Source organism: Rana temporaria, chromosome 1 (assembly GCF_905171775.1).
Source record: "Rana temporaria chromosome 1, aRanTem1.1, whole genome shotgun sequence".
NCBI lineage: Eukaryota > Metazoa > Chordata > Amphibia > Anura > Ranidae > Rana > Rana temporaria.
In genome coordinates, this window is record NC_053489.1 from 675,320,070 (window position 1) to 675,464,248 (window position 144,179).

Sequence of the window (144,179 nt, forward strand, 5' to 3'; positions counted from 1 at the left end):
GAGAGACCGTGAAGAGGAGGGCAGGGAAGAGAGTTGAGAGGAAGGCAGGGGAGATAAAGGGAAGGGGGGGAGCGAGAGGGAAGAGAGGGCAGGGGAGACAGGGAAGGGAGGGCAGGGGAGAGGATGGGGGGCAGGGGAAAAGAAAGGGGAAGGGGAAAGGATGGGGGGCAGGGGAGAGACAGGGAAGGGAGAGCAGGGAGGAGGGAGAGGAAGGGGGGCAGGGGAAAGGATGGGGGGCAGGGGAGAGAGAGGGAGGGGAGCAGGGGAGAGGGAGGGGGGCAGGGGAGAGGAAGGGAGGGCAGGGGAGAGAGGGAAGGGGGGGCAGGGGGGAGAGAGGCAAGGAGGGCAGGAGGAGAGAGAGAAGGGGAGGGAAATGGAAGGGGGAAGAAGGGAGGATGGAAGGGGCGTGCGAGGAAGGGGGGAGAGATGGAGAGGGGAAGGGGGGAGAGTTGGAAGGGGGAGTGGTTTGAGGTAAAGGGGTGAGTCCTTGTAAGGTGAAGGAAACCATTCTGTCCATAAGCCATCATGAACAATAGAGGCCATAGCGTCCTAGGGAGCAAAACAAATAATTAAATTGCATTATTAGGCAGAAAAAATATCTTTAAAAAGACAAAAACAAAGACTTTGGTCAAATATGAATACTGCTACCCTCAGTTATATACCTATAAATATGAAATGCTCAATAGACCTCCATATCTGACTCAGAAATAAAGTTTGGACACTAAATATAGAGCTTGAACACAACATCAGACATGTATGGAGTACATTCAGGCCTGGGTCACACCTGTGCACTTTTTAGTGCATTTTCAGTTTTGCAGAAACACACTACAGTCCATGTAACATGGTTTCCTATGGGTCACATTCACATCTGTGCATTTTATGGAAAGGGCCAGGGACATTCTGATAATGCTACAGACAGGGGCGGACTGACAACTCATGGGGCCCCCCGGGCAATAGAAGATTATGGGGCCCCCGAGCTTACAGATGGCCACCATGCCAGGAGGCAGTGCAGAGGCGGGGCAGCTAAAATCTCGAGATTTTCACATCAAAAGCATGTCGGTTTCGGACATATCAGGGACAGATGTAAAAAAACACAGATGTTTACATACTGTCCCTGGTTTTACTGAGCCTGGTGGCATGGGGCCCTCGGGCAGTGCCCGAGAGCCTCAATGGTTAGTCCGCCCCTGGCTACAGAGGTATAAATATGTAAACATCCATGGATTGGTTCAATGAAAGTGACCTTACCTTAATGTGGTGGGTGAGAAGTGAAGAAGTCGGATTAGATTCTCGGAGTATTCGCTTCCACTGCAGATCCACACCGGACAACGTCTGGAAGTAGAATGACTGATCAGAGGAGGGAGACGCCCACTTTATGCAAGAGAGATGGGCGGGGAAGGCAGACATGGAGGCTTTTCATTGGCTGACTTGTATTGTAAATTTTGTGTAAACAAGCCTGGATTGCTGCTGCTGCCAATTTGCATATAAACAGGTTTTCTAGACAATCGCTGATAGGAAAGTTTTTTAAAATATTTAGGTTTCATCATGTTTATTCTGAGTTTTAAAATGAACCTTTCCACCATATTAACCATAAAAATGGAAAATGATTTTTGTTTTATACCATTTTTTTCTTTTACCCGATTCTAGACTGAATAGATAATACTAAAAGGGAATATTAACAAGGTCATTTATTGAGAAAAAACATCTCATTGTAACTAGTGTTGCTCACGAATATTCGCATTGCGAATATTCGACTCGAATATAGCATATTCGAGAAATCGCGCTATATTTCGAATTTCGCGGTGAATATTCGCAATTCCGAATATTCGCATTTTTTCAATTTGATTTTTAAAACAGATCACATCCTATCGACGTCTAAAAGCATTGCTGGTATGATTAGAGACCCTGGGCCGAGTAGCTAAGCTGAGGCGATCCTTTTATGTTGCCAAATTGAAAAAAAAAAAAATTGCGATTTTTCGCTATTGCGAATGCGAAAATGATTGCGAATTTTCGATAACTGTGGTAGGAGAACTCTGATTGTCTCTGATGCAAAAGGGGGGGGGCTTTGTGTATGTGTATGTTATGAATATTTGTATGTTTGATATTATTATTTTTTGTAAGAAGGAAAAAATTGCGCATACCTTAAAAAAGGGGAGAATACAGCAGCAACTCAAAAATGTTATACAACATAATTTAATACAAGACAGAAAATGGAGTCGCTCTACAAGAATAAAAAATATGTCTAGTGACAAGACATGTGGGCAAATTATAAAATAAGCAAGCGCAAATAACTTGTGAAATACACAGTGAAACAAATATATAAAGAAATATAGTCCCAATAATAGAAAAATAATCTTTCATAAAAATGTCTTTGATATGTGAAGTGAAAAAAAGTCCAAAGCATGCAGCATGAACGTGTTCAATCTTCAAGGTGTTTGATTGACAAACGGCTGTGACAGATGGATAGAGTAAAGAATCACCACCAATGCAAAACACTTTTTATTTTGTATTGTAAAATATCACGAATATTCTGAGCCAATCAGAGTGCTCCTTCAGCATTTGCCGAATATTCGCAATTATTTTGTATTGTAAAATATCAAGAATATTCTGAGCCAATCAGAGTGCTCCTTCTGCATTTGCCGAATATTCGCAATTATTTTGTATTGTAAAATATCAAGAATATTCTGAGCCAATCAGAGTGCTCCTTCCGCATTTGCCGAATATTCGCAATTATTTTGTATTGTAAAATATCACGAATATTCTGAGCCAATCAGAGTGCTCCTACAGCATTTGTCGAAATTGCGCAATAAATATCGCATTCGCATGTTGCGATATTTTGATAAAATATCACGAATATTCTGAGACAATCAGAGCGCTCCTCCAGCATTTCTCGAAATTGCGCAATAAATATCGCATTCGCATGTTGCGATATTTCGATAAAATATCACGAATATTCTGAGCCAATCAGAGTGCTCCTACCGCAGTTATCAAAAAATCGCAATTATTTTCGCATTCGCAATAGCGAAAAATCGCAATCATTTAATTTCGATAAAATATCACGAATATTCGAATTTAGCGAATATATCTCGAATATTCGAATATATATTCGAGATATATCGCGAAATCGAATATGTCATATTCTGCTCAACACTAATTGTAACATCTGCTGTAGGTTCTCGCTGATTCTTTTATACAATTATGTTTTATTTTCAGTAACATTGTACACCAATGGGTTTAGTTTAACTACTTAACCCCAGTGGCGTCTTCAGCTTTCATATTTAGGGGGGGCACATGGGGGGACAGGTAAAAAAGTAGGGGGGCCAACTATAAAATGCAATTATATATATATATATATATATATATATATATATATATATATATATATATATATATAAAATCTCCTGGGGCCCATTACTACGATCCCACAACGGGCCCTTTTACATGTTCTGTCGTGAGCTCCCTTCCTACTATACTGGGGCCCCCCCAGGGTGGCAGAAAACAAGAGATATATGTCACCAGCACACCAAGAAAATATAAGGGTCCAAAGCAGTGGGAGAACTTTCAGGGTTGCAAAGGTTGTCTTGCCACCGGGGCCTGGTGTTCTGCCACTGTGGGGTTCCCCAGCTGTCCTGTCCCTGCTATTGACAGCGCTGGTCTGGCATCTGTCTCCTTGGCAGCGGCGGCAGTCTATTAGGACCTAGTGCTGGTGACATCATGGGTGCATGCAGGGGAAGGCTGGCACTATTGGTTATAGAGAGCCGAGCCCCCAGCTGGTCACCTAGCAGCAGTAATGCTGTATAAAATATATATATAATTCCAATGCGCTACTGTGAGTAGACCAAAGTGTGAAAATAGTGTAAATAATATATTAAATGAATAAATATATATATAGAATACCCGGGGCAGCTATATCTAAAAGTGTTCACATAACACAAAAAGTAATAAAAAAGTAAAAGAGTGATAAGCGCTCCAGGTATGTGCAAAATGCAACCAAAGTGTATACGTAAATGAATAAACCACTATCAAAAGGTAAAGTGGCCAAGCTCAAAAAGTGCAGTACGTGCCAAAAAATGATTATAAAAAAGTATATAATCTGATGTGATACATAGAGAGGATGTCCAGTCCTCTAGAAGTCCATATGCTCTGTAAAGCGAACACATAGATATATAAATAGTAATATACCGATAAACAAAGTGTATATAGGATGGTTTAAAGGTGAGTGAACAAGTATATAAAAGTGCAACAGTGGTGTTGATGGGACAGTCTATAGGTAGAGATGATGAGATGTATCCAAAGAAGATAGCTATGTAGAAGGTAGCAGTGTAACAATCCTCATTAGTCTTGTAGTGCCCTTACCATGAAGGTGCTATATGTGCGCATATAGGGATATCCCTCCGGGTCTGCGATCGTTCCTGTTCTGGGGACAGTCAGTGTATGTTGTTCCAGCAGTTGTGTTCAATTAAGCTCTCCTGGGCGTGTGTCTCCCGATGTCCTCCGGATCTCCGGTCACCTTTCTCCTAGGGTCACTTGTTTCCCATGTCTAGTAACTGCTGCATACCTCCATAATGTTCTCAATTGTATTGTTCAGTGGGTAAAACAGTGGGGTGGGGAGAGAAGAAAATAGCCTCCAATGGTGTAGTAGGATTAAGCATCCAAAGGTGTTTATTAAGGGTTAAAAAAGCAAGTGGCACACACAATGCTTAAATAGCAAAATAGCGTATAAAAAACAAAGTACAGACGTGGCGTTTTGAAATTGCCGCCTTGCGTCTGATAGCCTCCGGCTTGTGTGAGTATAGTCCTCGGTCTCGACTCGGTTCCCGTAATGCTGTATAACCTTCTCTGTTGACATGCTGATCGGGATGTGATCCAGGTGATGCTCCCAGTCAGATCTAATAAACACAATATTTATTAGCATCAAGAGTACAACCACATATATATATATATATATATAATCAAACGTATGTTCCGCAGCCATGTGGGCTCTATGCCTGTAAAGTGTGGGCTTTGATCAATAAAATCTCTGATATTTAACACTAGGATTTGACTAAGAGCATCACCTGGATTGCATCACGATCAGCATGTCAGAGAAGCGCCACTGCTGCTAAGCAACCTGCAGGGAGCTCAACTGTCTACAACCAATAGAGATGGGCTCGGGTGTGTTTGAAATCCCACATGCCCGATCACGCCAGGAAGCCAACACTCCACAGTGCTAATCACAGCCAGTGAGACATTTCCTGATCTGTGCAGCAGCGGACCGTGAAATGTCTCACTGCCTGTGATTAGCGCTGTGCAGTGTGTGCTTCCTGGCAGGCTCTGGCATGTGGAATTTTGAACATGCCCAGCCCATCTCTAACAACAAATTGTGCTGGCCCTCCTGTACATCAGCCCCATAAAGTAACCAGCTCTGGGTTCCAATGTCCTGCCGCCGCTGCCATGGAGACAGAGACCAGCGCTGTGAATAGCCGGGACAGGACAGTAACTCTGGTTGTTCCAGCACTGGTCCACACTGGGATGATTCCCCCATCCACCTATAATGTGTAGATGGGGAAATTGGATCATTTCTTTTTTTTTTTTATTCAACCTAATAGTTGAATGAAAAAAAGTGATCAATGTATGGGCTGCCTAAGAGCTAAGACCAGCCATAGACAGTTTAAATCTCAGCTGGTTCAGCAGGAACTGGCTGAGATTTGAACCATTAATGAGCAGATTCTCTTATGATTATCACCAGTGGTTGCTGTATAGAATACAATTGCTGGGCAGGAGGGATATTCCCGTCAGCACTGTTTTTGTTGATGGGGGAATCATGCAAGTTTCTTTCCTGCAATCTGTGGATGTAGGAAAAAGATTTGCATTGTATATTACCTGCCTAACTGAAAGTGAAAGTGTAACAGAATGGCCCGTGACACCCAGAGACTTTTGAAGGATGGGGTTTACTCCTGTGCCAGCGTCACTATGCCCTTTTGGGCATAGGGTGACTGAGAAATGATAATTATAAATTACATGAGATGGGACATTACTGATAATTCATGTATTGCAGGATATCTTGAAATATTACAAGTTGTTAAAGTCTGACTCCGACAGGTCAATAGAGTGTTTTCATTCAATGTGGGGACACATGCTTTTGAGGTGTTAATTGAGTCTGCTCCTAGACATTCCTTTGTGTGATGCTAATACTGTTTTGTGTCCATTGTGCTAATTAGGTCTGCTCCTAAGACCTGTTCATTGTGTATGCTAATGACACTGTTAAGATGTGGAATGTGACTTGTCAAGCTGTAGTAATTAACCCCTCTAAATGCGGAGCCAGACCGTCTGGGTAATAAGTAGTAATTAACTCATTGGAATGTTATTATCTAAAAGAATGTGTATGAAGCCCCCCATTGTGTGATGTGTGGGTGGAGTGTGTCTTTGTCCCTGTGATTAACTGTAACATGCTTGTACTGTATATAACAAAGCTAAGTTACCATTAAAGGATTCATTCATTCATTTTGGAGCAAGTACCAGAGCTTGTTTTGTCTCGTTTATTCTGGGAAATGAAATGGGTTGTGTCTGATGTCTGTCGGACTGTCGGATAAGCTGTCGTGGGGCGATGGATTGGAATATCGTAAACGGTGGTGACCGTTACAGAAAGTAAATTGTGAATGTCTTGAAAGAACAGGAGAGGGGGAGGGAGACAGATGGAGGAGAGAAGGGATAGAGATAATGCAGTTCAGTGATTACAGTGTACTGCAGTCTGCAGTGCACACACATACCCACGGTCCAGGCTAGAATCTCAGGCATCATTCACACACATGCTGCTGATTTTCATATTTCCTGAACACACATCCCCTCTCTTCAGATACAGCACACCGAGATAGTGTGGGCGGGACTGAAAGGAGAAGGAGGAGGAGCTTTATTCCTCCCTGCTCGTATGTGAGGAGAGTGGGGGGGGGGAGGTGGCTAGACTCGCTGGGCTGTAAAAGAGTGTCATAGACTGACACTTGGCTCAGCTTGCAGTCACCACTCTCGGAATTTACAGGCTGGTTCTCCTGTCCTAAGGACGGGAGAAATCAGTCTGTTTTTTCAGTAACTGAGATGAAGGCTTGGGCCCCCCTCCCCCACAGTGCTCATGGAGTCCTTTCTGCAACTCGCTCTTCTCCGTGCCAATGAGGATGCAGGGGAAGGAGCAGATCGGGCTGCTGTGGTTGTGTGAACGCTCGCATTATGCAGTGTCAGCGAGCAGAGGGAGGGGGGAGGAATGCCCCGCAGAGCTGACTGGGGATGCTCTCCCTCTCAGGAGAGACTGTTACTCCAGCGGCGGCCCGAAAAAAAAAAAAAAAAAAAGCAAAAAAAAAAAAATATTTTTTTATTTTTTTGGGGGGGCACATGGTGGGGCACAGCATAATGTTGGGGGGGTCAGGGCCCCCTCTGGCCCCCCCCTAGAGACGCCTCTGCTTAACCCCTGGACCATATTGCTGGTCAAAGACCAGAGCACTTTTTGCGATACGGCACTGTGTTGCTTTAACTGACAATTGCGCGGTCGTGCGACGTGGCTCCCGAACAAAATTGGCGTCCTTTTGTTCCCACAAATAGAGCTTTCTTTTGGTGGTATTTGATCACCTCTGCGGTCTTTAGTTTTTGCGCTATAAACAAAAATTTAGCAACAATTTTGAAAAAAATATATATTTTTTACTTTTTGCTATAATAAATATCCCCCAAAAATATATATAAAAAAACATATTCTACGTATTACAGGACCTGCCATAGAAAAGATGAATATCTCGGTTGTGGCAGCTGCTGCCGTTACCGAGATATTCATCTTTAAAATGATGAAGTATATGTACGTGAGCCGGTCCTTAAGTGATTAAGGTTGTTGATTGTTGCTTTTCCCTTGGATTTATTTTTTATTTTTATAAGGCAGAAAAATCTTGACTTTTTTAAATTTTTAGAAAAACCTTAATTGAATTTTTGTTATTATTTAGATTTTGTGTCAACTAAATGCATTGGCCCGGATTCAGAGAGCAATTGCGCCTGCGTAACCATAGTTACGCAGCGCAATTGCTGACTTGCTCCGGCGTTACGAATGCTCCTGATTCAGGAACATCGTAACGCCGACTGCAGACTAAAATCTGCGTGGCATAAGGCTCTTATGCCACGCAGATTTTAGGCTGCATTCTTGCGATGACCGCTAGGGGGCGCTCCCATTGTGCTCAGTGTATAGGATGCAAATTGCATACTAACACCGATTCACAATGTTGCGCGGGTCCTGCGTACGCAAGTTACGGAGTTTCCGTACGGCGTCTTTAGCGTAAGGCTGCCCCTTCTAATAGTAGGGGCAGCCAATGCTAAAGTATACCCGCCCTTCCCGCGTCGTGAAATTTGAATTTCACGTCGTTTGCGTAAGTGATTCGTGAATGGCGCTGGATGCCATTCACGTTCACTTTGAAGCAAATGACGTCCTTGCGACGTCATTTGCCGCAATGCACGTTGGGAAAATTTCCTGACGGCGCATGCGCTTTACGATCGGCGCGGGAACGCGCCTAATTTAAATGATTCCCGCCCCCTGCGGGATCATTTAAATTGCACGCGCTTACGCTGGGCAATTTTGCCGGCGCGCCCTAGCAATTTACGGAGCTACGGCTCCGTGAATCCAGGGCAGCGGCGCAAATTTGCGGGGGCGCAGGGCAAAATCGTTGCCCTGTGCCTCCGTAATTTAGGCGCAAATCTTACTGAATCCGGGCCATTGAATTTTTCAGGAAAGGGAAGCTAAGAGTTATGCCCTGTACCCACGATCGGTCCATCTGATGAGAACGGTCTGATGGACCGTTGTCGTCGGTTAACCAATGAAGCTAACTGATGGTCAGTCGTGCCTATACACCATCGGTTAAAAAACGATCGTGTCAGAACGCGGTGACGTAAAACACAACGATGTGCTGAAAAAACCGAAGTTCAATGCTTCCAAGCATGCGTCGACTTGATTCTGAGCATGCACGGGTTTTTTAACCGATGGACGTGCCTACTAACGATTTTTTTTTATCTATCGGTTAGGAATCCATCGGTTAAATTTAAAAAGAAGATTGCTTTTTTTTAACCTATGGATAAATAAACGATGGGGCCCACACACGATCGGTTTGGTTCGATGAAAACGGTCCATCAGACCGTTCTCATCGGTTTGACCAATCGTGTGTACGCAGCATTAGAGGAAAAAGTGTTTTAGGGAATTTAGCAAAGCAGGAACAAAGATTGTCTCTGGACAGCCGCACTCTGAACAAATTGTAGCCTTTTATTAAAAGAAGGACAGCACTACAAGTCACAGCAAAATAAAATTAAACCTGACTCCTGACGCGTTTCGCACTAAAACTAGTGCTTAGTCATAGCTCATTCACCTGGGTTCCCACCTGGAGCGGCTATTCCCTTTCCCCTTGGGGAATTTAGCGTTGGAAAGTGGAAATTTATAGAAGTGTCTTCCAAATGTCACAAATAGATTGGAATGTTTGTCTTTCTGTGCATTGTTAGAAATGTTCTAGGGTATGGAGCTGTGTATGTGTGGTCAGATAAAGATTTATTGGATTGTTTTTTCCCCTGTTACATCTAACATACATTATTTTTTATTAGTTGATATTGACTTTTGAATAGTATTACCCCCCTAACCTGGTCTTTTAAATTGGCTGTGTTAGACATTAGCATAACACTGACAGTGTTTCCTGCTCCTATTGTCTTTCGGGTGTAGACCGAGAGTATTCAAGGTAGATACCATTGTTATTATAAATTGTGTGTCTCAGTCCTGTGTACCGAAAATATTCCATATATCGTATTTTCCGGCGTATAAGACGACTTTTTAACCCCTGAAATTCTTCTTAAAAGTCGGGGGTCGTCTTATACGCCGGTAACCTAACATCCAGACCGCCGCCGTCCATTTTTCAAAAGCCGCGGCGCCTCCTTCTTCTGCTGTTCCGTTAAAGGCGGAACACTCAGCTTCCCAGGAGACACTGTGTTCAGTGTTCCGCCTATCACGGAGGCCCTCTCGTCCGAGACCGAGGACGAGAGGGCCTCCATGATAGGTGAACACTGAACACAGTGTCTCCTGGGAAGCTGAGTGTTCCGCCTATCACGGAGGCCCCCTCATCTGAGACCGAGGACGAGAGGGCCTCCATGATAGGTGAACACTGAACACAGTGTCTCCTGGGAAGCTGAGTGTTCCGCCTATCACGGAGACCCCCTCATCTGAGACCGAGGACGAGAGGGCCTCCATGATAGGTGAACACTGAACACAGTGTCTCCTGGGAAGCTGAGTGTTCTGCCTATCACGGAACAGCAGAAGGAAGAGGCGCGGCTTTTGAAAAAATGGACGGCCGCGGTCTGACAGATACTGCATGTCTTAGGATAAGGTAAGGGATCGTCAAGACATGCAGTGACACACTGTGGCCCATTACATGCCTCACTGAGTCTGGCATGTAGTGGCACAGTGAGGCATGTAATGGGGCACAGTGAGTCTGGCATGTAATGGCACAGTGAGGCATGTAGTGTAAGGTGACCAGATTATGTTTTTTTTTTTTTTGCAAATCTGTTTATTAAATTTTAAAACATTCAACAAAGAAAAAAAACGACAACATTAACATACATTGGTCATAACAAGAATTGACTGCGGTACATAGAGAAATATGATGAGGAGCAAACTGTTATATGAAACACGATGGGGAGCTCTAGTCATCACAATGGGCACAGCAGGCTGACGATCGCTGGTAGAAGGACAATGCCGGGCTATATATGAAAAAAAAAAAATGTGAAGCCCAGAAACACATGACATATTTATAATTGTAGAGTTCTGTACATCAGCAGGGAATAGAAAATTAGGTATGGTGAGGGTCAGTGGCTGTGGAGGGATCCGCCAGCCATTTGGACCAAACCTTGTCATATTTTTGAGGGAAACCCCTGTTAGCATAGCAATCTCTGTAAAAGGTGACCAGATTTTTTAAATGAAATCCGGGGACATATTTTTTCTTTACTAGTAATGGCAACAATCAGCCACTCTCTGCCCGTCGCCGCCCGCCTCACAGCCTCTCAAGTCTTTCTCTTCAGGCCCCGGCTACTACTGGATGGGGAGTGGAGGAAGATCACTCCGCCAGGGAAGGCAAGGAGATAGGCAGGTGGCTGGCCAGGATTTGAGCCAAGGCAGAAGAACATGCGAGTGGAGCTGAATGGGCGCCCGAAACTGAAGAAATATTCCCTCCGCTCCGACCAGCACATGATCATCAGAAAGGGGCACAGATAATGGGAAAAATATAACCCCCCTATGGTAGTAGGCACGGCAGAGCAGGGGGGTGTAATTCAAATTTTTTTATTTTAATTCTGCACTGATTGTCTTTGAAATTGCCCCTGCCCCCTATTAAATCCAATCTGGGGACAAAACCAGGGACAGACTTGGTCTGGGGACAGAGTCCTCAATCAGGGGACTGTCCCCTGAAACTGGCACAGTCTGGCATGTAATGGTGGCACAGTCTGGCATGTAATGGCACATTGAGGCATGTAATGGCACAGTGAGGCGAGGCATGACTAGTAGGAAGGGGGTCATCTTATACGGCGAGTATATCCCAAAACCAACATTTTAGCTGGAAAATTAGGGGGTCGTCTTATACGCCGGCAAACACGGTATTATAATTAAATACCAGAAAATACAGACAAAAAAAATGTCCAGCAAACCTTCCCAACAAATCCTTTCTAGACTCTTAAAGGGAAACGTTCATGTTTTATCAAATGTATTTTTGTTATAAAATTTAACAATAAATGTAATTATAAATCAAAGGAATTGAATTAAATTTCTGATTTCCTCCTTCGCTTGAACATCTTGTTGAAGTCCAAACAGGAGTTATGTATCAGATTGAAGTCCCCCACATGATTGTTTTTTTTTTATATCAGTTACATCTAGTATACTTTTTGTTTTCTTACTTTTGAGGAGTATTACCCCCCTAACATTGTCTATTGAATTGGCTGTTGTAGTCATTAGCATAACACTGCCAGTGATTACTGTCCCTATTGTCTTTTCGGGTGTAGACTGAGAGTATTGGAGTATTCGGGTGTAGAGAGTATTCAAGGTAGATACCATTGTTATCAGACTATTATGGGATACGTTTTTCTTTATTTCACTGTAGGAAAAACAATGAATAGATAAACTGGATAGACCCAGCAATTGTTTAACCCTTTCATGCCTAAGCCTATTTCTGATAATTGTTGCTCACAAGTTAAAATCTGTTTTTTTTGCTAGAACATTACTTAGAATCTAGAGAATAAAATGGTGATTGTTGCAAAATTTTATGTCACACGGTATTTGTGCAGCGGTCTTTCAAAGGCACCTTTTTGGGAAAAAAGACACTTACATGAATTAAAAAAAAAAAACGAAACGGTAAAGTTAGCCCATTTTTTTTCTATAATGTGAAAGCTTAGGTTATGCTGAGTAAATAGATACCAAACATGTCACGCTTTGAAATTGCACACAGCCGTGGAATGGCAACAAACGATGCTACCTAAAAATGTTCATAGGAAACGTTTAAAAAAAAAAAAAATAACGGTTACCAGGTTAGAGTTACAGAGGAGGTCTGGAGCTATAATTATTGCTCTCGCTCCCATGATTGTAGCGATACCTCACATGTGTGGTTTGAACACCGTTTTCATATGCGGGCGCTGATCACGTATGTGTTCGCTTCTGCACGCGAGCTTGGCGGGATGGGGCACATTTAAAAAAAAAATCTATTTTTGTATTCGATTGAGTGTCCCAGGTGAGACTAAATTGATTGAAAGGAAGAGGTGGAAAACCTGGAAGAGACAGAGGACCAGATGTCTCAAAAGGTGGAAGAAGTCTGGGAGATGCATGAATCCCTGTTCGGGGTTTATACATTTCCTAGGCTTCTCTCATACACGTTCCGGGATCTCTGATCCACAATCCAGATCTTGGTCCACTCCCCCCGGCCAAATTATGCTCAACTGAGAAATCAGACAACATGTCTGTGAGAATAAAGCCGGGTTCACACTGGTACGACAAACGCTCCGACATTGGAAGCTCATGTCGCATGACGTGTGAAAATCAATGTTTCCCTATGAGAGACGTCTTAACTGGTCCGACACAAGTCAGTCCAACTTTGAAAATGCTCCCTGAACTTCTTTGGTCCAACTTTGATCCTACTTCAGCCCATTGAATATCACTGTCGGATCAAAGTCGGATGGTCGTCTTAACTGATCTGACTTTGGCATGCGACTTGGAGGGTTTCCCCCTCCAAGATTTTACCAGACCCTTCGGTCTGGCATGGATTTTAAGGGGAACTCCCCAATGCCGAAAAACGGTGTGGGTCCCCCCTAGAATCCATTCCATACCCTTATCCAAGCACGTATCCCAGCATGCCAGGAAAGGGGGTGGGGATGAGCAAGCGCTCCCCTCCTGCATGCCCTCAACATAGGAGTGAGTACTTTGGGGCAGGGGGGCCTCCACCTATAATAATAAATAAATAAAACACAGTACACAAGTTATTAAAGGATTTTATGAAGGCAGCTCTGGTGTCTCTTCTTCTGACTTATTCTCCCCTCTCCTGCTCTTCTCCCTCTTCTGGCAATTTCTTCTCCCTCTGCCAGTTCTCCTCTCTCTCCATTTTCTTTCCTCTCTGCACTGTCTTCTCCCTCTTCTGCCGAGAGAGAAGGGGGCAGGAGAAGAGAAAGAAGGGGGAAGGGGTGAAAGAGCGAGAAGGGGGGAGAGAGGGAAGGGGGAAAAGAGGGAAGTGGGAGAGAGGGAAAAAGGGAAGAGAAAAGGAAGGGGGCTGGGGAGAGAGAGGGAAGGGGGTGCAGGGTAGAGGGGAGCAGGGGAGAGAGAAGGGTGTGAGATAGGAGAGAGAGAGTGAAGGGGGGAGAGAGGGGGAAGGGGGGCAGGGGAGAGAGAAGGGGGGGAGAGAGGAGAGAGGGGAGAGAGAGAGGGAAGGGGGGAGAGACAGGGAATGGGGGAAGGGGAGAGAGGGAAGGGGGGCAGAGGAGAGAGAGGGAAGAGGGGGCAGGGGAGAGACCGCGAAGAGGAGGGCAGGGAAGAGAGTGAAGAGGAAGGCAGGGGAGATAAAGGGAAGGGGGGGAGCGAGAGGGAAGAGAGGGCAGGGGAGACGGGGAAGGGAGGGCAGGGGAGAGGATGGGGGGCAGGGGAAAAGAAAGGGGCAGGGGAAAGGATGGGGGGCAGGGGAGAGACAGGGAAGGGAGAGCAGGGAAGAGGGAGAGGGAGGGGGGCAGGGGAAAGGATGGGGGGCAGGGGAGAGAGAGGGAGGGGAGCAGGGGAGAGGGAGGGGGGCAGGGGAGAGGAAGGGAGGGAAGGGGAGAGACGGAAGGGGGGGCAGGGGGGAGAGAGGCAAGGGGGGCAGGAGGAGAGAGAGAAAGGGAGGGAAAGGGAAGGGGGAAGAAGGGAGGATGGAAGGGGCGTGCGAGGAAGGGGGGAGAGATGGAGAGGGGAAGGGGGGAGAGTTGGAAGGGGGAGTGGTTTGAGGTAAAGGGGTGAGTCCTTGTAAGGCGAAGGAAACCATTCTGTCCATAAGCCATCATGAACAATGGAGGCCATAGCGTCCTAGGGAGCAAAAAATAAATAAAATTGCATTATTAGGCAGAAAAAATATCTTTAAAAAGACAAAAACAAAGACTTTGGTCAAATATGAATACTGCTACCCTCAGTTATATACCTATAAAGATGAAATGCTCAATAGACCTCCATATCTATATGTATGTGACTCAGAAATAAAGGTTGGACACTAAATATAGAGCTTGAACACAACATCAGACATGTATGGAGTACATTCAGGCCTGGGTCACACCTGTGCATTTTATGGAAAGGGCCAGGGACATTTTGATAATGCTACAGGTTATAAATATATAAACATCCATGGATTGGTTCAATGAAAGTGACCTTACCTTAATGTGGTGGGTGAGAAGTGAAGAAGTCGGATTAGATTCTCGGAGTATTCGGTTCCACTGCAGATCCACACCGGACAACGCCTGGAAGTAGAATGACTGATCAGAGGAGGGAGAGGCCCACTTTATGCAAGAGAGATGGGCGGGGAAGGCAGACATGGAGGCTTTTCATTGGCTGACTTGTATTGTAAATTTTGTGTAAACAAGCCTGGATTGCTGCTGCTGCCAATTTGCATATAAACAGGTTTTCTAGACAATCGCTGATAGGAACGTTTTAAAATATTTAGGTTTCATCATGTTTATTCTGAGTTTTAAAATGAACCTTTCCACCATATTAACCATAAAAATAGGAAATTATTTTTATTTTATACGATTTTTTCTTTTACCCGATTCTAGACTGAATAGATAATACTAAAAGGGAATATTAACAAGGTCATTTATTGAGAAAAAACATCTCATTGTAACATCTGCTGTAGGTTCTTGCTGATTCTTTTATACAATTATGTCTTATTTTCAGTAACATTGTACACCAATGGGTTTAGATTAAAAGGGACTTTATTGAAACTAAAAAAATATATGAATTTTATGCCGATTACATTTTATAGTTTGAAGGACAATTAAAAGAACCTGTCAGGATAGGAATATTGGGGCTTATTTCTAGAAATTCATCTCTAAACTTTTCCCATCTATGACCAGCTTTAGACTGATGCGGCGTACACACAACCGTTTTTCGGGTTCTAAAAAATAAAGTTTTTCAGGCTCTAGAAAAAACAACGTTTTTTTCAACCTGATCATTAAAACAGCCTTGCCTACACACGATCGTGAAAAAAAAATGCTCTAGCAAAGCGCGGTGACGTACGACGGCACTATAAAGGGGAAGTCCCATTCGGATGGCGCCACCCTTGGGGCTGCTTTTAGCTGATTTTGTGTTAGTAAAAGACGATTCGCGCTTTTCCGTCTGTTACAGCGTGATGAATGTGCTTACTCCATTACGAACGCTACTTTTACCAGAGCGAGCGCTCCCGTCTCATAAATGAGCTAGATACGCCGATTCACGAACGCACTTGCGCCCGGCGTATTAAAATACACTGTTTACATAAGGCGTACGACCGGCGTAACTTTACCCCTCATAAAGCAGTGGTAAGTCATGTTAAAGTGGAGGTTCACCCGGAAATAACAATTTTTAACCTTAGATTGAGGCTCATTTTGTCAAGGGGAATCGGCTATTTTTTTTAAATCGAAGCAGTACTTACCGTTTTAGAGAGCGATCTTCTCCGCCGCTTCCGGGTATGGGCTGCGGGACTGGGCGTTCCTATTTTGATTGACAGTCTTCCGACATTGCGTCACGATTTTCCGAAAGTAGCCGAACATCTGTGCGCAGGCGCAGTATAGAGCCGCACCGACGTTCGGCTTCTTTCGGCTACTCGTGACGCGATGTATGCGACCGTCGGAAGCCTGTCAATCAAAATAGGAACGCCCAGTCCCGAAGACCATACCCGGAAGCGGCGGAGAAGATCGCTCTCTAAAACGGTAAGTACTGCTTTGATTTTAAAACAACTAGCCGATTCCCCTTCACAAAATGAGCATCAATCTAAGGGTAAAAATGTTATGGGTGAACTCCCGCTTTAAGGTATGGACGTCGGAAACGTCGGAACAGCGTCGTATTTTACGTTGTTTGCGTAAGTCGTACGTGAATGGGGATGGGCGTAGGTTACGTTCATGTCGACTAAGCATTGAGCCGGCGTAACTTAGGGAGAAAATTTGACGTGATACTGAGCATGCGCTGTTCGTTAGGTGCGTCATTTATGTGGGGTCACCATTCATTTCCATACAACACGCCCCCTACCAGCCTACTTTGAATTACGTGGGCTTACGCCGGCCCATTTACGCTACGCCGCCGCAACTTAGGGTGCAAGTTCTTTGTGAATACGGTACTCGCCTCTCTAAGTTACGGCGGCATAGCGTATATGAGATGCGCTACGCCCGCCTAAACTTAAGCCATTCTTTCTGAATCTGGCCCTTTGTTTACAAGTTTAAAACAGTTTTTTTTTTTGCTAGAAAATTACTTAGAACCCCCAAACATTATATATATTTTGGTCAGATAAAGATTTATTGGATTGTTTTTTCCCCTGTTACATCTAGCATACTTTATTTTTTATTAGTTGATATTGACTTTTGAATAGTATTACCCCCCTAACCTGGTCTTTTAAATTGGCTGTGGTAGTCATTAGCATAACACTGACAGTGTTTCCTGCTCCTATTGTCTTTCGGGTGTAGACCGAGAGTATTCAAGGTAGATACCATTGTTATTATAAATTGTGGGCCAGATTCAGAGAATAAGTACGCCGGAGTATCTGCTGATACTCCGGCGTACTTTCAAATTTGCCGCGTCGTATCTTTATTTGTAATTCACAAACAAAGATACGACGGCATTTGGCTAAGATCCGACAGGTATACGGCTTCGTACGCCTTCGGATCTTAGGATGCAATACTTCGGCGCCCGCTGGGTGGAGATCGCGTAGTTTTCCGCGTCGGGTATGCTAATTATCTGTTTACGGCGATTCACGAAGGTACGCGCATTCGTCGCATTCTCTTACGTCGTCGCTAGTCGGCTTTTCCCGTTGCAAAGTTACGGCTGCTATTTAGGTGGTGTAACAATAGACAACCCATGTTAAAGTATGGCCGTCGTTCCCGCTTCCAATTTCAAATTTTTTCTTTTTTTTGCGTAAGTCGTCCGGGAATACGAAAGTACGTAACGCACGTCGCTGTTCAAAACATGACGTCGGGGCGACGTCATTTCGCGCAAAATGCGGCGGGAAATTTCAAAACGGAGCATGCGCAGTACGTTTGGCGCGGGAACGCGCCTAATTTAAATGGTACACGCCCCATTTGAATTAGGCGGGCTTGAGCCAGGCGACTTTACGCTACGCCGCCGCAAGTTTACACGCAAGTGCTTTGTGAATCAAGCACTTACGATGAAAACTTGCGGCGGTGTAAACGTAAATGGGATACGTTACGCCGCAGCGCAGGTACCTGAATCTGGCCCCGTGTGTCTCAGTCCTGTGTACCGAAAATATTCCATATATTATAAATAAATACCAGAAAATACAGACAAAGAAATGTCCAGCAAACCTTCCCAACAAATCCTTTACAGACTCATAAAGGGAAACATTCATATTTTATCAAATTTCTTTTTGTTATAAAATTATATTGTAATTATAAATCAGAGAAATTGAATTAAATTTCAGATTTTTTCCTTCACTTGAACATCTTGTTGAAGTCCAAACAGAAGTTAGCTATCAGATTGAAGTCCCCCACATGATTGTTTTTTTTAATATCAGTTACATCTAGTATACTTTATTTTTTATTATCGTATTTTCCGGCATATAAGATGACCTTTTTGGCTTAAAAACTTGCCTCAAAACCCGGGGGTGGTCTTATACGCCGGTACCAGACCTCGGGCATCCATTATTCAAAAGCCGCGCCTCCTCCTTGTGGTGTTCCGTGATAGGCAGAACACTTGGTTTCCCAGCAGAGCCTCTGTTCGGTGTTCCGCCTATCACGGATATCTCGGCTTCGGACGAGAGGACCTCCGTAATAGGCGGAACACAGGCGCCTATCACGGAACAGCATGAGGAGGGGGCACGGCTTTTGAATAATGGACGCCCGCAGTACAGGACTAAAGGTATGGCACAGTGAGGCATTTTGATGGCACAGTGAGGCATTTTGATGGCACAGTGAGGCATGGAGTGGCACAGTGAGGCATGGGGTGGCACAGTGAGGCATGTAATGGGCACAGTGAGGCATGTAATGGGCACAGTGAGGCATGTAATGGGCACAGTGAGATTTAAAAAAAAGCTAAATAAAGCATGTTCCTGTCAGTGGTTGTTACGGCTACCCCTTCCAGACAGACTAGTAGGAAGGGGGTCGTCTTATATGGCGAGTATATCCCAAAACCTACATTTTACCTAGAAAATTAAGGGGTCGTCTTATATGCCCAGTCGTTTTATCTGCCGGGAAATACGGTAATTGAGATTGACTTTTGAGGAGTATTACCCCCTAACATTGTCTATTGAATTGGCTGTTGTAGTCATTAGCATAACACTGCCAGTAAGTCCCTATTGTCTTTCGGGTGTAGACTGAGAGTATTGGAGTATTCGGGTGTAGAGAGTATTCAAGGTAGATACCATTGTTATCAGACTATTATGGGATAAGTTTTTCTTTATTTCACAGTAGGAAAAACAATGAATAGATAAACTGGATAGACCCAGCAATTGTTTAACCCTTTCATGCCTAAGCCTATTTCTGATAATTGTTGCTTACAAGTTAAAATCTGTATTTTTTGCTAGAACATTACTTAGAATCTAGAGAATAAAATGGTGATTGTTGCAAAAATTTCACGTCACGCGGTATTTGTGCAGCGGTCTTTCAAAGGCACCTTTTTGGGGAAAAAGACACTTTCATGAATTAAAAAAAAAAAACGAAATGGTAAAGTAATTTTTTCTATAATGTGAAAGCTTAGGTTATGCCGAGTAAATAGATACCAAACATGTCACGCTTTGTTGCCATTCCACGGATGTGTGCAATTTCAACTATGGTACCTAAAAATGTTCATAGGAAACGTTTTAAAAAAAATAAAATAACGGTTACCAGGTTAGAGTTACAGAGGAGGTCTGGTGCTATAATTATTGCTCTCGCTCCCATGATCGCGACGATACCTCACATGTGTGGTTTGAACACCGTTTTCATATGCGGGCGCTGATCGCGTATGTGTTCGCTTCTGCACGCGAGCTTGGCGGGATGGGGCACATTAAAAAAACAAAAATCTATTTTTTTATTGGCTTGAGTGTCCCAGGTGAGAATAAACTGATTGAAAGGAAGAGGTGGAAAACCTGGAAGAGACAGAGGACCAGATGTCTCAAAAGGTGGAAGAAGTCTGGGAGATGCATGAATCCCTGTTCGGGGTTTATACATTTCCTAGGCTTCTCTCATACACGTTCCGGGATCTCTGATCCACAATCCAGATCTTGGTCCACTCCCCCCGGCCAAATTATGCTCAACTGAGAAATCAGACAACATGTCTGTGAGAATAAAGCCGGGTTCACACTGGTACGACAAACGCTCCGACATTGGGAGCTCATGACGCATGACGTGTGAAAAGCAATGTTTCCCTATGAGAGACGTCTTAACTGGTCCGACACAAGTCAGTCCAACTTTGAAAATGCTCCCTGCACTTCTTTGGTCCGACTTTGATCCTACTTCAGCCCATTGAATATCACTGTCGGATCAAAGTCGGATGGTCGTCTTAACTGATCTGACTTTGGCATGCGACTTGGAGGGTTTCCCCCTCCAAGATTTTACCAGACCCTTCGGTCTGGCATGGATTTTAAGGGGAACTCCCCATGCCGGAAAAAGGTGTGGGTCCCCCCTAGAATCCATACCATACCCTTATCCAAACACATATCCCAGCATGCCAGGAAAGGGGGTGGGGATGAGCAAGCGCTCCCCTCCTGCATGCCCTCAACATAGGAGTGAGTACTTTGGGGCAGGGGGACCTCCACCTATAATAATAAATAAAACACAGTACACAAGTTATTAAAGTATTTTATGAAGGCAGCTCTGGTGTCTCTTCTTCTGACTTATTCTCCCCTCTCCTGCTCTTCTCCCTCTTCTGGCAATTTCTTCTCCCTCTGCCGGTTCTCCTCTCTCTCCATTTTCTTTCCTCTCTGCACTGTCTTCTCCCTCTTCTGCCGAGAGAGAAGGGGGCAGGAGAAGAGAAAGAAGGGGGAAGGGGTGAAAGAGCAAGAAGGGGGGAGAGAGGGAAGGAAGAAAAGAGGGAAGTGGGAGAGAGGGAAAAGGGGAAGAGAAAAGGAAGGGGGCTGGGGAGAGAGAGGGAAGGGGGTGCAGGGGAGAGGGGAGCAGGGGAGAGAGAAGGGTGTGAGATAGGAGAGATAGAGTGAAGGGGGGATAGAGAGGGAAGGGGGGAGAGAGGGGAAAGGGGGGCAGGGGAGAGAGAAGGGGGAGAGAGGGGAGAGGGAAGGGGGGAGAGACAGGGAATGGGGGCAGGGGAGAGAGGGAAGGGGGGCAGAGGAGAGAGAGGGAAGAGGGGACAGGGGAGAGACCGTGAAGAGGAGGGCAGGGAAGAGAGTGAAGAGGAGGGCAGGGAAGAGAGTGAAGAGGAAGGCAGGGGAGATAAAGGGAAGGGGGGGAGCGAGAGGGAAGAGAGGGCAGGGGAGACAGGGAAGGGAGGGAAGGGGAGAGGATGGGGGCAGGGGAAAAGAAAGGGGCAGGGGAAAGGATGGGGGGCAGGGGAGAGACAGGGAAGGGAGAGCAGGGAAGAGGGAGAGGGAGGGGGGCAGGGGAAAGGATGGGGGGCAGGGGAGAGAGAGGGAGGGGAGCAGGGGAGAGGGAGGGGGGCAGGGGAGAGGAAGGGAGGGAAGGGGAGAGACGGAAGGGGGGGCAGGGGGGAGAGAGGCAAGGGGGGCAGGAGGAGAGAGAGAAGGGGAGGGAAAGGGAAGGGGGAAGAAGGGAGGATGGAAGGGGCGTGCGAGGAAGGGGGGAGAGATGGAGAGGGGAAGGGGGGAGAGTTGGAAGGGGGAGTGGTTTGAGGTAAAGGGGTGAGTCCTTGTAAGGCGAAGGAAACCATTCTGTCCATAAGCCATCATGAACAATAGAGGCCATAGCGTCCTAGGGAGCAAAAAAATAATTAAATTGCATTATTACGCAGAAAAAATATATTTAAAAAGACAAAAACAAAGACTTTGGTCAAATATGAATACTGCTACCCTCAGTTATATACCTATAAATATGAAATGCTCAATAGACCTCCATATCTATATGTATGTGACTCAGAAATAAAGTTTGGACACTAAATATAGAGCTTGAACACAACATCAGACATGTATGGAGTACATTCAGGCCTGGGTCACACCTGTGCATTTTTTAGTGCATTTTCAGTTTTGTAGAAACACACTACAGTCCATGTAACATGGTTTCCTATGGGTCACATTCACATCTGTGCATTTTATGGAAAGGGCCGGGGACATTCTGATAATGCTACAGACAGGGGCGGACTGACAACTCATGGGGCCCCCGGGCAATAGAAGATGATGGGGCCCCCGGGCTTACAGATGGCCACCATGCCAGGAGGCAGTGCAGAGGCGGGGCAGCTAAAATCTCGATATTTTTACATCAAAAGCATGTCGGTTTCGGACATATCAGGGACAGATGTAAAAAAAAACACAGATGTTTACATACTGTCCCTGGTTTTACTGAGCCTGGCAACCCTGATGGGCATGGGGCATGGGCATGGGCATGGGGCCCTCGGGCAGTGCCCGAGAGTCTCAATGGTTAGCCCGCCCCTGGCTACAGAGGTGATAAATATGTAAACATCCATGGATTTGTTCAATGAAAGTGACCTTACCTTAATGTGGTGGGTGAGAAGTGAAGAAGTCGGATTAGATTCTCGGAGTATTCGCTTCCACTGCAGATCCACACCGGACAACGTCTGGAAGTAGAATGACTGATCAGAGGAGGGAGACGCCCACTTTATGCAAGAGAGATGGGCGGGGAAGGCAGACATGGAGGCTTTTCATTGGCTGACTTATATTGTAAATTTTGTGTAAACAAGCCTGGATTGCTGCTGCTGCCAATTTGCATTTAAACAGGTTTTCTAGACAATAGCTGATAGTAAAGTTTTTTTTTTTTAATCAAGAATACAATGTTTATTGAGATGCAAAAAAAAATTGAGATACACACATATTCAATAGTATAAACAACATACATGTACAGTTATACAATGTAAGCATGTCTACATGTTCTTTCCAGTCTATACAGAACTACCTCCCAGTCTTATTGTATGAGTACACTCCATCGACCACACATATACCCTCATCTTGGCCCAAGAGGCACAGGGCCCTGCACCTCTCACATTCCCACCCTTCCAGCCGGAAACAGTAACCCATTTCTCATGCATGTCTGATCATTACGTTGTACATGTTTCTCCGTCTTCTAGCCATCTATCCCATACCCTAGAGAACTTCTGCGGCCTGCCTCGGTGCGTGTATATAAATTTTCTGTATGGCAGGGTGTTGTCCTTTTCCAATCCTGCAGGGTCGGGGCAATTGTTCTCATCCATACCTTAGCCACTACTTTTCTAGCCATAAACAATGCCTCATTAATAAATATGGTCCGGTATTTATCTACGTCAATGTCAAGAAGGAGCCCCAATAGGCAGACCTTCGGGTCCAGGCCCACCGGGGATCCCATATTGTCATGCAGAAAGCGCGTTACCTGCAACCAGTACGCTTGTATGTCTGCGCATTCCCAAATCAAGTGGCAGAAAGAGCTCATGTTTGAGCCACACATAGGGCATGCGGGGCTTCACGTTGGCTGAAACTTTGCCAGTCTCCCCGGTGTCAAATATGCCCGGTGTACAATGTACAGTTGCGTCAACCTATCAGAGAGTTTAGGAGACGCCATCTTGACCCCCTCCAAAATCTCACACCAGTCCTCGTCCTCTATTGGTCCTACGTCCTGAGTCCACTTTATTTTAGCCACGCTTTAGTACATCCCCCCCTCCCGCCGCCATCTGGTGCTTCTCCAGGCTCTCCCGTCCCATCGGGGGCCCGGAGAGATGATCGCTGTTGCGGTACCTCTCTTCCCGAGCTCCAAAGTACACCGTCCTTAGTGGCCAGTAACCCAATCCCCTCCAGTAACGAGACCAAGCTCCATTATGAGGGTAAAACACGAACTGTTTACTGTGGGCTACCCGCCCGTATTTATGCAGGTCTCCCACCTGGTGGACACTCCCCTAGGGGACCAGATAGGAGACTGAAATAACAGAACAACATTTCAAACATACATCCCCACCATTTCCCAGCATGCATCACAGTTTCTAACTTTATAACTGCCAAACATTTTATATATTTATGCAGGTCTCCCGCCTGGTGGACACTCCCCTAGGGGACCAGATGGGAGACTGAAATAACAGAACGACATGGGGACTGAGGGCATATTATTGGGGAATAGCAAGCAGACAAACACAATATGTCCAGTATACGGATGGGTCCGTCACATGGCCCCCTCCTTGTGGAACACTCCGGCAGACCCGGCTTGACCCTTTGGCGGGTCAACTTGGGGATGACCGGACGGAGAAGGCGTAGAGACGTCTGTTTGCCGAGATAATCCATCCGCATTCCCATTCTGCTTACCGGGTCGGTAGCTGATGGTGAAATTGTAAGGCTGTAGTGCCAGACTCCACCTCAGCAGTCTGCCATTGTCTCCTGAGACCCGGTTAAGCCAAACTAGGGGGTTGTGGTCCGTAATGAGGGAAAATTCTTGTCCGTATAAATAAGGACTCAATTTCTTTAGTGCCCAGACCAGGGCTAAACACTCCTTCTCCACTGCCGCATAACTCACTTCCCTGGGTAGTAGTTTTCTGCTGAGATACGCGACAGGGTGCTCCCCTCCATCTTCCCCGACCTGGCTTAGCACAGCCCCCAGTCCATACATGGAAGCATCCGTATGGACGAGAAAACGTTTGTTAGGCACTGGGGCAGCCAGGACAGGGGCATTCACTAGAGCTTGCTTCAGGGCCCGAAACGCGGCTTCACAAGCTGGCGACCACAGGACCTGCTTAGGTAAGTTTTTCTTAGTCAGGTCCGTCAAGGGCTTGGCCACCGTACTGTAGTCGGGGACAAAACGTCGGTAATACCCTGCCGTCCCCAGGAAGGCTAGCACTTGGGTCTTGGTGATAGGTGTGGGCCAGTTAGCTACCGCCTCGACCTTAGCTGGCTCTGGTCGCTGGGTCTCACATCCTACCCTGTGACCCAAGTACTGCACTTCTGCCATGCCTAAATGGCACTTATCTGGCTTCAAGGTCAGGCCGGCGGCCCGAATCTTGTCCAGCACCACCCCCACGTGGACTAAATGGTCTTCCCAAGTCTCGCTGTAGACCGCAATGTCATCCAGGTACGCACACGCGAAGTCCTGGAAGCCATCGAGGAGTCTATCCACCATACGCTGAAAGGTAGCCGGAGCATTCTTCATTCCAAATGGCATAACCTTAAACTGGTATAGGCCAAATGGGGTGACGAAGGCCGACTTAGGGATAGCATCCTCGGCCAGGGGGATCTGCCAATAACCCTTGCACAGGTCAATGGTGGTCAGGTAGCGCCCCCTGGCAATGCGGTCTAATAATTCGTCTACCCGGGGCATCGGGTACGCGTCAGTGGTGGTCCGTTCGTTGAGCCGCCTGTAATCTACGCAGAACCGGGTGGTCCCATCTTTCTTAGGCACCAGAACTACAGGAGAGGCCCAAGGGCTGTCTGACGGCTCGATAACCCCCAGCCGAGTCATCTCCTGTATCTCCGTCCGCATTTCCTCTCGGACTGCTTCAGGGATACGGTATGGGGGTTGTCGTAGGGGGTTCTGTCCGGGCGTCTCAACTTTGTGCATAGCTAGTGTGGTGTACCCGGGTTCTTGGGAGAACGTCGCCTGCTTCTCCCACAGAAGCTGTCTTGCCTGTACCTTCTTTGCTGGGTTTAACCGGTCTCCTAGCTGCACAAGGCTCGTAAGGTCCGTCTGGGGATTCCTCTCTAACAAGTCAGGTAAAGGTAAGTTCTCGGGGTCATCCGTAGCTGGGGCACAGACTGCCGCAACATCTTCTGGTCGCTCCTGATACTCCTTTAACATGTTCACATGAAAGGATCGCTGGATCCCTTCATCTGAACAGCTGGCTATAAGGTAGGTAGTATCACATATCTGCGCTAATACTTTATACGGGCCCTGCCAAGATGCTTGCATCTTGTTTGCCTTCACAGGTTTGAGCACTAGAACCTTCTGCCCAACCTGGAAGACCCGCTGTCGGGCGCCCCGATCGTACCACCGCTTCTGTCTCCCCTGGGCCGCCTGGAGATTTTCCCTTACCATCAGGGATAGTTTCTCCATGCGGTCCCGGAGTTCCAGGACATATGGTACTATGGGGGTCCCTTCTTGCTCCGTCTCCCCCTCCCAGTGTCCTCTAATGAGATCTAGGGGTCCTCGGACCCTTCTCCCATAGAGTAACTCAAAGGGGGAGAACCCAGTAGATTCCTGGGGCACCTCTCTGTATGCAAATAGCAGATGAGGCAGGAATCGCTCCCAGTCTCTGCAAGTGTCAGTAAAGGTCCTCAGCATCTGTTTGAGGGTACCATTAAATCGCTCGCAGAGGCCGTTGGTCTGGGGGTGATACGGTGAGCTAAGCAGCGGTTTAATGCCGCACACCTTCCACAGTTGCTGGGTGAGCACAGCGGTAAACTGAGTTCCCTGATCAGAGAGAATCTCCTGAGGGAACCCGACCCTAGTGAATATCTTAACCAGGGCATCAGCTACTGTCTCTGCCTCGATATTAGACAGCGCTACTGCCTCTGGGTAACGTGTGGCATAGTCCACCACAGTAAGAATGTACTTCTTACCGGAGGGGCTAGCCCTGGCCAGTGGACCTACCAGGTCAACGGCTATGCGGGAAAAGGGCTCCCCAATTATAGGCATCGACTGAAGCCTAGCTTTTGGGTGATCTCCCCGCTTTCCTACCCGTTGACAGGTGTCGCACGTGCTACAATACATCCGCACGTCTCGGTTCAAATTGGGCCAGAAAAAGTTTTGTGTGATCCTATGAGCTGTGCGGTGGGAGCCTAGATGGCCCGCTAACGGCACATCGTGCCCAATCCGTAAAATCTCCTGCCGGTACTTGGCAGGTACCACTAGCTGTCGCTTGTGAGGAGGGGTGCTCGGTTTTTGGGACGGTCTCGGGATCCTGTACAGCCTATCCCCCACCCACTCGTAGTGCTCCCCATCTACTCCTTCCTCCCCTGAGTCGGCCCTGGCCCTGTACTTCGCTAACGTCGGGTCTTCCCTAGTCTCCCTTCCGTACATCTCTGGGGTATCCCAGCCTAAAGGGGCCGGATCTAACATACACGTCGGGGTAGAGGGTCTTACCTGGGTCGCAGCAGCAGGTGGGCCGGCTTCGGTGGCACGGGTCTGGGCCCGGGTCGTGACAGCGTCTACTGCAGCGGGGCCCATGGGAGTATAGGCTGAAAGGAGGGGGGCCAAGTCATTGCCAAGGAGGACATCGGCGGGTAAGTCTTTCATAACCCCCACGTTCACTTGTCTAGCGCCCACTCCCCAATCCAAATGTACCCGGGCAACGGGTAGTCGGAACACGGCACCTCCTGCTACTCGTACTGCGACCGTGTCCCCGGTATGTTGGTTCTCGGATACTAGGTGCTTCTGGAGTAAAGTCATAGTCGCACCGGTATCCCGTAGGCCACTGACCTCCTTCCCGTTGACCTTGACACACTGTCTGTGGTGCTGCCTGTTATCTCGGTGGGCCGCCTGAACGGGGTCGGCCTCATGCAGAATACCCCAGCATTTCTCTTCCTCCACACAGTGAGTTGCGGGGAGAGGTGGTCGTGGATTGGCCCCTGGGGGTCTCTTCCAGGACTGACTTTGGTTGGCATTGTTCATCGGGCACTCCGGTCGCTTGTGTCCCAGCTGATTGCATAGGTAGCACCGACTGGGTTGGGAGTATTCCCGAGAGTTAAACCGGGGTGAGCGGGGATACTGGGTCGACGGAGGGGGTGCTGAGGGCCGATTCATAGGGGGTTGGTAAATAGTAGCTGCTGGCTTGTATTCCACCCTGGCGGGAGCCTTGGTGGCTGAATTGTCCAATTTTCTGGCATCCGTATACTCATCCGCCAGGCGAGCTGCTTCATGGAGAGTGGAGGGTTTACGGTCCCTTACCCACTCTCTGACCCCTGTTGGTAATTTGTCGAAGCAATGTTCCAACAGAAACATCTGTAGCACCTCCTCTCCGGACACAGCCTGGCACCCCGCCATCCAGTGTGCGGCGGTGCGGTGCACCTTACATGCCCATTCAACGTAGGAGTCCCCAGTCGTTTTTACAGTGTCCCGGAACCTCCTTCGGTATGCCTCGGGTGTAACGGCATACCGGGAGAGTAGAGCTTTCCTGACGGCCACATAATCCCCGATCTCCTCGTCAGGGATGGCCCGAAAAGCCTCACTGGCCCGGCCGGATAACTTGCCGGACAATATAGGGATCCAGTCCTCCAGGTGTACCTTGTGCAGGGCACATTGCCGCTCAAAATCGGCAAGGTACCCATCGATCTCTCCTTCTGTCTCACTGAAGGCTTTAAATGCTGCAAACGGCACCTTCTTTCTTTCCCCCGTGTCTGCTGTGACTGGGGCTGCTGCAGTGCCGCTTTGGCGTAGCAGGTTGGCCTCCACAGCGGCTTGGACTTGGGCGATAATTTCCGCAGATGGGTTGGGACCATAATGGGCCAGCCTAATTCTTACCGCCCGGTCAAATCTCTCTTCTTCGGGGGTTCTGTCGTCTGGGCTGGGTCCATTGGTTCCCTCTGCTGCTGGTACTCCATCCATTTCCAGCAATAATGTGATAATGTCCCCCTTTTTGAGGTTACTGGCCTGTCCGCCTCTTTGCTCTAATAAATCCTTTAAGGTAGCTCTTCTCAGGTTTTGGTATTGCAATTCCATTTGGTCCTGGTTGTAGTGGTTTCTTTGGGCGCTGAGGTTCATCCCGTCGCTTGCCACCAGTTGTTGCGGTACCTCTCTTCCCGAGCTCCAAAGTACACCGTCCTTAGTGGCCAGTAACCCAATCCCCTCCAGTAACGAGACCAAGCTCCATTATGAGGGTAAAACACGAACTGTTTACTGTGGGCTACCCGCCCGTATTTATGCAGGTCTCCCACCTGGTGGACACTCCCCTAGGGGACCAGATAGGAGACTGAAATAACAGAACAACATTTCAAACATACATCCCCACCATTTCCCAGCATGCATCACAGTTTCTAACTTTATAACTGCCAAACATTTTATATATTTATGCAGGTCTCCCGCCTGGTGGACACTCCCCTAGGGGACCAGATGGGAGACTGAAATAACAGAACGACATGGGGACTGAGGGCATATTATTGGGGAATAGCAAGCAGACAAACACAATATGTCCAGTATACGGATGGGTCCGTCACAATCGCCACCTGCCGGATGTGCAGCATGACGTCACGCCCGGGTACCCGTAAGTAAACAAACCGCAATTGCGGCTAGTAAGAATGAGATCTGTGAACAACAAAAGAACCTGTGAAGAAAAAAGCAAATAAACAAGGCCCCAAACCTCAAGTGGGTCCACCCAAATCATCTGGTTATCCCACACCAGGACAATATCCCTACCATTACCCAGTGGATACCTATAATCATTACGCTCCACTTGAATTTAGGGGACCTGACCCCCACTACTACGAACCCTATAGATATCATTATCCACCCATACCTCCCAGAGGAGGACCAAGGGGTCACTTTAGAGGAAGACCAGGTCCCAACCATACTCCTTACCAGGGGGGGGGGGGGGAGAGGGGGGAAGGATACATATCGGATTCCACAGAAATCGCCCCAACATACCAAGGAAGAATTAGAAAAAGAGGCTGACGTGGAAGAGGGAGAAAGAAAAAGGAGAATAAATTACTAAATGAAGGAATTTATAACTTGGCAGGTGTGGACCTCATAGACCAAGAATTAGAAGTGTTACAGAAAGGTCTAAAGTTTGCCCCTAGCAAAGAATTGGACAAATTTGAATTGTTTATTGATGTTGAACAACATATTCGGAAACTTAACATCAAAAAACATTTTGCGAATCAACATACACTAGAAGTAGAAAAACCTCCGGAATCATATGTACACAGTGGACTGAGAAACAAATCAGTGTTTAATCCCCAAAAAGGGAATAACCACCATATTGAAGTGTTCCGCAAAATGGTGCAAGACGAGATTAGAGAATTACCCACTCCACCCAGAAGCGGGAGTGTAAAATACAAGAAAGGTATAAAATCCATAGAAAAAAATAAGCAAATTGTAGTGAGACCTGCAGACAAAGGAGGAGGACTGGTTATCCTTGATCGCAAGTACTACTACAGTGAAATGCAAGCACAACTAGAAGACACTAAAACATATAAATGCATGAAAGGATATCAAACCCCAAGACTTAAGGAGGAACGCTCCGCTTGGGTCAACGAAGGATTCACTAACCAAATACTGACATCGCAAGAAGCTAAGTATTTGGTTCCTCATGCACCTCGAGTTCCAGTACTATACACGGTACCCAAAATTCATAAAGGCATGGAGAAACCCCCCCGGAAGACCCATTATGAGTGGGATTGGTTCACTATTTTCTAGATTAGGAGAGTATCTAGACACTTTCTTGAAACCTCTAGTACGAATGAGTCCCTCTTATCTCAATGACAGCCGAGATCTGATAGTCGATATCCAGGAAGGGGAAATTTCAGAATCTACTATTATGGCTACAGTAGATATAGAGTCTCTATACACAAATATACAAAATAAAGATGCTATTGAAGCACTCAGATGGGCCCTTAATGATGATGCGAAACTGAAATCAGATCAAATCCATTATCTGCTGCAAGGACATGAGCTAGCCATGACCAACAATTACTTCTGGGCGAATGAACACTATTACACCCAAGTGGGTGGAGTAGCCATGGGTGCCCGCTATGCACCTAGCGTAGCAAACATCGTCCTGAATAAATGGGAACATGAGAACATCTTCCATCGGAGGCATAAGGCACTCAAGTTCTACAAAAGATACATAGATGACGTGGTCATCTTCTGGGAAAGATCGGAGTTGGATCTACGTCAATATGTTATCTATATGAATCAAAATAAATACGGGCTCAAATTTGCAGCTGAGATCAGCAACTCATCAATCAATTATCTTGATTTAACCATCAAGAAAAAAGGAGCAAGGTTGGAAACTCTTACATATTTCAAACCGACAGATCGGAACGGGTTTGTACCAACATCCAGCTGCCACCATCCCCGATGGTTAGGCGCAATACCCAAAGGTCAATACATGAGACTCAAAAGAAATTGCACTACTGACCATGACTATCATGTACAAGCTGAACAGCTCACGGCTAAATTCATGGAAAAAGGGTATACTGAGAAAACATTAAAGAAAGTTAAAAAACAAGTCTCCCAGATAGAAAGACAATCTCTCCTACAAACCAATCCAAAAAGGAACAACATAGAGAAGTGGCACTCATCTCAGGGTACAATAGACAGTATAGACAAGTTGAGAATATCTACAAAAAATACTGGTCCATCTTGTTAAAAGATCAAGATCTTCAAAGTTGCATCTCAGACACTCCAAAATTCATCTATCGGAGAGCACCAGGGTTGAGGAATCAAGTGGCACGTAATGTACCTGATCCACCCAAAAAAACATTAACATTCCTCGACATACCAGGATTCCATTATTGCACCAGATGCAAGGCTTGCAAAACGACACGACAAGCTAGTGCCCCCAGAAAACGCACACAATTTAAATCACATGTAACCGAAGAGAATTTTCAAATCAAACCCCTTATAACATGCGACTCAGATCACGTAACATATGTGGTAGAATGCCCTTGCCCACTGCAATATGTGGGGAGAACGACGCGCACATTGAGAATAAGAATAAATGAGCATCTAGCTAATATTCGAAATGATGTCCCAAATCACAGCGTGTAAAGGCATTTCACCAGTCACCACAAGAGTGACCCCACATTGTGTACTTTTTATGGTATTGACAAAGTATCCAAGCACTGGAGAGGAACACATATGACATGGAGCATATCACAAAATGAAACCATGTGGATACATAAAATGAGGACTGTGCACCCCATGGGGTTAAATATAGAATTGGATATTAGCTGCTTTTTGGCTAATGACTAATGATTTGTAGCTATTTTATATTTTCATTTTTATTTTTTGCCAAAGTAGGTTTTCCATTAATGGACCCTGTTGGGAGTGGTCTTACCAGCAGGGCTCATCAAACACAATTGTAAGAAAATATCCTATCCATGTATGGTGAATTTAGATCCAATGTTATATAATCTATTGTCACAATTCTAATAAAAACAATACACTTCTAATCCAATAGAATCCAATAGATGGCAGCAACATCCCCCATGCTGAATAACATCCCATGTAGAATTTCTTTCCCCATAAACTACAAATCTATTTAAATTTTTTAACATTTTAAAAAATTCTTTGAGTTTTTTAATATAGGTATAATTTCTGCAAAATATACCATCTGGGTAAGAATAGGAATGTACCATTGTCCGATATAGATATGCCAAACATATGACAATCTATTGATATGGGACAAGTCTATTATTATTTACCGATATATTGCAGTAACAATTTAGCAGCTTGGTGTATTACCTAGTGTTTTTATTGTTTTATTGTTACAAGTATTCATACTATTGTCTAAACAAACATCAAAATGCGATGGAGATGTATACATATTATGAGCCTCTGGATGCTGTGATGCCGCGCGACGGTAGGATTGCATGCGTTGGTAGTACACACCTATTAACACCTCCCATTGGCTCCTCTCTGCCTACATATACCATAACACTTTGCGGTCAGACACGCCCCCCTGATGACGTGGATTCCACAAAACATATGTCGGCGGCTAGTCTGACATTTCCGTTCCTCAGCTGATCCCGCTCATAGGTCTTGCAGAGACGATTTGGACATTCGAACACACGGCGGCCTGTGAGATTCAGAACGAGTCTCCTAAGCTACGCATGCAGTCCTAGTGCCGGGTAGGCACCTACACAAGTAAGGGGCCAATTCAGCTTGTTTTTTAAGATGTTGTAATAAAGCGGTAATGCACTATAGATCTCTTCTGTTTTTTGTGGATGGAATTCTGGGATACCATTGGTTCAATTATCGTGGCAGTCTTAACGTGTGGTGAATAGTGTACAGGCACTTAACCTGTTCAGCCTTGCAGACCTACTTTTTCATTAAAGTTGTCCACAAAATCTGGTAAGTGCATTCCCTTGTAAGAGCACATCGGGTGAAGTTTTAATAGATGGTGGTGGCTGCAGTATCACCAGGATTGATTGCATGAACACTAATTGAAGTATCCTGTGAAGGTGATCTCCTATGAACTGTGTTTATTCATTGTGTCAATCAAGAGACACATATCAATTCTTTGCACAATAATTGATTTCACTTTTCATCATTTTTACTATTTTTTATTTTTTATCTAGTCATTAGTTTGTTGCATCTAATTATTTCACTGATTTTGCTTTTGTGTGTACTCACTGGACATCTCTAGATAGAGATTTAGTCAATGTTAGATTCATATCCATGTGAGTGTTTAATTTATTAATTTTATCATTATTATCCTGCCTTTTGGGATCCTCTTAGCGAGGGTGTCCCAATCGCTAGGAAATATTCACACTAGCGCCCTCTTCCACACCTTTATTCAATTGCACAATATACTATTATATATTTTGTTTCAGAGGAGCTGCTTGGCACTTTAAGTAGTTAATTTTACTTCACTCAGTGAACAAATTCATTTACTTATCACATTTGGCGCGGAAATACACCCCACATTACTTCCATTTCTCGTATTTGTGATTTTGTTGGTGAAGGCACAGAAAGATTGTTAACCACTTAAGGACCGAGCCTGTTTTTCAGACTCTGTGTTTACAAGTTTAAAACAGTTTATTTTTTTTGCTAGAAAATCACTTAGAACCCCCAAACATTATATATATATATATATATATTGGTCACATAAAGATTTATTGGATTGTTTTTTTCCCCTGTTACATCTAGCATACTTTATTTTGTATTAGTTGATATTGACTTTTGAATAGTATTACCCCCCTAACCTGGTCTTTTAAATTGGCTGTGGTAGTCATTAGCATAACACTGCCAGTGTTTCCTGCTCCTATTGTCTTTCGGGTGTAGACCGAGAGTATTCAAGGTGGATACCATTGTTATTATAAATTGTGTGTCTCAGTCCTGTGTACCGAAAATATTCCATATATTATAAATAAATACCAGAAAATACAGACAAAAAAATGTCCAGCAAACCTTCCCAACAAATCCTTTATAGACTCTTAAAGGGAAACAGTCATGTTTTATCAAATTTCTTTTTGTTATAAAATGTAACAATAAATGCAATTATAAATCAGAGTTAGCTATCAGATTGAAGTCCCCCACATGATTGTTTTTTTTTTTATTATCGTATTTTCCGGCATATAAGATGACCTTTTTGGCTTAAAAACTTGCCCCAAAACCCGGGGGTGGTCTTATACGCCGGTACCATTATTCAAAAGCCGCGCCTCCTCCTTGTGGTGTCCCGTGATAGGCAGAACACTTGGTTTCCCAGCAGAGCCTCTGTTCGGTGTTCCGCCTATCACGGATGTCTTCTCATCCTCGGCTTCGGACGAGAGGACCTCCGTAATAGGCGGAACACAGGCACCTATCACGGAACAGCATAAGGAGGAGGCACGGCTTTTGAATAATGGACGCCCGCAGTACAGGACTAAAGGTATGGCACAGTGAGGCATTTTGATGGCACAGTGAGGCATGTAATGGGCACAGTAAGGCATGTAATGGGCACAGGAGGCATGTAATGGGCACAGTGAGATTTAAAAAAAAGCTAAATAAAAGCATGTTCCTGTCAATGGTCGTTACGGCTACCCCTTCCAGACAGACTAGTAGGAAGGGGGTTGTCTTATACGGCGAGTATATCCCAAAACCAACATTTTACCTAGAAAATTAAGGGATCGTCTTATATGCCCAGTCGTTTTATATGCCGGGAAATAAGGTAATTGAGATTGACTTTTGAGGAGTATTACCCCCTAACATTGTCTATTGAATTTGTTGTTGTAGTCATTAGCATAACACTGCCAGTGATTACTGTCCCTATTGTCTTTCGGGTGTAGACTAGACTATTGGAGTATTTGGGTGTTTCGCTTTAATTTTTTTTTTTTACATTGTGTTTTAAAACAACTATTTGAATAACTTTTATTGTTGTCACAAGGAATGTAATCATCCCTTGTGACAGTAATGGGCGATGACAGGTACTCTTAATGGAGGGATCGGGGGTCTAAAAGACCCAAAATCCCTCCTTTTGCACTTCAAAGTATTCAGATCGCCAAAAACGGCAGTTCTGAATACTGTATTTTTTTTTTAAAACCGGCGCCATTGGCAGCCGAGTAAACCGGAAGTGACGTGACATTGCTTCTGTGTTTACATACAGGAGGCTGGAACAAAGCCGTTTACTGCTTCATTCCAATCTGTCTCGAGCTGGTGGAAGTGCCAGAACGCAGATCGGGTCTGCCAGTGGGATGGGAGGCCTGGTAAGAGCGGCAGAAGGGGGTGAATGTCCCCTCCCACTCCTCCGGTATAACAACCGAGCAGCTTTTACCCGCATCAGTTATTATCCCTGGAAAGCCAACCGCCCGCTCTAAAAAATGGTACCGGGATGATGCCTATAGCTGCATATCACCCCAGTATAACCCCCTAAAGTTGAGGCTGAAAAAGTGCATACTGTCGGCGGTAATTGTGTTAAAAGATACAAATAATAACATTAATTTGAATCAGCTGAAGAATGTTTTATAAAACACATCATCGACGTACCGGCAAGGGAACCAGGAAGAGGAAACCAGCCACCAACGATGGCTTTTTTTTTTTTTTTTTCTGTTTATTGAATTTTTTTTGCCATAACATAACACACATTCCTTGGCACAACACCAAGTATACCCATTGGTCAACATGACCATGTACATAAAAACAGTGCCATCACAGATGGCAATAACCAACAGAACACCCACCCTCCCTCCCCCCTCTACTCAGTTCCCTTCCCCCTGCAAACCATAGCACGGGGCACCTCTGAAGAAGGATCTCCACCTCGCTCAATAAATGTTACAGATCCCACTCCCGATGCACCCGGGGTAAAATAAAGCAAATACACAAAACAGGAAACTTCAGAAATTATTTAACATTCCTCACTACCCAACCGTCTGGTCAGATTCATACCAGGCCCTCCAGACTTTTTCAAATTTTCCCACACACCCCCGAGACAAGTACGTTGCCTTGTAATATGGAAGCATAGCATTCACCAGCCCCTTCCAGAATGCTATCTCCGGGGCCCCCGGACTCCTCCACTTAAGCAAAATAGATTTCTTCCCATAGAACAGGAGGATACTGAGTAACGTCCTGTGCGCCCTGGACGGGACCACCTCCTCCACCAAGCCCAGCAAACATACACTTATTTCCCGTGGTACAGGTACCCCCAGTACCCCTGCTATACAGGACGTGACCCCAGTCCAAAACTGCTGAATCTGAGGGCAGTCCCAAAACACATGGTGCGCATCCGCTGGCGAAAAAGTACACCTCCAACATTCAGGGGGCACCGACGGATAGATCGATGCCAGCCTGGCCGGGGTATAATAGACCCTATGCAGGAATTTAAACTGAATTAACCGGTCCCTAGCCGCCACCAGATATTTAAATGGACGGTCCCACATGTCATCCCACTCCTCCCCTTGTATACCTGGAACCTCAGCCACCCACCGCTCTCTGCATTTTATTAAGGCCTTAGGACTGATTTTAAATAGCTCTTTATACGTCACTGACAAAGTTTTGGGTAAGTCTTCTGTCATTAGGAGGTCCTCTAATCTAGAAGGAAAGGATTCAAACGTCTGCGTCTCGAACTGCGTCTGAAATGCGTGCCTCAGTCTCAAATACCGGAAGAATTGCGAATTAGGAAGATCATGTTTGGCCTTCAACTGGTCGAACGTTAACAGAATATCTTTAAGCAATTTAACCCCCTTAACCGCCCAGACAGCAGCGTCATCAAATTTATAAAAATGTTGGAGCTTCGGGTTCATCCACAGGGGAGTCGAGGGGGAAACCCCCGTGTAACTTGGACAAGCCAATTTCACCACCTCCACCCACGCCTTAACAGTGGCCTTCATAGAATCTGTCAGTGGGAGGTCCTTACCCGTACCCCGATGGATCGCCAACCGAAGGGACTCATAGGAGCCCAGATGGGCTGCCTCAAGTATAGTAGCCGAATCCCCCGCGTCCGAAATCAAGATGGTTTTTTTTTTTAACCACTTCCTGCCGGCCTGACGACTTTCTACGGCCACAGTGTGGATCCCAATTGCAGGGAGGCCGTCTACATACGGCCTCCAGCCACTCATATGTGGTATGTTCACTCATATGTGGTATATTCACTCATATGTGGTATATTTTCCAAGAGAAAGTAAATCCTCTGAAAATAAATACCATAAAATACAGACAAAAACATGTCCAGCAAACCTTCCCAACAAATCCTTTATAGACTCTTAAAGGGAAACGTTCATATTTTATCAAATTAATTTTTGTCATAAAATTTAACAATAAATGTAATTATAAATCAAAGACATTGATTTACATTTCAGATGTTTTTCCTTCACAGGAACATCTTGTTAAAGTCCAAACAGGAGTTAGCTATCAGATTGAAGTCCCCCACATGATTTTTTTTTAAGATCGGTTACATCTAGTATACTTTATTTTTTATTAGTTGAGATTGACTTTTGAGGAGTACTACACCCTAACATTGTCTATTGAATTGGTTGTTGTAGTCATTAGCATAACACTGCCAGTGATTACTGTCCCTATTGTCTTTCGGGTGTAGACTGAGAGTGTTCAAGGTAGATACCATTGTTATTATAAATTGTGTGTCTCAGTCTATTATGGGATATGTTTTTCTTTATTGAATAGATAAACTGGATAGACCCAGCAATTGTTTTTTTTTATATATCAATACACTTGCTATGTAGATTTCCCTTTAATTCTCCTATTAGACCTGTCTACTGCTTGGAGATGGCCACTAAAATAAGCTCATGGAGATATACAATGTAGAGAAAAATACTGTATAAAACATAAATAAAACAAACTTAAGCCTCGTACACACGGTCGGACATCCAACGAACTTTCCCTTGGATTTTTGTTCAAAGTGATTTGTCCGGTCACACCCATAGCATACACACGCTCTGACTTTTCTGAAAACTTTTCTAAAACTTTCCCAACATCAAGTGTTTTTTCTGCTCTTTTCCGCCATCCTTTGGTTAACTTCTGCTATTGTTGGTTGATTTTAACATTGGTTCTGAGCATGCGTATTTGCACTTTGTACAAAAGTCCGATGGCTTGCTGTACACACGGTCGGACTAGGCACCATCGGACTTTTGTTGTCGAAAAGTTTGTCTGTTTGCAGACCGAACTTTTTGTCCGACGAAACACAAAAAAGTTGGTCCGATGGAGCGTACACACGATCGGACAAATTTGAAAACTTGTTGATTTTGAAGTTTGTTGGCCGAAAGTCCCACCGTGTGTACGGGCCTTTAGATTGTGACGGGAGGGCACATGGAACCAAGAATCCCTTGGAAATGTTGGGAAACTCTTGATTCAGCTCCCCATGCACCTCTAATGTCCAAGTCGCCCTGTGCAATCCTGGCACAGGGTGACTGAGAAAATATGTCTTGGATTACTTAAAATGGGACAATAATATACTGTATATATCTACAATATCTCCCAGGATATATATAAAGACTATTCTTAGTTTGTTTAATTCTGAACAATACACGATCATTGAAAGAGCCGATCACATTGATCTCCGGAGACAGACTGTCTGGTCACCTGGGCTGTCTTAAGTGCAGTGTTAATTAACATGCTAATTACTGTATATAGTTGTCTGCCAAGTTGTTGCTAGATTAGGGTGACCAGATATCCCCAGTTTCAGGGGACAGCCCCCTGATTGAGGACACTGTCCCCAGGCCAAGTCTGTCCATGGTTTTGTCCCCAGATTGGATTTAATATGGGGCAGGGGCAATTTCAAAGACAATCAGTGCAGAATTAAAATAAAAAAAATTTGAATTACACCCCCCGCTCCGCCGTGCCTACTACCATAGGGGGGTTGTATTTTTCCCATTATCTGTGCCCCTTTCTGATGATCATGTGCTGGTCGGAGCAGAGGGAATATTTCTTCAGTTTCGGGTGCATACCCATTCAGCTCCGCTCGCATGTTCTTCTGCCTTGGCTCAAATCCTGGCCAGCCACCTGCCTTCCCTGGCGGAGTGATCTTCCTCCGCTCCCCATCCAGTAGTAGCCAGGGCCTGAGGAGTAAGATTTGAGAGACTGAGGCGGGCGGCGATGGGCAGAGAGTCTCTGATTGTTGCCATTACTAGTAAAGAAAAAAATATGTCCCCGGATTTCATTTAAAAAATCTGGTCACCTTTTGCTAGATGGGAGAGGGGGAGTATCCAGGAGCCAGCCCTACCACGTTATCTTACCCCTTGTGTTAAAAGCAGGGCTTTTTTTCAGGGGGAACTTGGGGGAACTCAGTTCCACCGCCTCTGGCTCAGACCCTTTGGTGCCTGTTCACCACAATCACTTGTAAACACAGAAATCTGGTTTCTGTGTTTACAAGTGACAGCTCTGCACTCTGTGTGTAACCCCCTGAACTCTACACTCTGTATGTAATGCAATCCTGGTATTTAATGCCCCTTTAAGACTCTCCTACTGTTTGTGAAATCTGAACGGGTCGTATTTAAGTTCCTGCAACTATTTTCTGAGAAAAAAAGCTCTGGTTAAAAGTGTATACTATATTCAGACTGGGAGGAAGTGGTATATGACGAAAGCACGCACGCGGAGTGAGGGATGTTTCGTTACATAGATAATTTGTAATAATACAACAAATTTAGGTAAAATGTAATAATACAACCGAGATTGTGTTATTACCTAAAAATACTGGTTGGTTTTGTGTTGAGTGTGACTTTTCAGGAGTACTCTCACTTAACATTGTCTATTGAATTGGCTGTGGTAGTCATTAGCATAACACTGCCAATGATTACTATTCCTTCCCCATGCTATATTGTCTTCCTTGGGGGTCCACCTGTACTATTGTTTGTTGTGTTTACTCTTCACACCGTACTCCATCACTATTGTTCCCCGTGTCTCCGCTATCTATTGTTTTTTGGGTGTAGGCTCAGACTATTTAGGGTGCAGTGCCTTGAAAAAGTATTCATACCCCATGAAATGTTCCACATTTTATCATGTTACAACCTAAAACGTAAATGTATTTTATTCGGATTTTATGTGATAGACCAACACAAAAAGTGGCATATAATTTTAAAATGGAAGTAAATATGTGAAAAGTGTGGCGTGCATTTCGGGCCGGTGCAAAGATTTACGTCTACACCGGCGAAGGTACATTTTGGTGCACCCCATCCTTCCTCCCATTCCACACCCCATATGGCATACACTTTATCTGCGCTCTATTAAGCTATAGTGGTTCTATAGCTCAGAGAGTTTGTTTAACTTAATGAAAAGGAAAAAAAACACCAAATAAACTTTTTCTATTTGGCACATGGGATTGTCAGAATGAGACTGCAGGCATGATGGTACATGGGATTGTCAGAATGAGATTGCAGGCATGGTACCTAGGTTTGTCAGAGTCTGTGGCCTGTGGGCATGATGGCACTGTCAAAATGAGACTGTGGGCATGACACAAAAGATTCTTGCTAAACGGCTAAATTAGGTTATCCACAAACTGGTTGCTGAAGACCAGATGGATTCATGCCAGGTAAGGGGACCGACTTCAACCTTTGGAGACTGTACACTGTCCTGGTCTTCACAGAAGAGGTCGACCGTGCTGGTGTAGTGGCCTCCTTGGATGCGGAAAAAGCTTTTAATTCAGTGGAATGGAAGTACAGTATCGATGGGGGGTGTGGGGGGGGGGGGTCCTACACAGGTTTGGCTTTGGACCAGGTTTCATCTCTTGGGTCAGGGCTATGTACAGGTCAGATGACAAGGGTACAGATTAGAACTACCCTCTCCCCTCATGCCTTGGCAATCAAACCTATGGCTATTCTCCTTAGGAGGTACAGGGGTGAGTTTCATACAGAAAAGGGTTTCACTATATGCCAATGACACCTCCCTGCAGGCTGTCCCTGTCAGTCATTGACCTGACTATACTCCACGTTAATGTCCTCAGCCCCTCATTACTGTCCAGAGCCTCCCCATTCCTGCCTTCGGTCCCCCCATTACTGTCCTCAATGACACCATTAAAGTCCGAAGGTTTTTTTTTATCTTAATACATTCTATGCATTAAGATAAAAAAAAATCTGTGTGCAGCATCCCCCTGGTTTCACTCCTGGTCAAAATAACTCTCATTTAACCCACATCATATCTTTGAGCTATTAAATATTATTCACGGTTAACAATACTCTTCCCCCTTGGGTAGAGATACGAACTCCCCACATCCAGCTACAGAGGGTTTCCCAGTTTAGATACCCGAGGACTGAAATCCATCGAGATCTGAAACAACGTATCCCTTTCAACTTAAACCCTGTAATCTCCCTAAGGTCCCAACAGTGTGCCACTTGGAGGTCACTGCCCCTCACCCGTGTAGGTTGAGTCAACCTGATCAAAATGTCAGTGTTGTCCAAGTTTACCTACCTTTTTAGAAAGGCTCCTGTCCCTATACCCAACACATCTTCTTTTTTTTTTTTTTTTTTTAAGAAACTTGATAGTATTGTCATGTTCTTTGTCTGGAAGGGGGCTGCCCCTAGGATTTCCAAACATACACTGAAATTGCCCCTTACATTGGGTAGACTCACTTTACCGTGTTTCATTAAATATTACTGGGTGGTTATCCTCGTATCTCTTAGGTGGTGGCTATCAGAGGAGCTGGCCAATCCTGCTTCTACACTGAAGGTGGTGTTGCTCAGCTTGTACTCTCAGCAGCACAATTTAATATATTGAGGCCCTCGCCCAAACTTGAATGTGACCCTACCTATGATAACAACCCTTAAAATTTGGGATACCATCCGTTCGAAGATCAAGAACTCAAATGCTTGGTCTCCACATACGCCATTATGGGGCAACCGACAACTAACTTGTTTTCACTCTATCCCCGATCCAGTCCTGTGGGCTAGATACGGGGATTACAACCCTGAGTGATGTAGTCTACCAGGGACATTTGAACACATATGATATTCTTAGGAGTCGGCGTGACCTCCCAAACCATTTATTTTTTTAAAGGCATCTTCAACTACGCCACACCTTCCAGGCTCAATTCTCACCCCCTATATGTTTGGAGATGTCTGCTATGGAAAGTATGCTTAGATCCCCTTGGTGGAAAAACCCTCTCTAACCTATATAACATTTTGGCCACGCACGATACTTCCAAGGTCTCCCAATTATTTTCCTCCAGGAAACAAGATATTCCCACGCTGGCGGGTAATGACTAGGAGGAGGGTATTCAACAATACCTTCCCCTAGTGGTCTTGACAGAATAGATTCACCCAACTTAAGTTTCTTCATCAAGCCTACTACTCTCCTGCATGGTTGGCCAAGATCTACCCTGACAGAATAGCAACTTACCCCAAGTGTGGCTCAGATGATGATGACTTTTCATGTCGTATGGTCGTGTTCTCGATTGCAGGAGTACTGGAAGATATTAATCTGGCTGGGAAATTGAAAGTCCTATCCCCCTTCTATTAGGCATATGTGATACCTGAGAGGCCCCCCAGAAAAAAAAACTTTTCTATACAATCTTCTATGCTAGCAGGGCAATCCTCCAATAGAATCAAGGCCAATCTCCCACAATACAGCTCTGGAAATCCCTCGTGAATGCAGCTCTGCCATTCTAAAAGCTGACATACTTAGGCCGGAACTTCCTAAAGAAATTCAGGGTTTGGAAGCCCCCTCTTGGCATCTCAAACTGATCAGCTGACTAGACTCTACTTCTATTTACCCGCTGGTTACCACGTATGTGTGTGTGTGTAATACTTGTAATATTCCATATGCCCTTTTCCTTACCTCTACCGACCTCCCCCCTTCCCCATGCTATGCACGTTCCCCCCTCTTTTGAAGTGGTTTGCAGGCAGAACGCTAGATGTCAATGTTCAATCCGACTACCCAATTCATACTCACCTATGCGAATGTACCACTGATGTCTTATCCGTGTTTGTCTTGAAACATAAAAAAAAAAAAAAGTGTTAAAAACTGGAATGGTTCCAGCCAATTGGCTTTTCTCCAATGTAGCACCAGTAGTTAAAGGGCCAAGATACATCCCTGGGCATTACAGACCAGTTAGCCCGACATCAATAGTATGTAAGCTCTTGGCGGGGGATAAGGGATCATACACACAGTCACAAGCTTGGGTGAAAGTCTGAACAATGGAAACTCATCACAGAACAATGAAATGGCTTTGTCACCAAACAAGGTGTTTAAACTGGCTTCAAGTGAGTAGGGATGAGCCGAACATACCCGGGTTCGGTTCGCACCAGAACGGTCGAACAGACCGCAGTTTCGAACGAACATTTAGAACCCCATTGAAGTCTATGGGACTCGAACGTTCTAATTCAAAAACGCTAATTTTAAAGACCAATATGCAAGTTATTGATGGAAAACGTCTTTGAGAACCTGGGTCTTGTCCCAGGGAACATGTATCAATGGAAAAAAAAGTTTTTAAAAAAAACTGTAGTTTTTTCTTGAGCAGCGATTTTAATGATGCTTAAAGTGAAAAAAAAAAATTCCTCTTAAATATGGTTCCTGCTGGGTGTCTATAGTAGTGGCACGTGTTTAGAAATGTCCCTGCACAACATGAGATTACTCTCAGAAAAAAGTAATGTAATACTGCTTGCGGCTTTAATGTAATGGTTGTTCCCTGCAATATGGATAAAAATCATTGAACAAAATAGCATGCGTTTCCCCGCCACCACTCCCCCCAGGTCATTACAAGACCCAGTGCCGATCCTGACCTCCCTGGGGCCCTAAGCAAAATGACATGGCACATTAAAAATGAGAATCGGGGGGGGGGGGGGGGCGCGCTGACGACAGTGACATGACACATTAAAGAAAGTTGAGAAGCGGCTGTTCTGCTGTCGGAAATGACTCAGCCAGCGAGATTAGAAGCGGGGTAAGGGGGCGAAAATGACTTCTCACCAGGCGGGGCCTCTAGTAATTTGGGGGGCCCTTTGCAGCTTTGCGGGACCCTAAGCGCCTTGCATAGTGAGCCTATAGCGAGGATCGGCCCTGACAAGACCTTCTGGCCCTATATACTTTGAACAGCAGTATACATGCATTGCAAACAAGATAGGGACTGTAGGTTTCTTAAGTAGAATCAGAACCATGTCATACTTTGCTCCTGCATATTGCACAATTTCCTAAAGAGACCCTCAACAAACTACATGACACTTGTGCCTGATGAGGCCACTCATGGCTGTCTTAATAGCATCATGGGCCCCTGGGCAAAGTAATACTCTGGGGCACCTACAATGGAGACAGTGCATGTAAACAGAAATCAAGTAGGTAGAAGGTAGGGGATATCTAGGGTGTAGAGGGGTCAGAGTGCTGGGGGATAACTGGGATGTAGAGGGGCAGCCTGGGCTGCCCCAATTTCGGGGCAGCCCGGGCTCAAGGACCAGCTGCTTTGTGGAAAGGGCAGGGGCCCCCCCATGCAGCTGGGGCCCCCGGGCAGTGCCCAGGTGTGCCCTCTCATTAAGACAGCCAGTGGTATTAAACAGCAAGCGCACAGTAATAGCGACTGTGCTCAAATGCTATTTAACAGCACACACGCAGTGACACTAACTGCGTTTAGTTGCTATTAAACAGCACACACGCAGTAAGAATGTCTGCGTTTCTGTGCAATTCAATAGCCCAGTTGCATTAACAGCGACTGCGTTTCTGTGCTAATAAATTGCACACGTGCAGTAACAGGTAATGCATGTGTGTGTGCAATTAACTAGCACACGTTCAATAACACAGACTAATATTTTAAAGCTAATCCCTAATGCAGGCAATACAAGACGTTAGAGCACTGCATGTAGAACAAACTCCTGCCTGACAGATACTAATAGCAGATCTAGCTGATCTATACAGTTTATAAATATATTGACAACTCCTAGGGATGTGAATATATTCTCTACAAACTGTAGATTTAACTATACTGACTAGCTTCCTGCTCTCTCTATCTATCTATCTATCTATCTATCTATCTATCTATCTATCTATCTGGTAGAAAAGACACTGTGTCTCTATCTCGAACGGTCTGTCTGACTTGTCTTTAACAAAGCCGGAACACACTACACAAGGCCGCCGTGCAGGCTGCCTTTTATAGTGTGGGGCGTGTACCAATCCCCCTGAGCCATAATTAGCCAAAGCCACCCTGGCTTTGGCCAAATATGGCTCTTCGTTTTTGGCGCGCTGTGATTGGCCAAGCATGCGGGACATACAGCATGCTCGGCCAATCATCAGCGCTCAACGCCGCAGTGAATTATGGGACGTTTTACGTCACTCGAATTTGGCACAAACGACCCGTTTTGTTCGGGTTTCGTCGAACGAACGACCAATGTTCGAGTCGAACAAACGTTCGTATCGAACGCGAAGCTCATCCCTACAAGTGAGTAGATATACCCATTGTGGGGTAGCTTTCATGGACAAGACTGTTGACTTTAGCCATCCTAACACAATGGACCATGTTGACCAGCGAAGAGTCTAAGAAGAGAATATTTACACAGCTGAGCTACTAAACTGTCTTTATTAAGTCCAAGCTTCACAAACCAATGTACAAGTTTGCAGTATTACTACACATGGTATTAAAACAATATATATCGACATGAAATAAATAATAAGTAATGTTTAGATGATCAATGACATCTTAGGACCGAGGGAAATATATCCGTTAAGTTAGAACTTTGTTCAAAGAAAGAATTATATGAGAAATTTGTTTTATAAATAGAAGTGCATTGAAGAAGCTAATCAACATTATGAAAGATATCACATTGTGATTATAAAAATGTGAATTAACCTGTAACAGATATCCATCAAACACATATCAAAATGATTCATGTATCCACATTAATAACTATTTTGCATTGATTGAGATATAAATCTATGCATGATTGGAAAGAATGTTGTTGGGAAATATGCCGTTATACAGGAATATAAATAAGCATATTATGTGGGATACAAAAGGTATACTAATTGTATTTTATCAAATGTAGAGTTGCCAGAATGTGTATAGGTATATATCTATAGATAGATAGTTTCCCCAAAAATATAAATATTAACAAATGGATTATCTCACAATAAAGGTGAGACACCTAGTGGTTGGAAGTGATATTACTTGAGGTTCTCCAAGCCCAGAGAACAAGTTAATTATTAAGCTGTCAGCCAACAGAAACCAGACACGTCTTGACAGGAACGCCCATATGTGCCACAGGCCTATGAGTTAAGGACAGTTGTCAGATGGGCAGAACCGAGTATGATCTTTATGGTCCTATTGTTCTGATCAATATAAAATTAGAGAGTGAGAGAGCTAAGAAAAGGAGAGGAGAAATGAAAGAATGAAGGAAGACCCCATCAATAGGATCGCCCCATGAGAACAGGAATGAAGCAATGACTGAAGTATGATACAGGGAGGACTGACTCCGATGGGGAGGGGGCACACTTGCACTATACATGAAGACTGCAAAGATTTTAGCTCTGGTCACTTGCCAATAGGAAATAGCCATCTTGGGAATTGGTAACTATGTCATTTTTGATTTTATCTGAAATCTATTGTTGTTCCCTAGAAATGTTGAAATATTGAAGTATTGAATATCCTGTAGTTATGGTTTGTTCTCATTATCAATAACTGGTAATTTTTCCTTAAAGAGTACAATTTTTATAATATTTTTACATAGTTCCAATTTTATTGACAAAACAAACGTCCAATATATTTCACATTGTTAACCACTTACTTACCTGCAGTATAGCAACGGTTGGGCATGTGAAATAGACGCTTTTGTTTCATTGTCATTTACATAAAGTTATCTTGAGAACTTACCATGACACAAATCAAAAGGTATTGCATGCCCATTTTGGGGGTATTTTATTGATTTTCAAGTCGTTAATGTAACACAACTGGGATTTTAATTTCATGTAAATATTTATAATTTGTCTACCAATAAATTAGCTATTTTGTATGATCATAGGTCTCCGTGAATAAGTTTCATATTATAGACTATGGCATATAGATTGTCTTGTATTTAAAAATATCTTCATTATAAAAGAATTCAAAGTAAAATACTTACTTAATTAGAATAGAAAATACACAAGTATTAAAATGTAAACATTTATTGAAAAGATAAAAAAAAAAAAAAAACATAACAATTATTGATAAATCATCCATGTTGATTGCATGACTTTGGGCCATGGGTATAAACAGCTTCTGTAAAATCACTCTACTAGTTACTCTCAAATGAGCTTCTTCAGGAGTCTGACGTTAGAGCAGGTCATACTAAAATTTACAAAACATAATGGATGGACAGCAAGTTAGAATAATTGAGAGAGACATATATGCTTCAGACACAATATATCTGTATTAACCACTTAAGGACCCGTTCACGCCGATATACGTCGGCGCGCTCCCACGACCCGGTCCAAAGCTCCGTGACCCGATCGCCGATGGAGTCCCGCGATCGGTCCCCGGAGCTGAAGAACAGGGAGCGCTGTATGTAAAACACAGCTTCCCCATTCTTCACTGTGGCGGCGTCACCGATTGTGTGTTCCCTAATATAGGGAACCACAATCAATGACATCACACCTACAGTCACGCCCCCCTACAGTTGTAAACACATATTAGGTCACACATAACCCCTTCAGTGCCCCCTTATGGTTAAGTCCCAAAGTGCAATTGTCATTTTCACAGTAAACAGTGCATTTTAAATGCATTTTTTGCTGTGAAAATGACAATGGTCCCAAAAATGTGTCAAAATTGTCCAAAGTGTCCGCCATAATGTCGCAGTCACGAAAAAGAAAAAAAAAAAAAAGCTGATCGCCGCCATTAGTAGTAAAAAACAAAACAAAAAAAAAAATTATAAAAATGCAATAAAAAACTATCCCCTTTTTTGTAAACGCTATAAATTTTGCGCAAACCAACCGATAAACGCTTATTGCGTTTTTTTTTTACCAAAAATAGGTAGAAGAATACGTATCGGCCTAAACTGAGGAAAACATTTTTTATATATTTTTGGGGGATATTTATTATAGCAAAAAGTCGCTCTATTTTTGTTTATAGCGCAAAAAAATAAAAACCGCAGAGGTAATCAAATACCACCAAAAGAAAGCTCTATTTCTGGGGAAAAAAAAAGGATGCCAATTTTGTTTGGGAGCCACGTCGCACGACCGCGCAATTGTCTGTTAAAGCGAAGCAGTGCCGAATTGCAAAACCTGACCGGGTCCTTTAGCTGCCTAAAGGTCCGGGTCTTAAGTGGTTAATTTGATAATCAAAAATTCAAATGAACAAAGGCAACCATGAACAATTAATTAAATAAAGATCAAAGTGCATAATGGAAAAATATTCTCACCCTAGCAGCCACAGTTCGACTCGCGCATAACATACAGGAGGTCATAGAAAATGGATTTTCCTATGAATGATTCTGAAACCCCACCACTCCAAAATGATCCACTCAGTCATGTAGGAACCACAGAAGAAAATGATATAGGATCACTGAAAATCAAATAAAGAGTAGATAGAAATCTCAGTAAATAGGGAAACATTATTCCCACAGTAGAAACCCATAAGTTCCACTTTTAATTCTATAGTGATGCAGCAAAAGATAATGCACCAGGAGTCATGTAAAAGTAAAAGCAATAGCATTGAACATACCTGAAACAGACTATACAGGGTAATCAGGCCAGTAAGATCAGTCCACCAATTCAGAAATTACCAGATTACCAGACAGAGAGAGAGAGACTTGTAAAGCGCAACACATGCGAACTGAATCGCCTCTGGGCGCTGTATCCATTTCATGGGTAAGGAGACCCCTTGACCTCAGAAGAGATGGGTTTTAATTTTTCTCCTGAAGGCCAAGTTGTCCGACTCCAGTCGGATGGTGGTTGGTAGTGCATTCCACAGGCGAGGTCCCTGGACTGCAAAGCTTCGATCTCCTTTGGACTTGTATCTGGCTTTGGGTATCTGGAGGAGGTTTTGGTTGGTGGATTGCAGAATGCGATTGGGGTTATGGGCTTTTATTTTTTCGCATAGATATTGGGGGGCGTTGCCTTGAATACACTTATGTATTAGACAGAGTGCCTTGAAAGTGATTCTGTCTTTTACTGGCAACCAATGAAGGGATCTCAGTGAAGGTGAGATTGATTCCCATGGTTTTTTCCCAGTCACTAGTCGAGCGGCCGTATTTTGAACGACTTGGAGACGAATGATTTGGTATTTGGGGAGTCCTAGATAGAGGGCATTTGCGTAGTCGAGTCTGGAATTGATGATTGTTCCCACCACGACGGCAATGTCCTCTTTCGGGATAAAGGGCGTGAGTCTGCGTAGGAGGCGCAGCAGATGGTGGGATCCGCTGACTACTGACCCTATTTGTGCATCCATTGTCATGTAGGTATCGAAAATGAATCCGAGACTTTTGACTTTGGTGCTAGGGGTGATAGTTTTACCCAGAATGGGTGGGGGAGTCCATGTTGACGCGGGGTGATTTTTCCGGTTACCGTGAAACAGGAGAAGTTCTGTTTTCGAACCGTTGAGTTTAAGATAACTGTTTGTCATCCAGTTATCTATTAGAGTGAGGCATTTCTCTAGTCCAAGAGAATGATCCTTTTTGTTGCAGATGCGGAAATACAGTTGTGTGTCGTCTGCATAGGAGTGGTAAAGTAACTTCCGATTACTGATGATTTCAAAGAGAGGGCGGAGATAGATATTAAAACAAAGGGGCGATAAGGGAGATCCCTGAGACAGGAGAGGAGCGGATTAATTGAGGATACATTTCCTGCAATGGTGTTGAGTTTAGGTATTATATACTGTCAATTCCCTCTGGGGACTGGCAAACTAAAATAAGGAGTACAAACAACTTGGTATAAATGGATTAGAGAGTCAAGTATGCTCAGCCATAACATACGCTAAAGCAGAGGACCAAGGCAAACTTACCAATTAGGGTGATGGAGAGAAAGACAAAGAGAGAGAGAAATAGAGAGAGAGAAAGAGAAATCACCTCTCCCTCTGCCCGATGCATCCTGACAGAGAATTGTGGTCGTTCTCTTTTGCACCTTCCATCCCAGCGACGTCTGACGCCATCACCGGGATGCGAACGATAAAGCAGCCTAGTGCGCATGCGCAACCTCCAAATGCTAGAGAGGATGCAGCACTCAGAGGACTCGTGGAGTGCGACTCCGGCGCACGTCAAATGAAGTCAGCGTAGCCAAAACACCCACCAACAACGGCGTGCGGCACCATCTTCAATAAGGGAAAGCCCCAGATGGCAAAATAGGCTAAAAAGGGAAATACCAAACAGGATGGGAGTAGGTAAATACCCATCACTAGGTCTGAACAAGCCAAAACTGTTTGACAACTCGAAATAACTGATGAAGCAAGTGCTGTTGTCAGAACATTTGGGGTTAAAAGAATACATATAAGATCGCACATTTTATATGTTTCATAGTGTTCCATGTTATATATATATATATATGTTTAGCAGAAGCGACACCATTTTTGTGTCTTAAGTTGAGTCACAGTAAAAACCTGTGAATAAGGCTGTGTTACCAGAAGGACTTTATGTAGAAACCTTTTATGTGCCATCTCCCAGATCATATATCTTGAGGGTTTGACACTTATAAGAGAATGATGAGGAATTATGGTTTCATGGGAGATGAAAAGCCCTGCACAGCATGACAGAAAATATAGTGTGGTCTCTGACTATGAGACCAAATGGGCTCATTCAGAATCCGGTGGAATTGTATATCTTAAATAGTATTGTGTCTTTATAATGCCTTAACAATATATGTGTATTAGTAGTTCATGTAGTATAACTCGTTAAGCACATATACATACACAAATGTGAGATCACTTGGCATTGAGAATCTATATCTGGGAAGCAAAAGGTTCTCCTGTAAAGATACTTCAAAGGTTTTCACTTGTCTTAAGAATTAAACAGATGTATGAGCTAATGATATGTAAACATTCCCAACCCACAATTCACTAGAAGTGCCAAGATGTTTGACATACAGGACAATTTATGATGGTGCTATACCAAGATAAAGTCAAGGGGGTCGTAAGTCATGATCAGCTCTGATTGACCCGAAAATTAGGAATTATTCTTTAGACACCACTGCCCTCTACAGGTTAATATCGGCATGGTTCAAGATAGTCACTCATCAAAATATATTGTCATGTGACATCGCCAGTCATGTGATAGGGAAATACACACCCACTTCTTTGGGGACATAAAAGTGATTACACAAGACAGGAGAGGAAGCTCTGAAAAAGCTTGGTGGGAGAGGGATGGGAAGGTTGATGGGAGCTGATCGCTGGAGGCCAGATGGCTGGAGCCTGATCTGATCTCTGAAGGAAGCTGGAAGGCAGAGAGTGACCGCAAACATGTAAGGGGTTCACAGAGAATCCTTCATCAGGATTCTCACTTTTCCTTCTCAAGCATAACTCTTACATACTGGTAAAGTATGATCTTACATCCTCTATGCCAGGGATCCTCAAACTACGGCCCTCCAGCTGTTGCGGAACTACACATCCCATGAGGCATTGTAACACTCTGACATTCACAGACATGACTAGGCATGATGGGAATTGTAGTTCCTGAACAACTGGAGGGCCATAGTTTGAAGACCCATGCTCTATGCAATAGGTAGTTTAAACTGATACCAAATGTGGCCACTCTATTATCTTAGCAAGTGTTAATTGGATCTGAGAGGTCTTTAACTGCAGTATAAGATTCTTCAGAGACAATTAAAGAAGTGACGTACTGTATATAGATACTTGTTACATATATCGATCACAATATCATTGTAAGTCCTAATGAATGGCCTAATGTTGGGATATGTTTAAACAGGTGATGCAGTAGAGATAGCCTTGTGTGGTAAAAAGACATTCTTTGCCAAATTTCCATTATCTTGTCCTTGTGTTTTAAGAAGCAGTAGCAAGAGATCCGTTTGTCATTGAGAAGAGATAATACAAGGTCAAGGTTATGTCACTAAAAGCTAAAAGGTTTTAAATACGCCAAGATGATTTAAATAAGAGCTATGATTATACCTTGTCATATAATGTAAATATGATCATCTGAACTTTCAACCATTGTTCATATCTGATTGTAGAAGCATATCAATTATTTGTTGTAGCACGAATTGTACCTGATTTCAATTTTGCACTATATCTTTAGTTAATAAATATATATATTTTAAATATTCATTTGTATTGCTTGTCCTCAAAATAGCATGGATAAAAGAATTTTGATATCTTGTATTGTATGAAAATTGTATCTCTCCCAAAGCACAGATTTACATATTTTCATAAATACAATAATATTTTTATAGTTCAGAATAAATATTCTGACAGTATATGTAGGCTATATGCCAAGATATGTCAATGGTTCTGACACCGTCTAAAAACGGGCACATCGGGTAATGGACGACCAGCACAGCATCCAGTCCACGATGCGCCCTGGGCGTCCGTGTGGCTCCAGAGTGGGTGCAAAACCAACAAAGAGCCTTATAAAAAAAAGAAGTTAATGATAATACAAGATGAAAGAAAGGAATTTCATTCAATAGAATGTATTTAAAGATTAGAAATTCAATCGTGACAACCAATTGTGGGAGGTATTGATTCAGTCTAATTTATGGCCAAAATGTCACTTGCTTAATAAAAGAAAAAATGAACAATAATGCTGCAAAATTAAATTCCAGAATGCACTGTGAACTGCAATGTATACACAAAAAGAAAATAATACATGATACAATAATCAACCTCGCCCACTATGCAAAAAAAAGTAAAAAAGCCAACTTCAGCATCATAGCATTGAAATTCTCTTAATCCAAGCAACTATATTTACATGTTATATGTACAAACATACATACATAGCAGCCTGGGACAAGTCTGCAGAAAGGGAGGGGAAAATTTACAAGGGAAAACAAACAAACACACCCCACACTACCAAGTTAATTATATTGACTTCGATAGTTTCTCTTCCCTGTAAATGCCACCTTCTTGGCTATTCTATCCACCCAACAAGTTTCACGCTGGGTTGACATATGTGCAAACAAATGCGGTTTTCACTGCATCCGATTCGCATGACAGTGGAGCCGGTTCACACATGTCGGGGGCGCTGCAGTTTCCAAAAGGGGCCTGTGTGTTTTTGGGTCCAGTTCAAGTGCAAATTCTGGCAGGCAGGCTTCTTGGCTCTCATTCATTGGATGATTGATAGCCAGCACAGCCATTGGCTCCCGCTGCTGTCAATCAAACCAATGATGCGATGTGGCGGGGCCGAGTGATCCAGTCGACGGCTGTAGCACGGGAGCGCGTCTGCAAGCTAACCCCCTTGGGAGAGAGCTTCCCACAAAGGGGGTTAGCTGATGAGGGGGGAGGAGCTGAGACAGTCACCGAAGGACCCCATAGGACCAGGATCGGGGGCTACTGTGCAAAACGAGCTGCACAGTGGAGGCAAGTATAACACGTTTGTTTACACGTTCAAGGGGTTGCAAAAGGATCAATTTTTTTTTAAATAACAAACACACCAGACCCCAGGCTGGAAACCACTACTGCACATATGTGAACCCGGGTTCAAACCCGAGTTACCACCCCAAGAACAGGTAGGTGGTTAAAAACACTTGGTTTTGCACAGAAATTCTGATTGGCACACATGTTCTAGGCTAGTCCCACAAAGTAATGAAACAAGTATGCCAGCATAACAGCCAGGGGTCTAGCATTTGCAGACTGCAATGGAAACTTCTCAAAAAAAAATTCACTACAATAAGCTCCCTATATCTCCCCAGAAACAGATGTGCCATTTTATACATCGAGGGACAGCATACCATTGATCGCCCAGTTCCCCCCCTTAAACACTAACTCAAAAATGGTCATCTCTATAGCTAGTCGCGATAACCCTCAAGCTGGGAGTCAGGTACCTGGTATCCAAACTTCAAGAGGTCCTTCCAATCCTAACCTTATTAGTAACCGATATTAAAACTGGTTGACATAAAAGGCATTTTAAAACATCAAAAAAAGTAAACACTGAATAAAACGCTCCCAACAAGCTACTTAAAAAACACAAATATATTATAATAATCTTTTCATTTGATAACAAAGAACCTGAGCTCTCCCTAGTCAACACCTCTGATTTAGGAAGGAGAGACATCCACGTTGTAGATCAAAAGGTGGCAAACAGGAGATTCAAAATTAGAGGGACTCAAGAGTCTTGAAGCATTAAAAGTGTCCAAAATGTAAATTAAAATATAAAAAAAAGGTCTTCATACTCGGGCCAGATCATAATCCGGATACGAGCAGGGAAGGCCAGTAGTCCCATTTCAAAGAAGTCTTCGACTCAAAGTTAGCAGATTTGGTTTCCAAGATGCATTCCATGAGGCACATGCTATTGGAACATGTTTTTGTGGTGAAAAGCAAGGTTGTACATTGGTGGTGACCGAGACATATATCCTGGAAATGGCATTTCCCGACGAGAAAAAACTCCAACATGAGGGACAATGAGTTGTCGTTCATAATTTTTGTTACTAGGCTCCTTCACAAACTGAGACGTCTGACGGCGATTACAGAACCACATATGGACCACCTGAAGAACAAAGAAAATGTAAGCAAAATATGATGGTACAGAGACCAGAAAACATGACAATAGTTTGTAGATTAGTAAGTATTGGGACATCTGCCTTTACATGCACATGAACTTTAATGGCGTCTTAGGCTCTAGGTTTCAATATTGAGTTAGCCCACCCTTTGCAGCTATAATAGCTGCAACTCTTCTGGAAAGTCCACGACTTAGTTGAAGTAGGCGGTACACTTGGTGGGGGTGGGTCAGCCACGCTTCTCGTGGCCTTTGACATACTAGAACCCGCCTTCTGACCTTTGACCTCTGGGGGAGGACCCTTTTTCAAATCCTGAGTCCTAGCCTTATTCTTCCAGGGAAAACCCTAACCCTCCTAAGCCCTAGAGCAGTGATGGCAAACCTTGGCACCCCAGAAGTTTTGGAACTACATTTTTCCCCATGATGCTCATGCACTCTGCAGTACAGTCGAGCATCATGGGAAATGTAGTTCCAAAACATCTGGGGTGCCAAGGTTTGCCATCACTGACCTAGAGTGTGTCTATGGGAATGTTTGACCACCCTTCCAGCAGCACATTTGCGAGGTCAGGTACTGATGTTTGATGAGAAGGCCTGCCTCAAAGTCTCCATTAGACCTTCACTGGAACTAAGGGGCCAAGCCCAATCCATGAAAAACAATCCTACACCATAAGCCTCTAAATCACAGGTGTCAAACACAAGGTCTGCAGGCAGAATCCGGCCCTCCATACCATTTCATGTGGCCCTCGCAAATCTCCTGCAGCTGCAGGAGAGCTCCAGCCCTCCTCTGGTGGTCCTCCAGTTCCCTACTTTCAGCTTTCAAACAATGCATTCAGCTTCTTTCCAGCAGCAGCATAAGGATAGGGGGGGGGGGTGCACTGTGATGTAAGGGAGGGGGGGGGGACTCAACTTCTAAAGGTGGGGTGGCTCTTGACATCTAATGTAAGGGGAGGGGGATGCGCTGGACATCTAATCTTACAGATACAACTGGCCATTTTGAGGACAATCATAATGCTGATGCGGCCCACAATGAAATGGAGTTTGACATCCCTGCTCCAAATGATTTGAAGGGATAGCCCAATACTTATGGAAATGTAATGTTCCTGAGCGAGTTTGGGGTGGAGGAACTTGACTGGCCTGCACAAAGTCTCGACCTCTAACCCACAGGACATCTTTAGGATGAAGAGTGGATCAGGCACAATGGCACCACACACACACACACTGACCAGAGTTCTGGTGTTGGCCAGCACATGCCACTGTAGCCAGCAACCTGGATAGATATATATATATATATATATATATATATATATCCTCTGGTTCACTCACAGAGTTGCATCTGTCATCAAAACACGAAGGCTGCCACCAATTTCCCCTTGTTTATGTATGAGATCAGTGACACAAATACTGAAATCAAGACATTTGGTAGCTAGGGGGAAGGGATACAACTTTCATCGCTTCCTGTCTAGGCAACAATGACAACCAAGACCTATACACAAACCCTCTTTTGGCCTGGATATTTTCTTTAATGAATGTTGGACTCCCTCCTAACCAACCTTGAGGGCCCAGCTACCATTTTGTCTGGGTCTTCACTGGAATTCTTCCAGTTTGGCCAGCGAGGTCAGCTATGGCCAGCACATAGGATCAAATACGTGTAAGAGGGGCTTCACAGTTGACTGGATGCTGGTGCCAAAAGCACAAGTCCCTGTCCCCCTCCTGTTCTTGCTAGAGCACTGTCCCTTCTGCTGAGGCCAAACCTTGCACCATATTGTACCCCACTCCATCCCAAGAAAGGAACGTCCACATGTTGAGGTTACTGCACTTTACTGATGGAAGACAGGAAAGAGAACCGTCACATTGACATACAGTACATTCTGGAGTGCTTGTGAATAGTCATTTAGTGGATAGTTCACAGAAGTTAAATGTAAAACCATATGCAGCCCCACCTTCATAAGGGTCAGAAAATCTACAGCCGGCTGTTCTGGGTGCAGGTCTACTTCCCATCTGTCTAGGGCCTCCATGTACTGGTGTGGTGTGTTTGGCTCCCATGTCCCATCTGTCTTAAGGCTCCTTCAAACCTGGCTAACCCATGACTTCACTGCAGGACTCCTCTTAACTAAAAGAGGCCCAGCACCTGATGACTGTCTGCTGTAACCAGACAATATTCCGACAGTCACCTAAGGGCAGACTAGCCAACTGCACCTGCCTACATGAACCCACACCATAAAGGCATACTAAAAAGGTTGACAATCCCATTATGAAAATACTTACATCATACTCCACATTCAGGTACTTAGCAATCTGTTCCAATTGCTGGTGATCTGGTTTGGGGTCGTTTCTAAAAAAAATCTCCAAGCTGTCTCTTGCAATTTTGTCCAGGATTGCCCGTTGTTTCCTCTTCCGGGAAACCAGCGCCAGTTCTTTACGGATCATCTAAGGTCCAAAAATATAGTCAAGCATTGTTTCAGAGGCACCAATCAAGAAAGCATGCAATGGACTGACAGACAAGAATTATGCTGTGTGCCAAGAAAGTGTTTGCCAAATTAAATTATCAAATCAAAAAGTATCAACTGAAGAAGTTTTAAAAAATAAAAAATAAAATAAACAAAATCAAATCCCATTTTCGCCACCCCATTTAGTTTCTTAGCAAGCTATAACCACTTCCATACCGGGCACTTACGCACCTTCCTGCCCAAGCCAATTTTCAGCGCTGTCGCACTTTAAATGGCAATTGCGCGGTCATGCTACACTGTACCCAAACAAAATTGATGTCCTTTTTTCCCCACAAATAGACCTTTCTTTTGGTGGTATTTGATCACCTCTGCGATTTTTTTGGCGCAACAACTAAAAAAAGACTGAAAATAAAAAAAATTTGTTTTTAATTTTCTGTTAATTTTTTGTAAATAAGTAAGTTTTCTCTTTCAATTATGGGCACTGATATGGCAGCACTGATGGGCGCCGATGAGGTAGTACTGATTGGCGGCGCTGGTATGCGGGACTGATGGGCACTCATAGGCGGCACTGATGGGCGGCACTTATGGGTGGGCACTGGGCATGGATGGACACTGGGGTGGCACTGATGGACACATGTTGCCAGTCAGTGCCCATTTGTGGGCACTGATCGGCATCTTTTTTTTTTTACCAAGAAGGTAGCCATTGTTCTTAGGTTCTGACTTTACTTATGTAGCGGCCTGCTACTTTTTACCTGGCGCTGCTTTAAATTTAGAGGGTAGTCTGAGAGTTAGTTGACTCAGACTGTAATTTTTTACAAAATTTGGGCCTCTGTTCCAGCCACGTCTGTACTGTGAGTGACCACTATTGTTGTCTGGGGTGTCGTTACCATCCCAGGCCAAGGGTGGCAGCAGTCAGGTGTTTTGGGTGTTCCCCTTCAGCAGCCAATCAGAGGGAGTTGATCCATATTGCTGGTCAAAGAGCAGAGCACTTTTTTCGATTCAGCACTGCGTCGTTTTAACTGACAGTTGCACGGTCGTGTGACATGGCTCCCAAACAAAATTGCCGTCCTTTTTCCCCACAAATAGAGCTTTATTTTGGTGGCATTTGATCACCTCTGCGGTTTTTGGGCTATAAACAAAAATAGAGCGACAATTTCGAAAAAAAAATGAATATTTACTTTTTGTTATAATAAATATCCCCCAAAAATAAATAAAAAAACAATTTTTATCCTCAGTTTAGACCGATACGTATTCTACATATTTAAAAAAAAAAAACGTTTGATTGGTTTGCGCAAAAGTTATAGCGTTTACAAAATAGGGGGTATTTTTATGGCATTTTTATTATTATTATTTTTTTTACTAGTAATGGCGGCGATCAGCGATTTTTTTTCGGTACTGCGACATTATGGCGGACACTTTTGACAAATTTTTGGGACCATTGGCATTTTTATAGCGATCAGTGCTATAAAAATGCATTGGATTACTATAAAAATGCCACTGGCAGTGAAGGGGTTAACACTAGGGGGCGGGGAAGAATTTGAGTAAGTTCCCTGGGTGTGTTTTAACTGTAGGGGGGTGGCCTCAGACTGATCTTCTGTTCATACATTGTATGAACAGAAGATCAGCATTTTCCCCCCCTGACAGGACCAGGAGCTGTGTGTTTACACACACAGCTCCCGGTCCTCGCTCTGTAACGAGCAATCGCGGGTGCCCGGCGGTGATCGCGCCCCCCGGGCACGGGGGTCAGGGGCGAGCGCACGTGCCTCCGGCGCCGCGCACGTGCCCCTAGTGGCCTGCGCGAGAGCCGATGTTATATTATGTGCTCTCGCACAGGGGAGCCGACCTGCCGCCGTAAAACGATGGCGGCTGTTTGGCAAGTGGTTAAGGGGCAGGGCAAAGGGTGTGTCCTATGCCTGCATACTTTTGGTGATAGGTGTCCCTCATTTCAATCTTAAAAAGTTGGGAGGTATGTTTATTGCCCAAAGGGTGTAAACTGGAATAATCAGTTTTAAACCTACATTTTGATTTAAAAAGGGACCCTCATGAAAATACCACCGAAACCACCATTTAGGACCTAAAAACCCAAACCAGACTTGCAGCTAGTGAATTCAACCAATTAAGCCACTGGATAAGCCTGGGGAGTCAGCAGTGGCAGCCTCTATAGTCGCTCACCGAACACTTTACAGACAAAAGAAAAAAAGGAAGCTGCCCACACCAATTTCTGGAACAAACTTTAGAAGTTGTTTCAAGTCCAGCTTACCTTTTGAAGGCCTTCATTCTTTTCAGTGTCTTCCAGCCAGCGTTCTAGAAAGGGTCTAATCCGACACATATTCCTGTAGCTTAGCTGGACTGACTCAAACCTACAGATTATAGTTTGGCTCAACTCCTTTCCTGTAGAAGAAAAAGAAAGGAAAAAAAGGAGAGAGAGTTACGAATTTCTACAGATGGGGCAAATACTTCTCCATTTGCTGGTGCCAAAACTAAAACTACAGGGGCAAATCCAACTATTAGAACTTAAAGTGTTTATCGCTATATGTGTTTAACTGTCCATCTTGGGACATTCCATCCCCAAGACAAAAAAGTGAGAATCTTCCCCCAATGACTGATAAATCTTAGGCGTCTTCACGAAACAGAAAAGCCAAGGTCCTGATGACCAAAGCTAATCTGTGCCAGTTTATAAAGAAGAGATGAGGAGTGAAGAACACGTTCATTACTTCTCATCACAGGACGCACCCTTCTGTCTTCGAAAAATGGCCGGTTTATGAAGATCTGAAGATCACTGGCCATTTCTGTAAAATAACAGTCCCAGATTCTCCAGCTTAGAGATTAGGAATCTGTGTTTAAAATTAAAGGAACACTTTTGAATCAGAACTCCTGGGATATTGATCTGGTCAGTTTAAGGGGGTTGTAAAGTGTAATGAGACCCTTGCTCGCTCGCTTTCGCTCTCCTGACACTCCTCTGCTAATAGTGAGTCAGCTTGCAGATCGCAACGTCTGATGGTTCGGTCATCCAAGGCTCCGGGATCCGAACTACAGCTATGTGCCGTTCGTAATCCATTAGAACAAACGCCAGGCAGGCTGTATGCAAGTTCAAACAGGAAGACCTTTATTGGAAGTACACAACACACTTTTTAAAACAGAATTTGGAACAACCCGCCCCCAACAACCGCTTTCCTATTGGTCAATTGTAAAGTACATGTAGTACTCCTTCAGGTCCTCCTTAGCCATGCAAATGAGGACTTGAAAATGAGTCAGCAGGGATTGGTCTGAAAGCTTGATTAGAAGGACTGTTACGTGTAATGAGGCAGTAGCCCCAGGGGGCAATCAATGTACACAATATCCAGACACAGAACAATGGAGCCGTCTGGAGCCTTAAGACAGAGCAGAAGACCCCCCACTGTGTAACAGATTTCAAGGAGGAACACTTCCGCATTCCAAGGTCCATGACAATACTTCCCCTGGGAAACAGTCCAACAGCCACAGTGGGACCCCGAACGGGTCAACTCAAGGTTGTTGGAAAAGTAGTCTTAAGGTTCCAGGTCTGTCTGCCAGGATAACCCATCCGCCTTCCTGTTTTGAGGCCCTGGCCCATAATCGGAAGGCAAGAGGCTCGCATTCAGTCCTCTCCAAAAGCCTCTGTCACATAAAGGTAAAATTATTTTTTTCCTAAATAGCTTCCTTTACCTTCGTGCAGTCCTCCTTCACCGAGAGTCAGGACGCTCTCTACGCTGCAGAGAAAGGAGCTGTGTGTTAGTGGGCATCCTGACTCTCCTGTAGTCCAAGGGAGGGGGCAAGTGCGGCACGCTACACCACGGAGAAAGCCTCGCATTACTGTGTGGAGTTACAGACAGAAGAACAGGAAATGAGGATTTCTCAGAAGAAATAAGGACATTTAAAGGCAAAATGGAAGGATGAGGTAAGTGAAGGAGAACTGCACTAAGGTAAAGGAAGCTATTTAGGAATGAAAAAAAAAAAAAAAAAAGTATCTTTACAACCCCTTTAAAGTAGCAGAGGGGGAGGGGTGTATAAAGAGGGGGGTTGTTAATTTTAATTAACAGGTGCACTAGATGGGAAACAATGAGACGACCTCCAAAACAGGAATGTTTTTTCAGGTGGAGGTGTCTGACATTTTTTCACTAGTTTTGCATTTGGCTCTGGTCAGTGTCACTACGGGTAGCACGAGGCGATACTTGGACATATAAAGGTTGCACAGGCAGTCCAACTCCTCCAGGATGGCACATCAATATGTGTCATTGCCAGAAGGTTTGCCGTGTCTCCCAGCCCAGTCTCAAGACCATAGAGGAGATTTTAGGAGACAGGCAGTTACTCTAGGAGAGCTGGACAGGGCCGTAGAAGGTCCCTAACCCATCAGCAGGGCCAGTATCTGCTCCTTTGTGCAAGGAGGAACAGGATGAGCACTGCCAGAGCCCTACAAAAGGACCTCCAGTAGGAAACTTGTGTGAACGTCTCTGACCAAACAATCAGAAACAGACTTCATGGGGGTGGCCTGAGGGCCCGATGTCCTCTAGTGTGCTCTGTGCTCACTGCCGGACACTCTGGAGCTCGATTGGCATTTTCCATTGAACACCAGAATTGGTAGGTCTGACCCTGGTACCCCCCTGTGCTTTTCACAGATGAGAGCAGGTTCACCCTAAGCATATGTGACAGACGTGAAAGGGTCTGGAGAAGCCGCAGAGAACTTTATGCTGCCTGTAACATCCTTCAGCATGGAAACAAAAAGCAAAATAATTCCGCGCTACAATTATGAATATACTATATAACTGGTACATATGGTAAACAGCGGCGGTCCGTCCATATAGGGGGCGCTGGAGCGCCGCCCCCTCTGGCTCCGCACCGCCACTGAAAATAACATACATTCATGCATTGCATGAATGTATGTTATTGTTGCTAGCTGCCGCTGGTCTATTCAGGTGGTCGGAAATTGAGCGCTGACCACCTGAATAACAGCAGCTGGTTGGCTGTGCGGAAGTGCCTATCAGAGCCAACTTTCCGAGTACAGCCCGCGTCTCCCGGATGTCTTATGCAGGGAACGTACGGGGTGCATCCCTTGGATAAGACTGACGGCCGTCTCAGCCAATCAGGTTCGCCGATTCTGGTTATCGGTAACCTGATTGGCTGAAGCGTCACCAAGGCGGGAGAAGACATCGAGGGACGTGGAAGGATTAAGGCAAGTGCATTTTACAGGGCACAGCGGCGACAATGGGCACAGTAGTGACAATGGGCACAGTGGCAACAATTAAAGGGCACAGTGACATGCACAGTGGCAACAATGGGCACAGTGGCGACAATTGAGGGGCACAGTGGCTGCATTTGATGGCATGGCACAGTGGTGACAATTGATGGCACAGGGACTGCGTTTGATGGCATGGCACAGGGACTACGTTTGATGGCATGGCACAGGGACTGCGAATTGATGGCATAGTGACTGCCTTTGATGGCATGGCACAGGGATGATAATGGCACAGTGGCTGTGTTTGATGGCATTGCACAGTGGCTGCAATTCTTTTCACGTTTGCACCCCCCAAAAATTGAGCACCAGCCACCACAGATGATTAATCTGTGAATCCGTGTAATATAAAACGTGCAAACACAGTCTCTATAAAGGTGTGATGATCCAAAGTAAATAATGAATGGTTGTGCTCCAATACTTCAAAACGTGAAAAACCAAGAAAGGAAGAAGCCGTCACCGACTGAAGAGAGGCTTACCGGAGAGATTGAACCCTGAGGAACATACATTCGAGAGGGTCAATCAAGCATGATGTACATATGATTAGACCAGTCAATGTTGCAGCTCACAAACAACCTCCAAAACTCCAAATGGTGTGCCCAAAAGTGGATGGTTGGATATATGTATCGAAGTGACCCAACAGTGGTCAAAAAACAAAGCCAAATGAGGAGTGTCCAGAAAAGCACATAGCGTGATACTGTATTACGAACAAAATTTAATGCAGGTAGGGACACTTACATTATTAGATGTAATATACGCGGATCAGATAAAAAGCGGCAGCAGTGGGGTACCCGACGCGTTTTGCAGCCTCGTGCATCGTCTGGGGTGAACATCGTTCAGCATGACCGGTTTAGTGGTGGGTCAGTGATGGTCTGGGGAGGCATATCCATGGAGGGACGCACAGACCTCTACAGGCTACACAAAGGCACCCTGAATGCCATTAGGTATCGGGATCAAATCCTTGGACCCATTGTCAGACCCTACGCTGGTGCAGTGGGTCCTGGGTTCCTCCTGGTGCACGACAATGCCCGGCCTCATGTGGCGAGAGCATGAAGCCAGTTCCTGGAGGATGAAGAAATTGATACCATTGAATGGTCCCCACGCTCACCTCAACTAAATCCAAAAGAACACCTCTGGGACATTATGTTTCGGTCCATTTGGTGCCGCCAGGTTGCACCTCAGTCTATTCAGGAGCTCAGTGATGCTCTGGTCCAGATCTGGGAGGAAATACCCCAGGACACCATCCGTCTCATTAGGAGCATGCCCTGATGTTGTCAGGCATGCATACAAGCACTTGGAGGGCCAAACTACTGAGGAACATTCTGAGTTGTTGCAATGAAATTTCAGTAAAATGGACGAGCTTGCTGCATCATTTTTTCAATTAGATTTTCGGGGTGTCTTTGAATTCAGCCCTCTGTTGGTGGATAATTTCCATTTCCATCAAATGATGTGCCATCCTTTCATTTCTACCACATTGCCCAGTCCATACCAGTATAGATCCCAACACATCACCCAGTCCATATCAGTATAGATATCCAGCATGAGATTTTTGCCCATTGAGATCTGATATGTTTTCAAAGAGTTCCTCTAATTTTTTTGAGCAGTGTAGTTATACCCATTCATATCTGAGCAATGCAGAATTGCGCAATTCTTTCCACGATTCAAAATAGCGCTAAAAAAATCATCAATACTACCCTATGCACTTTTGCAGTTGGACATGTATTTTGCCGCACATTTAGTCATTTGACAATTAACACACCAAACACCGCACAATGCTCCCTTCAATTTGGCTTTGTTATACACGTTTTGGTGCAGGTTACAACTCTTTTGGCTGATTTTTCCAACACACATTTTGGCATTTTAGTTCATTTTCTACCTGCGTTTGTGTGCATTCCAGAAACCCATGCAAAATGCATGTTATGCGTGTGGCGCTACCAATTGTTAATGGCACCCCAAAAAGTGGCTGACAAAAATGTGCAGTTTGCCAAAAATATGCATAAAACAAAAATCGAAATACACAATAAAAATTAAAAAAAAGTTGCGAAATAATGCTAAAAGCACCAAAATGTGCGTTTGGAAAAACGCCAAAATACACAAAAAGAAATAAGACCTCACGACCAGATGTTAACTGCTTGCCGACCAGCCGCCGCAGTTTTACGGCGGCAGGTTGGCTCTGCTGGGCGAGATCACGTAGATCTACGTCATCTCTCCCAGCAGCCGATAGGGGCGCGTGTGCCCGGCGGTCGCGATCACTGCCAGGCACCCGCGATTGCTCGTTACAGAGCGAGAACCAGGAGCGGTAAACACACAGCTCCCAGTCCTGTCAGGGGAGAAATGCCTGATTGTCTGTTCATACAATGTATGAACAGACAATCAGTCATTTCCCCTAGTGAGTCCACCCCCCTTCAGTTAGAACACACCCAGGGAACATACTTAACCCCTTCCCTGCCAGTGGCATTTTTATAGTAATCAATGCATTTTTATAGCACTGATCGCTATAAAAATGCCAATGGTCCCAAAAAAGTGTCAAAAGTGTCCGCCATAATGTCGCAGTTCCCGAAAAAAATTAAATAAAAAAAGAAGGATACTTTACATTTATTTTTTTATTCATGAAAGTATTTTTCTCTCAAAAAAATTGTGTTTGAAAGACCGCTTGTACAACTTGTAGACGAGCAACCTGGTATTTTGGGAGTCCGTCTATATCCACTTCCAGACCTTAGGTGTTTTTCAGATTTGGTGTTTGCAAGACTAAAACTGTTTTTTTCTGCTAGAAAATTACTTAAAACCCCCAAACATTATATATATTTTTTTCTAACACCATAGAGAATAAAATAGTGGCAATTGCAATACTTTTTGTCACACCGTATTTGCGCAGCGGTCTTACAAGCGCACTTTTTTGAATTAAAAAAATAAGACAACAATAAATTTGGCCCAATTATTTATTTATATTGTGAAAGATAATGTTACGCCGAGTAAAATGATACCCAACATGTCACGCTTAAAAATTGCGCCCGCTCGTGGCATGGCGTCAAACTTTTACCCTTAAAAATCTCGATAAGCGACGTTTAAAAAATTCTATAGGTTGCATTTTTTGAGTTACAGAGGAGGTCTAGGGCTAGAATTATTGCTCTCGCTCTAAGGATCGCGGCGATACCTCACTTGTGTGATTTGAACACTGTTTTCATATGCGCTACTCGCGTATGCTTCTGCGTGCGAGCTCGTCGGGGCGCTTTAAAAATTTTTTTTTTTTTTTTTCTTATTTATTTTTATTTTATTTTTTTTTATTTTATTACTTTTTACACTGGAAAAAAAAATAACAAAATTTGATCACTTTTATTCCTATTATAAAGGAATGTAAACATCCCTTGTAATAGAAAAAAGCATGACAGGTCCTCTTAAATATGAGATCTGGGGTCAAAAAGACATCACATCTCATATTTAGACTGAAATGACAAAAAAATAAAAAAAAAAATGTTTCTTTAAGACGCTGGGCGGGACTGACGTTTTGACGTCACTTCCGCCCAGCAGAGCTATAGGGATGGGTGAAGGACATTTTTCCTTCACTCGCAACCCCAGTCAACAGCCGAACAGTCCCGATCGCCTCCGCCGCTACCGACGGCTCAGGTAAGCGGCGGAGGGCGCAGGTGAGCGGCGGGAGGGGGGGCCCTCTCCCGCCACCAATAACAGCGATCTCGCGGCGAATCCGCCGCGGAGACCGCTGTTATCATTTACAGGACCCTTAGCACTAAAGATGGATACCTCGGTTGTGGCAGCAGCTGCTGCCGTTACCGAGATATCCATCTTTAAAATTAGGACGTATATATACAGTGCAGGGTCTGGAAGTGGTTATTCTCGCTGTCCAGGGTGAAAGGAGAGTCCGAAAAATTTCTTTGTCCACACACAATGTACCTCTTTTTTCTTTGGGTTTATTTGGAAGAATTTTAGTAGAAAAGAGGAGTGATGGGGGGGGGGGGGGGTAGGTAGGTTCAGGTGCACAGTCACAAAGTAAGGAAACACTCCTGTTTCCAGCAAACAGTTCTCGTCGCCACTCTAGCCAGAGTGGGTATTGCTCACCTGGATGGGTCCCTCTCACTGGCCTAGCAGCCGGGATGGCGCACAAAATGAAGTAAGTCTCTGCCACAGACCTTCCTTTGTAGGCGAGATGTTTCGGTCCGGAATGCTCTGCCACAGGACTCGGCACCCGTATCTCTTTAGCTTTGCTTCACTAGAACTTTTAGATCCGACAGGCGACACTGTCAGGCCTCTCGGTGTACGGTGCATCCTCAGATGAAGTTTCCAGGCCTTCTCCCAAGGTACCAGCCTCTTGCATGGCCCTCTCCAGGATAGGTCCTCCCCTGGCTTCCTTCATCAGGTGGCTTCCTCCCGCAGGACGGACAGCACATGGTCACCTCTGCAAGGCAGGCCCCAGCCAGTCAACTGGGCCCAGCAAAAAAAAAAAAAAAGCCATAACCCCGGACCAACGTGGTCCCAAAGCCAGGATTCAAAATGGGCACCCTTAGCTTTTTTTCCAGGGGGAACTTGGGGGAACTGAGTTCCACCACCTTTGGCTCAGACCCTTTGGTGCCTGTTCACCACAATCGCCTGTAAACACAGAAGTCTGGTTTCTGTGTGTACAAGTGACAGCTCTGCAATCTGGGCCAAATCTTCAAAGGAGATACGCAGGCGGAACTGCTGTTCAGCCTGCGTATCCCTGTGGCTATCTTTGGAAACGATCCTCAGAAGGATTTTTCCAAAGATAGTCAGAAGATCCGACATCTGTAATAGACTTACACTGTTGGATCTTAGGATGCAGTACCGCATCCGCCGCTGGGGGCATTTCGAGTCGAAATGCAGCTTTGCGTATGCAAATGAGGACTTAAGCAGATCCACAAAGCTTTTTAGCTTTGTGTTTTCTGCGTAAGTTACGTTTTGCATACGTAAAATTAGGGATGCTTTTACAAGGCCTAAACTGTTTAGACTTTGTAAAAACAAACCTTTTTTTCGATCGCCGCGTTTTTTTTAAAATTTAGAATTTTTTTTCCCGGCGCGTATTTTTTTTTTTACCCGACGCAACTTTATTGTCCAGTCGCGATCCACAAAGCCCGGCGTAAAGTACGTTCGCGCGATGCACGTCGGGAAAAATGACGTCACACGCATGCGCCGAACGTCCGGCGCGGGAGCGCGCCTCATTTGAATAGGAATCGCCCCCTCGAGCAGACGACCGCCTTGCGACGGAGGCACTTAGGTTACACGGCGTGTAATTTCTAGGTAAGTGCTTTGTGGATCGGGCACTTAGGTAGAAATTTAACACCTGTGTAACTTAACTGCTGAAAGTTAAGTTAGGCAGCTTTTTTGAGAATTTGGCCCACTGTGTGTAACCCCCCGAACTCTACACTCTGTATGCAATGCAGTCCTGGTATTTAATGCCCCTTTAAGACCATTCTACTGTTTTTGAAATCTGAACGGAGTCGTGGTTGAGTTCCTGCACCTATTTTCTGAGAAAAAAAAAAGCTATATATATATATATATATATATAAATAAAATAAATAAATATCGCTCCTCCCCGGCTGTAGGTTCCCCGGGCCCCAATAATCCAGGAGATCAGGCGCAAAAAGGTGACTCGAGTATAAGCCGAGGGGGGCATTTTCAGCACAAAAAAAAAGTGCTGAAAACTTGGCTTATACTCGAGTATATACGGTAGTTGTTTTTTTCCCCCCAGACCTGAAGATAGGCACCTGTAAAACACAAGTCCTGGTTCCATCAGCCAGTCCATAATGCTGCATGGGTTGACCTTCCAATTCAGGTCCACCCAGTGGCGTAGCGTGGGGGGGTGCAAGGGCAAGGGGGACCACCGCCCCGGGCACAAAATTTAGAGGGGCGCTGTCACGAGTGTGGAGAGGAGGGAGCGCCAACAACAGATGGGACATAGCAACATATGCATGAGGTCACCTCTCCAGGCTTCACCAGTCATTATCAAGCCGGTGTAGTGTCACAGTCTGCTGCCTATCCTAGAATGCTGCGGAAGTCACGTGGCGGCCAACTGCACATGCGCGATGCGTTCCAAACACAAGTGCGATGCGTTCCAATGGATTTTCGACAGTACACACCAGCGAACCCGGCATTCAGGGCGACGTGGATTTAGAGGAAAGTGGCCAGTCGGCCTCACGTACTCCCTTCGCTCGGACGGCTCGCTCGGCCTCCTGGCTCTTTTTTTAACATCCTCCAATCCACGGGGATGTTAAGGAACGAGCCTGGATGCCGACCGAGGTTTCACTGGTGTGCATTGTCGTGAATCCATTGGAACGCATCGCATTTGCGTTTGGAACGCATGCGCAGTTGGCCACCACGTGACTTCCGGAGCATTCTAGGATAGGCAGCAAACTGTGACAATACACCGGCTCTCCTCTTCCCTACAGCCACTGCTGTCTCACACAGAGGAACATATGACCAGACTGGAGCTAGCTGAAAATAGGCAAGTCTATGGATCGGGGGGGCGCAAATTACTTGCCTCGCCCCAGGCGCTGACAACCCACGCTACGCCACTGGGTCCACCTGTCAGTTTTTCATGCAGACTTGATCAGAACGCCCATGAGAAAGGGCCCAAAGGTTACTTTTGTATCTAGACTTCATGAGCCTCAACATCCAAACTGAGAAACCCAAAAACGTAGCACTTAGTGCACTTCCCATCACATAGATAGTGTCGGCTTTGCAATGGGAAATTTAGGACACTCAAAGAGATGCAAAACCCAAACAATTTACATAGAAGAAGAAAAAAGGGGGAGGGGGGGGTTTAAGTGCTTACCGTACAAAACTTTCACCGCAAAGCAAACATCTGCTTGTGAAAACCCCATATCAAAACGCTTCTGCTTCAAGTCCTTAGCAAACTTCTCCATTTCCGTCTCACTGAGCATTTCCTAAAAATAAAAAAAAGCAATTTAGTTATTTCCCCCTCCCCCATATTAGGCTTTTACTGCTGCTCATATATGGGGGCACCCTAACCATTTTTCTTCCCCACAATGGGTGCATTTGAGCCTACAAACCATGATCAGTGGCCTCACGTGTAAGGGCCCTTTCACATGGGACGGATCCGTGATGATCCGCCCCGTAAACCTCCGCTTGCACAGCGGGGATTGCTCCATTGATCCCTGCTGAGCCGGCGGATGACAGGGCGGTCCCCGCATACTGTGCAGGGACCACCCTGTCGAGTATCTGCTCTCCCCTATGGGGGGGGGGGCAAATCGGATGAACAAGGACCATCTGTCCGTGTTCACCCGATCCACAGACGGATGGAAAAAAATAGGGTTTTACTCCATCTGCAGAATCGGAGGATTGCGGACCCAGATGAGATCGGGTGTCAGCGGATCTCATAGGGATCAATGAACAGAGGCGGCTCTTTAATTAGGCGGTCGCCTAAGGCCTCATATTCACAGGGCCCTCGCAGCCCCCTAACTTACCCAATGCATTTGAGGGACAGGGGACTTTAACGCTGCTGTGCTCAGGCAGCCCTGACTCAGGAGTGGCGCCGACAGCGTCCCTAACAACCAGTGAATATCAGTGACACCACCCCTTGTGACGTCAATGACCCAGCATGCCCTGAGTCAGTGACATCACAAGGGGGCGGGTTCAGCAGGTGACATCACCCCTTAGTTAATTAAGAGCAGGATCTGGGGGCCACCTTGTTAAAGGGGGCTTCCAGATTCCCATAAGCCCCCCTGCCCGCAGACCCCCACAAGCACCAGCCAGGGTTGTGAAGAAGAGGCCCTTGTCCTTGAATTATTTTTCCCATTATGGGTGTAAGTGGGGCCCCATGTCAAGTTTTGCCTAAGGCCTTACAAAGCTTAGAGCCGCCTCTGTCAACGAATGTGCCTTTTTCATCCGTAAATGGATGGATGAAAAAGCGGACATACGTTCCGTAGGTGTGAAAGGGGCCTAAAGCTCTGGCTTCTGCAGATGTCTCCTATAGCCGCAGGTCCATCATTAACCGTTTGCTGACCGTCGGCTGTACATATATACGTTGGCAGAATGGGACGGCTGCGCAAAGCAACATACCTGTACGGTGGTCCATGCCCGCGGGACCCGATGTTCCGCCATTGTGTCACAGAGCTGCAGAACGGGGGGGGATGCCTATGTAAACAAGGCATTTCCGTGTTCTGCCTAGTGACAGGACACCGATCTACTGCTCCCTGTCATCGGGAGCAGTGATCAGTGTTGCGTCACTCGTAGTCCAGCCCCCATACAGTTAGAATCACTCCCTAGGACACACTTAACCCCCTGCCTCACCCCCTAGTGGTTAACCCCTTCCCTGCCAGTGCCATTTACACAGTAATCAGTGCATTGTTATAGCACTGATCGCTAGACACGTGCGCCGTCAATAAATTTGTTTTGTTTCATATTAGACGAAAATTCGGAACTCGTGTCCGAAATTCAATTTGGATTTGTTTCGTACGAAATACCCCAATTTCCTCCTGGGGCTGTACCCCTGCTGTGCTCATTATGAGGGGCTCCCACCATCCCTGTGCCGACTTCCTCCTAGGGCTGTACCCCAGCTGTGCTCATTATGAGGGGCTCCCACCATCCCTGTGCCGACTTCCTCCTGGGGCTGTACCCCCAGCTGTGCTAATTATGAGGGTCTCTCACCATCCCTGTGCCGACTTCCTCCTGGGGCTGTACCCCCAGCTGTGCTCATTATGAGGGGCTCCCACCATCCCTGTGCCGACTTCCTCCTGGGGCTGTACCCCCAGCTGTGCTCATTATGAGGGTCTCTCACCATCCCTGTGCCGACTTCCTCCTAGGGCTGTACCCCAGCTGTGCTCATTATGAGGGGCTCCCACCATCCCTGTGCCGACTTCCTCCTGGGGCTGTACCCCAGCTGTGTTCATTATGAGGGGCTCCCACCATCCCTGTGCCAACTTCCTCCTGGGGCTGTACCCCAGCTGTGCTCATTATGAGGGGCTCCCACCATCCCTGTGCCGACTTCCTCCTGGGGCTGTACCCCCAGCTGTGCTCATTATGAGGGGCTCCCACCATCCCTGTGCCGACTTCCTCCTGGGGCTGTACCCCAGCTGTGCTCATTATGAGGGGCTCCCACCATCTTGTGCCAACTTCCTCCTGCGGCTGTACCCCAGCTGTGCTCATTATGAGGGGCTCCCATCATCCCTGTGTTGAACCCCTGGGTTTGTAGTAGCCCGTTAATTCAATTTGAACGAAATATGAAAGTTTCGTAACTTTACGTAACAATTATGAACATTCGTTATGAGGGGCTCCCACCGTCCCTGTGCTGTGCCGACTTCCTGGGTTTTTAACTTCATCATAATGAATAATCGTAATTATTATGAGAATAAAAACGATATCAACGAACATTCTTATTTTTTCCCCAATTCTGAATCTCCCATCGACTACCAGTACCAGTCTGAGCAGTCTCCCACTCCCGAAACAAAAATTCGTCCACGAAATTTTGGATAAAATTCGTAAGAATAGGAATTCAAATTTCGGATGCTTCCTGAATGCACAAATTTTCGGAAATTCATACGAATTTTCGAAACGAAAACGAAATAAAAAACAAAACAAAAAACAAAAAACAAAAAACACACTGATCGCCGCCATTACTAGTAAAAAAAAAAATTAAATGCCATAAAAATATCCCTTATTTTGTAGACGATTATATATATATATATATATATATATATATATATATATATATATATATATATATATATATATATATATATATATATATATATATATATATATATATATATAAAACCCACTACAAACAAGAAAAACAAACACACACAGTTATCAATTTTGATCCATTTATCCATTATTGTGCCATGCCTTCTTAAAATGCTAGTTGCCTGGCTGTCACGTTGATCTATTTTCAGTGTTTGAGGTCACAGCCAGGTAACTAGTATGCAGAAAAGGATTTCTGACTTTCCTGATACATAGACTTGATCTAAGTCAGCAATATAAAATATTGAATCTAGAGAAGGCTCTCATTGGTTCTTGTATGCACCTGGATAGTTACAGCACCAGGTGGCGATAGAAGAAATTCCTATGGATTAGAAAGACCTTCAAGGCCAGCTAAAGAAAAAAAATTTGAGACTTTGGCAATCTAGTTGATCGCAAGCCAAGGCTAGAAGCTACACACATGGTCACTCACCAGCACGTCCTCCAAGATATCAGACAAAGTCTTCTCCTGGGTCCCCATTCCGCTCACAGTCTGGCTGGTGAGTGAGTCGCTCTCTTGGGTGGTTGCGCTGCTGCAGCAGCTACTCTCCACATTAGATACCACGGTCTGGCTGGCGAGTGAGTCGCTCTCTTTGGTCACCTCTTGGGTGGTTGCGCTGCTGCAGCGGCTACTCTCCACGTTAGCTACCACAGTCTCTATTGGCATGTTGGGACTCTGGTTGGGCGGCGTCAGATCGTTCCAGGCTCCAAAATGTTTCTCACTTTCATGGGTCTGGCTGGAAGAATCGGGGCTCTCTGGCCAGAAGGCTGGAGTCCAATCATGGGGGTAATACTGAAGAACTGGGTGACTCTCCTCCTCTACCGATCCATCAGAGTCTGCACTCGGCTCGATAATCCAGCTCTCCACCATGGAAGGGGTTTCCATATTTAGTTGATCATTTGGAGGTGTACAGAGATTGAGGTGACCAGGGGGCTCCAGCTGAGGAGCGTGGTTCCAAGCCAAGACCTGAGTCCGGTGCTCCTCCAGATCCCCATCATCTGTCCTCATAGCTGGGGAGAAAAAGTCCCGGAAAGATTGGTAGTAATCCTCGAACCCCTCTTGGGCGTTATCATGGTTCAGGGTAAATGAAGGGTAAGCCTGTTGGCTGCACATGACCCCAAGCACTGAAAGGGTATGCGGTCTAAAAGGTAAGTAAAAGGTTCAAGTGCCTGATAAAGCACTGGAGAGGTTAGGCCTAATCGAAAAAAAAAAATCCTTGTCCAGAAACCCCCCAAAAAAGCCCTTCAACAGCTAAAAAAAAAAGCTTGGTTGACACCTCAACTGTTCCTCCCAGTGTGTCCATGAAGCTGAACCCTCCAACCTGAAAGGCCATTGAACTAAATTGGCCTAATTACTCTAGAGGTGGCTATCCCAGCCCCACCCCTGAATCGATGGTTATGGTAATTGATCCTCCCATTCATTGGTTCCTCTACAGCAAAAAACAAACAAAAAACAAAACAAACAAAAAACGACTAATCCGCCCACCAGGATGAATAAACTATCTTAGGTGTACGTTTATCAAACATTGATAATTTACCGGATCTCAGTTCTCAGAAGAAAAAATGTCTCCTCTGGCTCCCTGTTTACGAAGAGGAGAACATTTGTTCTCAGAAGGAGAAGAGAAGTTTTTCCTCTGAGATCTGAGTAGAAGGGGGAGGGGCGGCCTGTGATCTCCTGATACACCTCTGTGATTACAGAGCAGCCGAGTATTAAAAGTGAAACCAAAAGTTAAAAAGAGCGAAAAATTACGCAATAAGCACTGACCAACAGAAGATTTTTTTTTTAACACACACTTCGGCACATTCTTTAACCACTTAAGACCCGGACTTTTAGGCAGCTAAAGGACCCGGACAGTTTTTGCGATTCGGCACTGCGTCGCTTTAACTGACAATTGCGCGGTCGTGCGACGTGGCTCCCAAACAAAATTGACGTCCCTTTTTCCCCACAAATAGAACTTTCTTTTGGTGGTATTTGCTCACCTCTACGGTTTTAGTTTTTTGCGCTATAAACAAAAATAGAGCGACAATTTTGAAAGAAATTACATATTTTTTACTTTTTGCTATAATATTCCCCAAAAACATATAATCAGTTTAGGCCGATACGTATTCTTCTACCTATTTTTGGTAAAAAAAATAGCAATACGCGTTTATTGGTTGGTTTGCGCAAAATTTATAGCGTTTACAAAATAGGGGATAGTTTTATTGCATTTTCATAAAAAAAACATTTTTTTACTACTAATGGCGGCGATCAGCGATTTTTTTTCGTGACTGCGACATTATGGCGGACACTTCGGACAATTTTGACACATTTTTGGGACCATTGTCATTTTCACAGCAAAAAATGCATTTAAAATGCATTGTTTAATATGAAAATGACTTTTGCAAATTGGGAGTTAACCACAAGGGGGCGCTGAAGGGGTTAAGTGTGACCTCATGTGTGTTTACAACTGTAGGGGGGTGTGGCTGTAGGTCTGACATCATTGATTGTGCGTCCCTATATAAGGGAGCACACAATCGATGACAGCGCCACAGTGAAGAACGGGGAAGCTGCGTTTACACACGCCTCTCCCCGTTCTTCAGCTTTGGGGACCGATCGCGGGACTCTAGCGGCGATCGGATCTGCGAGTCCCGCGGCCCCGGAGCTTCAGACCGGGCCGCGGGTGCGCGCCTGCGACCCACCGCTGGGCTTTATACAGTCACGTACAGGTACGTGATTGTGCCCAGCGGTGCCATTCTGCCGACGTATATCGGTGTTAGGCGGTCCTTAAGTGGTTAATGTGCATTTTGATTTGCTTTTTCTGTGTATTTTGGCAAACCGCACATTTGCTGGCCACTTCTGGGATGTCATTAACAATTAATGGCACCGCAAGCATATCATGCATTTTGCTTGTGTTTGCGCAATGCACACCAAAACGCAGGTAGAAAATTTGATAAAATACATGTTAAAAAGATCCGCTGACAGAAAGCTGTTTGTCTTCTGGATCCAAGAAATTCTTCAGTGATCTGCAATAAGGTATCTGAATCTCCCCTAACCCTCCATCCCTCTACTACTGCAAGTTCGTTTATTAAAGCATTGGAAGAAAGACTAAGTGATTGGCGCTCACATCTGTCTGACATTTCTTATCATAGACTCTCAGCACTGGGACGGTGAAAGGGGGGGTAACGGCAGGACCCGAAAATTTATACAGCGGCCCTCTAGGGGGTAACGCGACTCTTATAAGAGAAATCTGGCCTCCATATTGATGAGGGCAAGGTCCTCATCCATATGTAGCACTACCCCCGGAGGAGCTGCTGGTTTGTTTTGGGTCTACGCTCTGTGATCAACCCCTTAAGTGGCTCCCTAAGGCCCCTTTCACACTGAGGAGTTTTTCAGGCGGTACAGCGCTAAAAGTAGCGCTGCTATACCTCCTGAAAAACTCCAGCCAAGCTACCTCAATTTGAAAGCCGGAGGGCTTTGACACTGAGGCGATGCGCTGGCGGGAGACAAAAAAATCTCCTGTCAGCAGCATCTTTGGAGCGGTGAGAGGAGCGGCATGTATACCGCTCCTTCCCATTTAAAACAATGGGAAACCGCGGCGGTATTAACCCTTTATCGGCCGCTAGCGGGGGTTAATACCGCACCGCTAGCGGCCGATTCCCGCGGCAATCCCCGCGGTATAGCGCCGCTATTTTTAGCAGCGATATACCGCCACCGCGGCTCCCGGTCCAATGTGAAAGGGGCCTTGGAGCCCTTTCACACTGGAAACGCCTATAGCGGAGCGGTAAAACACCGCTATTTTACAGCGTTTTTACAGCGTTTTCAATTCATTTCAATGGAGAGGGGCGTTTTTGGAGCGTTTTTTTTCAGGGCTCAAAAGCTGCTCCAAAGATGCTGCTTGCAGGACTTTTCTCAACGCTCCTCCAGCCCAACGCCTCAGTGTGAAAGGGTCCATTGAGATGCATGGGGAGCGTTTTATGAGCGTTTTAATAGCGCTATTTTTACCGCGAATACGCAGCAAAAACGACGCAAAAACGCACCAGTGTGAAAGGGCTCCTAAAGTGGCTCAAAACCCTCCCTTGACACACCTGGTAATATGGGAGTTGTGGACCGCAGTAACTTGTGGGGTAACAAAATATCCTGTTACACTACAACAGATTATGCAAATAAAAGAGGTTACCTTAAATGGAAGGGATCCTGCAGTATGAAAGATAGGCTGCACACAGACTTCAAGATAACCAAAGTAATGCTTTACACTATACACTATTTGCAGATCCCTGTAGTATCAGTGACAATAATAAGGCTTACGTGTGAGCTAGACTACAATGTCACACAGACCTGTGTAAGCACACAGCAAGGGGGACTTCTTCAACAAAACATACACATTGAAACGCCCTCTTGCCAAGCCTCACCCAGCTCTCCGTCTCTCTACAATACTATACAATATAATAGAACCAATTACACTATAACTATAGACTATAACTATAGCTAATCAGTATGACGTGGCGTCCCAGGCCAAGCTTCAATACAATTTTATACTAATAGTTTGTGCACTTGTGCGTTGGCAATTTATAATCCAAAAGGGAAATAGTAAACTGATGAAAGTTTCCTGAATAGTCAAACCGCAAAGATGGATATCAGCAATCCGCCCTTCCGCAAGACAATCAGTACTCTCGGGCAAGTGCCCGTCTCACCCAACCGGTTTAGGCCTTGTCCTTCTGCGGGACTCTGTCCCCGATCGTCAGCCACAGTCCTGTTAGTCGGCAGTCTTCGGTTCTCAGACAGGTTGCAGGGATACTGGTGTAGCGCCTGTGTACTTTCGTACAGGTGCTATATTTAAATTTAGTGGGAGAATGAGAGAGTTATGTTGCTCTCATTCTGTGATTTTGTTAAATTTGGCTGTCGCCAAATCTGGATTGTTCTGTGGGTCAGTCTGCGCTCCAGGGATGCAGTCTCATCTCTGAGCGGCAGGTGGCGCCAGAGGGGTCCAGGCGGAGCCGCTTCTTCCCAGCAGCCAATTGGAGGAGTTTTCCCTCGCAGGGCATACTGGGGAGGGGTATTTCTGTGGCGGAGGCCGTACTCCGGGGTTCTTTGCGGGTTCCGGGTGCGGGCCCCACCACTATGGCCTACCTGGCCGGGGTCGCGTGCTACGCGTAGTTCCTAGGTCTGGGCTCTCATGGCCCAGAGCAACGTATGCTGCCAAGGTGCCCCAGTGACTTGTTGGGTCCCCATCTCTATTGAGAAGATCCCAAGCTGGGTGCTGTTCGGTGGGGGATCGGTCTGAGGGGAGCCCGGAGGCAGGTGATCCAACAGGACTGTAGCGAACCATCGGGTATCTGGGTGACCGGACACTGACAGGTTGTCTCTTTAAACTGTCAGTCGGTGACCCCAAAAGACATACTGGGAGGATTTGCTCTGTTGTTCATAATTTCAGCACTGGGCCTGTGGCAGTGGTCTCATCCAACGTCTTAATTTAATCAGAGCCAAGTCGGTGGAGGAGACTTGTTCCTCCCAGAGGCTTTAAGTGGCGCTCTGGCTGCCAGGCCTGTGAGAGAGGTCTGTCCAGGGGCGCTTTACCCACTCCGGCGGGAGTGGCGACGCGGATGAATGTAATCACAGAGGGCAGGACTGCCTTTACTATGCATAGTAAGAATATGTAGTTGCGCTATAAAATTCAAATAAGTGAAAAAGATGAAAAAAATAAAAAAAAATTACAATATCCAATGAAATGAATCAAAAAAAAATATTGATAGATGCAATAAAAAGTTCAATAGGTCAAATTAATCCTATTGAGGGTGTATATAATATTTCCAAAGTGACTCATGTGCTGATAAACCACCACCGATATGGATCACCGTAAGAAATGCAACCTTACCAGATGGCAAGCATTAATAGCTTGCGGCTGTAAACCCCAGCCCGGGCCTTGTGATGGAACTGCAACAAACACCGGTATATGGAATCCTCCATGGTATGTGGGAGTGCCAGTATAGACCCAGAAAAAACAAGGCTCACATAGTGATGTACCGTAGGATAACATAGATTTAATAAAATAAATTGCACTTACAAGAAAGGATCTTCATAAAAGCATGGGATAAAAAGATAAAGCCGGCCGGCTCTCACGAACGCCCGTCCACACAGGACCGTAACGCCACACGTCAGCACGTCTCCTCCATCAATAGCCTGATACTGTAAAGTTGCTCTACCTTCACCAACCTATCCTGTCTACCTCAAGTTTTACATGTTGGTCGTGTTTGACCGGGAAAATAAAGCATCTGAAAACGCAACCAACGGTCCTGGACTTTCTGTTATTGCTCTCAGCACTACCATCACCCATAGACACAGAATAGAGGTAACTTAAACACGCCGATCCCAAATCTAATCAGCGGCTCTTTCAGGGGTAGCGCTACACGTGGGGGCTCGTCCGGGATTCGGCTGTTACCTCTGGCAACAGAAATCGTGAGTAAAAGATTTACTGAGAGCAAAGAGTGTCGTGTGTTGAACTGTCTGGCATCGTGGGAGTTAACCTCAAGCAGCTAAAGCCTGGGTGTACGTGCAGCAGAGCATGCACCAGCAATGTGTCCAGGCAAGTTTCCAAGTGGGAGGAGTCACCCACCCCTGCGTGAGACGTATAGCAGAGTCTTTGCGCCAATTCAGCAGACCAATGCCCACCAGAGAGAGGAGAGACCATGTGCGTGATGTCTGCTGTTTCGATACCGCATGCTCTTTCCCAGCGATTGAGACCCCCTGCTACTTCACTGGGAGTCTCCAGCATGCTTGCCTCGCCTGGAGTGCCTGTGACTGACACGGGCATTCGGATGTCCACCGAGGGACAATTTGTTTTGTTGTCAAGCGGAGGATCGGAGACTTTGGCCCTGTCCTGCCCTCGTTGCGAGGAGCTATCGGTCCGGATCCAGCCGTTCGCTCGGTGCCAGAAATGCCGGGCCTACCTGTTCACTGTAAAACCACCCGCCAGAGCTCCTTGGGAGTACCGGGTGAACTACCTGACCGGAGTCGTCACAGCGGAGGAAGAAGCCATATGGCCACAGCCCTCCCCGTCAGTGGGAATCGTGGAGCCGGAGGCTCCAAACGTTGAGGTCATCTCTGTCTCATCAACCCTGACTCTCCGAACTGCTACCTCACCATCTCGCTCCCCGGAGGTAAGCCCTATGACTGAACAAGACCAGGAAGATGACCCAACCGACGTGACCAGCACACAGGCCGAAACCACATCAGAGACCACCACTTCTACCGCGGTCTCCGTCTGGCATGCCTCTTTAGGAGAAGGCCCGGCTCAAACCTCTCGCAGCCGTGGTCGAGGCCTACCTCCCTGCCGCTCCTGGCCGGATTGGCCAAGAGACTCTACATCCAAACCCTGCGGTTACCTGCCAGCGGAAGAATTGAACTCCTCGGACTTTGATTCTCTCTCCGATAATGGTGACCTCCATGATCATATGTTTGAACCGAGGTTCCCGGAGCAACAGGAGTTCGGAGGATTCCGTACCTCCTACAAAACCCAGAGGAAAAAACGCTCCGGCCGGAGCGCATCGCGTGGGTCCCAGCTATCGTCCCAGGACGTCCCGCAGCTGACCTGGGGAGATGGTGAGTCTGTTCCTGTACCTTCTCTCACTGCCCCCATGCCCCTTGTCGTGCCCGCTCTGAAAAGGGCACCGGACGCTATAGTGCTGCTGGGACGCGGAGACCCACGCACATTGCCCAGATTAGCCAGGCTGCAGTGCCTGGTAATACAGAATATTGCTGCCAGTCATGGGTATGAGTACCCCTACGTGCCGTCTTCCCTCTTGTACCAAATAGATCAAGAGCGGGAGGCATGGTGCCACAAAGCCATTTGGGCACATCTAAAGATACCCCGCATCATCACAGGTGCGGACCTGAACTTGGCTTATTTGAACCCCCAGTTTGAACGCTGTCACCAAGAGTGGAGCTAGGGCCGGCACATCTATAGTGACCGGGTTGTGCTTAAGTCTCCTAGAAGAGAAGACCAGGTATTTTCGGTCACTTCTACGACGGTAGATTGTGACATTATCATTTTGCCAGACCCGCGCTTTTATAAATAAGCTGCATGTCTGTTTTATCTGGCCCATTCCTTTTGAAGAAGTACTGGACAAGGGTTCTCGCCCCCACTCAAGTTTGTGTTTTTGTTTTTCACCTTTCCCCCCTGCCTCTCCGGATCCACATTACAGCTCATGTGAAGAACTTCGGGGGGTTGGGTTCAGCCAGTTAGAGGGGGACCTTGCCAACTTCTTTGCAGCATTGAAAGAGGACTCAGCAAAGGAAATGTTTTATTTTTTATTTCCCTCTTGCTGCTACAGCTTTTACACTGAACCTGAACTGCCATGTGATACCAGCGCACTGACCGCTAGGGGCAGTGTTCTGCAACGTTTCTTGCAGGACAGAAATGTATATATGCTTAGCTAGATTCAGAGAGAGTTACGGCGGCGTAACTCTGAATCTACGCCGTCGTAAATTTAAGCGTATTCTGGAAACCAGATACGCTTAAATTAGGCTAAGATACGAGCGGCGTAAGTCTCGTACGCCGTTGTATCTTAGGGTGCATATTTAGGCTGGCCACTAGGTGGCGCTTCCGTTGTTTTCCGCGTCGAATATGCAAATGAGCAAGATACGCCGATTCACGAACGTACGTGCGCCCATCGCAATTAGTTACGCCGTTTACGTAAGAGATACGCCAGGATAAAGATAAAGCTGCTCCCTAGGTGGAGCAGCCCATGCAAGGTATGGATGTCGGAACAAGCCTATCTTTTTACGTCATTTGCGCAAGTCGTACGCGAATAGGGCTGTGCATAAGTTACGTTCACGTCGTAGGCAGTGTTCGACGTATCTTAGGCATTCTATCCGACGCATGCGCACTGGGATACGTCCACGGACGGCGCATGCGCCGTTCGTTGATAACGTAATTTACGTGGGGTCATGCTTAATTTCCCTAAAACACGCCCACCTCTTCCTCATTTAAATTAGGCACGCTTACGCTGGCCCATTTACGATACGCCGCCGTAACTTAGGACCCAAGTGCTTTGTGAATACAGCACTTGCCTCTCTAACTTGCGGCGGCGTAGCATAAATACCATACGCTACGCCCGCACAAAGTTACGCTGCCCTACCTGAATCTGGCTAATTGTGTTCTATTTCTTGCAACAGGGTAAAAATTATTTTTTTATCATGCTCAGCACTTAAGGTTAAACTCCCTGGGAGGAAGGGAAATTTCGCACTCGGGCCCGAGTGTGCAGTTTCAATTCTGACCTTGGAGATTTGTACATAGTAGACTTTATTAATATCTTAGAGTATATATATTTTTGTGTGTATGTTCTTTTTTATATTTCCTATGCAGGTTATAGGACCCACCTACTATCAACACTGTCGGAAAATAGACAGCCTAGATAGATAGGGATATGTATGTGATAATGTTGTGTAATGTCATAGTTGTCACCGTGTTAAAGGACACCAGTATTTGTAAATTTAAGATTATGCAAATGTTTTCTCCTTTTTCCTACTTTCCTTTACTGTTTTTTTTTTTTTTTTTAACAGAAGTTCCTTTACTGTTTTTAGCAGATATCAGGCTGGCATTCAGGCTTGAATGTCTTAGGACACTGGGGACAGTATCATTTCAAGTGGGGGGAGTGTGTAGCGCCTGTGTACTTTTGTACAGGTGCTAAATTTAAATTTAGTGGGAGAATGAGAGAGTTATGTTGCTCTCATTCTGTGATTTTGTTAAATTTGGCTGTCGCCAAATCTGGATTGTTCTGTGGGTCAGTCTGTGCTCCAGGGATGCAGTCTCATCTCTGGGCGGCAGGTGGCGCCAGAGGGGTCCAGGCGGAGCCGCTTCTTCCTAGCAGCCAATTGGAGGAGTTTTCCCTCGCGGGGCATGCTGGGGAGGGGTATTTCTGTCACGGGTTCCTGGTTCCGGGTGCGGCACCCACCTTTGGGGTGTGCGCACGTCACGGGCCCCACCACTATGGCCTACCTGGCCGGGGTCGCGTGCTACGCAGAGTTCCTGGCTCTGGGCTCTCATGGCCCGGAGCAACGTATGCTGCCAAGGGGCCCCAGTGACTTGCTGGGTCCCCATCTCTATTAAGAAGATCCCAAGCTGGGTGCTGTTCGGTGGGGGATCGGTCTGAGGGGAGCCCGGAGGCAGGTGATCCAACAGGACTGTAGCGAACCATTGGGGATCTGGGTCACTGACAGGTTGTCTTTAAACTGTCAGTCGGTGACCCCAAAAGACATACTGGGAGGATTCGCTCTGTTGTTCACAATTTCAGCACTGGGCCTGTGGCAGAGGTCTCATCCAACGTCTTAATTTAATCAGAGCCAAGTCGGTGGCAGAGACTTGTTCCTCCCAGAGGCTTTAAGTGGCGCTTTGGGTGCCAGGCCTGTGATAGAGGTCTATCCAGGGGCACTTTACCCACTCCGGTGGGAGTGGCGACGCGGACGAATGTAATCACAGAAGGCAGGACTGCCTTTACTATCCATAGACTGATACTGTGAAGTTGCTCTACCATCACCAACCTATCCTGTCTACCTAAAGTTTTACATGTTGGTTGTGTTTGACCGGGAAAATAAAGCATCTGAAAACGCAACCAACGGTCCTGGACACAGAATAGAGGTAACTTAAACACGCCAATCCCAAATCTAATCAGTGGCTTATTCGGGGGTAGCGCTACACTGGGAACTCGTCCGATCACTCCGGCAGAGGCTCCGTCTCTTCTTCTCAAAGCCGCTCCGCCCGGGCGCATGTAGGCCTCAGTTGCGGCCTACTCTCTGTGGAGACACTCCTGTCCGTGTCCTCCTGGGTTGAAGAGGCGGTCCAGAGAGAGCGTGCCAAACACGTCCTCTCCCTTAAATCACTTCCCCTAGCAGGGGGCGGGGAAGGCAAAGCATCTTGGGGTTGTACAGCTGCTCTCTGGGTAATGTAGTTTATTACAGGCCAGGGCAAATGGAGTCTCTTCTCCTCTGAACTCAATCCCCCAACATTCTCTGCGGTACCAGAACAAAATGTAAACAACAGGTGGCTCTAACCCATCTCGGCCACAAGAGGGAGCTGAGATCCTTCACGATCAGCAATGGTAATCTTTTATATCACATCGAAAAGGGCGATACCCTGCTACACATACAACCCTGGCCGGTGGTTGTGAGGAACTTGAGGAAGGTGGCTTATTGGAATCTTAAAGCCTCTTTCATAATAAAAGTGACGAGATACCAACCCCCACGTGCATTAATATGGGGTACAAAGTACCCTATTTATTACTCGAAAAAAGTCACATAGAAATAGACACTCAAATGTTTGATACATTTCTTATTAAAACATAAAATCACAAAAAATGTTCCTCATTTTAAATCCATTGTCAATCATGATGCCTGCCCCCCACCGACTCATAGAAAAGTGACAGTACACAAAATTGAACATCAGCTCCCTGAGCAGTCATCAGCTATATAAATGAATTGGCGGGGATATAGGTGACACCATTGCCCAATATGGCCATAATTAGAAAGTGATGTGTTCTTGAAATGTTATAGATAGGCAACCCATATCCTCATATTGATTAGTGGTTCCAAATGAACCACTTCACCCCCGGAAGGATTTGCTCCCTTAATGACCAGGCCATTTTTTGCGATACGGCACTGCATCGTTTTAACTGATAAATTGCGCGGTTGTGCGACGTGGCACCCAAACAAAATTGACGTCCTTTTTTACCCACAAATAGAGCTTTAATTTGGTGGTATTTGATCACCTCTGCGGTTTTTATTTTTTGCACTATAAACAAAAAAATTGTGACAATTTAAAAAAAAATGTTTTAACTTTCTGCTATAATACATATCCCAAAAAATATATAAAACAGGAATTGATTTATCAGCTTAGTTTACTGGTAATGGTGGCGATCTGTGTTTTTTTAGTGAGACTGAGACATTGCGGCGGACAAATCTGACCCCAAATTACACTTTTGGGAGACCAGTGACATTATTACATTGATTAGTGCTATGAAAATGCACTAATGTACACTGGCAGGGAAGAGGTTAACAATAGGGGGCGATCGAGGGGATCAGGGGGTTCAAGGGGTTAAGTGTGTTCCCTCAGCGTGTTCTAACTGTAGGGGGGGAACAGAAGATCTGGTGGTTTTGGTAGATCATAAGCTCAATAATAACATGCAATGCCAAGCTGCGGTTTCCAAAGCGAGCAAAGTCCTTTCTTGTATAAGAGAGGTATGGACTCCAGAGACAGAGATATAATTTTGCCCCCCTGTACAAATCATTAATAAGACCTCATCTGGAATATGCAGTTCAGTTTTGGGCTCCAGTTCTCAAAAAGGATATCGGGGAACTGGAGAAAGTGCAGAGAAGGGCAACCAAACTGATAAGAGGCATGGAGGAGCTCAGCTATGAGGAAAGATTAGAGGAACTGAATTTATTCTCTCTTGCGAAGAGGAGATTAAGGGGGGGATATAGTCAACATGTACAAATATACAAGGGGTTCATATAGTGAACTTGGTGTTGAGTTATTCACTTTACAATCAACACTGAGGAGAAGGGGGCACTCTTTACGTCTAGTTTCATCTCCAAATACGGAAAGGTTTCTTCACGGTAAGAGCTGTGAAAATGTGGAACAGACTCCCTCCAGAGGTGGTTCTGGCCAGCTCACTAAAGTGCTTTAAGAAAGGTCTGGATACTTTTCTAAATGTACAGAATATAACTGGATACTAAGATTTATAGGTAAAGTTGATCCAGGCAAAATCCAATTGCCTCTCTGGGATCAGGAAGGAATTTTTTCCCCTGCTGTAGCAAATTGGATCATGCTTTGCTGTTTTTTTTTTGCCTTCCTCTGGATCAACTGTGGGTATAGAATTGGGTATATGTGATTGTATGATATTATTATTATTATTATTATTATTTTATTTCTTATGGTTGAACTTGATGGACCTGTGTTTTTTTTCAACCTGACTAACTATGTATCTCTGTCGAGTCATCTGTCAGAACAGGGAAATGCCTTGTTTACATAGGCAGTTCCCCATTTTGCCTGTGTACAAGGTGATCGCAGGCCACCGGCAGACATCGAGTCTGTGGTGCATGCTCCCACAGAGCACGGTGGGCGTGCGCATGCCCGCTATACTCCTTCTACGGACTGACATACAGGTACGTCAGTTCGCGCAGGAGAGCCGACCAGTATATCTGCATAAACAGGTCGGCGAGTGGTTAATAATAACTACTGCAGTGGGGAACAGACACAAATGATACACTCTGCCTCTTTTCAAATAACGGTTCTGTTTATTCAGCGCAATTAAAGATTTTTATACACATGATTACGCAGGAATCGCATAAATATAAAAATGTTCCTTTATGGTAACAAGGGGCGTAACATAGGTAGGCTTAATTCTAATCAGGACTTGAAGGAATGCAAACATGTAATGAAAACATTATTAGCGATGTGTGCAACAAGCAAAACATGGACAAGGCATACAAAATAGAATACAATTATATACAAAATTTACAATTTAAAAGTCTGCTATACAATACAATTATAACAGTTGTAAACGTAATTTCTGGTTTATTTACATATTCCCGGCCATGTAAGTGAATAAGCCAAGTGATGTCGGTAGTTGGTAAGCACATAAGCTGGTGCAAGCACCTGCTACTTACCTTAGTAACCATTGACAATAAAAAGCTGTCACATTTGTCCACACCAAGGACCCTAAGCATTCGGTGTTCAGACAAACATCTGAACAGCCAATACATTCGGACTTATTTATCATCAAACATGATTGGTGTCTCTGCCATGTTGTCCTTCTGTGGCCCTGGAGTCATCTCAGTCTGAGATCCAGAAATCTCTGTGGACAAGAGGCAAGACATGTTGCTGAGAGTTGATGTGTTGGAATCGCTGCTCTGTGAGGTGTTCAGGTTGGAAGCCTTTGGCAAGGATTCACCTGGTTGTACCGAGGAACTGCTTTGTATGGGATTCTCATCTTCATTCCTTGTGGCTGAATCTGGGATCTCTTCTTTCCAGCTTTCACTTATGTATTTTAGGACTTCCACACTTGGACTTCTTTTAGTAGAGTCAATGGCCAAAAGATCAATGAACATCCTTCGTATCCCAGTGGGAACCTTGCTCCATGCTTCAGGAGGACTATACGTCTTGAAACTGTTTTGCCAGTCAACAAAACATTTATATTCCTTATCATCAGTCATGGCCACCTGCCATGGAGACTCTCCTGTAAGTAGGCAGTAGATGAGTACTCCAAAAGCCCACACATCAAGGCTGCCATCTATAGCTAACCCGTCAGACATGGTCGTTGTACACATTTCAGGGGCCATGAAGGAAATGCTGCCAACTTTAGTTCTAATCACCGTCCCTTTGATCCTAGCAAAGCCAAAGTCTGTGAGCTTGATGCAATGGCACTCTCGGTCAAACACTAAAATATTTTCTGGCTTCATATCCATATGTACTAGTCCTTTCTCTGCTATGAATTCGAGAGCACTGGAGATCTGCACAGTACATCTCTTTACTGCATCTTCTGGAATTCCCACCTAAAAAAAAATCAAAATACAATAGTTAGTTACATAGTTAGTCAGGTTGAAAAAAGACTCAAGTCCATATAGTTCAACCATAAAAACAAATAAAATAAAAAATATCGTACAATCCCATATACCCAATTCTATACCCACAGTTCATCTAGAGCAGTGGTCTCCAAACTGTGGCCCTTTGATTGCCTTTATCCGGCCCTTGGGGCACTATCACTCCCACTGATTCGAGACACTATTCTGCCATCTGACACCGACAATGGAGCACTGACACAACAAATAGAGCACTATTACTCCCTACGATACCAGCAATGGGGCACTATTCCTCCCCCTAATACCAGATGGTATCAATGATGCCAGGAAAATGATGCCAGGAACATTTCTACTCCCGCTGGCCAAAGTCCGGCCCTCCAAGAGTCTGAAGGACAATATACCGGCCCTTTGTTTAGAATGTTTGGAGACCCCTGATCCAGAGTAATGCAAACAACCCCAGCAGAGCATGATCCAATTTGTTACAGCAGGGGAAAAAGTTCCTTCCTGATCCGGATCAGGAAGGAACTTTTTCCCCTGAATCAACTTTACCTATAAATGTTATACCCAGTTATATTATGTACATTTAGGAGAGAATCCAGGCCTTTTTTAAAGCAATCTATTGAGCTGGCCAGAACCACGTCTGGAGGGAGTCTATTCCACATTTTCACAGCTCTTACTGTGAAGAAATCTTTCCGTATTTGGAGATTAAATCTCTTTTCCTCTAGATGTAAAGAGGGCCCCCTTGTCCTCTGTGATGACCTAAAGTGAATAACTCAACACCAGGTTCACTATATGGACCCCTTATGTATTTGTACATGTTGATCATATCCCCCCTTATTCTCCTCTTCTCAAGAGTGAGTAAATTTAGTTCCTCTAATCTTTCCTCATAGCTGAGCTCCTCCATGCCTCTTATCAGTTTGGTTGTCCTTCTCTGCACTTTCTCCAGTTCCCCAATATCCTTTTTGAGAACTGGGGCCCAAAACTGAACTGCATATTCCAGATGAGGTCTTACTAATGATTTGTACAGGGGGGCAAAATGATATCTCTCTCTCTGGAGTCCATACCTCTCTTAATACAAGAAATGTATTAGATGTAGGGTAGAACATAGGAAAAAATGCAGAATGTTTATACAGAAACAGTTAAAAGTACACAGTGTGTAATGTATAGGTGATATTTTGTTTAGGCTAGGTTAGTTTTAGACCAGGGATTATATATTGTCCTATACAGTATATTCCCTAAGGAGATTCACCTTCTCAAAATATCCCAATGACCACTAATTAATATTTTCCATTTTCCATCACTTTGTATAATGCTGCATACACGCGACTGTTATTCATGTCATGGAAAAAAACTATGTTTTTCTCGACGTGATTCCTCTCAAGCCTGCCTTGCATACACACGATCGTGATAAAAAATGCTCGAGCAAAGCGTGGTGACGTACAACACGTACGACGGCACTATAAAGGGGAAGTTCAATTCGGATGGCACCACCCTGTGGGCTGATTATGCTAATTTCCCATCTCATAACTTGCTTCTGAGCATGCGCGTTTCCCCCCCCTCGTTAAAGTGTACACACAACCGTTTTTCATGACGAGAAAAAACGATGACGTGAAAAACGACAAGAAAAAATAGAGCAGGTTCTAAATTTTTAATGCCCATTTTTCTCGTTGAGAAAAATGCTCTGGAGCCTACACACGACCATTTTAAAAAAATTGAATTTTTCTTTACATGAAAAATGGTCGTGTGTACGTGGCATTAGAGTTTGGAAGATTCACACTTGGCTTTTTTTTTAAAGGGAACAAGTGTTCTTGTGTCTACCAATAGAGTTTCCTCTCACTTCCTGTTGAATCTCTGGGACAGGAAGTGAATTTAAATATCCCCAAAGGATACGGATAACATAAAATAAATTGACAGGCATTTTATCTCTACTCAATAGCCAAAACTAAGAAAAACAACTTTTGCAATTACTTATATCTTAATGTACTTACATTTGGTAGAATCAAGGAGAACAGATCACCAACAGGGGCCAGTTCTTGGACAAAGACAAAGTGGTCGGTGGTGGTGAAGGCTGTGCCACAGCATCCGATGATGTTGGGATGAGACGAAAGTAAGAATGAAATACTGAACTCCAGGAGGAAAGACTGCTGACTGGTTCTGTTTTTATCCATGACCTTCAACGCCATTCTGTGGTCTTAGAAAAAAAAAATTACCTTAGATCAAGAACTGGAAGTTGTTTGTTAAAGCTAAATCGGCAGACAGTTGTACAGGAACCTTTTCTATACTGAAATTTCTCACTCTGATTTCACTGCACACTTCTCACAAGCCTGAGAAAAGCCTGTTCTGCTTGTGCTCCTGGATTGGCAAGCCAAGGGTACCAGAAAAACTCACTGTGGGGTAACATACTGTGTTTTAAGTATGGCACCTTGGTCTGAGCACCCTTGCACATTTTTTCAAACCAAGCCTCCTAGTCTGTGCCTTTTGACTGGGACCGGAGACATTTTCATACAGACAGAAGGATAACCATTGTCTTCCACTTTGGCACCCCCAAAGCACTTTGTTGCACTTTATTTTTACACAGCACATATGAATTATACTCAATTCCGATTAATAGGGTGTAGGCCCTCAGACTTACCCTGGAGTCCTGGGGTCGTGCACTTGGCCTTATGGTCAGGGTTCTCCCCCTCCCCGGAGGTCTCTTTTCATGGGGCCCACCTAGTACTTGGATGACTTTTCTTCTGCAGGTCTCCTGAAGAACAAGGTATGACTGATTTTGGGCGTGTGAACTACAAGTATCTCAGTGCGTGTCAGGAGTCTTGCACCCCGGGGGATCAAGGCCAGGGTTATTTCTCTTTAGAGGAGGACTGTGTAGACTTTTTTTGTGTGCTTCATTTCTTATTATACCTGGTGTTGAATATGTGCAGTGCACTAAGGAGCTAAAAAAAATAACCCCCCCCATAGCCTGATTATTTCTGGCACAATTCTTTTTTTTTTTTTTTTTTTATTCTATTAATAATGGAGGCTTAGCATTAGACATGTGCACAACAAAAAATTTCGTATTTTTTTGTTCCGTTTCGTCTCGTTGCGTAAATTCGTAAAGATTCGTAATTTCGTAAGACTCAACTTTTCCTATTCGGACCCATTCGTATTTCGTAAGACGCACGTTTTCCTATTCGGACCCGTTCGTATTTCATAAGACTCAACTTTTCCTATTCGGAACTGTTCGTATTTTGTAAGACGCAAGTTTTCCTATTCAGACCCGTTCGTATCTTCGTAACAGTTTTATTTTTGTTTATACTGAATGATTCGTAATTCAGTCTAATTTATTTTCCTTGATTCGAAATTCGTAATTTTGTTAGATAATAATTTTCGTTTAATGGATTTGTAATTTTGTACTTTCGGAAATACATAGAAACACGCGGCTATTCCATATTAAGATAGACTTTCTCTTAAGCCCCGTACACACGGTCAGACTTTTTGCCAACAAACGTCAAAATTAGCGTTTTCCAAAAAATCCGACCGTGTGTACGCTCCATCGGACAAACTTTTTCGGTTTGAAAAGTCCGGCCAACTCCCTTCAGACCAAAATCCACGGAAAAGTTTGTTTGAAGTCTGATCGTGTGTACGAGGCTTTACACTGTACAATGTGACTCAGCACAAAAGAGATAAGCTGATTGGCTAAGATATTAAGTAATCACTCACTAACTACACTGCCCAGTGCCCATTCGAAAGAACGATACAAGTACACAAATTTTCGACAGACAAAGAAACGGATTTACAAAACACACAAACGAAAATACGAACATACGAATGAAAATACGAACAGACAAAGGATTTAAAATACGGAATGCAAATCGTTCGTTATAGATGTCATTTTCGTTCTTTTGCTTTTTTTCGGTGTTTCGTATTTTAGTAAGATTGTCCAATCGTACATTCGTATTTTCGCTTGTTCGCTATTTTGCTTATTCGTAATTCCGTAATTTTCGTATTTTGGTTCTTTCAGCTTTTCGGGTGTTCGAATTGATACGAATGTACGAAAACTAACAAATTCCTACGAAAATCCATTAGTTGGGAACGCACATGTCTACTTAGCATCACATGTGGTTATAACCTAGGGCAGTGTGCATGCAAATACAGCCTGTCTAGGAATGTCCACTCCTCCAGACAGTATATGTACCCATCAAGTCATTTTGCCATCTGTGCAACCTCTCCCAAGAGCCAGCCCACTACCATAAATAATTTTACTAACACATATTAATGCTTTACACATTTATTTATAAAGATGTGATGAATTTTATCATTTGGCCATGTTTGCTGACAGTATATCCTGGCCATTTTTCATTAAGAGTGTTGCACAGGGGTTCTACTTTACTGTTCCTTTTAATTTAAAAAAAATTACTGCTCCTGGCCAAATGGCATATTTAAAAAAAGCATTGATATCCTGTATGTTGCCCATAGCAGGGCTTACCCCTCATGCTAATTTTGACACCCCCTTGTTTATTATCCCAACAAGGGGCATTTTCAATTTGAATGAGCCAAATTTGTCAACCTCTGAACTTCTTTGAAGTTTGCTGAACCTCTGCCAAACCTAACCCAGTGCTGTTGGGCTCATTACTCGTAGTTTGATGAATTCACTCACCTGTTTTTCTGTCCTTCGCCAAGACTACTTTTCCATAACCACCTTTTCCAAGTTCCTTCACGATGAGGAAGTACTTCTCTAAGTCTATCTGATGTAGACTATGTGAGGAGAAGGAGATCAGTCTATCCAGAAGACCTTCTACATCATGGTTAATTGAGGCCATAGTGCCCTGGAGAGCAACAAAAACTTGTTAGAGTGAGAAGCAGAAAACAATTCTTTAAGGAGAAACTAGAAATGTATCAATAGCAATAGGAGGAAGGAGATGGACAGCCGCACTCCGAAATAACTTTTCAAAAAAGTTGTCTTTTATTTTCAAGCAGGAACATGCATAATCACCACAACCATAAACCAGGACAGCCGACTAGTTTTGCACTCTTGCTAGTGCTTAATCATGGCTAAGCACTAGCAAGAGTGCGAAACTAGTCGGCTGTCCTGGTTTATGGTTGTGGTGATTATGCATGTTCCTGCTTGAAAATAAAAGACTACTTTTTTGAAAAGTTATTTCGGAGTGCGGCTGTCCATCTCCTTCCTCCTATTGCTACTGCTACGTGCATTGCCAGCACCTTGGTAATCCGACCGTTCCTGATTGTCTATAGGGCTCACCTGGAGCGGTGAAAATCTTCTAGAAATGTATCAAATTTGAAAATTGTTACCCGCAGTTATAGTGTATATCTATGAATATGAAATACTCAATAGACCATCACATCGTTATTTACATTTACATTATATAGCTCTCATTAACCTAATCAAATTAGGCTAGTCCTCTGTGGATTTGATACTTTCATATTTTCAATTGTAATATATTCTTATTCATATTTTCAATTTTAATATATCCCAACCCTTTAAATCAGTGGTTCTCAACCTGGGGGTCGAAAGACGATTTGCTAGGGGTCACCGAATCCTTGGCTGTTCCTAAAGCCCACACCGATCTCCCAGCCTTTTTGCCGCCGCCCTGTCTCTGGAGCCTGTGGCCACCCACTCAGCTTCTTCCCAGCTACCCATTCAGTTCACGGCATGACTGGGGGGGGGGCAGTAACTAAAGGTCAGCTGACTGGTGAGGAATGTGAAGGGGGAGGGGCTGGAGGAGACTCTATCTGCTGATTTCGGCATAGGTGTCACTGCTGCAAAACACTACCTGTGATTAGAGTCCCCACTACAGTTCTCAGATCAGTAGATGACCTTGATCAAGATCACCCAAGTTGGCAGAGCAGAACCTCCCCCAGCACTGCCACTAATCCCAACTCCCCGCCAGCACTGTCACTCATCCCAACTCCCTGCCAGCACTGCCACTCGTTCCATTCCCTCCACCCCCCCACCAAGGAGTAAGGCCGCTTACACACGATCAGTCCATCTGATGAAGCTGACTGATGGTCTGATGTGCCTACACCATCAGTTAAAAAACGATCGAGTCCAACGCGGTGACGTAAAACACAACGACGTGCTGAGAAAAATTAAATTCAATGCTTCCAAGCATGCGTCGACTTGATTCTGAGCATGCGCGGGTTTTTAACCGATGCTTTTGCATACTAACGGTCGGTTTTGAACTATCGGTTAGGCGTCCATCGGTTCAATTTTAAAGCAAGTTCTAAAATTTTTGACCGAAGGATAACTGACCGCTGGGGCCCACACACCATCGGTTTGGACCGATGAAACGCTAAATGTCCGTGGGTTTGGGGCGCAAATAACTTGTCTTGCCTTGGGTTTTGGCAACCCACGCTACAAAAATTTTACTGTTAGGGTCCCCACAACTTGGGAAATTTTATCAAGGGGTCACGGCACTAGAAAGGTTGAGAACCACTGCTTTAAATGCAAAGTTTTATCGAGCTAATTGCAGTTTGTGGTTGAAAATTTGAAATATTGAGGTGTTAGAGGGCTTCTCCAGGTCAACATATGCACAACACAAACCAGTCACCCCTATTGATCATATAACAATGAAAGGCGTTGAATCTGGCATCTGGAGACAAAGGAGAGTTTGTCCCAGTTATTTAAATAAACCATGCTGTAGGACTTCTCCCAGTCCATTGTCTTTTATTTAGGAAATTATCTGGAACTAACTGAATACCCCATTTTCATTTGCTCACATACAGTTAGTTATATTCCCACATCCTAGATAGCTAACCATACAGTTAGATCGCACACCTATTAACGTCAACCTATGTAAAATATACAGTATATTTCTTACATCTTACATTTATAATTTGTCCACACATATGTCATAAGAGAACCATCACCTTTTGTATTGATCAGTGAAATAAAGACGTTCACCCAGACAGACTCATGTGGTAGACGAGTGACATAAGATGAAGTATACCAAAGTAGAATATATAAATCCTGATAGGCATCATTTTGAAAGTCCTCATCATCTCATCTTCTCAGAATCCTGAGAAAATTAATACATTTTGTTTGGTTGTTTCTAACTGTATTTTCGGCACTTCGTCTTTCTCAACCACTCCATGCACAGAATGCAAATGTGAGGACTATGAAGAGAATCCACTGGATTTAATCGTGAGCACCCGCAGTAGATGCCCTGTACACACGATCGGTTTTCCTGTCTGTAAAAAGTTCGCCGGGAAAGCCAAGAACCTGCTGGGCAGCTTTTTTCCCCTACACACGGACGGATTTCCTGGCAGGAAAACTGCCATGACAGCTTTTGGGAATCCAGGCCTTGTGTATGTTCCACCGTAGGGTTTCCCATAGGATTCCCGGCAGTTTTCCTGTCAGGAAAACTGCCATGGAGCATACACACGGATAGTTTTCCCGGCCAAAAGCTGTCATGGCAGTTTTCCTGATGGGAAAACTGGTCGTGTGTATGAGGCATAAGGGGTGCAAGAGGGAATCGATTAGCCATCTCAGTAGATCTTCCCTAATTAGGAATTCAAGGTTCATTAGGATCTTCCAACAATTCTTGTAGAGTTGAATTCTTTAAGATTGTCATGTTGTCTCATCACAATGCACAGCTTTTTTTTAAAAAAATTGAGGCATTTGAATCTCAAAAAAATTAAGATATTAATTTTATTACATTGGCTGGGTCATATAGCAAAATGCTGACTGAATCTGTTAGCTTTTCCGGGACAATCAAATGTATTCGAAGCAACAAATCCACATCCGATACAATAATAAAAGAAATGATGAACATAGTTTGGCATTGATGGAATGGTGTATCTTCTCCCAGCAGCTGCTTGGTGATCCAATGTTCTGGGCAGATACTGCCATTAAAAAACATACCATTAGGAAATACTCGGCTTTCTTGTTGCCAACCAGCTATGCCGAGTTTCCAGGTTCATTACACTAAATCGGGAGGATAAACACAGAGCTCAGCAAGGTAAGGTGCTCCATTTTAATTGGAGCTTTCATGTAAAATATGGAAAATGGTTGCTTTATCTTTTGTACCCAGTACAAGACATCAGACTTCAGAGGCCATGCTAAAGGCCATCAGAAGATATTAGTGACTCTTCCCCAAAATATTCTCCCAAAAAATGTGAAGTCCCAGAATGATCCACAATAACCACGAGTGATGTGATAACATCCAAACATTCATGCCGCGTACACACGATCATTTTTCGTCATGAAAAAAAAACGTTGCTTTTCCAACTTCATCATTAAAACGACGTTGCCCACACACCATCGTTTTTTAAAAATGCTCTAGCAAAGCACGGTGACGTACAACACCTACGACGGCACTATAAAGGGGAAGTTCCATGCGGATGACGCCACCCTTGGGGCTGCTTTAGCTGATTCCGTGTTAGTAAAAGACGATTCGTGCTTTTTTATCTGTTACAGCGTGATGAATGTGCTTACTCCATTACGAACGGTAGGTTTACCAGAATGAGCGCTCCCGTCTCATAACTTGCTTCTGAGCATGCACGGGTTTTTAACGTCGTTTTAGCCCACACACGATCATTTTTTACAACCCGAAAAACAACATTGTTTAAAACGTCGTTAAAAAATGCAGCATGCTCTAAAAAAAATGTTGTTGTTTTTCAGAAGCCGAAAAATGATGTGAAGCCCACACACGATCCGAAAAATGATCGTGTGTACACGGCATCAGGCTCAAATCACACCTAATGCCGATGCGGCTCCCAGCAGGGGTCCAGTGTGTCCTCGTTCACCGTTTCAGGTCCGATTACAGCCCGAATTTTGGGCTGAATTCGGACCTGAAACAGACCAAAAGACGCACAGGACTCCTGTGCAAATTCCTACCGGAGCCGCTTCGAAGATATGTGAACCAGCTCCATAGAGAGCCAGTCACAATCTCCTGCTATTGTGAGGATGCCGCATCCAATTTGCAATAGTGTGAACCCGGCCTTAATTGTCAAATCCTCTTTTTGGAAGCCTTAAAAAATGCCTAATAATGTAGCATCAGACTGACATCATGAAATGAATTGAAGGCAATGCTCAGTGAGATCATTATGTGTTTTACTCACATTTTGGTGAGAGGGAATATTTCATAGCGAAAAAAATCAGCACTGTTCAGTCAACTGTTTGCCATACAGATTGGAATTTACTTATAATTGGAGCTTTAGAACAGTTATTATTACTTGACCACCAAAACACATTTGTTTCTCTTTCTACGACATCACATAAATTACCACCTCACCCTTTATTACATATCCTGTATTACGAAAAACTTTTTCATCAGGCTGATCATGGCAAGCCTCCAATGTCTATCCCGTCTTCTGAATACATTGTTTTATATATTATCCTGCCCTGAACCTCCTCCACTCATTGACTCACAGTTTTTCAAATATACATTTTTATATATTTGTTACATACACCTCATAAACCTCTGCAGGATAAGAAAGTTCATTAAATAATAAAGATCCATGGATTGGTTAGATGAAAGTGACCTTACCTTAATGTGGTGGAAGATTCAGCTGTGGTGAAGTTGGATTTGTTCCTTGGAGTATTCGGTTCCACTCCAGATCATCACCAAATCTTTAGTTGGGCTGTAGTAGATGTCACTGGTAGTATAGTCACTGATCAGAGGAGGGAGAGGCCCGCTTTATGCAAGGGAGATGGGCGGGGAAGGCAGAGAATAAAGGCTTTCCATTGGCTGAATTCTTATGTAAAATGTCATGTAAACTACCCCGTATTGTTCTTATTGATTTGCATTTGAACAGGTTTTCTAGAGAATAGGTGATTAAAAATGCTGAAACCCAAATACTATGCTGAGTTTTAAAATTAGAATTTGAATTAAAATTAGAATTTGCCACTATAGTTAATATGATGGATTTTTTTTATTTATAAGATTAAATTTCTTATCTGATTATAGACTGAGTACTTAATACAAGGAGGAAAACCAACCAGATACTTTGAGAGAAAAAAAATCCCTTTGTAACATTTGCTTTAGATTCTTGCTGGTTCATTTTTACCATTATGTTCCATTTCCAGAAACATTCTACACCAGGGGTCTCCAAACATTCTAAACAAAGGGCCGGTTTATTGTCGTTCAGACTCATGGAGGGCCAGACTTTGGCCAGCGGGAGTAGAAATGTTCCTGGCATCATTGTTAGTGAACATCTGGTATTAGGGGGAGGAATAGTGCCCCATTGCTGGTATCATAGGCAGTAATAGTGCTCTATTAGTTGTGTCAGTGGGAGACAGTTCTTAGATCAGTAGATGACCTTGATCAAGAGCACCCAAGTTGGCTGAGCAGAACCTCCCCCAGCACTGCCACTAATCCCAACTCCCCACCAGCACTGTCACTCATCCCAACTCCCTGCCAGCACTGCCACTCGTTCCATTCCCTCCACCCCCCCACCAAGGAGTAAGGCCGCTTACACACGATCAGTCCATCCGATGAAGCTGACTGATGGTCTGATGTGCCTACACACCATCAGTTAAAAAAACGATCGAGTCCAACGCGGTGACGTAAAACACAACGACGTGCTGAGAAAAATTAAGTTCACTGCTTCCAAGCATGCGTCGACTTGATTCTGAGCATGCACGGTTTTTTAACCGATGCTTTTGCATACTAACGGTTGGTTTTGAACTATCGGTTAGGCGTCCATCAGTTCTAACATTTTTGACCGAAGGATAACTGACCGATGGGGCCCACACACCATCGGTTTGGACCGATGAAATGGTCCTTCAGTCCGTTTTCATCGGTTTTGACAGACCGTGTGTACGCGGCCTAAGAAGGAATAAAAATAGAGAATACATGGAAGGGGGAGGAACAAAGAAAAAGGGAGAGAAAGAATAAGAGAACTAGAAAGACGGTTAGAGAGAGGGATGGGGGGGGGCTAGGATAGGGAGCTAAAAGGGGAGCTAAAAGGGAAAGAAAGGAGAACAAAGAGAGACTGGTACATCCTAAAAATGTACCATAAGGGGTTGTAACACTATACAAGTGGAAGGGACTCAGGAAGCGATAAATGTCCGTGGGTTAGGGGCGCAAATAACTTGTCTTGCCTTGGGTGCTGGCAACCCACGCTACAAAAATTTTACTGTTAGGGGTCCCCACAACTTGGGAAATTTTATCAAGGGGTCACGGCACTAGAAAGGTTGAGAACCACTGCTTTAAATGCAAAGTTTTAATGAGCTAATTGCAGTTTGTGGTTGAAAATTTTAAATATTGAGGTGTTAGAGGGCTTCTCCAGGTCAACATATGCACAACACAAACCAGTCACCCCTATTGATCATATAACAATGAAAGGCGTTGAATCTGGCATCTGGAGACAAAGGAGAGTTTGCCCCAATTATTTAAATAAACCATGCTGTAGGACTTCTCCCAGTCCATTGTCTTTTATTTAGGAAATTATCTGGAACTAACTGAATACCCCATTTTCATTTGCTCACATACAGTTAGTTATATTCCCACATCCTAGATAGCTAACCATACAGTTAGTTCGCACACCTATTAACGCCAACCTATGTAAAATATACAGTATATTTCTTACATCTTACATTTATAAATTGTGCACACATATGTCATAAGAGAACCATCACCTTTTGTATTGATCAGTAAAATAAAGACTTTCACCCAGACAGACTTGTGTGGTAGACGAGTGACATAAGATGAAGTAGAATATAGAAATCCTGATAGGCACCATTTTGAAGTTCCTCATCATCTCATCTTCTCAGAATCCTGAGAAAATTTACAACATTTTGTTAGGTTGTTTCTAACTGTATTTTTGGCACTTCGTCTTTCTCAACCACTCCATGCACAGAATGGAAATGTGAGGACTATGAAGAGAATCCACTGGATTTAATCTTGAGCACCCGCAGTAGATGCCCCGTACACACGATCGGTTTTCCTGGCGGTGAAATGTTCGCCGGGAAAACCGAGGGGAAAGCCGAGAACCTGCTTGGCAGCTTTTTTCCCCTACACACGGCCGGATTTCCTGGCAGGAAAACTGCCATGACAGCTTTTGGCCGGGAATCCCGGCCTTGTGTATGCTCCACCGTAGTGTTTCCCATAAGATTCCTGGCAGTTTTCCTGTCAGGAAAACTGCCATGGAGCATACACACGGCCAGTTTTCCCAGCCAAAAGCTGTCATGGCAGTTTTCCTGATGGGAAAACTGGTTGTGTGTACGAGGCATAAGAGGTGTAAGGCCTCATACATACGATAGGTTAACCAGAGGACAACGGTCTGATGGACCGTTTTCATCAGTCAAAACCGATCGTGTGGGGGCCCCATAGATTACTTAACCATCGGTTAAAAAAAAAGCCAACTTGCTTTAAATGTAAACAATGGATTCCTAACCGATAGGTCAAAACCGATCGTTAGTAGGCACGACCATCGGTTAAAAATCTACGCATGCTCAGAATAAAGTCAACGCATGCTTGGAAGCATTGAACTTCGTTTTTTTCAGCACGTCGTTGTGTTTTACGTCACCGCGTTCTGACACGATCGTTTTTTTAAGCAATGGTGTGTAGGCGCGATGGACCATCAGTCAGCTTCATCAGTTAACCGATGACAACGGTCCTTCAGACCGGTCTCATCGGATGGACTGATCGTGTGTACGAGGCTTAAGAGGGAATCGCAATTAGCCATCTCAGTAGATCTTCCCTAATTAGGAATTCAAGGTTCATTAGGATCTTCCAACAATTCTTGTAGAGTTGAATTCTTTAAGATTGTCATGTTGTCTCATCACAATGCACAGCTTTTTTTTTTTTAAATTGAGGCATTTGAATCTCAAAAAAATTAAGATATTAATTTTATTACATTGGGTGGGTCATATAGCAAAATGCTGACTGAATCTGTTAGCTTTTCCGGGACAATCAAATGTATTCGAAGCAACAAATCCACATCCGATACAATAATAAAAGAAATGATGAACATAGTTTGGCATTGATGGAATGGTGTATCTTCTCCCAGCAGCTGCTTGGTGATCCAATATTCTGGGCAGATACTGCCATTAAAAAAACATACCATTAGGATGACTTACAAGAAATACTCGGCTTTCTTGTTGCCAACCAGCTGAGTTTCCAGATTCATTACACTAAATCGGGAAGATAAACACAGAGCTCAGCAAGGTAAGGTGCTCCATTTTAATTGGAGCTTTCATGTAAAATATGGAAATTGGTTGCTTCACCTTTTGTACCCAGTACAAGACATAAGAGGCCATGCTAAAGGCCATCAGAAGATATTAGTGACTCTTCCCCAAAACATTCTCCCCAAAAATGTGAAGTCCCAGAATGATCCACAATAACCACGAGTGATGTGATAACATCCAAACACTGAGGCCGTGTACACACGATCGGTCAAAACCAATGAAAACGGACTGAAGGTCCATTTCATCAGTCCAAACCGATCGTGTGTGGGCCCCATCGGTCAGTTATCCTTCGGTCAAAAAAAAGAGAACTTGCTTTAAAATTGAACTGATGGACGCCTGACCGATGGGTCAAAACCGATCGTTAGTATGCAAAGGCATCGGTCAAAGGGCCGCGTATGCTCAGAATCAAGTCGACGCATGCTTGGAAGCATTGAACTTCGTTTTTTTCAGCACGTCGTGTGTTTTACGTCACTGCGTACTGACACGACCGTTTTTTTAACCGATGGTGTGTAGGCACATCAGACCATCAGTCAGCTTCATCGGTTAACCGATGAAAACGGTCCTTCGGACCGTTCTCATCGGATGGACTGATCGTGTGTACGCGGCCTCAGGCTCAAATCACACCTAATGCCGATGCGGCTCCCAGCAGGGGTCCAGTGTGTCTTCGTTCACCGTTGCAGGTCCAATTACAGCCCGAATTTTGGGCTGAATTCGGACCTGAAACAGACCAAGGGACGCACAGGACTCCCGTGCAAATTCCTACCGGAGCCGCTTCAAAGATATGTGAACCAGCTCCATAGAGAGCCGGTCACAACCTCCTGCTATTGTGAACTGCATGTGGGGATCCCGCATCCAATTTGCAATAGTGTGAACCCGGCCTTAATTGTCAAATCTCTTTTTGGAAGCCTTAAAAAATGCCTAATAATGTAGCATCAGACTGACATCATGAAATGAATTGAAGGCAATGCTCAGTGAGATCATTATGTGTTTTAGGCCTCGTACACACGATAGGATAGCCAGAGGACAACGGTCTGAAGGACCGTTTTCATCGGTCAAAACCGATCGTGTGTGGGCCCCATAGGTTAGTTAACCTTCGGTTAAAAAAATAGGAACTTGCTTTAAAATTTAACCGATGGACGCCTAACCGATAGGTCAAAATCGATCGTTAGTATGCAAAAGCATCGGTTAAAAATGCGCATGCTCAGAATCAAGTCGACGCATGCTTGGAAGCATTGAACTTCGTTTTTTTTCAGCACGTCGTTGTGTTTTACGTCACCGCGTTCTGACACGATCGGTTATTTAACCTATGGTGTGTAGGCGTGACGGACCATCAGTCAGCTTCATCGGTTAACCTAAGACAACGGTCCTTCAGACCGTTGTCAACTGGCTATCCTATCGTGTGTACGAGGCCTTACTCACATTTTGGTGAGAGGGAATCTTTCATAGCAAAAAAATCAGCACTGTTCAGTCAACTGTTTGCCATACAGATTGGAATATACTTATAATTGGAGCTTTAGAACAGTTATTATTACTTGACCACCAAAACACATTTGTTTCTCTTTCTACGACATCACACAAATTACCACCTCACCCTTTATTACGTATCCTGTATTATGATTTTTTTTTTCATCAGGCTGATCATGGCAAGACTCCAATGTCTATCCTGTCTTCTGTATACATTGTATTACATATTATCCTGCCCTGAACCTCCTCCACTCATTGCCTCACAGTTTTTCAAACATACATTTTTATACATTTGTTACATACACCACATAAACCTCTGCAGGATAAGAAAGTTCATTAAATAATAAAGATCCATGGATTGGTTAGATGAAAGTGACCTTACCTTAATGTGGTGGAAGATTCAGCTGTGGTGAAGTTGGATTTGTTCCTTGGAGTATTCGGTTCCACTCCAGATCATCACCAAATCTCCAGTTGGGCTGTAGTAGGTGTCACCGGTAGTATGGTCACTGATCAGAGGAGGGAGAGGCCCGCTTTATGCAAGGGAGATGGGCGGGGAAGGCAGAGAATAAAGGCTTTCCATTGGCTGAATTCTTATGTAAAATGTCATGTAAACTACCCCGTATTGTTCTTATTGATTTGCATTTGAACAGGTTTTCTAGAGAATAGGTGATTACAAATGCTGAAACCCAAATACTATGCTGAGTTTTAAAATTAGAATTTGAATTAAAATTAGAATTTGCCCCTATAGTTAATATGATGGATTTTTTTTTATTTATAAGATTTTTTTTTTTATCTGATTGTAGACTGAATACTTAATACAAGGATGAAAACCAACCAGATACTTTGAGAGAAAAAAAAATCCCTTTGTAACATTAGCTTTAGATTCTTGCTGGTTCATTTTTACCATTATGTTCCATTTCCAGTAACATTCTACACCAGGGGTCTCCAAACATTCTAAACAAAGGGCCGGTTTATTGTCCTTCAGACTCATGGAGGGCCAGACTTTGGCCAGCGGGAGTAGAAATTTTCCTGGCATCATTCTTAGTGAACATCTGGTATTAGGGGGAGGAATAGTGCCCCATTGCTGGTATCACAGGCAGTAATAGTGCTCTATTTGTTGTGTCAGTGGGAGACATGGTGCTCCATTGTCGGTGTCAGATGGCAGAATAGCGTCTCGTATCAGTGGGAGGGATAGTGCCCCAAGGGCCAGATAAAGGCAAGCAAAGGGCCGCATCCGGCCCTCAGGCCGCAGTTTGGAGACCACTGGACTACACCAATAGTTTAGTTTAAATAAGATTATAAATAAATATATGATCATACATTTTTTTATCAGTCTAAAACATTGGTCTCCAAACTGCGGCCCTGGGGCTGGATGTGGCCCTTTGCTTGCCTCTATCCAGGCCCTTGGGGCACTATTCCCTCCACAACTGACACAAATAACAGGGCACCATTCCTCCCACTGATACCACTATTCCTACCGCAGACACCAATGATGGAGCACCATTCCTCTCACTGACACCAGTGGTGGGGCACTATTCCTACCACTGATACTAATGACAGAGAACAATTCCCCCCACTGATACCAATGACGGAGAACAATTCCCCCCACTGATACCAATGATGGGACACTATTCCTCCCACAGACACCAATAATTGGACACTATTCCTACCGCATACACCAATGATGGAGCACCATTCCTCTCACTGACACCAGTGGTGGGGCACTATTCCTACCACTGATACCAATGACGGAGAACTATCCCCCCCCACTGATACCAATATTGGGACACTATTCCTCCCACAAACACTAATGATGAGACACTATTCCTCCCACAGACACCAATGATGGGACACCCCCCCCCCCTTACTAAAAGAAATGAAAAAGCAAAAAAAAATCCTCCCACCGATAGACAATATGGCACTATTTCTTCCACTGATACCACCAACGGAGTACTAATGTTCCCAATAAAACCAATGATGGGGGTATTGATAGGGCATCTGATGCTGGGGCATTTTCTACTCCCACTTGCCACAGTCCAGCACCCCTAAATTCTGAAGGACAGTAAACTGGCCTTTTGTTTAGAAAGTTTGGAGACCCCTGGTCTAAAAGATAGGTTGAAGGGAATTAAAGGGACCTGTCTGGATAACAATATTGAAGCAAATACCTTTCAAAACTGCTGCTTCTGAGTACCGTACAATACAACTGGGTTAGATATACAATGATTACTCTAAACAATACACAACACTGGATCCTGCCATGGCATAAAGAAAACCTTAACCTCAGTAGGTTGTATTATAAGTGGGAAACTATTACAGAATGGTCCCATTGGCCAAAACTAGCCAAGAGAGTTCACCTAGATCATGGGTCTTCAAACTATGGCCCTCCAGTTGTTCAGGAACTACAATTCCCATCATGCCTAGTCATGTCTGTGAATGTCAGAGTTTTACAATGCCTCATGGGATATGTAGTTCCGCAACAGCTGGAGGGCCATAGTTTGAGGATCCCTGACCTAGATTAACCTTTCTCAACCAGGGTTCCGTGGATTATATAGGTTTCTCCAGAGTTTACTATGGGTTTTTCATACAAAGAGAAATTTCTGCCCCATTGGTTGGTTGCCACTGACATTAATCGTCTTTTTTGGTTATGTGACAGACAATGATGGTTCCTACAGAACACAAATGTGAAGCCTAGTACACACCAGTAGTGATTAAGAACAGAAGTGTGAAATGTGTCTGATGACCCTCCGTGGCTTGAGTGTGTGTGTCATGTCTTTCATTCCTATTTTTGCACAATAAAAAGGAGCTGTTTTTATTCTCTGGAAGTACCGCTATCTTTTTATTTTCTACCAACACAAACGTAAAACCTAGTACACACCAGTAGTTTTTTTTGTTCAACCAATTAGTGTTGACCGAAAAAAAAAAAAAAAACTGACAGCTCAGGAGCCACTGTACTAACAATCCAATGTACAGTGATTTCCCCTGCTGTGCTATTGCATTCTGACAGGGGAATGGCCCCACCAAAACACTCCGGTCACCCAGGGCCGATTCTAGGCAGGGGGCACAAAGTTCTTTGCACCCAGGCGCCTGCAGAGGTGGGGGCGCCGAAGTGTCAGATTTCTCCACTCCCTCCTTCTATCCTTGTTTGTGCCCATCCAGAACTAGTGTTCTGAGCATAGGTGTGTGTCTGTCCAGAACTGATGTGTCTCTGACCATCTCCCTTACTATGTCTGCAGTCTCTGACCATCTCCTGTACTGTGTCTGCAGTCTCTGACCATCTCCTGTACTGTGTCTGCAGTCTCTGATCATCTCCTGTACTGTGTCTGTAGTTTCTGGCCATCTCCTGTATTATGTTTGCAGTCACTGACCGTCTCCTGTAACAAGTCTGCAGCCTCTAACCGTCTCCTGTACCATGTCTGCAGTCTCTGACGATTTCCTTTATCATGTTTGTAGTATGTCTGGGGGTCTTCCTAACAGAAGCCCTCTCTGTGTCCATCATAGAGGCCCCCCTCCAGGTCCCAATAAAGTACTCTGCTTCTCTTCCTGTATTTTGTTTATTGTTAAGAGATCATGTAAGGATCCCAGGGTAATGAAGACTTAGTGGGGGAGCATCTCTGTGGTTGAGTCATTGCCATAGAAACCTTTGTAAAGGGGAGGAGTTAGTAAGATGACCATGCCCATGTAGGGGCGTCAGAAATATTTCGGCACCCAGGCACCTGTGACCCTAGGATCGGCCTGCGGTCACCCCTCTCATCCATTGGCCGAGGGCTTTGATTGGGAGCCGATCAGCAGAACTTTTTGGTCATGCCCTTTTGGCAGAAGCCAGACGAACAGATGGCTTCTGTTGGACCGACTCCAGTACACACAGGTCGAATATCGGCCGGTTGTTATTGAACCAGCCAATGCTGTCCAACATTCAGCCCATGTGTACTAGACTAAGGCCAGGTTCACACTAGCTGAAGCTCACAGTAGGGGGTCTGGTGCATCCCTGTTCTCCATTTCAGGGACAAATCGGGTCCAATTTTTTGCCTGATTTTGAACCTGAAACAGAGCCAAAGATGCACAAGACCCTCTTCCAGTGTGGACCACGGCCATCCTAGAGGTGTGTGACCGACTCCATTGCCAGCCAGTCACAGTCTTCTGTCATTCAAATTGGATGCAGAGAAAACCACATCAATTCATATCCCAGCCTTAAGGAACATTCTTCCCGCTGACCATTCATAGTTACATAGTTAGTCAGGTTGAAAAAAGATGCAAGTCCATCCAGTTAAACCATAAAAATTCAAAATATCATGCAATCCCATATACCCAATTCTATACCCAAAGTTAATCCAGAGGAAGGCGGGAAAACCCCAGCAGAGCATGCTCCAATTTGCTACAGCAGGGGAATAAATTCCTTCCTGATCCCCCGAGAGGCAATCGGATTTTCCCTGGATCAACTTTACCTATAAATGTTAGTTTCCATGTATTAATATGTACATTTAGGAAAGGATCCAGACCTTTCTTAAAGCAATCTACTGAGCTGGCCAGATCCACCTCTGGAGGGAGTCTGTTCCACATTTTCACAGCTCTTACTGTGAAGAAATCTTTCCGTATTTGGAGATGAAATCTCTTTTCCTCTAGACGTAAAGAGTGCCCCCTTGTCCTCTGTGTTGACTGTAAAGTAAATAACTCAACACCAAGTTCACTATATGACCCATTATATATTTGTACACGTGGATCATATCCCCCCTTATTCTCCTCTTCTCAAGAGTGAATGAATTCAGTTCCTCTAATCTTTCCTCATAGCTGAGCTCCTCCATGCCTCTTATCAGTTTGGTTGCCCTTCTCTGCACTTTCTCCAGTTCCCCGATATCCTTTCTGAGAACTAGGGGTCCCAAGGGCTCTTTTCATAATGGGCAAGTATGACATCATATTAGCACATTATGGTAGACTTATCTGACACAATGTCCATGTTCTACCTAGTTGCTCTATCCCCACCCAGGTCCAGAGGCTTCAACTTTCTCTATTGGCTGGCTATGTATGATTTAACTTTGTTCCAGCACTTACTCATGTCATGTAGAGATTGGATGCCGAGCTTACGCCCGCCCGTAACTTAGCAGGCAAGTACTTTGTGAATCATGTACTTGCCTCTCTAACTTACGGCGGCGTAGTGTAAACACGATACACTACGTCATCGCAACCATACGCCTGCCTACCTGAATCTAGCTATATGTGTGCAAGAAGTGAGTCACAATTGCTCATTACACATGGTTAAACTTTTTCCATCTTATTGAGTTTGCTTTACCTCACCTCAATATAGCCCTACAATTCTACACAGATAATGATAACAATATACTTGTTATGTAGCTTTTCCTTTATGTTAACTCTTTGTCCATCAGGGATGTCTACTGCATAGAGATGACTTTGACAATGACTCAATATTCTGCATCTAGATAGAGAACACCCCAGGACACAACGAATCATCTCAATGTTGATGGGCTTGTGAATTGATATGTTAAGGAGGAGGTAGAATACCTGTCTGAGGTGTAACTGCCAATACTGTTTCCATCACAATGACCATGTTTATAGAAGTCCACCTCCATTGTTGGGACTGGCGATGTCCAGCTGTGGCCCTCAGGAAATGCCATATTTGCAGTATTGGTAAGGACGCAACAGCAGAAATTAGTAACGCATGAATCACTTGCAATAAGAACATCTTATGCCTCGTACACACGACCGGTTTTCCTGGCAGGAAAACTGCCATGAGAGCTTTTGGCCGTGAATCCCGGCTGTGTGTATGCTCCATCATAGTTTTCCCGACAGGAAAACCGCTGGGAAAAACCGCTGGGAAACCCGGCGGGATTGTTCTCCTTTTTCCCGCCGGGATTCCCCGCGTGTCAAAGAAACATATAAAGAAACATATTATACTTTGAACACTATCTAGTCAGCATCTGGCAGCAAAGTTGACAGAGCTGTCAGAGAAACCTTCAGCTGCAGACTGGCCATCACATGACACACATCACATGACTTCCTGGCTGCTTATAAAGCTGAGCAAGTGCTCAGAGGAATTGCTAGTTTGTCTTCAGCTTCCTGTACCTGAGTTCCTGTTTCCTGTTGATTCATTGATTACCTGCTGTGACCCGGATTGACCCTGACCTACTCTGATCTTCTCCTGGACCCGACCTTGGCTTGTTTTACGGACTTTGTTCCTGTCTCCTGTGTTTGACCCTCTGCCTGTGACCCGGATTCATCTTCAGTCTCCTGCTTGTGACCCAGTCTTGCCTCCTGTCTCCAGTGCCTTGACCCCAGCCTGTGACCTGGATTGTCTGCTTACCTGTGTTTGATCCTCAGCCTGCTCCGGATTTTCTACCTGACTTCTGCTGCTGGATCCTGATACCCATCGGTCCGTGCTCCAGTTCTACGGGACTTCCACGCAAGCTCTACCCTGCCTGCTGGTAGCTTGTGCCTCTTTGTGCCATCCACCCTCTGTACCACCTCCAGGGGGCGGACTGCGCTTAGTGGCAACAGCGAACCGCTCTCTCGGCATCTCGGCCTTGGTGAGTACCCTATTCTAATACCGCGGTTTTTAAGCCGGCAGTTTCCCTATGGAGAAAATCTGCAGTGGAGCATACACACGGCCGGGTTTCCCGACCAAAGCTCTCATGGCAGTTTTCCTTTTGGGAAACCCGGCCGTGTGTGTGGGGGGGGAAAGCTACCGAGCAGGTTCTCGGTTTTCCCAGTGGACTTTTTACCGCCGGGAAAACCGATAGTGTGTATAAGGCATTTCCCTCTCCAAGTTGGGAAAACATGGGTCACAGATCTTCATAGACATTTGCTCTTGTACACTGAAGTCTATTGATTTATCCCACATCTTTGAAGGAAGGAAGCTCTGTATGTGTTTCACTGCTCAAAAATAATGAGCCATACCTCACGCCATATTGGTTACCTCAGTTCTACCCTTCTCATTCACCTCTACAGTATACTGGCATAACTGTGGACAATTGGACAATCTTTATCACACCATAGGTTCCTGTAAAAGTCTTACAAGCTTTTGGAACCAAATTTTTAGCTTAATATCCTCTGTAACAGGTATAATAACACGACCCAAACCAGCCCAGGAGCTGCTAAATCTGGAGATAGGAAACTTTCCCGCTTCTTTCCGCTTTGTAGTTGCACACATACTGATAGCATCTAGATATGTAATAATTAGATATTGGAAAAAAGACAAGGATCCTAATCTATCGGAGGTGATTGTGCGCGCTAATCTTACCTATGAATATGAAAAAACACCTTCCCTGCATGCTGGTACATTAATTTTTTTTTAGAGATCTTGGCATTCGTGGTCATCCTGGGTCAAAGCCTGATTGTAAACATTTTGGTATTGAAATTCATTTATTTGAATCTGTATAATTGTGTGAAAACAATATGTTTGAGCTAATTAATATGTATTTTCTGATATAGTCCTTTTATTTTTAAGATACAGTGGAACCTCAGATTATGAGTATAATACGTTCCAGAAGAATGCTCGTAATCCAAAGCACTCGCATATCAAAGCGAGTTTCCCCATTAATGTCAATGAAAACGAAAAAAATTTCTTCTGCATTGACTTCAATTGCATGCAATACCGCATGCGGGCAGAGGTAGGGGGGGCGCCGGAGAGCCCCGGGAACGGTCGAAAAGGCCTAAGGACACCTCCGCAAACCTCAGAAAGGCTCGGAAAAAGAGTATTTCTGTCTCTCTCAGCTTTCAGAGAGCTTTAAACATCTTAAGTCCAACCCACATCAAGAGTACTCGCGTATTGACATGTTTTTGATTCCACACTATTTAATTTCAGACATTACAGAAATCCTCATTGGAAATATAACATGGTCGGACCATGCTCCGGTTTCGTTGTGTCTCTCCCTGTCTAACCTGGCCACTCGACGTAAGGGATGCTGGCGATTGAATGAAAGCCTTCTTCAAAATCCTGAAGTAAGAGACGATGTATCTAAAGAAATGATAGCATATTTTCAGATAAACGACATTCCTGAGAGTGACCCAGGTATGATTTGGGAGGCACACAAGGCTGTGATCAGAGGAATTTTAATCAAACATGGAGCAATTTTAAAAAAGAAAAGGGAAAAACGGACCAAAGAATTATTAGATGAGATCCAGGCCTTAGAAACACAGCATAAAAAGATACAGACAACATCAGTAGGTAGGGAGCTGGGACATCTGAGAAGACAACTGTTGGAGATTTTACGGTTTAAAGCAAAAGCCCTAATCCAACGAGGGAAACAAATAGATTATGAAATAGGAGATAAATGTGGTAGATTGTTATCAGGGAAAATTAAAGAAAAGAATAGGTCAACTTATATATCACAAATAAAAGATAAAGAGGGACATTTAAAACAGATACCTAAAGATATTGCCCAGACATTCGGGAAGTATTATGCTACTTTGTATAATTTGCCTCACGCTACTTCCCCTCGGTCCAGGATAGCAGAATATCTAACCTCGACAGGTATGACAAGATTACCCTCACCAGCCCGTTATAGTCTGGACACTCCTATTACGGTAAAAGAAGTGACTGAAATATTAAAATCATTCAAATCTGGAAAATCTCCTGGTCCGGATGGCTTTACTATAAGTTACTACAGAGAATTTTCTGAGTTGCTAAGTAAACAAATGAAAAAAGTCTTTAATGCGGTGGGTCTGACTTCCACATTCCCTATGGATACCCTGAGAGCACATATTACGTTAATTGCAAAAGAGGGGAAGGACCCGGCGGATTGTGGAGGTTACAGACCCATCTCGTTACTGAACACAGATTTAAAAATATTTATGAAAATATTAGCAACCAGAATACAATCATGGATCCCCCAAATAATAGATTTAGACCAAGTAGGGTTCGTCCCCACGAGAGAAGGTAGAGATAACACAACAAAAGTTCTTAATTTGATTAATCAGGTAAACGATAAAAAAATACTGTGTGTATTTTTGAATACAGACGCGGAGAAGGCGTTTGATAGGTTAGACTGGCGGTTCTTATTTGAGGTGCTGAAACAAATAGGAATGGGAGAACGAATGATTAGCTGGATTAAAAGTGTTTATACAAACCCTCAAGCGGTTGTAAAGGCAAATGGGGTCCTTTCTGAACCCTTCAGCATCTCGAATGGTACTCCCCAGGGCTGCCCCCTCTCACCCCTTCTCTTCATTCTCTCTTTGGAACCATTGTTGAACAGAATTCGCCTGAATCCGGATATACGGGGTATTAGGGTTGGGGAAGGAATCCACAAGGTTTCTGCTTATGCGGATGATATGCTTTTTTCAGTAACCGAACCTCATATTTCTCTCCCTACTTTGCTGGGTGAGATTGAGAAATATGGCACTCTCTCTAATTTAAAAATAAATCAGACTAAATCTGAGGCCATGAGCATGTCACTATCCCCTCTTTGCCGGGATTCCATTCGGGCAAATTTTTGTTTTAAATGGAGTCCAATGCTTAGATACTTGGGCACAAATATTCCATCAAAAGAAAAGGACATTTTTAAAATGAATTTTTTGCCAATGTATAATCTATTACGAGCCCTACTTGACAAATGGCGACTTGGTTCCCATTCTTGGTTTGGCCGCATTAGTATAATCAAAATGTCCGTTCTTCCGAAAATGTTGTATTTACTTCAGGCGCTACCAATTAAGATTCCAGTGACTTTTTTGCGTCAGATATGTAGTTTATTTATGAATTTTATCTGGGCCGGGAAACGTCCTAGGATTAAAAGAGATCTGTTGACTATGCCTAAGAATCTTGGTGGAATGGGGGTCCCAGATATATTTAAGTATTATTATGCAGTACATCTATCTAGATTAGTGGACTGGTGTAAACATGTTAGATCTAAGAGGTGGGTTGACATAGAACAACAGCTGAGTACAGTTCCTTTAGGTAGAGCACCATGGTGCTATACAGTATTACCGGCTCCTCTTAAAAATCACCCTATAATTGGCACAACACTAAAAATTACTGCACGTATATGCCAAAACGGGAACTTTTCTACAGTGCGATCACCTTTGTTTCCCATATTGGGGAACCCAAGTTTTAGTCCGGGTAATGAAAGAGGATCTTTCCGGTTATTAATAGAGAAAGGAGTATATCAGGCCTCACATTTTATTATATCAGAAAACTGGCCATCGATTAAAACATTAATACAAATAGGAGGTCCTTTTGAAGTCAATATCTGGCAGGCGTTGCAATTAAGTAATTTTTTTAGATCATTAGGCCCGGGAAGTAATTTTCATCGTCAGTTAACAATCTTTGAGTCGTACTGTAATGATTTAGAACCACTAGCCCGAGGGATCTCTAAAATGTATGGACTATTAAATAAATTTAGGGAGGATCAGGAGATACCAGGCCTTAACAAATGGGAGAAGGACCTAGATAGGACCTTCTCTGCATTACAACGTAAACAGATTATCTTTTTGACTCTAAACTCTTCAATCTGTACACAAACTCAAGAATTAAACTATAAAATCTTGATGCAGTGGTACCATACTCCAGTACGACTCAAAAAATTCTGCAATGAAAATTCTGACAGATGTTGGAGATATGGAGAAGAAAGCGAGACATTGATTCATATATTTTGGTTTTGTAAAAAAATAAGAGTTTATTGGTTGTCAATTATGAGAATCTTGCAAAAAATGTCTGAGTTAAAAATACCCAATGATCCCGCTTTTTTCCTACTTCACCTATCTGAGATCCCAGTTCAGACTTATCGGAACTCAGTACTGTGCCATTTGGTGAATGCAGCTAAAGCAGGTATACCCCTACGGTGGAGGGATACTACGTCACCAACAGTTTTAGAGTGGATAAATAGAGTTAGAGATATAGAAGCTATGGAAGACCTAGTTCTCTCAGCTAAGGGTAAAAATAAACAATACAAAGAAACGTGGAAGAGCTGGAATTTGTTTAAAAATTCAGATGAGGGGAAAAGATTAATGACTGAACCTGATTAATGAAAAATCGGATACGCGCAGGGAATTATAATGTAAAATATAATATGAAGGATAAACCGACTTTCCTGTTATGATTTGTGGTTTAAGGGAGGGAGAGGATGGGGTTCCCCTTCTCTCTCCCCCTCTTTTATCTTTTTTTTCTTTTATTTATTTTTTTCTCTTTTTTTTTTTTTTTTCTCCTGCCTTTTGGGGGGGGGGGAGCTGGGAAAGGGCAGATGCATCACTTGTCTCTCTGTGAGAGAGAGTGAGGACTAAGAAAAGGGTTAGAGTGGGAAGATTTAGTGAGGGAGTTTATGGGAGGGTCCAGAGCGAATATATATATGTATTTTTTTTGTCAAGAGGATTGGATTCATGTTTGTTTTTGGCAGTGTATTTGCCCTGTGCCTTTCCATATGCTGTTTTAGGTAAAGAAAAGAAAAAAACAAATAAACATATAAAGTACACATAAACATCTTAAGTCAATTGATATACTGTAACATCTTAATTTTAACATACAATTCTATCCACCTGAGAGACTATAAAGCAAAATATACTGTATATTTATGAATTATATCTGTATGCGTGTTTGAGTGTATAGTTATTTTTTTTAGACAGATAATTTATATGATCTTTAGAAGAAATTGTTTTCCAAAGTGTGCCCGTCTACCTATATTTATAAAGGTGTAGTTATAACATTTTTATATATTTTTTTAATTTTAGGTACAATACTCCATTATATAATTGATACAACATGCTCCATTACATAATATTTATTATAATTGTTGTTTTATGCATTAACTTTAGAAAAACAAAGTTTATAGAAACTGTTTTCCTTTGAAATTCTTAGTATCAGGGTAAGGTTTCCATCCTCTACTGAATACACAAACCCCATTCATATGCACCTACCTGTTACACCCTTCTATATCTCATGCCAAACACATCCAATCATGTGGTAATGAGCAGCTCCTTGTGTTGGCCACTCAGAATATCCCATCAATTTGGAATTCCATTCTCTCCCTGCATATCTATCTCAGTCCCTCCAGGCCGTCAACAAACAAACATGATTTCTTTTCTCAGTTGACTATTTCCCAACGGATTTTATTTCATGAAGACCACATAGATTTCCTCAGTGAAGACCAACTTGGAGATCGTCTATATACCTTCATTTTTAAGGTAAGTAATTTCAAACATCATATGTTTATAATCCTCATAGTTTTATTATTTAAAATGCTAAAAAAAATTCCACTAGCCTGTTATTTTTTTGCCACACAAAGGGGTGTATTTTTTTCAGCGATCCATATATTAATTGAATATTTACATTAACTCGCAATATATATGTTTTAGAACATATTCAACCTCATGTATACACTCAGATGTTATTTCTTCATTTAAGTTTTTAAAGCGGTGGTTCCCCCTAAAACAAATTTCTAACAATAGATTCGTAAGACCCGTTACACTGCGGGTAGGCTGGCTTTTGTTTTTGTTTTTTCGTACATACCAAGATCTCGCCGTTTCGTCCCTTGGCGGTGGGCGTTCCTAGTTGATTGACGTTTCTCCGACGGGCGCATACTGCGCGTCACGACTTTCCGGCAGAAGCCGAACGTCATTGCGCAGGCGCCGTATAGAGTCGGCTCTATACGGCGCCTGCGCAGCGACGTTCGGCTTCTTTCGGAAAGTCGTGACGTCACGTATGTGCCCGTCGGAGGAACGTCAATCAACTAGGAACGCCCACCGCCAAGGGACGAAACGCCGAGATCGAGGTATGTACTAAAAAACAAAAACAAAAGCCAGCCTACCCGCAGTGTAACGGGTCTTACGAATGTATTGTTAGAAATTTGTTTTAGGGGGAACCACCCCTTTAAGTTTGAAATAAAATTCGATGTTGAATTTGTTTAAACTTGGAACTTTATTCCTAACCTTCCTACATTCCTTTAACCACTTGACCACTGCGCACTTAAACCCCCTTCCTAACCAGACCAGTTTTCAGCTTTTGGCTCTCTTACATTTTGTCTCTCTTCCAATTTTCAGCTTTTGGCTCTCTTAGGCCCTGTACACACGGGCGGATATCCGATGAAAACGGTCTGCCGGACTGTTTCCATCGGATATGTCCGCTGGCGGATTTTGATCTGATGGCTGTACACACCATCAGATCAAAATCCCCGCGGAAAACATCCGCGGTGACGTGGCCGCGCTGTCGCCGCGGCGACGTGCGCGACCCTGGAAGGTAAATACTTCCACGCATGCGTCGAATCATTTCGACGCATGCGAGGGATGGGGATCGGACGGACTTATCCGGTGAGTCTAAGGACGACCAGATAAGTCCGAAGTACAGGTTTTCCAGCGGATAGATTTTTTAGCATGCTAAGAAATTTTTATCCGCTTGAAAACCGGTCGGCTGGACAAATGTCCGCCGAAAAATGTCCGCTAGGCCGTACACACGACCGGATTTGTCTGCTGGAACTGATCCGCGGATAAATCCCAGCGGACAGATCCGGTCGTGTGTACGGGGCCTAACATTTTGAATGACAATTACTCAGTCATGCAACACTGTAGCCATATGCTTTTTTTCCTTTTATTCACACAAATAGAGCTTTCTTTTGGTGGAATTCAATCACCACTGAGGTTTTTTTTTCGCTATTAAAGAAAAAAGACTGAAAATTCTGTAAAACAAAATTAATTTTTCTTCGTTTTTGTTTATAAAATTTTGCAAATTAGTAATTTTTCTTCATAAATTTGGGCCAACATTTATACTGCTACATATCTTTGGTAAAAATAACCCAAATTGCTGCATATTATTTTGTAAGATCGAAAAAAAGACAGATCAATCCAGTTCATCGAAAATGTGTGTATGTTTATTCTCTAAAAATTCCCATTACCCATTATCCAACAGAGATGGAGGCGTATGTTTTTCATATGCCTCATTTAAAGTCCCAAGCCTAGTTTTCTTTATACTATACAGGGATGGAGATGCGTTTGTGATACCCTTATACTCCTGTACATTTATGCGTTTTTTTCCAGTGCTCTTTAATACTATACCAATCATAGGTAGGGGCAATGACACACCCCCAGTCACCTGCCCTCTATCTACTCATCAGTATTTATATGCCTCAATTGAGGAGACTTTAAAAGTTTAGTTAGGAATGCAGAGAGCCTTGGCGAGGCCTGCAGCTTAACCATGTATTTGCAAATGCGTGCAACCAATCCTCTGTTTTTAATGCACACAGTTGAATTTGGCTTGCTGTTTGGGTGGTAAATGTGAGCCTGGTTATTACGTATACAACTTTATTTATACATATCTATCCCTGTATTGTGCTTCCTGATGAAGACATCTAATAGTTTTTGAAGTGGTTGATGCTCTCAGCTAGTACCACTTCCTGGGGGGATGGAGATCCATATTTTTAGTAACAAACCCTTTCCTCAATCTAAAGTTAAACCTCCTTTTCTTCTTGTGAAACGCGTTGCTTGCTCCTGATGGAGTGGACATAATCCAAGAGACGCGTTGAGCCCTAAAATAAAAGGTGTTTAGAGCATAAAGAGGAAATTTATCCCTGCTATATTTACACTCAATTAGAAAAAATGTGTAGACCACAATTTTATGTGCATCAAACTATTTTATTTAGTATTTTACCACTTTTAATAGTTATTTCTCTATTGTAATTATTTGTAAAATTAAAGTATGTTTTTAGTGAATATCTGAAGTATTGCCTCAAAAATCCCACCATTTTGTGTTTTTTCATGGTTGTTTTTACTGAGTAGATGAGCAGAATTCAATTTAGCAACCCAATGCTTGTATATTATATTAATGTTCACCACAGAAGTTTGCTGAGTGTTTGTGAAGCTTTCAAAGAGCTTTGAGCATCTTAAGTCAATTGATATACTGTAACATTTTAATTTTAACATACAATTCTATCCACCTGAGAGAATATAAAGCAATATACTGTATATTTATGAATTAAATCTGGATGCGTGTCCCCCCCCCCCCCGTCGTTAAAGCCTACACACGACCATTTTTCACAACGAGACAAAATAGAGCAGGTTCTAAATGTTTAATGGGCATTTTTCTCATCGAGAAAAATGCTCTGGAGCCTACACACGATTGTTTTTAATAAACAATTAAAAAAATGCAATTTTTCTCGTCATGAAAGACAGTTGTGTGTATGCGGCATCAGTCTCTGATTCTAGTTTCACTTTAAAACAACTAACTGCAAAGGGGTACATAGCACAAAGTATGCAGGGATAAAACTCCACTAGCCATGCTTTCGATAGTTTAGAGGTTGGATTTTTTTTTTAAGATCTGAAGAAGAGGGAAAACCAAGGAGAACAGAGGGATTTAGTTACCAAAAAAAAGGCAATACCTCTCCATGAGGAAATGTTAGGAGCTAGGCATTGAAAAATGGAAGCCATGACTTTACTATCAAATTAAAATCAGTGGTGGATATTGTGCATGTCCATCCAGTCCAACCACAAAAGAACTCATCCATGTGGTCTTTTATTAAACGTTCCAGTATATTCCCTACTATAGAAGTTAAACTAACAGGTTTGTTCCCTTTTTAAATATAGGCACCACATTGGTACTATTCCCGTCATTAATGAGTCCCTAAAAACTAGATACAATGGCTTTGAAATTACAGAGCTCAATTATTTTAGGATCTGTGGGTGGATGCCATCAGGTCCAGGTGCTTTATCCACCTTTATTCTGTCTAAATATTTCTGGACCATATAACTTTTGAGCCATTGTGGATTTGGGGCTGTGTCACTACCACCCCCATTATGGACATGAGCCCCTCCCCCATGCTCCATTGTATACACAGAGCTGAAGAAAGTATTTATTAAATTAGCCTTTTCTTTGTCCCCAGTCACCCACTCTAGATTATTTTGTAAGGGGCCTACATGCTCAGACTTGACCTTTTTACTATTAATATATTTGAAGAATTTTTTGGGGTTTGTCCTACTATCTTTTGCAATCTGTCGTTCGTTTTGAATTTTTGCATCCTTGATTTCCTTTTTACATATCCTGTTATATTTTTTGTAACATTTAAACGACACTAGTGTTCCTTCATTTTTATATTTTTTAAAGGGCTATTCTCTTATTGTTTATAGCTTTTTTAACTTTGACCGTGAGCCACATAGGTTTTATCTTTAGCCTTTTAAACTTATCGCCCATGGGAATATACTTTGTAGTGAGTTAATAAATGGTCTTTTTGAAGAATTCCCATTTCTGTTGTGTGTTCATTAATGCCAATATTCCCTCCCAGTCCAAGTCCTGGAGAGCAGCCCTCATCCTTGGAAAATTTGCTCTCTTGAAATTGAGTGTTTTTATCTTTCCTGTATGTATTTCTTGCTTACAGCTAACATCAAATGAAATCATGTTATAATCACTGCTACCCAGGTGTTCCTTTATCTGAACATTAGTAATAAGCTCTGCATGGTTTGAGATTACCAGATCCAACAGAGCATCGTTCCTAGTTGGGGTCTCAATAAACTGGACCATAAAATTGTCCTGCAATAGGTTTTTACATTTTTGCCCTTTATCTGTCCCAGCAGCGCCATTACTCCAGTTAATTTCTGGGTAATTAAAATCCCCCATTATCACCATCCCAGCCCTTTCCATCTGTGCAAGGAGCCGAGTCTCCACCTCCTCGTTAACATTGGGTGGTCTATAACAAACTCCAATGATTAACTTTGAACTACGCACATCTGTATGCAGTTCCACCCATAATGCTTCAGCCTCATCACACTCTCCATCAACCAGGTCCTCTTTCACGCTTGCTTTGAGGTCACTTCTCACATAGAGACAGAACCCACCACCTTTCCTTTTTGCCCTGTCTTTCCGAAAGAGAGCATAGCCAGGAATATTAATAGCCCAGTCATGTGAGGATTGAAGCCAAGTTTCAGCAATACCGATTACATCATAGCTCTCCTCATGCACCAGAGCTTCCAACTCGCCTGTTTTGCTTGGCAGACTTCTGGCATTGGTGAACAAACACTTTACTGCATTAATATATTTTGACCGGTCACATACTATCCTCTTGGGTGTTCCGAGATTGCAACTAGGACCTGCTACTCTACTTACCTTGGGTTTATGTGCTTTGGTTACCCTACCTCTAATACTACCCTCTTGAATATGTTCCACATTGACCATCTCTTTCTCTGGACTCCCCCCCCCCCCCCCCCCATCGCCTAGTTTAAAACCCCCTTATTCCCAGATGATCTGCACCCTCCCCATTTAGGTGCAGTCCGTCCCTTCTATAGAACTGGTTATCGACTGAGAAGTCGGCCCAGTCCTCCAGGAACCCAAACACCTCTTTACTACACCAGCTCTTCAGCCACTTGTTTACTTCCCTAATCACCCTCTGCCTTTCTGGTGTGGCTCGATGTACCGGTAGTATTCCTGAGAATACTACCTTGGAGGTCCTTCTCCTCAATTTAGCTCCCAAGTCCCTAAAATCGTTCTTTAGGACACTCCCATTTGCCTCTGACTTCGTCATTGGTGCCAACGTGCACCATGACAGCTGGGTCTTCCCCAGCCCCTCCCAGTAATCTGTCCACCAAATCCGTGATGTGCCAAACCCGAGCGCCCGGTAGACAACATACAGTTCGGCACTTCAGGTCTTTGTTACAGATTGCCCTCTCTGTCCATCTAAGAATTGAGTTCCCTACCACCAGAATCTGCCTTTGCTTTCGCTTCCTGGTGTAAGGTTATCAGTGGTGTACCCCAAGGTTCAGTGGTGGGACCCTTACTTTTTAATATATTTATAATTTATATTGGGTCTGGGATCCAAAGTAACATATCTGTCTTTGCAGATGACACCAAGCTATGCAGTGGAATAACGTCATTACAGGATGTCTCCAATTTACAAGCCGACCTCAATGCTCTGTCTGATTGGGCGACTATGTGGCAGATGAGGTTTAATGTTGATGAATGTAAAGTTATGCACTTGGGGGCTAAGAATATGCATCATACATACTAGGGGTAGTACAACTGGGGGGATCCATAGTAGAGATAGATCTGGGGGTTCATAAGCTCAATAATAGCATGCAATGCCAAGCTGCGGATTCCAAAGCAAGCAAAGTCCTTTCTTGTATTAAGAGAGGTATGGACTCCAGAGAGAGAGATATAATTTTTCCCCCCTGTACAAATCATTAGTAAGACCTCATCTGAAATATGCAGTTCAGTTTTGGGCCCCAGTTCTCAAAAAGGATATCAGGGAACTAAAGAGAGTGCAGAGAAGGGCAACCAAACTGATAAGAGGTATGGAGGAGCTCAGCTATGAGGAACTGAATTTATTCACTCTTGAGAAGGTGGGATATAATCAACATGTACAAATATAAAAGGGGTCCATATCATGAACTTGGTGGAGTTATTCACTTTACAGTCAACACTGGAGGAGAAGGGGGCACTTTTTACGTCTAGAGGAAAAGAGATTTCATCTTCAAATACGGAAAGGTTCCTTCACAGTAAGGCCTCGTACACATGACCGAACATGTCCGCTGAAACTGGACAGTTTTCCGGCCAAGCGGACAAATGTTTCTTAGCATGCTAAGAAACATGTCCGCTGGAAGCCTGTCCGTCGGACATGTCCGATGGTTTGTACGACTCATCAGACATGTCCGCTGGGCCGAAATCCCCCGCATGCGTCAAAGTGATTCGACGCATGCGTGGAAGCATTGAACTTCCAGGGTCGCGCACGTCGTCGCGGCCACGTCACCGCGTTTGCTGTCTGCAGGGATTTTGGTCTGATGGTGTGTACACACACATCAGACCAAAATCTGGCAGCAGACATGTCCGATGAAAACGGTCCGGCGGACCGTTTTCATCGGACCGGTCCGGTCGTCTGTATGAGGCCTAAGAGATGTGGAAAAGACTCCCTCCAGAGGTGGTTCTGGAAAGCTCAGTAGATTGCTTTAAGAAAGGTCTGGATTCTTTCCTAAATGTACAGAAGTACTGACATTTATAGGTAAAGTTGACCCGGGGAAAATCCAATTGCCTCTCGGGGGATCAGGAAGTAATTTGTTCCCCTGCCGTAGCAAAATTGGATCATGCTCTGCTGGGGTTTTTTTTTCACATTCCTCTGAATCAACTGTGAATTGGAAATATGGGATTGTATGTTTTTTTTTTTTTTGTTATGGTTGAAATGATTGGACTTGTGTCTTTTTTCAAACTTGCTATAAATAAAAGTGATCAAAAATTAAAAAAGGGAAAGTATACAATAAAAAAAAAATAAACCACACAATTTTTTTTTCCATTTTTTTTTAATTATTCACCCCCCCCCCCCCCAAAAAAAAAATTTGAAGTACGAATACAGTGTGACATAAAAAGTTGCAACAACTTGCCATTTTATTCCCTAGGGTCTCTGCTTAAAAAATACATGTATAAATGTTTTAATATAGTTCATGAGTAATGATGATTTTTAAAAATGTAGAAGAAGTATCGGAATTGGCCAGGGTACAAAGTGGTTAAAGCGGAGTTTCACCCAAATTTGGAACTTCCGCTTATCCCACTCCTCACCCCCTTACATGCCACATTTGGCATGTAATTTTTTTTTGGGGGGGGGGGGGGGAGTGGGGGCTTCAGGAGGAGTGGGACTTCCTGTCCCACTTCCTCCTTCCGGGTAGACGATTAAGCCTAATCGCCTAGGCGATTAAGCTTTATCACCTACAGGAAGAGGTTGCTGTAGGCGATCGCTTAGGACACACGACAGGTCCTAGGCGATCGCCTGTCCAATCAGACGGCGCCTCGCCGGGCCGTGCCGCTCACGCATGTGCAGTGGGTGCCCGGCCGTGAAGCCGAAATCTGTCACGGCTGGGTGCCCACAAAGAGTATGAAGACGCCGGCCGGTGAGGAGGGGGGCGAGGAGCGGAGCCCCATCCGGCGCGTCGCTGGAGCCGTGGAGCAGGTAAGTGTCTGTTTATTAAAAGCCAGCAGCTACACTTTTTGTAGCTGCTGACTTTTAAAATGGGTTATCCCCAAGTTATGTCGGCCTAGCGCAAATGGCCCGGCGTAACCCCGCCTAATTCAAAGTAGGCATGTAGTGGGCGGGCTTCATTTAAATTAACCGTGACCCCATGTAAATGAGGGCCGTTGGTACGGCGCATGCTCAGAATCACATCGCAAATACTCATTGCTTTCGTGAACGTCACCTACGCCCAGCCCCATTCACGTACGCTTACGCAAACGACGTATAATACGACAGCTGTTCCGTCGTCCATACCTTGGATGGGCTGCACCATCTTTTTGGTGGTTTATCTTTACGCCGGAAAAACGCCTTACGTAAACAGCATATCGGGCGCAAGTACGTTCGTGAATCGACGTATCTAGGTCATTTGCATATCCGACGCGTAAATCCACGTACACGCCCCTAGCAACCAGCGTAAATATGCACATAAGATACGACGGCATAGGAGACTTACGCCGGTCGTATCTTAGCCAAATTTAAGCGTATCTGGTTTCCAGAATACGCTTAAAGGGTCACTAAAGGAAAACATTTCTTTAGCTGAAATGACTGTTTACAGGGTATAGAAACATAAAAGTTAACTGATTCCTTTTAAAAACGATTACAAATAGATAAAAATCAATCATATAATGTACCTCCTAGTTTCAGTTTCGTTTTTGCATCTAGCTTAGTTTTTTGATGCCTCTGTGCTGGACAGACCCATAGAGCAGTATTGGTTTGGAAACGGAAACTAGAATCTCCCAGTACTGTGGTGATCAGGAAACAGACAACCAGGAAGTGTCCAGAACAGAGCAGAATTACAGCAACAGAGCAAAAACGAACAATGAGGACATGAAACCAGGACTGCAGTAAGGTAAAAGGAAACCATTTAGCAAAAAATAAATAAAAAATTCCTTTAGTGACCCTTTAAATATACGACGGCGCGCATTCGGACTTACGACGGCGTATCTACTGATACGCCATCGTAAGTCTTACTGAATCTATTACTGAGTCTTACCAGCTATTAAAGTTTAAAAATTCAATATGGCTGGGAAGAGCTTTAGTAAAAGCTCATTTAGCTTTTTTTTTTCTTTGCTAAATTTCCCAAAGGCAGTGCCCAGTTATGCAACACATGGAAGAAAAATTCTTTGGTACATGTCTCCAAGGTCAGTGCCCAACCCCCCCCCCCCCCCGATATTTTTCATATTCCCTTGCCCATTAGCTCCGAAAATGGCCAGAACCATGTACAATTGGCTCCCATTGACTTCAAAGGGGTTTGGATTAGGTACACAGACCTGTTCACTGAACCCTGTCCAAACACCACCCAGGTGTGGTTGGTTCATCTCTACCCATCACTTTTATACAATTTTTGTTTTAAATCTTTGGGGTGGTGAATTGGTAGCAGAGCAGCTATATGTTCATTGGTCCGATACTATAGACTGGGATTTCAGTTTATAGTGCCTCCATTTTATTTATCCTCCCTATGGAACTCACATCTACCAGTAACACACCATTGTTGTCCAGGAGGAATTAGAGTTGTTTATATCACAGAGTCACCAAGCAATTTAAATGTCATATAGGCCTTGCAGGGCCTTGGCGTTTTCTTCTTTTATCTAGAAGAGATTTTCACAATACCATTGACTAGGATTAAAAAAAAAAAAAAAAATAAAAAAAAAAAAACACACCCCACACAAATACCATTACAATATACATTTTAAAAGAAACATTTATTTAATTACACCCCTCCGCCAGACTGACATCCTCCAAGACATTTGAATATTTGCGAATCAAAAAAATATATATATGGGGGGGGGAGAAGCACTCACATGTGTCAACATCCGTAAATAGCGAAGACATGAGAAAAATAAAATTACTCAAATTGCAGTAATTGAACGAACCGACTTTTGAGGCAAGGCGGGAATATCAAAAATACATACATTTTATTACAAAAATGTATACATAAACAACTTAAATAAAAAATAAACCATATAGGATATATGATGTAGGAAATATCCTCTGTGCATAGTCTACGCGTTTTGCCTTTGGGGCTTCCTCAGGACGAGCAGAAGAGATTTTGCAGTAGGACAAAATGTATATCTCATGGTCTAGAATGAAACATATATTAACAAATTTATCAAGGACAGTTTTAATGGTTTAAAATATAAAAAAAAGGCATATGCAAGAAGTCTCCATAAATACCAAAACGGACGTCGGCCCTCCAAGTTGAATATTTGCATAACTCCTCCAGTGTGGTCCGTTCAAAACAGGAATTTAGGAGCTCACTGGATTTCTGGCAGGATCAGCAGGTATTTTTCTGTACGGAGAAAATTCAAGTGCCCCACCCAGTGCACAGGAGGAGTAACTACTCATATGAACAATTGTAAAGAAATGGGAGGCTGCATTGGACTATAATGGCATCGTATGAACAACTGATAGACAGTCAAATTTATAATGTAAAATATATTTTTTGTTACAAAGTACATTTCTAAACATTTACAATAAAATATTGACTGTGACAACCATAAATCAGCTTGTTATTAACAATGATGTATACAAAACATCAAATATTGTGCAGTTTATATAAACTCTACATGTTGCATGTTTTGCGGTTACTTGGTGTCCGCTTCCTCAGGAGCCATACATGGGCACATCATTTATTAAACGATGTATATGGAATATGTCACAAAACTAAAAACCAAGAAAAACATTAGTATTTTTATACATTGTGGAAAATATATTATTTACAGTTATAGATAAGAGTACATCCATCTGCCAATATACAACCATCATTCAAGACAATCTCACCGTGGATGCTGTGTCAACATGTAGCGTTTATATACACTGTACAATATTTGATGTTTTGTATATGCAGCGCTACCCCCTCAGGCGCCGCTGATTGTTTTGGGATCGGCGTATTAAGTTACCGTTATGTGTTGTCTAGGGGTGAAGGTAGCGAGTAGAGCAATAAGCGAATGTCCACTTATTAGGTAACGTTTTCTGAATGCTTTATTTCTTGGCCCAACATCAACTAAAGGTAGATAGGAAAGGTTGATGAAGTAAAGGAACTTTGCGGTATCTGGCTTTGAATAGAAGGAAAGCAATCCTGCTTTCTGCAGTAATACAGTTCGTCGCCACTCCAGCCAGAGTGGGTGAAGTGCCCCTGGACAGACCCCTGCCACAGGCCTGGCAGCCGGTTGCTGGGAGAAACAGGCCTCTGCCACAGGCCTAGTACTTGGATGAGCTAAATGATTGAGCGAATCCTCCCAGTAATTAGCGTTAGGGTCACCGGTTGACAGTGCAAGTGTACCTGTCAATGTCCGGTCACCAGATCCCCGATGGTTCATTCAAGCCCTTTTGGATAACCTGCCTCCGGGTTCTCCTCAAGCCGACCCCCCACCGAACGGCATACAGCCTGGGATCTCCTCAGTAGACGGGGGACCCAGTAAGTCACTGGGGCCCCTTAGTAGCATCAGTCACTCCAAGCCAGAAGGACCCAGAGTCTGGAACTCCGCGTAGCGCGCGACCCCAGGCCAGGTAGGCCATAGTGGTGGGGTCCGCGATGTGCGCACACCCTGAAGATAGGTGCCGCACCTGGAACCCGCGAGGACCAACAACAAATGGCGTCTGCCACAGATATACTCTCCCCCAGCATGCTCCGTGAGGGAAAACTCCTCTAATTGGCTGCTGGGGAAAAGTGGCTCTGCCAGAAACCCTCTAGCGCCAACTGTCACCCAGGGATGGGATCGCATCCCTGGAGCGCAGACTGACCTACAGAACAGTTCTGGAATGACAGCAGCCCAAAATTTAACAAACTTATGAATGGGAGAAAAATAACTCTCCCATTCCCCACTAACTTTAGCGTAGTGCCCGTACTGAAAGTAAAGAGGGGCGCTACATGTACATTACTTGGCTACCAAAACACATTTCGCTTTGTATTACATCACACAAATTAAAGCCTCAGGCTCAGATTCTGAAAGGGCTTACGACGGCGTAACGCAATGTGCACCGTCGTAAGTCCTAATCTGGGCCGTCGTATCTATGCGACTGATTCTTAGAATCTGTTACGCATAGATAACCATTAGATCCAACAGGCGTAAGGCTCTTAAGCTGTTGGATCCTAAATGCAATTTTTTTTTCACCGCTAGGTGTCGCCTCCATTGTTCTCCCCGTCGTGTATGCAAATTAGCAAAATACGCAAATTCCCGAACGTACGTGCGGTCGACGCAGTGAAGTTACGACGTTTACGTTAGATTTGCGACGCATAAAGCTGCCCCTGCTATATGAGGGGCAACCAATGTTAAGTATGGCCGTCGTTCCCGCGTCGAAATTTTACGTTGTTTGCGTAAGTCGTCCGTGAATGGTGCTGGACGCTATTTACGTTAACGTCGAAACAAATGACGTCCTTGCGACGTCATTTAGCGCAATGCACGTCGGGAAATTTTAGGGACGGCGCATGCACAGTACGCGCCTAATTTAAATGATCCACGCCCCCTACCCGGCTCATTTGAATTAGGCGGACTTGCGCCGGGGGAATTTACGCTACGCCGCCGCAACTTTACAGGCAAGTTCTTTGAAAATAAAGCGCTTGCCTGTAAAACTTGCGGCGGCGTAACGTAAATGACATATGTTACGCCGCCGCAGTTTTACGCTATTCTACCAGAATCTGGGCCTCAATTTATATTACATATCCTGCATTAAAAACTGTTTCCATTAGACGGATCATGGCAAGCCTCCAATGTCTATCCTGTCTTCTGTATCCATTGTATTACACATTATCCTGAACCTCAACCCATTGCCCATTTTATCAGTTATTCATATATAGCTTTTTAAATATTACATATGCCTCGTACATCTCTGGAGAATTACTATAAAAAATGTTTATTATTTAAAGTGGAGGTTCACCCTATAAAACATTTCTAACACTAAATCTAGCCCAGTCCTGCATATAAGAGGACACTGACCTTTTTTTTCCTTTGCCGTAGATAGCGTTAAGTCGTGGAATTCACCGCGGCTTCCGGGTAGGGAATCCCGCGGGAGTGGGCGTTCCTATTGTCATGCCAATTGATTGACATGCTAAAGGACGGCGCACACAGCGCGTCACGACTTCCCGAAGGAAGCTCGGGTCAGCTTGGCTCTATTCGGCGCCTGCGCACTGGCACCGAATAGAGCAGAGCCAGAGCCGACCCGAGCTTCTTTCGGGAAGTCGTGACGCGCTGTGTGCGCCGTCCTTTAGCATGTCAATCAATTGGCATGACAATAGGAACGCCCACTCCCGCGGGATTCCCTACCCGGAAGCCGCGGTGAATTCCACGACTTAACGCTATCTACGGCAAAGGAAAAAAAAGGTCAGTGTCATCTTATATGCAGGACTGGGCTAGATTTAGTGTTAGAAATGTTTTATAGGGTGAACCTCCACTTTAATGAAGATACACTGATTGGTTAGATGAAAGTGACCTTACCTTGATGTGGTGGGGATCCAGCGGTGATGTAGTTGGATTTGTTTTTCTGAATATTCTTTTCCTCTGCAGATAAACACCGGACAACGTCACCAAATCTCCAGCTAGGCTGCAATAGACAAGTATACCGAAATCTCTGGAAGTAGTCACTGATCAGAGGAGGGAGAGTGCCGCTTTATACAAGGGAGATGGGTAGGCAAAAGGCAGAAAATGAAGGCTTTCCATTGGCCGACTTCTAATGGAAGTGTGCAAATAACCCCACATTGTTCTTACCAATTAGCATATAAATTTTTTCCCCTTTTTTTTTTTTTTTAGAGAACAGATGATGAGATTAAACATGCTGAAACCCAAATATTTTAAAACTTTACTGGGTTTTAACATTAAACTTTTCACCATATTAACTAACTAGAAAATTGCATTTTTTTGTTTTATATATTTTTGTTATCCAATTCTAGCTTGAGTACATGGAGTACTAACCAGATATTTATTGAGGAAAAAAAAAGTAACATTGGCTGTGGGTTTTTTACCAGTAGGTCTTATTTCTAATATTGTACACCAATAGGTTTAGTTAAAAAGTTAGTTAAAATGGGGGAGAAAAATAAAAATGATAAAAAACATGAAATCAATATAAAAATATATTCATAAAGATTAAAGGACCGGTTGGGATTGGAGCTGCCATGTCTGGGCTTTTCTCTAGAGATTCATCTACACACATCTTAACCATGTCTTCATTACTTGGGGAGCCGCTGACCAATCATGTATATCATAATAGAAAATATACCGACATGATGCTCTGGATGAATGACAAAATTAAGTATGGAGACAAAAAAAGCCAAATTGGTAGCTCATGCCTTCAAAAGCAAATGACCTTTCAAAAATTCTGCTGCTTCTGAATACTACATTTTTTATTTTTTAACCACTTAAGACCCGGCCTAAAATGCAGGTAGAGGACCCGGCCAGTTTTTGCGATTCGGCACTGCGTCGCTTTAACTGACAATTGCGCGGTCGTGCGACGTGGCTTCCAAACAAAATTGGCGCCCTTTTTTCCCCACAAATAGAGCTTTCTTTTGGTGGTATTTGATCACCTCTGCGGTTTTTTTTTGCGCTATAAACAAAAATAGAGCGACAATTTTGAAAAAAAAAAAAAAAAAAAAAATGCAATATTTTTTACTTTTTGCTATAATAAATATCCCCCAAAAATATATTTTAAAAAAACTTTTTTCCCCTCAGTTTGGGCCGATACGTATTCTTCTACCTATTTTTGGTAAAAAAAAAAAAAAAAATAAAAAAAAAAATCAGCGTTTATCGATTGGTTTGCGCAATAACGTTTACAAAAAAAAAAAAAAAAGGGATAGTTTTATTGCATTTTTATTATTTTTTTTTACTACTAATGGCGGCAATTTTTTTCGTGACTGCGACATTATGGCGGACACATCGGACAATTTGACACATTTTTGGGACAATTGTAATTTTCACAGCAAAAAAGGCATTGTTTACTGTGAAAATGACAATTGTAGTTTGGGAGTTAACCACTAGGGGGTGCTGAAGTGGTTAAGTGTGACCTCATATAGGTTTCTAACTGTAGGGGGGGTGGGGCTGGTCGTGTGACGTCATTGATCGCCTTTCCCTATATCAGGGAACACACGATCAATGACAACGACACAGTGAAAAACGGGGAAGCCGTGTTTACACACAGCTCTCCCCGTTCTTCAGCTTCGGGACCGATCGCGGGACTCCGGCGGCGATTGGGTCCGCGGGTCCCGTGGCCACGGAGCTTCGGACCAGGTCATGGGCGCACTCCCGCGACCCACGGCTGGGCACCTAAAGAGGACGTACAGGTACGTATTTGTGCCCAGCCGTGCCATTCTGCCGACGTATATGTGCAGGAGGCGGTCCTTAAACCGAATAAGCATTCTACCTGCACAATAAAACGTTGCATTTTTTTGATGTGCGGAAAATTGCAGATCACTGGACTTGGTGTACATGAGACTTCAAGACTTCCAAATACCTCATTGTCCATTAAAGTGACCAACTGTCTCCCATGTTCTACAAGAGAACCTTCCAAGGATCTGGAGAAGAATCACATCTTTCTGCAGTTATTATAGAAAATAAATCCTTTATTATACAAAGATCCCAACATTAGCCTATATTCATTTAGCAATAGCAATTTAATATTTATCAAATGAAGAGAAAAACAAAACAAAAAAAACATGGAGGTAATATCTAATCAGTTAAATGGATTTTCATGTAAAGGAATCTATGAGGAAGGTTAGGAATTTCCATTGGATATCAGTGCGTCAGGACAAAAGCCTATTGTTTCTTACTTTCAATGGAGCGGGAAGTACCGTATTTAATCGGCGAATAAGACGCACCCTAACTTTAAGAGGGAAGTTTCAGGGTAAAAAAAAAAAGTGAGTGTTAAACGCCAATAAATACAGTAATTACAATCCTTGTTAGGCAAGGCCTCGTTCACCCCGGGCGTATCAATGCATGCCCCATGTGAGGGCCATGTCTACCCACATGGGAACGCACAGCTGTCCTGTGCACCCCCATGCAGACAGTCCCATTGATGTCAATTGGGGCACAGCAGCTGCACAGACATTGCTCCCAATTGAATGTGTGTGGGTGAATGGTCCTGAACACACACAGTTTGCATTCAGATCTGTACACCATCAGCCATATAAAAAGGTCACATTGGGAGCAGCAGCTGAATCCCAATACATAGCTATGGGACAGCCTGCACAGGGATGCAAGGAACACATAAGGCATGGGTGCTCAAGCTGTTGCAGAACTACAAATCCCCATGAGGAATTGCAAGACTGACAGTCACAAGCATGACTCCCAAAAGGCAGAGGTATGATGGGAGCAACAGCTGGGAGGGCCACAGGTTGAACACCCATGACCTAAGGCAAGGACATGCAATTAGCAGACCTCCAGCTGTTGCGGAACTTCAAGTCCCATGAGGCATAGCAAGACTCAGACAGCCAGAGGCAGAGGCATGTTGGGACTTGTAATTTTGCAACAGCTGGAGGTCCGCTAATTGCATATACCTGTGTGGGGTAAACATGTTCCTCACATGGGGGCACCCACTGATATGCCTAACGTGAACAAGGCCCAAGGGGAATCTCTCTAATGAAGTCCTGGATAAAAAGCTGTCGGGGCATTCGGGAACTGGTTAAAGGAACAGTGCCGCACAATATACTAAATATAGAAAAGTGAATTTTTTCCCCATATTTGCTGCGGAGAGTGCATGCGAGTGTATCCAGTGAACCCAGCAAATAAACATATAGATTGTAGAGTACTTTGGTGCAAAATATATAATGGTGCAAAAAATAAAGTGTATGCGATATTGCTGCCGACAGTCAGATTTTTACTGCCAAGTGCCCCAATAAAGATTTTCCTTTACTTCCCGCCCTGGTGGCAACATATAAAGGAAAAATTCCAACAGGGACATAGACAGAAGTGCCCCCCCCCACACACACACACACCTTATGCCACATACACACGGTCAGACTTTTGACTGGGCAAACCTCAAAAAATAGAGAACATGCTTTCTATCCAAGTCAGTCGGAAAGTCCGACGGGGCATAAACACAGTCGGAATATCCGATGAAAAGCTCCCATCTGACTCCCCCCCCCCCCATCAGAAATTCCGGCAGTGTGTACGGAGCATTAGAGGAGTTCTCATCCTTCCCCTACGCTATACAGAAATGCATTTTATTTCTGTCCGTGTTGTTGTGGGAGAATTCCCCTCACTTCCTGTCTGGTAAAATTCTATCAGCAGGACAGGAAGTGAGGAGTAATCTTTACTAAAGCCTCAAATAGCACAATAAACCACCAGACAATTCTAATCCTTCCCCATTCCATCCAAAACTTAAAACATTGCATTTTGGCTACAGATACACTACAAAAGGTGTCATCTCCAGGGCCGTCATCCCAACCTCCTACACTACCTTGTGCTTCACTTACCCAAAACAAGCATGCAACCAGTGAAACCTTAACATTCTGACCTCCTTCATGCTTGTTCCCGGTCAGCGACACACTAGGGCAGGGATATGAAATTAGTGGACCTCCAGCTGTTGCCAAACTACAAGTCCCATGAGGCATAGCGAGACCGACAGCATCAAGCACGACACCCAGAGGCAGAGGCATGATGGGACTTGTAGTTTGGCAACAGCTGGAGGTCCGCTAATTGCATATCCCTGCACTAGGTAGTGAAGTTTAGGATGAAGATGATGGTCCCAGAGCCTGCAGCTTTTAAAAACAAAAATCAATAAATAACGTTGGCTCTTCTCCACTACTTCCTCCTAGTGGTGGAGTATTTAACCAATCCTACACCTTGTGATGTCACCAGCCTCTGGGCAGATTTCTCACATCCAATTACCCCTACATATTTTTACACACCCTCTCCACACATATATCCCAGCATGGAGGGGCTCGGTGAAGGTGGTGGTGAAGGTGTAGAGGTGTCGGACCAGGTTGCACAGATCATAAAAGGAGATCTGCCCGGCCTCGTAATACAGAGCTACGCCGACTCGGTTGATGGGGAAATTTCCGGGTATTGGAGTCTGATTACTGTTATGTATTACCGTGTATTGATTACACCCAAACATCCCCAAACCCCAGGACTTCTTATTACATCCAATCAGTGACCGGTTTCCTTTCTTGTCTATACTGGGGTAACACATCCCGACTGTCCAGTACTCGGACCCACCAACATCCACCTCCCAGCAATGTTTTCCTGAGGAGAAACTCTGACTACTCATCACCTGAGGACACTGAAATCTCTCTGTAGCTGGCAGGGGATAAATATTTAAAGGGACAAGTGAGGGTGATAACCAGGATGCAGTTTTTCGGTCATCAGATATATGTAAAGAATAACCAGATGTGCCGACATCCAGTAATATGTCTCTATAGCCCGACACCCCTGATGTTGGCTGTACAGCCCCAATATATTCTCCTCCAACCTGGTAGAATAAGTCATGTAGAGTCACGGAGGGTTGGGGTCGTCTCCTGGATGGTCCAGCATTGATGTGGACTTTGCCCATTGTAGTAGAAGGCGGAGAGACATGTGTGTCTGAACATTTCTGTACATTTACCTCAGACATGATATCAGACAAGCCTGTGTGTAATGTGTGAGAGATCCCCACCACATCCAGATCCCCTCCATCATGGAGAAGTCTATCATGTCTCTCTCTGCCCTCATCTCCATCTTCAGTTTCACACAAGTCCCCTGTATCCGATTCCTGGAGGACAGTCAGTGGATCTTTCATGTTACACATCTCCTCAATGTCCCCCATCTTCCTGGACAGCTCTTCCTTCTTTATTTCCAGCTGTTGGATCATATCAGACAGTGGTAGACAGACCCGCTCTGCCTGCCCAGAGATCTCACTCAGGACTCTCTTCTCCAGGTCTTCCAGACGTCTCCTGAGGTCTCTGAACAGGGCAGTGACTTTCTCTGTTTCGTCATCTGCTTTTCCTTGTATTTTCCTCCTGCATTCCTGCAGATTATAGACTCTTTTCTCCGTCTCCTCTCTCTCGGTCATCAGTTTCTGCAGAACATCTATCAGTTTCTTTTTCATCTCAGAGGCCTCATCCAGAATCTCCACTCGGTGTCCTCCATCCGGACTGCAGTCCTCGGTGCAGTAATACTCCAGGGTCTTCTGATGGACGGAGCATTTCCTGTTCTCCAGGGAAGTGGTGGGGTCACATAAGACGTGTTCTGGTGACTTGTTGTGGACTTTCAGGTGATCTTCACACAAAGAAGCTTTACAATGCAGACAGGATTTTACAGCCGGTACAGGAGTGTGAATACAGTAAGTACAGAAGACCCCGAAATCCTCTTGATCTGGCTGAGCAGACAGGACATTCTCCACTATGTTACGCAGTTTTATTTTCCGCCACAGTTCAGGCCGCTCCTGGAACTCTTCTCTGCATTCAGGACAGGGACAACCTCCAGACTCCTCCTGTGTATCCAACACATGGCCAATACAGTCCCGGCAGAAGCTGTGCCCACATTTCAGGGTAACAGGATCTTTAGCACCGTTAAGACAGATGGAACATTCCAGGTCATTCCTCGGATCAGCAGACGCCATCACTGACAACAGAAGAGAGAAATAAAATTAAAGTCTGACACCAAGTAACCAGTTCTGTACATTCCTACACAGGATGAGGCCGAGACTGAAGCTGGCCATAGATGGATCAGCATTTGGCAATTTAACAGGGAACAGCTGAATCTATGGCGGCTCCCACTTGAGCGAAATCAAATCTAATGTTTAGCTTCTATCAAATGGGAATATTGAATACTTTCAATCGATCACTGCCTGCAGCCAATTGGCTGCTGCACTGATCAATGTATTCTGACTGAGGATTCCCCACTGTCAGAACACAATGGTACAGTGGGGAGGATCCCATCATCAACTTGGCTTGTGTGGACAGAGGCATCCATCTATTAATGATGACTTAAAGGGGTTGTAAAGGTTTTTTTTCCCCCAAATAGGTTCCTTTAAGCTGGCGCATTGTTGGTTCACTTGCCTCAGGGGTGCCCAACCATTTGAAGAGTGAGGGCCACTTAAGCAACTTGGTAACCAGCCGCGGGCCACAATGAGCGGAGCGGGCAGATGACAGGTCACGGCTACTCTATAGGCCCCCTGATGGAAGGGGACGAATTCCCTTCTGTTTTTCGGATTGGAGGTAGGTGGGCGTAAACGGACATCCGACTCTCTATAGAGGTGAATTGAGGGTCCCATTTGGTCGGGCTGGTCATGTGAAGAGGGCCGAAGACTGCTTTCACACTGATGTGCTGTGGTTTGCCCACACTGCGGGTGCAGCTTAGTGCACCTGTGTCTATCCTGAGGGTTAGCTGAACTTTGCCATAGACTCCACCTGTGGCAAAAGCCAGTGCTGTAGAGGAAGCATTGGCTTATGCGGCTCTCCTCCGCAGCCACTTTCTTCCTCTATCACCAGCTTCATTCACAACGCTGATACTGTGGTATGACGGGTCGGCAACCTGCGATCTGGACTTGCCAACCCGCCATTCCAGAGCAGGAGGTCGCGGGCCACATCAGAGGGCTCCACGGGCCACTGGTTGGCCACCCCTGACTTACCTTTTCCCTTCTAAAAAAATTCCCCCCCCCCGGCCTGAATTTCTCACTTCCGCCTCAGTAAGCTTGCCCCCATCATCCAAGCCGTTTTAGCTGGGGGTTAGTCAGCGTGCTTGCCCCCTCCCTTGGAACTACATCCCTGCGGGGAGACATTCACAGGCATGGGAGTCAGGGATGTAGACCCAAGGGAGGGGGCAAGTACGCCGACTAACCCCCAGCCAGAACGACTCGCATGATGGGGGCAAGATTACTGGAGGAGGAACAGGAAGTGAGAAATTCAGACAAAGGGAAAAAAAATATATAACATTTTTTAGAAGGGAAATCAAAGGAAAAAGGTAAGTGAACCAACAATGCACTATAGGGCCGTCTTAAGAGCATCATGGGCCCCTGGGCAAAGTAATGCACTGGGGCCCCTACCAGCTTGCCCCAATTTACACACCTACTTCCAAGAAATAAAGTACATATATTTTTTTAAAATAAACAAACATGTCATACTTACCTCCACTGTGCAGTTCGTTTTGCACAGAGTGGCCCCGATCCTGGTCTTCTGGGGTCCCTCCCCGCAAGAGCCAACCCCCTTCTTGGGAGAGTGCTCTCCCAAGGGGGTTAGCTTGCGGGCGCGCTCCCGTGATACAGCCGGTGGCTATAGCCACCGACTGTATCACTCGGCCCCGCTGCGCCATGTCATTGATTTGATTGACAGCAGTAGGAGCCAATGGCTGAGCTGCCATCGCTCTACAATGACGAGCCACCTCAAGCTGGGGGAAACCATCGTATGAACAAGCCCACACAGAGTTTCGTGGATTAGGCAAGTAAAAACGGGGGGCTGGGGGGGATTTGCAAGGTGTTTTTTCATCTTAATGCATAGGATGCATTAAGGTAAAAAAAACAAACAAACAAAAAACAAACACCACAAACAAAACAAAACACAAAACAAAAAAACACAAAACAAACAAAAAAACAAACAAAACCCACAAAGCTTTACAACCCCTTTAAACATATATTCATTAGTACTTTCAATAAAATCGATTTTACATAAGAAAAGCATTATATAGATCAAAGACTAGTCAATACAAAGAGCACAGTACAGGGGGGGGGGGTCAAGAGGGCACAATACTGGGTTCAGGAGGGCACAGAATATGTTCTGGGACAGTTTAGTAAAAGGCATGACTGTCCCAGCAAATCTGGGACAGTTGGCAAGTATAGCCTCGTACACACGTACTGGTTTCCCGGTGGACTTTTTACCGCCGGGAAACCGAGAACCTGCTCTGTAACTTCCCCCCCCCCCCCCCTACACACGACTGGGTTTCCCGACAGGAAAACTGCCATGAGAGAGGGAACTGGTTCCCCCCCCCGGCAGTTTTCCTGTCGGGAATACTGCGATGGAGTATACACACGGCTGGGATTCCCAGCCAAAAGCTGTCATGGCAGTTTTCCGGATAGGAAAACCAGTCGCGTTTACGAGGCATGAGATGTAAGGCAAGATTATTATGGGGATAAAGATTCCTGTCTACCTTACGTTGAATATCAGCTTCAATAACGGTATTCAGTAGTGTTACACACAAACATAGGATAATCAATAATCAAAATTTGATACAAAATATCAATCCTCCATTTAATGCATATAAACCCCTCATTCAATGCATCTTTCCTTAGACAGTATAGTACATGGCAAACTTATCTTATATAGAACACTGTGTACAGCTCACCTTATGGAATAAAACCCTGCAGAGTTTTTACCTGTGTGCTTCAAGGTGTCCAGCTTACATCCCCACACCACCAGCCTGGTACTGCTGGTTGTAACCATCCTTTCCTTTCTTCCATCCAGAGCCCTCCCCCCAGTCTGTGGACGGCTCCCCAGGCCAGAGCCCAGCCCACAAGGGTGTCGGGAGGTGGTGGCTAGCCATGGCTGAACCCCCGAATGTGACCCTGTAAAGCCCAGAGTCTCACGGTGGCAGGACTGCATTATTAGCCTCGAGCGAGTGTCGTGCGCCGGGATCGATTTGATCCCGAGCGCCACCAAATGTAGCCGAGTCCCATAGCAGGTCCCGCCTCCTGGAGCCTGCGCAATGCCTATGATGGACGTCCCACTGGTCCAATGCCGCGACTGTGGGACATCGATCATAGGTGCCGCACTGGCTCCAGAAGGTGGGAATTACAATACGGCCGCCGCACCGGTGCCACATCCCGGCCCTGCGCCCGGGCGGCTTTCCTCTCCTCAAGGCTCCTCAGCTCTCCTCCCCTCCAGCCAGGCTCCTCAGCTCTGATGGAATGACTGCTTGATGCTGTGACACCGCTGAGCTGAGGTAGGTCAGAACAGTGTAATAATGTGTTTGTAAATGTCAGGTAGGTCAGTAACTACCGTCAGTGCAGGTAGGTCACTACCGTCAGTGTATGTAGGTCACGTGCTAGCCAAAAAAGAAAAGCCTGCATCACATACAAACCACCCCCCGGTTCCCAGCCTTGGACTTCGGGCTGAAGCCCCTGGTCTTTTTGCCACCTAGAAATGCCCCGGCCAGCCTGGTCCGTGGAGGGCTGCACAGGCCAGCCTGGTCCGTGGAGGGCTGCACAGGCCAGCCTGGTCCGTGGAGGGCTGCACAGGCCAGCCTGGTCCGTGGAGGGCTGCACAGGCCAGCCTGGTCCGTGGAGGGCTGCACAGGCCAGCCTGGTCCGTGGAGGGCTGCACAGGCCAGCCTGGTCCGTGGAGGGCTGCACAGGCCAGCCTGGTCCGTGGAGGGCTGCACAGGCCAGCCTGGTCCGTGGAGGGCTGCACAGGCCAGCCTGGTCCGTGGAGGGCTGCACAGGCCAGCCTGTGGAGGGCTCCACAGGCCAGTCTTTATACAGCGCACCCATTGAGTGCAAACTAATACAGACCAGCCAGCATGACCCACATTAACTGGTCAAATGTGACAGTAAAAAGGTGGAGACCAGCTCTAAAATTGTAGGGCAAAAACATATTTAATTTATGACAGCTGTCCACGCCTTTCATAGAAAACTGAAATTGTTCAATGAAATGCTCAATGAGAGAGTGTGTGCATTTTAAAACCAGTCATAGGTGTGCACAGCCTTTTGCATTAGGGTGTGCACCCCAAAGATCAAACATATTTGCATGTGCATATACAGTATACTAATGGTGTCAGCAGAGCAGTGGACAGTGTCAGCAGAGCGGTGGATGGTGTCAGCAGTTTATATTTTTAATCAATTTTTTTATTTTAGGAGCCCCATTAGGGAGCTTTGGTGAAATATCAGGGGTCTATTTCCGTGCATTACTGCACGTTTAACGCAGTATGTTTCTGTGCATTCCTGCATGTTTAACGCAGTATATTCCAGTGCGATACTGCACACTTAACGCAGTATATTTCTGTGCATTAGTGCATGTTTAACGTTGTATATTTCAGTGTGTTATGTGCCATTTAATGCTGTATTTTTCTGTGCGTTAGTGCACGTTTTGACGCAGTATATTTTGGTGCAATCTGCACCACACAGGGTGATTAGGGTGTGCCTAGGCACACCCTGTGCGCACGCCTATGAAACCAGTCCAGTAATGTTATGGCAAACAGCGGTGACTTTACTGGTGCCCTTTCCAGGTGCTGTGCAACGCTTCAGAGAAAAAATGAAACTTTCAACAAAACAAAACCTAGCCGTGTCTCAGCTCTATGTACACATCAGCATCTTAATTTACAGGCTGAGCAAGCCTACTGACTGTCAGCCTCCACATACATATGACCAACCTTTATCTCCAGGTCCTGTTTTATTCCCAGACTGCAGAGTACTGACTTGGGTGTGCCAGGTGAGACTAAATTGACTGAAAGGGAGAGGTGGAAAACCTGGAAGAGACAGGAGGAGGAGTAGATGTCTATTAAGGTGCCTGGTAGATGTGTAAACCCTGAACAGGACTTTTCAAGGCTGCCTGCTTGTCGACTTCAGCCCCAGACCATTTGGCTGCTCAAAGACCAGAGCACTTTTTGCGATTTGGCACTGTGTCGATTTAACTGACAATTGCGCGGTCGTGTAACGTGGCTCCCAAATAAAATTGATGTCCTTTTTTTCCCCCACAAATATAGCTTTCTTTTGGTGGTATTTGATCACCTATGTGTTTTTTTATTTTTTGCGCTATTAACAACAATAGAGCGACAATTTTGAAAAAATTCTATATTTTTTACTTTTTGCTATAATAAAAAAATCTCAATTTTTTTCCCCTCAGTTTAGGTAAAAAAAAAATCGCAATAAGCGTGTATTGATTGGTTTGCGCATAAGTTATAGCGTCTACAAAAACATGCAACCTGCAGAATTTTTTTAAACGTCGCCTATGGAGATTTCTAAGGGTAAAAGTCATAAGCCATTCCAGGAGCGGGCGCAATTTTGAAGCGTGACATGTCGGGTATCAATTTACTGGGCGTAACATTATCTTTCACAATATAAATAAAATTGGGCTGACTTTAATGTTGTCTCAATGACCGCCATTTTATTCTCTAGGGCATGTATAATCTTCTAGCAAAAAAATGTTTTTAATGTGTAAACACTCAGTCTGAAAAACAGGCTCGGTCCTTAAGTGGTTAAAGGCATTTCTTCTTGTTACATTTTTGGGGTTCTCCAAATTGTTGACATTGATATATGTCCCTTAGGGTGGGACCTGGACCCCCCCCCATACCCATTTTAAGGCCAATAACTAGAAGAGTGGGGACTCGCAAAAGTCAGTTCCTGCAGTGGTATTTGTTGTCAAACTTTTGCCCATGTTAGGCTCTTTGTTTGCCCCCCCTGGACTGGGGGGGGGGGGGTTTGTCCCATCTGTAATTTTGTAGCATGCTGGATGATGTACTTCATTTTGGACAGGGGAGTGGCTTTTTTGTGCTAGCTGCATTTGGGTTGGTCTGAGCATGCTCAGAGACTTTTTTTTTTTTGATGCTTTTTGTGTGTGAAAAGCACTTGGATGTTTCTGGGCATGCTCAGAGTGTTTTTTTTGGGATAGTAATTGAAGATCTTTCTTAACCGCTTAACCACTTACCCCCCGGACCATATTGCTGCCCAAAGACCAGAGTACTTTTTGCGATTCGGGACTGCGTCGCTTTAACAGACAATTGCGCAGTCGTGCGACGTGGCTCCCAAACAAAATTGGCGTCCTTTTTTCCCCACAAATAGAGCTTTCTTTTGGTGGTATTTGATCACCTCTGCGTTTTTTATTTTTTGCGCTATAAACAAAAATAGAACGACAATTTTGAAAAAAATGAATATTTTTTACTTTTTGCTGTAATAAATATCCCCCAAAAATATATAAAAAAACATTTTTTTTCCTCAGTTTAGGCCGATACGTATTCTCCTACATATTTTTCATAAAAAAAAATCGCAATAAGCGTTTATTGATTGGTTTGCGCAAAAGTTATAGCGTTTACAAAATAGGGGGTATTTTTATGGCATTTTTATTAATATTTTTTTTTACTAGTAATGGCGGCGATCAGCGATTTTTTTTTCGGTATTGCGACATTATGGCGGACACTTCGGACATTTTTGACACATTTTTGGGACCATTGGCATTTTTATAGCGATCAGTGCTATAAAAATGCATTAGATTACTATAAAAATGCCACTGGCAGTGAAGGGGTTAACACTAGGGGGCGGGGAAGGGGTTAAGTATGCCTGGGTGTGTTCTTACTGTGGGGGGGGGGGGTGGCCTCACTAGTGGAAACACTGATCTTCTGTTCATACATTGTATGAACCGAAGATCAGCATTTCCCCTGCTGACAGGAACGAGAGCTGTGTGTTTACACACACAGCTCCCGTTCCCCGCTCTGTACCGAGCAATCGCGGGTGCCCGGCGGCGATCGCGCCCGCCGGGCACACGCACGGGAGTCGGGGGCGAGCGGGGGGCGCGCGCGCGCGCCCCTAGTGGCGGCTAAAAGGCAGGACGTCCATTTACGTGGTCTCGCCTAGGAGAGCCACCTTGTGGACGTAATATGACGGTGCGGCGACGGCAAGTGGTTAAGGACCGCCTCCGCCACATTTACGTCGGCAGAATGGCACGGCTGGGCACAGGCACGTACAGGTACGTCCTCTGCTAGTGCCCATCCGTGGGTCGCGGTCCCGGAGCTGAAGAACGGGGATAGCTGTGTGTAAACACAGCTTCCCCGTTCTTCACTGTGGCTCTGTCATCAATCATGTGGTCACATTATAGGGATACACAATCGATGATAGCACACCTACAGCCACACCCCCCTACAGTTAGAAACACATATGAGGTCACACATAACCCCTTCAGCGCCCCCTGGTGGTTAACTCCCAAACTGCAATGGTCATTTTCACAGTAAACAATGCATTTTAAATGCATTTTTTGCTGTGAAAATGACAATGGTCCCAAAAATGTGTCACAATTGTCCGAGGTGTCCGCCATAATGTCGCAGTCACGAAAAAAATCGCTGATCGCCGCCATTAGTAGTAAAAAATAATAAATAATAAAAATGCAATAAAACTATCCCCTATTTTGTAAACGCTATAAATTTTGCGCAAACCAACCGATAAACGCTTATTGCGATTTTTTTTTAACAAAAATATGTAGAGGAATACGTATCGGCCTAAACTGAGGAAAAAAATGTTTTTTATATATTTTTGAGGGATATTTATTATAGCAAAAAGTAAAAAATATTGATTTTTTTTCAAAATTGTCGCTCTATTTTTGTTTATAGCGCAAAAAATATCAAATATTACCAAAAGAAAGCTCTATTTGTGGGAAAAAAAGGACGCCAATTTTGTTTTGGAGCCACGTTGCACGACCGCGCAATTGTCTGTTAAAGCGACGCAGTGCCGAATCGCAAAACCTAAAGGTCTTACGTGGTTAACAGGTGTACCCACTTTGAAGTTCAGTCTCTACATTGGGTGAACTTGCATTTTGTGTGTTTCATGGACTGCGCATGTGTTTTCAATTGCCTCATTAGCATACAAATCTATGTTATGTTACATAAAGGTTGCAGATATCATTCTTTACCTTGCCCTAAAAAAGAGGCAAGATTGTGTGTGTGGGGGGGGCGGGGCGGCAAGAGAGTACATTTGGGTGTCCTTATCGAGTTTGTAACACATGTATTATCTCTTTGGTTTTTGTTTGTTATGTCTTTGCAAAACACATGTGTTTTCCAGCAAGTTTGTTTTGACTTTGGTTTATGAATTATTATTTTTTTTGGGTGGGGGGATATTTTCCCCTGAAATATTTTTGATGTTGTCAATGTGTGTCGTTTTTAGGTCGTTCAGTTAGATTTAATTGTCTGTGCTGCATTATTTTGCTAATTCTTTCTCAAGATGTTGTGACTAATTAAAGCGAAGGTCCGCCTACATTTTTTTTATTAAAAGCCAGCGGCTACAAATACTGCAGCTGCTGACTTTTAATAAATGGGCACCTGTCCAGGGTGCCCGTGATGTCGGCAGCCAAGGCCGATCAATTGCTGGGCTCTCGGCTGCCTCTGCTGCCATCCTTGGTGAGGGAATCAGGAAATTAAGCCTTGCAGTTTCACTTCCCGGTTTCCCTACTGCGCTTGCGCAAGTCGCGCTGTGCGTCCTCACTGGTCCCCGCTATCTTCTGGGACCTGTGTGTTTCCCAGAGGACAGTGTAGACCCTGGACATGACGTAGGTCACCGCGGTGATCTATGCCAGGAAGTGGGAGCAAATGCCTGTATTAGACAGATATCTGCTCCCCCCTCCCTCCTGAAAGGTGCCAAATGTGACACTGGAGGGGGAGGAGTCAAAAAAAGTGGAAGTTCCATTTTTGGGTGGAACTCCACTTTAATATTTAATTGCTTGCCCACCGTCGAATGACGTCAGAGCGGTGCGGTTCTCATTCTGGGTGGACGTCATGTGACGTTGTTCCAGAGCGACCGCTCTTGTGGGGGGCGCGCAGCGATCGTGCCATGTTTCTAAGACACGGCGTGACTTGGATCTCTGTAAAGAGCTGCGTCTGTGGCTGTTTTACCATGTGATCGGCTGTATCCAATCGCAGCCGGTCACATGTAAACACGGAGATGCCGGTAATCTGCTCTCCTCACACTGATAGAGTGTGAGGAGAGGAGAGACGATCAGTGGCATCTCTTCACAGGGGGACATCTAGGAATGTAATCAGGGCCCTGATTACAGTATAAAAATTTAAGTGTCACCAACCAGTGCCCATTAGCAATGCCAGTCAGTGCTGGCTATCAGTACCACCTACCCATGCCGCATATCAGTGCCCATTAATGCGGCATATCCGTGAAGGTGAAAAATTACTTAGTTACAAAATTTACTGACAGTAACGAAGTAAAAAACATATTTTTTTTCCCACATTTTTGGTCTTTTTAACTACTTGCCGACCAGCCCCTGCGTGAGAGCCCGTAGCTATACGTCGGCTCTCGAAGCGGCCACTAGGTGCGTCCCTGACTCCCCAGCGCGTGCCCGGAGGGCGCGATCGCCGCCAGACACCCGCGATCGCTCGTTACAGAGCGAGGACCGGGAGCTGTGTGTGTAAACACACAGCTCCCGGTCCTGTCAGGGGAGAAATGCCTGACCGTCTGTTCATACAATGTATGAACAGAAGATCAGTCATTTCCCCTAGTGAGGCCACCCCCCTACAGTTAGAACACACCCAGGGAACATACTTAATTCCTTCCCCGCCCCCTAGTGTTAACCCCTTCCCTGCCAGTGAAATTTTTATAGTAATCCAATGCATTTTTATAGCACTGATCGCTATAAAAATGCCAATGGTCCCAAAAATGTGTCAAAAATGTCCGAAGTGTTCGCCATAATGTCGCAGTACCGAAAAAAAATCGCTGATCGCCTCCATTACTAGTAAAAAAAATATTAATAAAAATGCCATAAAACGACCCCCTATTTTGTAAACGCTATAACTTTTTGCGCAAACCAATCAATAAACATTTATTGCGATTTTTTTTTTTTTTACGAAAAATATGTAGAAGAATACATATCGGCCTAAACTGAGGAAAAAAATAGTTTTTCTATATATTTTTGGGGGATATTTATTATAGCAAAAAGTTAAAAATATTGCATTTTTTTCAAAATTGTCGCTCTATTTTTGTTTATAGCGCAAAAAATTAAAACCGCAGAGGTGATCAAATACCACCAAAAGAAAGCTCTATTTGTGGGAAAAAAATGGCGCCAATTTTGTTTGGGAGCCACGTCGCACGACCACGCAATTGTCAGTTAAAGCGACGCAGTGCCGAATCGCAAAAAGTGCTCTGGTCTTTAACCAGCAATATGGTCCGGGGCTTAAGTGGTTAAAAAAAAACAAAAAAAACAGCAGTGATTAAATACCACCAAAAGAAAGCTCTATTTGTGTGAAAAAAAATGATAAAAAATGTGTTTGTGTAAAGTGTTACATGACCACGCAATTGTCATTCAAAGTGAGACAGCGCTGAAAAATTACCTAGGCAGGAAGCGGGTGTAAGTGCCTGGTAGGCATGTAGATGTCCATTTGTGTGCACAGTCCTTTTAACTCCTGTTAATTTCCAATGCAAAATGGTCAGACCTCAAAAAACATATTCTGTTAGGCCCCTTTCACACTGGGGCGGGAGTCACGGTGGCGGTATAGCGGCGCTATACCGTCGGAAATGCAGCGGGATTCAGCCGCTAGTGGTGCAGTATTAACCCCCGCTAGCGGTCGATAAAGGGTTAATACCGCGGTTTCCCATTGTTTTAAATGGGAAGGAGCGGTATGGTTTGCTAGAATTCAAGACTCCAGGCACAGCGATCAGCTGCATTAAGTACAGTGCTTTTAGCTGCGGTTGCGTTTAGCCGCAGCACGATATTGAACGGGGATCCGACTTGGATCCCTGCCAATACCAAGCACTGCGTTTGGTATGAATCTTGAGGGGAAACTCCACACCAAATTTCAAATAAAAAAACGGCATGGGTTCCCCCTACAGGAGCATACCAGGCCCTTGGATCTGCTATGGATTTTAAGGAGACACCCCATACACTGAAAAAACGGCGTGGGGTTACCCCCAAAATCCATACCAGACCCATATCCGAGCAGCAGCCCGGCCGGTCCGGAAAGGAGTGGGGACGAGCGAGTGCCCCACCCCTCCTTAACCGTGCCAGGCCGCATGCCCTCCACACTTGGGGGTAGGTGCTTTGGGGCAGGGGGGCACCCTGTGGCCCCCCACCCCAAAGCAACTGTCCCCATGTTGATGAGGACAGGGCCTCTTCCCGACAACCCTGGCCGTTGGTTGTCGGGGTCTGTGGGAGGGGAGCTTATCGGAATCCGTGAGCCTCCTTTAAAAAAGGGGTTCCCAGATGCTGGCCCCCCACCCTAGGTAAATGAATATGGGGTACCCCTAGCCATCGTACCCCTAGCCATTCACCTGGCGGGAAAAAAAATTGAAAAAACACTACACAGGGTTTTTAAAGTAATTTATTAGTCTGCTCCGGGGCCCCCCCTCTCTTCTTTAGCTCTTTTACGAGGGGAGGCCTGCTTCTTCGATCTCTTCTGCGGGGGGATGTGCCGGTCTTCACCGTCATCTGGTTTTCTTCCGCGCGCGGGGGGGGCGCTTTCTTCTTTAGCTCTTTTACAGCGGCCCCCCCTCCCGGGCTTCTTCGGCGGGGGGGGGGGGGGTGTGCCGGTCTTCACTGTTGTCTGGTTCTCTTTCGCCGGGGGGGTGCCTTCTTTAGCTCTTTTACAGCGGCCCCCCTCCCGGGCTTCTTCGACGTCTTCGGCGGGGGGTGCCGGGGCTTCTCTCGCCTTCTGCCTTCTTCTTCGATGTTGACACGTCGCTTTCTCTCGCTGTAATGC

The 144,179-nt window shown here is 44.5% G+C and overlaps 3 protein-coding genes across 3 annotated transcripts; all 3 read right to left on the reverse strand.

Moving 5' to 3' along the window:
- Positions 1–53,891: 53,891 nt before the first annotated feature.
- LOC120924645 (POU domain, class 5, transcription factor 1.1-like) lies at positions 53,892–73,208 on the reverse strand. The gene is made up of 5 exons (XM_040335649.1): positions 72,268–73,208; positions 68,911–69,022; positions 59,121–59,251; positions 56,679–56,840; positions 53,892–54,404 (listed from the first exon to the last, which is right to left on the reverse strand). Exons 1-5 carry the CDS (start codon positions 72,946–72,948, stop codon positions 54,207–54,209), a joined length of 1,284 nt encoding a protein of 427 aa, XP_040191583.1. The 5' UTR covers positions 72,949–73,208; the 3' UTR covers positions 53,892–54,206.
- Positions 73,209–85,575: 12,367 nt separating this feature from the next.
- On the reverse strand, positions 85,576–118,070 carry LOC120944914 (serine/threonine-protein kinase SBK1-like). Its single transcript, XM_040358677.1, has 5 exons — positions 118,002–118,070; positions 115,363–115,434; positions 91,022–91,190; positions 88,374–88,576; positions 85,576–86,358 (listed from the first exon to the last, which is right to left on the reverse strand). The coding sequence occupies exons 1-5, from the start codon at positions 118,068–118,070 to the stop codon at positions 85,576–85,578; spliced, it is 1,296 nt and encodes a 431-aa protein (XP_040214611.1).
- Positions 118,071–130,505: 12,435 nt separating this feature from the next.
- On the reverse strand, positions 130,506–137,252 carry LOC120924646 (E3 ubiquitin/ISG15 ligase TRIM25-like). The gene is made up of 2 exons (XM_040335651.1): positions 137,151–137,252; positions 130,506–132,413 (listed from the first exon to the last, which is right to left on the reverse strand). Exon 2 carries the CDS (start codon positions 132,409–132,411, stop codon positions 130,687–130,689), a length of 1,725 nt encoding a protein of 574 aa, XP_040191585.1. The 5' UTR covers positions 132,412–132,413; positions 137,151–137,252; the 3' UTR covers positions 130,506–130,686.
- Positions 137,253–144,179: the final 6,927 nt, after the last annotated feature.

What these genes read in the sequence shown, in the direction of transcription:
- LOC120924646 (XM_040335651.1), bottom strand. Translation starts at nt 132,411, where the DNA reads ATGGCGTCTGCTGATCCGAGGAATGACCTGGAATGTTCCATCTGTCTT.
- LOC120944914 (XM_040358677.1), bottom strand. Translation starts at nt 118,070, where the DNA reads ATGGTCAATGTGGAACATATTCAAGAGGGTAGTATTAGAGGTAGGGTA. An exon ending in GGCGAAGGACAGAAAAACAG is followed by an intron (nt 88,577 to 91,021) that starts GTGAGTGAATTC and finishes TTTTTTTCTAAG; the next exon opens with ACCACAGAATGGCGTTGAAG. An exon ending in TCTCCTTGATTCTACCAAAT is followed by an intron (nt 86,359 to 88,373) that starts GTAAGTACATTA and finishes ATTTTTTTTTAG; the next exon opens with GTGGGAATTCCAGAAGATGC.
- LOC120924645 (XM_040335649.1), bottom strand. Translation starts at nt 72,948, where the DNA reads ATGTGCAGCCAACAGGCTTACCCTTCATTTACCCTGAACCATGATAAC. An exon ending in TGCGGTGAAAGTTTTGTACG is followed by an intron (nt 59,252 to 68,910) that starts GTAAGCACTTAA and finishes TTTCTTCTACAG; the next exon opens with GAAAGGAGTTGAGCCAAACT. An exon ending in AGAATGAAGGCCTTCAAAAG is followed by an intron (nt 56,841 to 59,120) that starts GTAAGCTGGACT and finishes TTTGGACCTTAG; the next exon opens with ATGATCCGTAAAGAACTGGC.